The sequence below is a fragment of the Homo sapiens genome, chromosome 21 (genome assembly GCF_000001405.40).
Source record: "Homo sapiens chromosome 21, GRCh38.p14 Primary Assembly".
Lineage (NCBI taxonomy): Eukaryota > Metazoa > Chordata > Mammalia > Primates > Hominidae > Homo > Homo sapiens.
In genome coordinates this window covers 20,725,337-20,869,515 of record NC_000021.9, presented here as the reverse complement: position 1 = coordinate 20,869,515, position 144,179 = coordinate 20,725,337, and the positions used below count along the sequence as shown (strand labels likewise).

Below are 144,179 nucleotides of genomic sequence, written 5' to 3'. Positions count from 1 at the left end.
TGAAAGTAGAAAGAATAAAATTTTCTGGGAGGTTATAGATGGAGTGTAAAAGAGAGACATAAATGATAACTTCAGGTTTCTTATCCCCAGCAGCTGGATGCATGGAGCTGCTATTGACTTAGACGGGGATTCCATGGCAGTGGTGTAGCAGGATTTTAAGAAGAGAAGAAAGAGCAAAAGTTTAGGTTTTTTCCCCCACTGGTAACGGATATGTGTTAATAAACCCAAAAAAATGAATATTAAACAATTATAATAACTGTGGTATCCATACATTGCTCATCTAACATCTTCCCATTAACCTATTTAGATCTCTCTGTTATTTTAAAATAATATATAAAACTTCTTTAAGCAATAGGATTTGTACCTAAGCTAGTCCCTTTGATTGGAAAATGCTTTCTCAGTGGGTTTCCAATGCCCTTCATGAGAAATTATAAAATACTTTTAATGAGCTATACAAATCCATTTAAGTTCTTGCTCATATCATCCAACACAGAATGTTCTCTTAGCATTCCCTGTATATGTTGTATTCTCTAGTTTTTCTGTAAAACATTACATCTTCCAATAACTCATCTCTCTATTTGTCACTTATATGCTTTTGTACATGGTGTTCCAGCTGCCCATAATGTCTTACTGTCATACACTGTCCCTCAATGTATTAGCATGTACACGTGTGTGTGTGTGTGTGTGTGCACGTGCATGCATGCACACATATTAATTTATGTTGGGATTTCCCAGAAGCAGATTCTGAGAAAAAGATATGAGTGCAAGTAGTTTATTTGTGTCCTCAAGAGGTAACTCAATGCCTGTAATATAGTAGATGTGATACACCATATATTTATGAGCCAAGAATGATAGCATACTATGGCAGCTAACAATACCTTACTAATGTTTGCTTAGTGTACTTATATTATTACTAAAGTGTTTTTACATGTACCATATCAATTAAACCAGTTGAAGTCAATTTCCACCCTTTTATTTAAGGAAAACAATTAAATTGAAAATGTAGACATTATTTTGGAAATTTCCAGCTATGCAGCTCTGTTTCAAGAAAGCAGAATTTGCTTGGCAAGTTTGTAGAATTAGAGCATATTTAGCATCAGTTTTCATATTCTTTAGGCTTAGTTTTACAAAACCAGAGAAATCCCAGCTCCATGTAGACCCAAGTCAACTAATTGAGAAGATAATCTCCAGAAGACCCTGCAACATCTCCTCTCAATTGCTAGTTTAAGTGTTGATGTTGTATGAGGAAAAATAGCTAATGGATGCTGGGCTTAATACCTAGATGATGGGAAAATCTGTGGAACTAATCACCATGGCACACGTTTATGTAACAAACCTGCACATCTGCACATGTACCCCTGAACTTGAAATAAAAGTTGTAAATAAAAAATAAATAAAAACTCTCCCATAAAAAAAAGAGTTGATATTGTACCTTCCTAAACTACTAGTTTTATTAGAATATTCTGAAAACTTTACTCTCTGACATCCTCATTCTGCACCATTACTCCTATTTGCTGTGTGTACTTAAGCCCTAAATGATAGATCGTAATGACTGAAAGAGACTTTGGAGACTCTACAGTTCAAATGTCATTTCACAGTTGAAAAACTGAGGTTGAGAGATAATTGGTTTGCCCAATATCACCTAGCAGAGGAGGGGGTGATATTTCAAAATATTTAACAACTTGTAAAGCAAGGCATCATCCAATCAAAATGAACATTACTCATTCAGAATGGGCATGGGTCATTCAGAACACAGTCATGCCAGTGCATGGAGCCTAAATACGGACCCTTGAGTAGAGGTGGAACCATAACTATGCAGCTCATGATGCTGCTGATTATTAGGCTCCACCTCAACATGTTCTCCACCTACCCTACTTGTACATACTTGCATAATAAACACAACTGATATACTTAACACAAGTTGTTCACTAATTTATATTCATTTTCTTTTATTCAAATATGATCCTAAAGCAGGATCAACCTGGACAGAAGTATGTGCATACATGTTGGTAGTGGTATAGTAAGGGTAGTGGCAAGATATGTGTTTTTCACAGTTGGCTCATTTCCAAACTGCACAGAATGTTCTTTACGACACCTAATAGGGCCTCAAAGTCTAAATAAAAGCAGAAAGAATGAAAAAAAGAAAGGGGGACAGAGAGGGAGAAAGGAAGGAAGGAAAGAAAGAAGGAAGGAAGGAGGGAGGAAGGGAGGTTGGTTTCTGAGACACAAAAGTAATTTGACACATGATGGCTCAGGTATAATCAAACTGAGTACCATAGTGGCATGAAACTCTCATCAAGAAACTTACTATAGAATGAATGACAGTGAAAAGGGTTGTCTTGTATCAATAATAGTAATTTAATACTATTTCTGAAATTCTTCATTGTATTTGCTTGAAATACCTCTGAAAGTTTCTACTAAATGAGCCTCACTACATTCTTCATCTTTGTGTAGATTAATTTCTATAAACATCTCTAACACTTTAAAAAGTGTTTAAAAGGAAAAAATTAAGTAAATACATCCCAGCCTATTTTTGCACTAATGCTATGAGAGTTTTAACTTTGAACTTAATGTGTAATTCTTTATTTTAATGCACCAATATTATTTTTTGAGGACATCATTTTAGGAGCTCTCATTGGAACATTAATTTTCATAGAGTTCTATATTATCACATTTGTTAGCAGGAAATTCAGCCCAATGTAGCTTGGAAATAGTCATTGCTTTCTGACTGGAAATAAAGATGGTTGTATTTAGAAATTATTCCTTCCCTATAGTAATTCTTTAGCCTAGCAACTCCAATTATAAACTCTGAATGCTTGTGCCTTGTTTTATTAAAGAAAGATTAATTTAACTTTGATATTGATTCTGATGAAATTCTCATTTTTCTTTTAGATTAATGTAGTTCCATCTATTGATTCTAATAAGATAATAAATGTAATTATTTTTTAAGTTTGTGTATGAATTCACACACACCCATACGGATCAAGTAATTTTTTTTTTGGCAATTAAGAGTGAAACTATTAGGTAGCAGACTATGAAAATATTTCACTCATGATAGAGAAGCCTTGAATTAGTTGGCATCTTGTTTGTTTGTAATCTATCTCCTTAGTTGAATGATAGTCTTTTTGAGGTCAGAAGGCTCTGAAATTACTTTATTACTCTTTGGTTTCTCTTGCACCTGGCAGAATGGATTAGCATATTGATGGGTTTAAAACAATAGTATCATGATTGAAATTACTGAGTCTGTGTAGCCAACAGTATTTCTCTATGAGAATTTGAGATTACATGTGCAAAATGCTCACACAGTGATTGATGTGATTTATAGTAGAGACTATTATTAATAATAACAATGGAACGCATTCTGTATTACAGAAATCTCACGATTATTCCAACATCTGTAAAATATTGAAAATACTCCACAGAGAAAACACCTAATAATTTGAATATGTTGTGATAGAGAACTATATTTGAAATAGTAGACCGTTTTACGAACTCTTTCATTTAAGAGTTTACATAGTGTATGAATTTTGTACTGCATATATATCCTAGCATTTTCAGAGGAATGGCATGTTTATTATTGAAGAACTCTTAGCATATTTATTTTGCATTACTATGCATATTAAAGTGTAACCATGTAGAACAATAATCAATAATATGGTGGCATTCATATTTTTAATTCATGCCAGGCTGCCTGGAAGTAGTTTATATTTAATATTGTACAGAAGTTAATAATGGATGATATGCATAAGTATGCTCATCTGGGAATTATATTTAGCCAGTACTTGAATTTCAACATAATCAAGTAGCTTAACTTTGCAAAACATGATTTCTGTAAGAATGTTGCATAGAAAAGTCTCTTGCTTCTTCCAACATCCCTGTTGTAGAGGCTGGGACATACAATAAACGTAAAAGTGTCCAGGAAAACCTGCTCAGCATGTTCTTCCTTTTTCTTGTTTTACCCATATCAATTTTACCACTAAAGTTTATATTTTTAATTTTCTATGCATTACTTGTTTTACTTTTTTTTAAAAAAAATCAGTAAAACAAAGGACAATAATGAAAAGTACACAAATGAAGATAAAATTGGGACTAAGAATTTTTTTCAATGACTTACACATAAGCATGACTGATGGTGGATTAGTCCAAGGTCTGTTGTAGTCAGTCTTTGTGGATGATCTTCACTTTAAAACATTAGAAAATACCCGCAATTAAATATTTAAACTCAAAAATGCCCTTTAGAGTTGATGGGAAAAGTGAAACAGTAATAAGTAAATAGAAAACTTGGTAAAAGCATGACTATAAACCATGTACGATAAATTTCTGTAAATATAATGTTTAAGGAAAGTGACACCACTGAAAAGAGAGTGTTCTGGTGAAAAACAAAAAAATGAACAAAAGCAAAAATTGACAAATGGGATCTAATTAAACTCAAGAGCTTCTGCACAGCAAAAGAAACTATCAGCAGAGTAAATAGACAACCTACAAAATGGGAGAAAATATATTGGCAAACTATGCATCTGACAAAGGTCTAATATCTAGCATCTATAAGAAACTTAAACAAATTTACAAGAAAAACAACCCCATTAAAAAGTGCACAAAGAAAATGAACAGTCACTTTTCTAAAGAAGACATGCATGCAGCCAACAAGAATATGAAGAAAAGCTCAACATCACTTATTATTAGAGAAATGCAAATCAAAGCCACATAAAGATACCATCTTGCACCAGTAGAACAGCTACTATTAAAGAGTGAAAAATAACAGATGCTGGCAAGGTTTCAGAGAAAAGGGAAGACTTAAACATTGCTGGTGAGAGGATAAAGTAGTTCAACCATTGTGGAAAACAGTATGGTGATTCCTCAAATCGCTGAAAACAAAACTACCATTCAATCCAGCAATCCCATTACTGAGTATATGCCCTGAGGAATATAAATTATTCTACCACAAAGACACATGTGCATGAATGTTAACTGCAACACTATGCACAATAGCAAAGACATGGAATCAACCTATATGCCAATCAATGACAGATTGGATAAAGAAAACAGATTGGATAAAGAAAAAATATATATACACCATGGAATACTATGCAGCCATAAAAAAGAATGAGATCATGTCTTTTGAAGGAACATGAATAGAGCTGGAGGCTATTATTCTTAGTAAACTAATGCAGGAATGGAAAAGCAAACACCACATGTTCTCACTTATAAGTGGGAGCTAAATGATGAAAACTCATGGACACAATAGACAATAGGGACTACTTGAGGGTGCAGGATGGGAGGAGGGCAAGGAGCAGAAAAAATAAATATTGGGTACTAGGCTTAGTACTTGGGTGATGAAATAATCTCTACAACTAACCTCTGTGATATGAGTTTACCTATATAACAAACCTACATATGTACCCCCGAACTTAAATTAAAAGTTAAAAAAAACACAAAAAATGAGAATCAGTAGCTCATAAACAAAGTGTTGACTAGTGAGTAACAGACTAAACTTTCTAAAGTGTTGACAACAAATTAACTTTTGAAAACTTTATATTAAAATAATTATTTTTATTTCAAATTTATATGTATATGTGTGTATAGAAATACACATACATATACATAGATACACACACCTACATACATAGAGAGTGTACATTTTTATCCAAGGTATCCATTTAGAAAGTGAAATTTCTTATTCTTCAGCTGTGCCCTAAATTTCAGCTGTGAGGCAAGTTATATGGCTGAGTATGAAACTATGAGCTTCGTAATAGGGAATTTGACAGAATTTTAATAATCCTCGTGTCATTTGAGTGCTATTGTAGTTAATTCTCTTATATACTGATAACAGAAGCAACAGTAACTTTTAACCTACAGCTAACATGTTTCTATTTACTTCTATATTTTTGATATTTTATTATAGATTTTGACATCTTATTTTGTTGATTCCCTTTCTGTAGTCAATGTTGATTTATTTCAACACATTGAGAAAGGATATTTTCTATTTAATTATATTACTTTCTCCTCCCTTCTTCTCTTATAGGAACATTCCATTTTCAGTTACCTCAATGCATTATACTCACTCGATAAGTGATATCTTTAGATAGGACCCTTGGCTCAATGTAGTAGGTTGTGTTTATATTATAGAATTACAACTTGGAACAGTGTGAGATAACCATGTATCTCAAAATATTTCTTCTTAATATTGCCATTTCTAAAGTCTTTTATAGTGAATCTTTAAACTCATCAAAGTATTAACTAAATACCAAATGTTGACTAGTATTCTATTAAAAATATCTCTCAAGTTAGTTTTGAACTTACAAATTTCCAGAAGTACATATTGTGTCTCTAATACTACCTGAGCCACAGGTTGGACTCAACTGTGGTGAGAACAGGACCATGTCATATGTTAATATTCATGGACCTAGTTCAAATTTGTTTTGTTAAAAGAAACGTAGGAACAAAAGTTCATGTGAATTTTGCAATGACCTACAGAGCATGGTGAAGGGCAGTAATTATTTTGCTTTAGTTATGGAAGTTACATATTGTGAGGGCATTTCAATTAATCACTACCATTCTCTCTCCTCATGTATTGTTATCTCATTAACCTCCTGCAACTCTGACTATACCATTTCATCATTCAATTATGTTCCTGTTACTTCAGAATAGTATTTGAATTTCCAAGCACTAATCCAAGATTTGGCTCCCTTTTCTTTTTAGGTCCTATTTCCAACTATCCCAGTTAAACTCATTCACAGGTCACCTTTGAATTTCTTTCCTTCATGCCTTTACTAAACCTGTTAAATTTACTTGGTGAGAAAAAGCATAGAGTAACTAAAACACTTGTAAAAATCGAACAGAGTAAAGCTCAAATGCCACCTCCTCCAAGACATATTCCTCACCCCATCAAAGAGAGACTTTCTCTTGCTTCATTATTCAATTCACTGAGATGGCATAATGAATCTGCACTGCAGGGATTTGAATCATGCCTTCCTTGGGTACCAGCTGTAAGTATGTTACTTTACTCTCTGTCTCAGTTTCTTCCTCATAAATCTCGGTGGTGAAGATATTGCAGATCTATAACCCCTTATCCAATTCTGAAATCCAAAACTCTCAGAAAAACGAAAGCTTCTTTTGCAATTCAAAGAGCTGCAAATTGTGCCCGACCTTAGCTCTTTCGGAAGAAAAAGCTGACTTGAACTGTGCATACTTAGTGTTAATATTTATGTTTTAATGCAAAAATTACTCGTTAACTTACATGTTGCTCTCCCAGATTCTCCTGAACATGTTTAAAAAATGCAATTTTGCATCCTCTATAGTGATATGTAAACAAATGTTTCTGCAGCCCGAACAATTTGGTGGTGACAATATCAGCCCAGCCGAAATATGTACACCCAGGATATCTTCCACCCGTTCTGGCCCTGCATTTTCCAGAACTTGTACATTAAATTTAAAATGAGTGCCTAGATCAGGTACTCTCTATCTTGGTAAATATGCCTTAATAACAAACTTGATGGAAAGCAAATCTAACATAGCTCTAAGGGGATTTAACCTGAGGTTCTCTGTTTATTTAAGGACAAAGACAGCATATGAAAAATGATCTTTTCCATCAAAAAGCCTTTTCAATTAGGAGAGAAAAAAGTGAGTAGAAGTAGGTACATTAGAACAAACACGAGGAAAATCCAAGCTGGGGTTAGGCTTAAAAATCACCTTTCTCTCAAATTTGGACCATGAAGTTTACTATAATTCTGATTGAATCCTTCCCTTTTAAGCCCTCTTCAACATTCTTTCATCTTTTATTAAAAGGTTCTCTGTTTTCTCTGTTTTTTCCTTGTACAAGCCAGAGAGATTTTATATTGAGCCCATTCAAGTTACCACACATCAGTCAACCCATAAGTGGGGCATAGGGGAAGTCTAAAGTGGTTCACAATTATCCAAGAATATACACATAGCATATGGCATTTTAAAAGCCCGGGGACTGTGTGGCATTCAGCCTCTTCATTCAAGGAGTTGAGAGGTTAGCTCCATAATTAGAAAAACAGAGAATTCTAAACACAGAGGCAGATGGAGTGAAAAAAAAAAAAAAGAAAAGAAAAGTAAAGCTCATGTTTCTCCCAAGCACTCGCAATTGAAACTAGCCAGCATGGCAGGTAAGTGCCTACAAATGCCCGAATACTCTATGTAGTAGTCTGATAAGGGCTGTCATAATAAAGTACTACAGACTGGATGGCTTACCCAACAGAAATGTATATTCTCACAGTCTGCAAGCTGGAAGTCCAAGATCAAGGTGCCTGCAGGGTTGGTTTCTGGTGAGGCCTCTGTTTGTGGCTCGCAGATGGCTGCCCTCTCACTATGTCCTTGCGTAGTCTCTTCTCTGCAAACAAGGAGAGAGAAAAACACTTAGACTCTCTTTCTTTGCTTATAAAGACACCACTCCGATGGGATTAAGATCTTACCTTCATGACCTCACTTAACTCTTATTACATCCTTATAGGCCCTATTTCAAAATACAGTCACATTGGAGGTCAGGCTTCAACATTTGAATTTGGGAGGAAATTCAGGAAAAGATTCCATGTATGACATTTCTGATTGTTAGAGACATCTTCTTTTTCTTCATAAAGAACCTTGATTTCATTCAGCTCTATCCCTTCTTCATCTTGCACATGTGCCCCCAAAATGGCTGATCACATCTCACATTTCAGGGTTTGACCAGATTGATGTTAGTTGGAATAGTGACATAATTTATTATTTAAACTGGGTCAGTTTTGAAAGTGAAAGAAGGTACTATTTAATTACAACAGAGTAATAGGTAACAACACTTTTGGGCAAACTGGGATGTAAGGTCACTATTTGTCATGTTTGGGTAAAAAATGAGCCTGTGGTCCAATACGTGACAGTGGATTGTAAAGGTATTTACTGGAGACTTTAGGAAGGTTTTTTTCTTCTTATTCTCCTCTGGACATTTTCTCCCTCTAGCCCTCTGTGAAAATGTTAAGAGGTGTTATCGTTTTGTTACCACCTGAAGATGAAGTGGGCACTTGGGGAGAATCAGGGAAATAGAGCTAGAGGCATGAAAATAAATCAGTTTTTAATCTCAAAAATATTCCAGCACACACATCTGCATTAAAAAGTTCCTTATGATTTAAGTTAGTTTGAGAAGGGCTTTCTGTCGTAGCAAAAAGCATCGTAAATAGTTTGGATTTGCTTTGAATGATTGTGAAAAAAATTGTTACTTTTCATTGTCAGTTGCAGACTCCTACTTATTCTGAAACCCACTGTCTATATTTTTCTTCCTTCTTTCTTTCTTTCTTTCTTTCTTTTCCTTTTTTTTTTTTTCTTCTTACCACTTCCATCATTTCTCATGGGTTTGGCTCAGGGGGTTTCATTATGGTCCCGAGTCCCTTCCACCTGTCTTAGGTCTTAGAGCTTGTTCTTCAGATCACAATCATAAGCCCTTCTTCAAGCTCCAGCATCTTCACACTCTCTCTCTCCTCCCTCCCCAACATTCTGATAGTGTTTATTCTTACTGTGACAGTGGCTGCTTTTAATTAAGAATACCCAAAATTGTCTCTTACAGAGAAAAAATACATAGACACACAAATATCTTGAGGAGTTTGGAACTTAGAAGAATGAATCACTGTAAGAATAACACAGAGTAACCCTAATTAGTGGTTGCATTTCATTAAACTAGTGGTTTAAATCAGAATACCTACAAAGAAATATTTTTAAGGAATTTAGGGTCAGTTGAAATATGTTTAACCTGATTCCAATTTCATAGATATCTCTATTACTGTCTCTCTCTCTCTCTCTCCTTTTCATATGTATGTATGTATGTATGTATGATGTAAGATAATGCATACTGTATCTTACATCAGTTTGTTTTTGCAAAACCTCAATATATTATAAACGACCCAAGCATAATAAGAAGACGAGAGCATCATTTTGAAAAATGTGCCTAATATTGTAATTTGGTAACTTTTACAAAAATAACTAAATATGGCTGGCCTCCAAGATTTAAGTCACAAAAGAAATAGGCATAGGTATAAACATAGCTTTTTAGACAACTGATTGTAGCACAAATTATAACATTCTGAATTCAACTCATTCTGTTATTCTTTAGCCTCTTCCACGAGATTAAAATAACAAAACCTTTGCCAGACATCTGGGTGACAGATACATCTTCCCATCTCCCACCATGTATTCTCTGTTTCCTCCTTTTAATCAATGAACCTCCCACCAGAGTTTGAACTGACATCGCCGGAGACTGTGCTTCACAACTTTCCTTGCAGTCATGAACAGTCACGTAAATTAGCTCAGGCCAACTGGGGGCGGGCAGAAATAATGTGTAACACTTGCAGGCTTTAACTTTAAAGCATTATGTGTGAGGTCTTCCATTCTCTCTTTGTCTTGTTGTGGCCTGGAATTAAAATATGGCTATGCTGATACTCAAAGATGAAGAATAGGACCATGCCCTATATGATGGTGAAGGAACAAGTTGAACCCTTGATTCACTTTTTTGGAATATCTCTGAAATACCAAACATTTCTTACGAGCCACTAGAACCTGTTATTTTTCTTTTGCATAAACTTAGCTTTCATGCTACCTTAAGAATTCTGTAAAATGTATTTCCATTTTAGAACAAATATCCAAATGCTTGCATATGGTAAACAAATCATGTCTCTATTCTTCAGCTTTAATTTTGTGATAAGTCCCATATAAGAAAAAAATGTAATCTTTTGTAAAAATATTAATCTTAAAAATTAAGCCCAAGGGAACACATACATACTCCCATACAAACTAAAAACATAACAAATCTTAATTATTTTTATTCATGTAAAAAATTCTACTTTTTTGACTACATCTAATAAAAATTTTCTCTTCATAGCCCACCTATAAGATGATTTTAATTTCTACAATCATAAGGTAGGGGACTTTAAACTCTTTTACCATAAGGTTTAAGAAGATTTAATTGAAACGTTTATTTCTAGGATAGGCTTTCTGAAATCCAAATTATAATGAAGTTTTCAAAATCGTTTAACCTTCTCAAAGCATCTGAAAATACGTGCTTATGAGAACGAAAAGCCTGGCACCCTCCCGAGGCATTATATCAACCCACACTCATTCTTTCTGTTTTCATGTTCACATGAAATATCTGATAAAAATGTAGTCAACAAAATCTTCTTCAGTTATTGATGAACAATAGTGATGTATGCATGCTGAAATTTGATCAAGCTGCACTTAATAAAAACTTGAATCTCAATGTCTGTGTTAAGTTAAAAAAGCATTAGATTGTAAAAGGAAATTTTTTCTGTTTCATTAATTTTATAGTGAATGGCAATTTCCCACACATCTCATCCTACTGAATAAATTTGTTCACCAGCAGAAAAATAATAATTCATATGCTCATCTAGGTGAATACTCAATTTTTATGTGCAGTATGGTACATTTCTAAAATTTATTTAATATTTAAAAAATAAGTTCCAACCATACTTTTGATTTCTTTTGTGAAGTCCATTCAAAGACCAAGCAGAAGCTAGATATTCTGAATTTCTTCAAGATCTTCTATTGCTATGTCATAGTTGTACAGATTGTGAGGGTATATGCGATATTTCGACGCATGTATACAATGTGTAATGATCAAATCAGGGCAATTGAGGTGTCTATCACCTCAAACATTTATTTTTTCTTTGTGTTGGCAACATTACAATTCTTCTCTTCTAGCTATAGGTGTTCTGATTTAACAAGAACAAAAAAGAAATATCGAGCATGGAAGAAAGACTACTTAATACATAATTTTACATAAACACAAATAGACATATTTGCATTTACTCATTATGCGTGTACCTATACGTGTATATGCATATATACGTGTATATGCAAATAGTTGTCTATGTAGACAGATATACATGTGTGCATCTATCTACATAGACACCTATTTGCGTATTTGTTAAATGCCTGGGCAATGCAACAACATCGAAGGAAAAAAATAAAAATGTCATCATTAATCCTAAATTTTCAAGCATCAACTATTGTGATAGGCTGCTAATGATTCTAATAAACATAAACAATCTTCATCTTCAAGATTTTTCCAATTTTAGAAAGTTTTTTATTTTAATTCATATACCTTTAATAATTATTTATAATAATTTATAAATAAATATTTATTTATAACACAGTGTAATTACCATTATCATACAGGTAAAAACTGAGTGTTTTAAAATTTCCTGTAACAGTTGCTTAACAGGTCTGATGTGGGAGAGAGTGGCAGAGGTAATATTTCTAAAGTGGACACTGTTGAGATTGCCTTAATTGCAAACAGGAAATAGAGAAACACGCACAACAGATATTTCAACATGTAAAACAAACGTCTCTGCAAAGACAGAGCAATCAGGGACTGCATGGGGATCGTGATGTTTGCAGAGTACTGTGCAAATAAGATAAGGGTCATTCTTGGAAGCAGATGCTTTATTCCACCCCCGGCATCTCTGTTTTCATCTTACCAACAATAGTTTTGGTAATACAAGCAACCATCTTAACGAGGAGGATAATTTTGTATTAAAATAAAAGCATGAACAAAAAGACTTGGAACTAACAACCAGTATGATTGGGGATGAGGTGCGAAGAATGGGATAAAGTTTTTCAGTAAGAATTATTTTTCCTTGTCAGTTATCAAGATACTTTACTTGTTGAATTTATCAAAATTATTAAATAACAGTAACCAGTATACAAAGAGAAATATGCCTTTTACTTTGAAGGGACTATCCCATACCAAGAAAGTTGCACTGAATAATTTCCTGTGATTTTTTTAGATTGAAGTTGCTTCTCCACACTCTGGTGTTTAAAACATAAGGATATGACTTCTGTTTATGTTTACACTGAGAGCATTTGAAATCCACTGAGGTCCACACCGCAAACTATAAATACATTTTCTACTTTAAATTGCAGAGTATTGTGCTTAATAAATAGTTTTTTCTCAAGTCTGTTTTCTTATTTACTTTTCTAAATTTTGCTTTCAAATTGCATTCTAGAGAATTGCCCCTTCATCCTAAACTTTGGTTGTACCTTAAATATAATTTAAGTTTAGTATTTATAGATTGAATGTCATATGGTTGAGTATTATAACAGAAATGAGTGGTTTTCAATTTAATTGCTCATATTTGTAAATGTTATGTGCCTTGCAATTCACCCCACATGTAGCAAATTGCCTTGTAATGGTCCACCTTTACAAACAAGAGTAGAGTGTGCAGAGTCACAGAGATTTTTAATAGCTTTTGCCTGTGGCATATTTTTGCAAGGGATGAATTGCAGCTTCTGCCTAATTAAAATAAATAAAATGTTAGGTATTTCAGGTACCCAGGTTTTCTGTGAGCCTAAAACAATTAAAAATGAGAATCATTTATTATTGCTTCTATTAAAGACACAACAGGCAATGCTATGACTTCAAAAATGACTTAGAGTCAAGTGTCAAAATAAAGTCACAGGTAGGAAGAAATCCTTGGGGAGGTTAAGTGACCAGGTTGTTTGGATACACCTCAGTACATTCTAGTACTTTTCTTTTTCTCTACTTCTGTCAAGAGCAATACTTGATTATCAATTGATTACTCTGGCCAGTAGGGTGAAACAGTAATATCCATGTTCCAAAAGTCTCAGGGCAGATTTAAGTTTGAATAACTTCAGAAGTAGAAATACTATAACCTTAAAAATTTGAAAGTTGTGATTTTACTTTCATCTAGTGTTATAAATTTTGAATAACAAAAGTTTATTATTTTGTTTCCTAAGGTTGAAAATGGCAACACTGACAAAAATACACAGAATTTAAACATATATATTTCAAAATCCAAAGCTATCTTTTCTTATCTTTCACAACCTACAGACCTGGGTTACTATCTTACTTCTGGTACTTTTGTGGGTATTCAGAGAAAAGATTAGTTGCCTCAGATGAGAAACTGAACCAATCATGGGCTTTTTCTTCTCTCTTTTTGTATTTCCAATACTCTAGAATAATGTAAATCAATAATAGAAATTTTGTTGGATAATTTAATTAATGAACCTTATAAGTCTAGATTCTTCAGTCTCTTAGCTGTTCAAAATACTAATATTCATTACTGAAGATCTCACTTTTTACCAGTGTAAGATAATGGCAACATATATAAAATCCTAATGTCTTCTCTTGTCCTGACACCAGAAAGTCAGCAGCACAGAGATTTTTAATTTTTTTTCCCACTGTTTCGGTTTAAATCTCCTTACGTCTTGGAAGCAAGCACATGTGTAGAGCTTCTCAGAATTAATTTAAAAAATACTGTCTTCTCTTAGGTTTGCTATTTTAAAAAATGAGGCTGAGGGAAAAATGGAGGAGGAATGTTTATACATTCTTAAACACAGAGCTAGATGCATAATAAGTTCTCAATAAAAAGACTTCCCCATAAAACAGACAGGGTTCCATATATATATTCGTCTCCTTTGTCATTTACAGATGCAAGAATCTGTGTGCTATTTGAGTTCCTGAATTGGCATTCATTTTATAGATAAGGGAACTGAGATTGGAGAGGTTAATTAACCTGTCCATGGACACACAGCTTGTACGGATCAAGCTGAGGTATTCTGGCAATGACTAATGGTACAAATTTGTAAATGACCACTCTCAATCTGTTGCTTTTTTTTTTTTTTTTTTTTTTTTTTTTGAGACAGAGTCTCACTCTGTCACCAGGCTGGAGTGCAATGGCGCGATCTCGACTCACTGCAACCTCTGCCTCCTGGGATCAAGTGATTCTCCTGCCTCAGCCTCCCTAGTAGCTGGGAGTGCAAGTGCACGCCAGCATGCCCAGCTAATTTTTGTATTTTTAGTAGAGACGGGGTTTCACCATGTTAGCCAAGATTGTCTCGATCTCTTGACCACATGATCCACCTGCCTTGGCCTCGCAAAGTGCTGGGATTACAGGCGTGAGCCACCGTGCCCAGCCTCAATCTCTTGCTTATTATATCAGAGACCTGAAACCATTCATACAATGACAGTGAACCACAATTAGAGTAAAGATTGCTCAGCTATTTCCTAGAGTCCATTCTGGGGGACAGTAGACTACAGAGTTACTTTTAATAAAACATTTTAAAAAATATTAGCATGGAAAGCTTAATATCTCCTAACCCTATACATGTAGAAAGTTTCTCAATTTTTATCGTGTTATTTGTTTCCTTTTTTTCACTTCAGACTCAAAACTAAACGGTTATTGATGTGAAGAAACACATTTACACAGAGAATACTGGATTTAGTTTAAAGAATAAACTATCTCCTCATCTCTTCACATGCTTTAAGAAGGTTCCCCTTGGCCAGGATAACTATTTGTTATCAGGGGCTGTTCGTGGATTGTAGGATGTTTGGAAAGATTCCTGGCCTCTACTCACTAGGTGCCAATAGCATGCTCCCATTTGAGAGAGCAAAAATTATCTCCAAAAAATGTTGGCAAATGTTCCCTGGGGAAAATATTGTGAACAACTGCTTTAGATTACGAATCAGGACATAATCCGAGAGTGACAATCAAAATTTGGCATGCATCAGAATAAACAGGAAAACCTTGCTATAACACCCCTATCTGGGCCCCATATTGGGAGATTCTGAATGTTCTGAACGAGTAGGTCTGCTATGCGTCCAGAGAGTCACTTTCATACTAAGTTCCTCAGGTGATTTGGGAACACACGGGAGTCTGAAAAGGCTGCCACAGAGAAGAGGGAACACACAGCTCTGCTATTACAGGAACACAAGGTAGACTCTCAGCAATGAAGGCATCATAGGAAGTTTGCCTTGGTGGCTGCACATTATCGAGGACACCTGAGCCAGAAAGATATTTCTGTCACTAAAGGAGCCTGGGGACAACCGACATAGACATTGTTAACATTACTATTGATGTACACACTAATGAGGGCCGCCAGGTCATCCACACCTAGGGAGCCCATTTCAGGCTGGACTCAGTATTAGGATCCTTTTTTCCGGAAATAAGAGCTACACTGGATAATCCAAGATTTTACATTTGGTGCTTTTATTCTCCTCCAACTAACATAAAGGCAGAATGATACAGTGGCCAAGAGTGGGAGACTCACTGTATTTGATTTCAGGCTTCACTGCTCACTAGTTGTATAATCTTAAACAAGTTATTTGATCTCTTTCTGAACCTCAGTTTTCTCATTTATAAAATGAGAATAATAATTATCTGTGATAGACAGAATAATAGTGCCCCAAAGATGCCCACATCAGAATCCCTAGGATCTGTAAATGTGTTACCTTCCATGGTAAAAGGGACTTTGCAGATGTGGTTAAGTTGAGGTTCTTGAGATAGGGAAGTTACACTGGATTATCTGGGTGGGCCTATTGGATCAACAGTGTCCTTATAAGAGGGAGACGGAAGGAGACTGTACTACAAAAGAGGAGAATGTGATGTGACAGTAGAAGGGGATTTAGGGTATGTGGCTGGAAGCCAAGGAATGTTGGCAGCGTCTGGAAACTGGAAGAGGCCTGAGGCAGATTCTATAGGGAGGCCTCCAGAAGGAAACCAACCTTATCAACACCCTGACTTCAGCCCCATAAGAATCATTTTAGACTTCTGACCTCCCAAACTATAAGAAAATCAGTTTGTGTTATTTGAGGCCATTAGGATTATAGTAATCTGTTACAGCAGCAACAGGAACTAGCACTTTATCTCATAGGGTTGCTGTGGGCATTACACGAGTTATACATGTAAAACATTTAGAAGAATGGCTGTCACACAGGAATAATCAACATATGTTAGCTCTTATTATCCATAATATGTTGTATGCCTTTAAATCACAATTTTAAGTAATTTATCATTATTAACACATTCCGTAATGGTTTCTCAAAAAAAATACTAATAATTTGCTTGCAGGAACAGATAAAGTGTACATGATTCTATCATGCATGATACAATAGCCTCAGAGCTTCCAAGATTGGGGAAAAATTTGATCCAAAACTATATTAAGCCCGCTTTTCATTTGAATGAAAATAAAGTTTTCATGTGAAGAATTGGGAAGTTATTATACAAGTTAGAGATGTAGGGCCCAACCTAATCAAGAACTTACATTTATTAATAAATCATGCTATTTATAATATTGGGTTCCTAATTTCAAACAAGATTGAGCTCTATATGTAGATTCTTATCATCTTTGCTTAAAAAAAATCCTGACTAGAAGTTATTTTTGAAAATGTTCTCTTTTTAAAATTGTATGTTTTGTCTTTCAAAAATAGAGGTGGTCATGAAACCGCCTTTGCAAAAATTATAACAGTGAGAAAATTATGACAGTGAAAAAGATCTGACCTAACCAACTCCATCTTGCTTGTAACCTCCAAGCTGTCCTTGTTCATTCCTGGTAGTATGCCAAACTAACTTTGGGAGGAATTTGGTTTATAGCTTAACTTTGAAACAAAGATGGTTACAGCCCTTTCCTGAAACCACCCCCATTCTTGCCTGGGGACAAGACTGCCTTTGTAGGACTAACAAATTAGCTACAAGAGTAGAAATTATGGGTTAGGAGTCATGCAGCTAGAGGCCACAAGATTCAAAACCTCCCCAATTGCTGCTAGGGAAAACATCACTGTTGCAAAACCTAGGATTGTTGCTTGAGCTATTTTTCAGATCCTACGCTCCATGGATCAGCTGGCACCACCCAGATCAATAAACTGGCTCATGTGGTCTTGGGGCCCTACCCAGGAACTGATTCAGTGCAAGAGGACAGCTTTGACTTCCTATGATTTCATTTCCAACCCGATCAGTTAGCAATCCCCATTCCCTGGCCCCATACCCACCAAATTATCCTTAAAAAACCCCACTCTCTAAATTTTGAGGGAGACTTATTTGAGTAATAGTAAAACTCTGGTCTTCTGTTCAGCTGGCTCTATGTGAATTAAACGCTTTCTTTCTCTATTGCAATTCCTCTGTCTTGATAAATCAGCTCTATTTAGGCAGCGGCAAATGAACCTATTGGGAGGGTCCAGTCATATAAACAAATCACACATATTATAAATATTATAATTGCACATATTATAAATTATGGTGGCCACTAATGAGGGCCACCACACAGGAGTGAAAACCATGTAAGTCCACTTTGCCTAGACAGAGCAAGTTCTAAGGATGAAAACATATGTACTTCACTCTGATCAGATCGTTACTACATTACAGCATGCTGCTGACTCCTGCTGCATAAATACTTTTATTCTTAAATCAAGGAGAAACGAGAAATATATATGTGTTAATCTGTCATATAACATGTATTATTTGTTATTTTTAAAAATGGATTAAGCAGTTTTTTTAAGATTTTATGTAATAGAAGCCAAACAAACTTTAAAAATGGGGTGGAAATACTCTTGGGATTCCACAAAGATGTCAGATTTCATACACAACCTTGCTGACTTTTTAATAACTTTGTCATGTCTACTGCTGGTAATTATCAAGTAAAGAGAAGAACTTATTAAACCTGCTTAAAATAATCATAGAAACAAAGTGATGCCTATGGCAGCAGATCTATTATATGATAGTTCACACACAGTTTTAAAAGCAATCATCAAATGGAAATTTGATGTTCCTTTCTCTGTTGCTGTTGTTCTTACTTATCGGTTTAACCATAACAGTGTACATCAGAAGGATTTTGCATTTTTCAAGAGAAAAATTAAATATTCATTGAGAAGCTTTTTTCCTTTGTGAAGGATTACTCAATTCGCTGTCATGACAATTTCACAGGATGAAAGACATTGCTTTAACTAATTGAGCATATCCACATCAAGCCTGAGCAATTCACAATTTGCTCCCCTTTATCTCCTCAATTCTTATTCATTCTTCTTTTCTTCCATATTACTCTTTGAAAATATAATCCAGAATCCTAGGTTATTGATGCTAATGCCTGCACTGGGAAATTCTGCCATCAATTACTTTTTTTATAATTTTAATTCCTCATCCATTGCTTTCTTATCCTAAATTGAAGGAAAAAAAATCACCACTTGGCTTCACCTCTTTCTCAAGAGACACACTTCCAACACTATTTGTAGAATTATGAATAAAGTCTTCAGCTATGGTGACAACCACTGACTAAACCTTATGAATATCACTAATCATTACTTCATTCTTACATTTTATTTGACAGCTGGTTCACTTTTAATTTTACTTTAAAGATAAAATTTGCTTGATCTGTATTTAATTTTGTTTTAGATTGTCCTTGGAATGCTTCCCATATTCTCTGAGCATTTGAGTTTTCTACTCTAAAGTGAGGTATCTTTCACCCGATGTATAGTTAAATTTATAAAATCATGCATTATCAAACTATACTTTGATACTGAGTTCTGCTTATATAGGCTGAAAACTCTGAACTTCCTTTTCTTAAATCCGTGGATTAGAGCCAAGTCATTATGAGCATAAACATCAGGTAGATGCCTGGACTTATATCCTTATTTTGATGATGTGCTAGTTGCATGATCTTGAACAAGTTACTTAAGACCTCAGAGGTAACAATTGCATCTCAGGGGTAAGGTCTGCAGTTTAACTGAGCAACTATTACATTTTAAAACAGAAGCACAAATATAACTCTAATTAAACAAATATCAGCGTAAGTAAGGTTGGTGATATAATTTGGATACTTGTCACCTCCAATCTCATATTGAAATCTGATTTCCAATGTTAAAAGTGGGGCCTGAGGGAAGGTATTTAGGTCATGGGGGGTGAATCTCTAATGAATGGCTTAGTGCTGTACTTGAGGTAATGAGTGAGTTATCGCTCTGTTAGTTCCCACGAGAACTGATTGTTAAAAAGATCCTGACTCCTCCCTCCCTTCTCTTGCTTCTGCCCTTGCCAAATAATCTCTGCATACCAGCTTCCCTTTCCCCTTACCATGAGTGGAAGAAGTCTGAGGTCCTCACCAGTTGCAGATACCACTGCAATGCTTTTTGTATAGCCTGCAGAAGAACCATGAGTCAAATAAACCTTTCTTCCTTAGAAATTACCAGTCTCGGGTATTCCTTTATGGCAACACAAATGAACTCTGGCTTTTGTGGAAACCGTAGATTTATGAAGTTTGGGTGCAAATTATTAAGTGTGAATTTCCAGCGGGACTCCTACGTGTTTTAAAGTCCAAATTCACAGAAAATATTTTGGACTATAAATGTCATAAATAATGTAACAACATTAGCAGTTATTCTCCGTTTCAAGAAAATTAACATTTTGCACCCCTTTTATTTGAAATATATGTTTGCCATCAGGTATTTTTATGAATAAAACTATTTATATGAATAGTTACCTGCTTAAATATTCAACTATCATTCTGTTTTCAACTAAAAGAGGTTTCAAAAATATTTAATATATTTTTTGTCAATAAAGACCTAAAACATAAATCTAGCAAACATTCTTTGAACTCCAAAAAAAGTAGTTCCTTTTCTTTGAGAATAATACTTAGTTTCTGTTGTGTGTGTTGCATTTATCCATTTTGAAAATGCATTAAGAGAACTCTGTTCTCATCAAAACTACTTAATGAATGCAGTCTTCCAAGTGACTTCAACACTATCAGTCCAAGATTGACATCAACCAGATTTACCGTTACTCAGAAAGAAGGGAAAAATCCTTTAAAATTTAAAGTGCTGTTCTTATAGATTTTAGAAATGCTCTCAATGCTGTCAAGCAGTTTTAGATGTCAGGTGATTTACCTTTGAGAATGGTCAGCATCAGCACGAGGGTTGAAGGAGTAAGAAATGAATGAAATGTGGAAAAAAATTCCCTGAAGGAAACATTACAGAAAAACAAAAACATCTGTACTATTAAAAAAGAAATCGTGAACTAATAAAAGAGAGAGGGTTTAAATACCAAATGATAAACCTATTGTTTAGATTTTAAAAAAAGGCAAAGACAAAGGGAACAAATCACATATTTTCTTCACCACAAACAAACAAACAAACAAACAAACAACAAGCCGTGACATATTCAGTCAGGTTAACAGGTGAACACAGGTTTTGTATAATATCAGAATATTACTAGTCCTGCTGAAACCTTTCCAGGCCCATGATGCTCATGTCTCAATACAAACGTGAGATTTCATCTCACCGGTTATGTGTATTTATTTTGCGCAGTCTCTAGTTAGTGGCAAGACCTTGTTATATTTAGATGTACACAACTTGGATCAAGATCATTTTTGATTCTCTATTCAGATGAACTGCTAAGATATTGCTGCTCTTTCAACGGAATTCTCTACTTCCAACTTTTGCTTGCAGCGAGATTAAATATCAAACTTTCCACAGTGATTTTTGTCCAACAGCTCCTAAGACCTTAGGATCCATTATTTCTTTATAAAATGCTTTATATGGACAATGATGTCCAAAATTCAATTACCGCAGTTTTAATTAGCTAAAAAGCATAATTATCTAACATTCATGTAGAATGAACCTTAAGGATAATGGCTGATAATTTCAAATTATTCTATATCCTGCACAGTACTAATTGGCCAAAATTAAAAGTTCATTATTATTGAAATTATGTAGGATGAACTTAAAGTCTGAAAACATAAAGCATGTAATATCACCTTGTATTGTAGCTATGTTGTAGTGTACATTTTGTAATATAACCACTTGTGTATATTCATCTATTCTAGACTTTATTGCCACCCTAAACTCATCATGTTAGGTTCATCTGATATACGGAAATATTTGTAAGAATGTTGGTGACTTCAAAACCATAATGATGTGGAATTAGAAGGAATTTTGGAGTTACTGTGATTTGGTTTCCTTTCAAATATGGGAACTCTTCCTTAAAGATTTCTGACAAAAAAAACTTATCCAATCTTTACTTGAATAAGTCCAATGAAAAGAAGATAAAGAATATTTAAGGCAACTTATTAAATTGTTTGAAAACCCAAGTTGCTAGAATCATTTTTTTTGTTTTACTAATTTAAAATCTGGAAGCCAGAAATGGGACAGAATAGAAATAGCTGTGGAGAAGACAAAAAAACTTTCGATTCAGGAGGAGCTATAAAGGGGATAACCGGCAACAAGCCCCCTCTTATTTTCCTAGAAGTATTTTTCATGAAATCCACTTCCTAGATAAAGTGTGACTGGATAAAGCGAAAGCAGTAAAACTGTCCTTTCTTTCCTCATAAACAGGAAAAAATCCTATTTACATTGCCTAACTGGTAAACTTTTTTTTAGTCTGCAACCAAATTTAATTTGAAGCAACATGTTGATAGAGGTTTTGTAGTTTTTAAATGAGAAGTGAAATAGAAGAACTACAATAATAAATAGTATCCTAGCAAATTTAGCATTTACATCTGTAATCTTAAAGGTAACTTATTACCTGCAGTCTTTGTCTCCACATATGCAGAAATTAAAAGTATGTGTTTTTAACTAGAGACTACTAATTCACAGGCCAGACAAATAAAAGTTTAAAACATAAACAGCCATAGATAAAGAGGCAATTTATAAGTGAATTCCAGATCAGTAGTTGGAGGAGATTGACAAATTGTGTGCTGATATAGCTACTATGCTTTGGGTATATGCTGGTATACCCACTATACCCACTAATTTCTCACAGAATTATTATTAATTGACCTTTGTAATGGGAAACACACTAAGTTCAGCTCTGAAAAAAATTGTGTCTCCAATTTATGTAATACCATCAACATTTGACTGAAACAAGGGCATTCAAAAGTATACCGCGGCCATGCACGGTGGCTCATGCCTGTAGTCCCAGCACTTTGGGAGGCTGAGGTGGGCGGATCACCTGAGGTCAGGAGTTCGAGACCAGCCTGGTTAACATGGCGAAACCCGTCTCTCTTAAAAATAGGGAAATTAGCCGGGCATGGTGGCGGGCACCTGTAATCCCAGCTACTCAGGAGGCTGAGGTGGGAGAAACGTTTGAACCTGGGAGGCTGAGGTTGCAGTGAGCTGAGATCATGCCACTGCACTCCAGCCTGGGCAACAGAGAGAGACTCCGTCTCCAGAAAAAAATAAAAAATAAAAATAGAAAGTATACCCCTTGAAGACATTACCTATTTTATCATGAAATTAGATTATGCTAATAATAAAATGAAGCTGTTGGTTACAAAAAGTGAAACTCTAGTAAAGATGAACATATTTTATGAAGAATAGCTAAATATATTTTTCTGTCATTACAGGTAACATTTTAAAGAACCTAACATTCTGGCTAAATGATGGCCAGACTATCTTTGAATTGTAGAGAAAAAGGTGTTTACAGTAAATAGCAAAACTATTCCTATACCACACGAATAATTTTTCTTTCATTACATTATATATTTTAAGTTAGTTAACATAATCAATGTTTCATTTCCTCAAACTGCTGCTACAAAATGTATGAGAAATGTGAAATAATCTAACAGGTGATTAGAACAACATTTTTCAAATTTAATCCACAAATACAGCGACATTAATATTTTTAAAGTGTTTTTTATGACATTAATGCACTCATATAATTCAAAGCGTAAAATAACTCCCCAAGGCTTCTCATGAAAACCAGTGGAGGCCGGTCACAGTGGCTCATGCTCGTAATCCCAGCACTTTGGGAAGCTGAGGTGGGCAGATCACGAAGTCAGGAGATTGAGACCATCCTGGCTAACACGGTGAAATCCCGTCTCTACTAAAAATACAAAAAATTAGCTGGTCTGTGGTGGCGGGCACCTGTAGTCCCGGCTACTCGGGAGGCTGAGGCAGGAGAATGGCGTGAACCTGGGAGGCGGAGCTTGCAGTGAGCCAAGATCGCGCCACTGCACTCCAGCCTGGGCAACAAGAGCGAAACTTCGTCAGAAAAAAAAAAAAAGAAAGAAAGAAAGAAAGAAAAGAAAGAAAGAGAGTGGTTTCTGTTTCTCCACTTCTTTTTCCTTTCTCTTCTATCATTCCTTCTCCATCAGTTCAGTCTTTCAATTTACCTCCTCACTGCTAAATTTTGTGATTGGGTTGGTAACTTCTGATTTTTTAGGTTTAAACATTATTGATTTTTGACATAGAAGAATAATTAAATTTTAGTCTTCCTCGCCCATTACTTACTTAAATGCTCTCGTCTTCTCAATCCTGTTACATGGTAATTTTGGTTAGATCAATGTTTATATTATGAAAACAATGCAAACACTTAGCTAGTTATGAAGTAAATTATACTTTGATTTTTCTGTAAATTTTCTATGATTTCTGTAATTCATAGTTATCTTTTGTGGTGTTGGTGGTGGTGATTTGCTTAGCTTGTAATGTACATGCTCCACAGCACTTGTTTATATCTAAATCTCTTCTTGCAACATTCCTACCCATCAGACGTTTCATCAATTTCATCTTTCTAAAGATGCCTCTTGGAGCACTTGGGGCTGATCTGTTCTGACCTGGTTACCCTCCATGTCTGTTGCACAGATGAAATCTTGAGATTTCCTTTAAGAATTATCCTGGGGACTTAATATCTAGTTCATATACCCCAACGTTTCCTCTTTCTTCTTTAGCTACTTTGTTTTACTGGATCACATACACCAGAACCATCTAGAAGGACAAATGGGAGAAAGATATTTAGAAATGTGAAATAAAAATGTAATTATTCTTTCCTGAGTGTTTAGTTTTGGATTAATATTTAAAGTTGAAAGCAACTTGGATCCAACATTTTGAAGGCATTGTTTCATTGCTTGTAGCTTCTAGTGTCACCACTGAGGAGCCTGAGGGCGTTGTGCTCCCTTGTTATTTGTATGTGACTATTTTTTCCCCTCATATCTTACGGCATTTTCTCTTTGTCCACAATGTCCTGGAATTTCATCATTTGATTGTAGTTCTATTTTCTTTTTATTTTTTGAGATGGAGTCTTGCTCTGTCACCCAGGCTGGAGTGCAATGGCATGATCTTGGCTCACAGAAACCTCCGCCTCCTGGGTTCAAGCGATTCTCTTGCCTCAGCCTCCCGAGTAGCTGGGATTCCAAGTGCGTGCCACCATGCCAGGCTAATTTTTGTATTTTTTAGTAAAGACGGCATTTCACCATGTTGGTCAGGCTGGTCTCGAACTCCTGACCTCAGGTGATCCACCCGCCTCGGCCTCCCAAAGTGCTGGGATTACAGGTGTGAGCCACCGTGACGGTCCCGATATAGTTCCACTTCCAAACATTATGCAGGACGTGTCAAATTATGTTCTTGTATTATGGAGACATTCTGTTTTATTTTATGTATATTATTCTCCCCCTCTCTATTCTCTTTCTGAAATGGCATGTGCTTAAATACTGGGTTACCTGGAGCAGTCTTCTGATATCAAATCTTCTATTTTTCTTATTTTAAAAAGTTTTCTCTTTCAGGGAGATTTTGTCAACTTTATATTCCAATTTGTCTGTTTAATTTATTAATTATTTTACCCTTGCTTTATGTTTTTATGCTTCAATTACCAAAATATTCTTTGATCTTTTATATAGTATCATTTTTTTCATGGTTGCCATGTGTTATGTTTTCTTAACTCTCATAGTATTAATGCTAGTTTATTTTTAACTTTTCCCCTTTTTACATAATTTTCACTTCTCAAATTGTTTTCTCTTTGTTTTGTTCACCTTTTTCTTAAAGAAGTTTTCCTCAGATGTTTCGTAATCCTTTGTTGTCTGTTTACATTTAAAGTGAAGAATGAAAACCTGAGTTTAAATCCTAGGCTTGTGGATGTCACTTGCCTCCTGTGTGCCTCACTGTAGGGTAATGTGGTTCAACTATTTAGTTGGAGAAACTTAGTTATCAGTGTCATTGGGGCTGATTAGATATCCCAGCAGCGCATTCAGATATTTCCTATCTGTAGAGAATAGTTAGGGCTGCTGACAATTAAGGTATCCTGTAGAATTATGTCTGGGTATCTCAGAGAATATCCACTTAATCTTATTGTTTCAATAAGGGTCTAATTAGGAGACAGAAACCACATAGTAATTTGAACAGGGAATGTATACTTTTAATTTGTGCATATGTGGAGACAAAGACTGCAGGTAATAAGTTACCTTTAAGATTACAGATGTAAATGCTAAATTTGTTAAAAATACATAGATTGTGAAGCTCTTGTGAATGGGATTAACAACTTTATAAAAGAGGAACTAGGAGCTGTTCATCACTTCTGTCATGTGTGGATGCAGCAAGAGGCATCATCTATGAAGCAGGGATCAAGCCCTCACCAGACACCAAATCTACTAGACCCTTGTTTTTGGATGTCCCAGCCTCCAGAACTGAAGAAATACATTTCTATTATTGAAAAATTACCCCATCTAAGGTATTTTGTTAAAGCAGCCTAAATGTATTAAGACAGCTTTTCTAAAAACTCTTTCTGAGTATTTTAATTAAGATTAAACTAGTTGTTTAACAATAAATTGCAAAATTCCAACCGTTTAAAACAATGTAAACTCTCACTCATGGAAAGCTCAAAATTAATATGCATCATTGACAGGCAGATTGACTTCAAGTGGCAAGTTAAGGCTTGTGTCACCCTTTGTATTTTTGGCCCTCTCATCTTTAAAGCCTGGCTTCCAAGGTCACAAAGTGGGGGTGGAGGTGAATTATAGTTTGTGGGAAGTTTTTTGGTGTGTGTCACGTTACGTTTTATTTCAGGTGCAGGGTGCAAGCTGCTAGTGGATCTATCATTCTGGAGTCTGGAGGACAGTGGCCCTCTCCTCATAGCTCCACTAGGCAGTGCCTCAGTGGGGACTTTGTGTGGGGATGCCAACCACACATTTTCCCTCTGCACTGCCCTAATAGATGTTCTCCAGGATTCTGCCTGGACATTTAGGCTTTTCCATACATCTTCTGAAATCTAGGCGGAGGCTCACAAGCCTCAATTCTTGCAGTCTGCGTTGAAAGTTTTAATACCACATGGAAGCTGCTAATGCTAGAACTAATTGGCTGGAACTTAACCATATTGCTCCTCTTAACTGTAAGAGAGGATGTAAAATATAGCTTGTGTGCCCAAAATGAAGAAAAATGGGATTGATGGTTAGCTAGCAAACTTTGCCACACCAAAAATAATTGTGTCAAAGTTCTTGGTTCTTATTTGATATTAAACTAATCCCCTACAACTGTTCAATTTTCTATGATTTCTGGTGGCTTTGAAATATTCATTGATTCCAGTTGATAATGTGTAATTACCTTAAAATAACTAAATATTCTTACTATTTTTCTCAAACATAAAGTTAACATTAAAACAAATTATTACATCATCAATAGAACTTTGAGTATACATATTCAATGGTATGATAAACACAATTTTATATTGAACACTGTCTTTCAGTGACACATACTTTAAAGAAAAGCATTGGGCTAAATGAGAAATATAAACTGCAAATCTCATTCCGTTGCCTTTCATAGCCACTTTGTTACCAAACCCATTAGTTTTTCACAAAGTGAAAGTTGATGCTGAATATCTGATTACAACAGTTCTGATGAATTGATTTATTTCCATGAGCTTTCATCAACACTCCTGTGGTACAAAACTTCAAGTGGCCAGCACCAAGATCAAGTTAAAGAGAAGGTAGTATTGATGAAAGAAGCAGAGGCACTAGTGCCTAAGAACCCATCAAATAAAAATGAGAATTAATGAGACAGCAAATTGGGATGCCCTGAAAATCACGTCTCCATGATTTTGTATTAGGGCAAGAAAAGTTAGGGTCAATCACAGCTACTTCAGTAAGGAAAAGGGGATCTGTTCATTAATCCAGCTGAAACCAGAGTGGTTGAAGTTCTTCCTCTCATTAGAGGAAGAGCGCAATAGTTTCTTTTAATGTTCTAGTTGACTGAATATTTCATTCTCTAATGAGAAAGAGGTTAATGAAATCATCCCAAAATTCTATTGCAGATTGAATGTTGTAGAGGCAAAATTAGGTGAGAAAACTATACTTCTCAAAATCCCCATTATAAAGTTTTACAGAATACATTTTTTTATCTGCCTAATCAAACCAGCATACAGGTACTAAATCTCAGTTTGAGTATTAAATTTTGACAGTGTTTTACACTTACAATGAGATATTGGAATATTAAGGGGATGACAAATATATATTTAATGCTTTTCTATAATTATACTCAGAATAATCCTTGAGTTTTTGACTGAAAGTTTAAATATAATAATTATACAATGATAATCTCAAGATGTGATCTTTCCTGATCATTCTGAAATGTGTATTTTAAAAGACATTCAGTTTATTGTTTTATACACATATCACGGAGCCACTCGAATTTTACCAAGTCTTTTTTCTTTTCACTATCTTGAGGTATTTTTATTTATTCATTTATTTTTAATTTTTGTAGATTTTTTTTTTTGAGATGGAGTCTTATTTTGTCACCCAGGCTGGAGTACAGTAGTGCTGTCTCAGCTCACAGCAACCTCTGCCTCCTGGGTTCAAGCGATTCTTCTAACTCAGCCTCCTGAGTAGCTGGGATTACAGGTGGCTGCCACCACACCAGCTAATTTTTGTATTTTTAGCAGAGACGGGGTTTCACCATATTGGCCAGGCTGGTCTCAAACTCCTGACCTCAGGTGATCCGCCCACCCTGGCCTCCCAAAGTGTTGGGATTACAGGCGTGAGCCACCATGGCCGGCCAATTTTTTAATGAAGGTAAAATACACATATAACATTTACGATCTTTACAATTTTTAAGTGTATAATTAAGTGATATAGGACTTTATTTACTTAAAAAAAAAGTTTTTCAGTGATAAAGTGTCACTATGTTGCCCAGGATGGACTTGAACTTCTGAGTTAAAACAGTTCTCCTGCCTCAGCCTCCCAAGTAGCTGGGACTACAGGCATGCACCACTACACCTGGTTCTCTAGCAATTCTTTTAAGTAGATATTTTATAATACATTATTTTATCTGGTGTCTCTATTTCCTTTTTCACCTTCTTTCAATACAAATCACATTGATATCCCAGGTTAGTTTTGGAGAATATCCTTTAAAACACCTTTCTTCTGCATAATTCAAGAATCTCCAATGACCTTCTATTGCCCAAAGCATTAATATATTCAAGGTCTTCAGAATTCATTATCATTCATCAGTATTTTTAATAGATGCCCAACTGTTCTTCTCACTAGTACAACATACTAATCCATCTATAGTCATGATTTCTCTTATGCCATTCTTAAAAGAGTCATGCTCTAAATACTTTTCTTTTCCCATTTAAATCTTACTCCTTTCAAGTTTTGGTTGAATTCTTACTGTTTCCACAGAGTCTTCTAAGGTTTTTGCAGGCCACACACCTCTATTTATTCTCCCTGCTTTTTTTGTATTGCGTTGTTCTGCAATGATGTTTATTCTTTAGTACCACTTTATTGTAATACTAAGCACTCTATTAAATTGTCAAATATTTCTGATATTAAAAATTCGGGCTTCAAGACATCAGTCTGGGGAAATAGTTTATGAATAAGACCTCAAAAGCACAGGCAACAAAAGCAAAATTAAGCAAATGGGATTTTATCAAACTAACAAGCTTCTGTAAAGCACAGAAACCAATCAACAGAGTAAAATGGCAACATACAGAATGGGATAAAATATTTGCAGACTATTTATCTGATAGAATTTAATATCCTGAACATACAAGGAACTTAATCATCTCAAAAAAAGAAAATACAAACAAACCAGGCATCCAATTAAAAAATAGGCAAAAGATCTGAACAGACATTTCTCAAAAGAAGACATACTAATGACCAACAAATATATTAAAAAATGCTCAACTTCACTAATCTTCAGAGATATGGAAATCAAAACTGCAATGAGATATCATCCCACCCCAATTAAGATTGATACTATCAATAAGACAAAAAATATCAAATACTAGTGAAGATGTGGAGAATAGGGAACTCTTACACACTATGGGTGGAAATGTAAACTAATACAGACACTATGGTGAAAAGTATGGAGGTTCCTCTGCCAACTACAAATAGAACTACCATATCATCCATTACCGAAATACTGAACATTGGTTCAAAGAAAAGGAAATCAGTACATTGAAGAGACTCCTGACTCTCAGTGTTTATTGCAGCACTAGTCACAATAGCTGAGATATGGAATCAACCTAGGGATCCAACAACAAATGAAATATATGTGGCATATACACCACATTTGAATACTATGTAGCCATAAAAACAAAATTCGATCATTTGAGATAACAGAAGTGGAGCTGGAGGCCATTGTGTTAAATACGAAAGCCAGGAACACAATGAACAATGCATGGTGTCACTCATGTGGAAGCTAAACAAAGTTGATTTTGTAGAAGCAAAAAGTAAAACACAATATGCTGGAGTCTGGAAAGATAGGGGAAAAGGGGGATAATGCCAAGACCAGCTCAGTCTGGTAGACCCTAACCCAGCGGTGCTAGGGGAATTAAAGACACACACACACAGAAATACAGAGGTGTGAAGTGGGAAATCGGGGTCTCACAGCCTTCATAGCTGAGAGCTCCGAACAGAGATTTACCCACGTATTTATTAACAGTGAGCCAGTCATTACCATTGTTTCTATAGATATTAAATTAACTAAAAGTATCCTTTATGGGAAACAAAGCGGTGGGCCGAATTAAAGGCATAGGTTGGGCTGGTTAACTGCAGCAGGAGCTTGTCCTTAAGGCACAATCACTCATGCTATTGTTTGTGGCTTAAGAATGCCTTTAAGCGGTTTTCCGCCCTGGGCAGGCCAGGTATTCCTTGCCCTCATTCCGGTAAACCCACAGTCTTCCAGCGTGGGCTTTATGGCCATCACGAACATGTCACAGTGCTGCAGAGATTGTGTTTATGGCCAGTTTTGGGGCCAGTTTATGGCCAGATTTTGGGGGGGGCTTGTTCCCAACAGGATAGGGAAAGATCTGTTATAGCTAGATAGGAGAAATAAGTTCTAATTTTCATAGCACTGTTATATGACTATAGTTACCAATGATATATAGTTTCAAATAGCTAGCAGGAGGATATTAAATGTTCCCAACACAAATATATGATAAATGTTTGAGATGATTAAGTGTACAATTGGATGACGGATATGGTAATTACTCTGATCTAATCACTAAGCATATATACATAGTATGAAGATATCACTATGTATCCCATAAATATGGACAATTATTACATGTCAATTAAAAATAAAATTTAAAAAATTAGAGCATGGAAAATAGTATGAGATAATTTTTTAAACCATGCAAGTTGCTGGAGATAATATAAAGTGATAGGACTTTCTATATTATAAATTTGAAAATTTATCCCCTGAGCTGAATAATATCCATGTACCAATCAGTTTGTGAAAGTCCGTGCTCTTTTTCTTCAGTCTTAAACACCTGAAACACTTGAATGATGCTAGTTAACTATAATTCCTCTTATATCATAAATATTTTATTTATTCAATATGTGAGGAGCTTGTACAAATTGTAAGGAACAGACCAACCATCTGACTTTTAAAATTGTCACATATGTGAACAGACAGTTCATGGAAAAACAAAGTGACTCAGACTTCCGGCCGGGTGCAGTGGCTCATACCTGTAATCCCAGCACTTTGGGAGGCCGAGGCAGGCGGATCACCTGAGGTCCAGAGTTCGAGACCAGCCTGATCAACATGGAGAAACTCCATCTCTATTAAAAATGCAAAAATTAGCCGGATGTGGTGGCGCATGCCTGTAATCTCAGCTACTTGGGAGGTTGAGGCAGGAGAATCACTTGAACCTGGGAGGCAGAGGTTGCAGTGAGCAGAGATTGCGCCATTGCACTCCAGCCTGGGCAACAAGAGCGAAACTCCATCTCAAAAAAAAAAAAAAAAAAAAGAAAAGTGACCCAGACTATTAAAAAAAAATAGCTTGATGTCAACCTTAATGAAATTAGTGAAAATTGAAACTAAAGTAAAAGAACATTTGTTTCAGTTATTAGATTAACAAATATCAAGAAATTGATTAAATTTCTGTGATTGGAAAAATGAATGGAAAGAATCATACATTGCCGGTGGGAGTACAGAGGGTCATTTGCAAAACCAAAAATGGACATGCCCTACCCCTGCACAAAAAGACATATCAATAAGGATAATGTAAATGACAGTTTCAATCTCCCTATTTATATTCTTTCTACATCTTTACAAGAAGAAGGCTACTTCATGTGAAAGTCTGCATTTTATTTCTGAGGATTTTTTTCTGACTCTGAGAGCATGGTCAGACCATACACAAAGAAATCCAAAACTACTAGAGAGCAAACCTCCTGTAGGCCTCCTTTAATTAATGTTGTAGTGGATGGGGAATTATTGGATACATGCTTAGCTTTCTGGCCACTGAGTTGGAATAATCCTAAGGCATGTTCTACCCTGTCTGCCTCAGTTCCCCAGCAACACTGAGCTGCAGTTTCCCACAGTGGTAAGTGTCTTGAAACTACACTCCTTATTAGATTCTCTCTTTTCCGCGTGTGTCTTCCTCAATCCCTTTCATGTGATTCTGAGATGACTACCAAATAAATTATTTGTACCCTAGTCCTTTTATCAGGTTCTGGTAGAATCCAAACTAATGTAGATATCCATTGCAATTTTGTCTGTAAAAGGAAAACTTTGGGAAAAATACTTCATATTATTTTATTTATAAAGAGTCTTTCTATGTTGCCCAGGCTACTCTCAAACTCCTGTGTTCAAGTAATTCTCCTGCCTCAGCCTCCTGAGGCAAAAATATTTAAATGCTTATTTAAAACACATTAAAGTTCATTCTTTCAATGAAATACTAAGCTTCCTTTAAAATAAATGACAGAGCTTTCTACATACTGATAGTATATTATATCTAAGCTATGATACTTAAAAAGCATTAAATATTATAGTACTTAGGCATATATTTATAAAAGCATATTACATCTCAGGAAAAATAGAGAGGAATTGATAATAAAATTTATCTATGATATTAGAGTCTAGAAGCTGTGGGATACCGATGAAGAGACTCCAGCATGTTGATATAGCCCTGTTGGTGCCTTTTGATATTTATTCCATGTGCAGTTCTATCTGTTCAAATATTGAATAATGAAACTTCACAAAAAAAGGACAGATCACTTTCTGTCTATGCAATTGTAAGTTGAATCTCACTTGTTAGTAAGGCCTTGAGAAAACTGACCTTGATGGAAAAGTAAATATGTATTCCAAGCCTATTGTGCTAAGATTCTATTAATTCTTAGTAAGCTTCAATTTGCAAAAGGTATTTCATACACAGAATACTCTGCATGACTGGCAATCAAACCAAAACAAAACAAATCTACAAAATAATCACTTTCTAACACGTGTAAGCTCACATTGTAAATCTATATGGCAACCTCGAAGGATTTTAAGACTTTTTTTTTAATGGGACATAAATTGGGCAAGAATATGAAGAATATTCAATGAGAAGCTATAAAAGTATTAGCTTGTATGCAATACAATCTCGGCTCACTGCAACCTCCACCCCTGGGTTCAAGCAATTCTCCTGCCTCAGCCTCCTGAGTAGCTGGGAGTACAGGTGCCCATCACCACGCCCAGCTAATCTTTGTATTTTCAATAGAGACGAGGTTTCACCATGTTGGTCAGGCTGGTCTCAAACTCCTGACCTCAGGTGATCACCCGCCTCAGCCACCCGAAGTGCTGGGATTACAGGAGTGAGTCACAGAACCCGACTATGCAATATATTTTTAAAATCCTGTTTGTACAACAGCTCTAAAATCTGCCTGTGAAATAGAAGTGTATATTTTCAGGTGTTCGTAATTTTTACATAATTATTAGGTTCATCTTTCCCAATCAAGTAAGAACAACCAAAACAAATACTATAAGAAAAGAATTATTGTAACAAAATTATTTGTTAATTGAAAATGCTGGCCTGTCATTTGTTGCTTTCAAATTAAAACCCCACATTAGATTGTTCTATTTAGAGTTCTTAATTTGTTCATTTCCTCTCCCTTCTTGCCATACATTTCTAGGTATTGTTCACTTTGTTTAATAATTAGGGAAGTTTTATCCAAATGATAATGAACTTTTACCATTTTGGCCTGTCTGGCAGTCTCTGAGACCACATCACATAAGAAAGGACTTGTCATGACAAAGTGCTGTGAAATGTACTTGAAAATGAAGTTTAATTTCAGTCAGCATCTCTTAGGCCACTGCTGTTAACAGCTCTCTCACTTTACAAAGGTGACAAGAGTGTATGGGGTTGAGAACGTAAGATGAAGTAACACATTTTGTAATATAGGATATTCTCTATATGCTGATCTTTAGTACAGAAGAAAAAGTTTTGCTATCAGACCAGAAGGTATGGAGAACAACCATTATTTTGAAAGTGGCAATGCAAATTAAAACAGACACAAAATTATAAAAAGATTCCATTAGGTCTAATCATAATTAATGCCAGTAACTATTTGCATATATTTTAAAACAAGATGTTTTGGTCTTAATTTTGATAAAATACACTTGCTCGTTGTTCTCACTTAAAAGTGGGAGATAAATGATGAGAATGTATGAACATAAAGCCACAGACACTGGGATCTCCTTGAGTACTTGAGGGTGGAAGGTGGGAGGAGGGAGAGGAGCAGGAAATATAACTATTGGGTACTGGGCTTAATTCCTGAGTGATGAAATAACAAACACCTATGACATGAGTTTACCTATGTAACAAACTTTCACATGTATGCCTGAACCTGAAATAAAAGTTAAATATGTGTGTGTGTGTGTATACATATACCTGCCTGATATTTCTGTAGATATATTGAACTAATAAGGTCTGGTTGGTTTAATCTGGTAGAGAGAGTAGTAAATATTCTTATAAGTCTGTTTAATTAGAGTGAGATAAATAGTAATATAACCACTCAGACATTCAGAATGTGATTTTCTAAGATTTTCAGATTGTTTCACTAAAAGGAAAATCATTGGCTCTTTATCAAACCATTTTGACTGAAGCTATATTTCTTTGCCTTTTCAAACTGTGCTTTCTTGAAAAAAAAAACTCCACTTCTGAGAGGTTAGCCCTAATATGGTACATCAAAGTCTGTGCCTTTAGAATACCTGTAACAGCCACAAAAGAGACTTAATAGATAATGTGAAAGGGGGAGCTATTACTCCCCTTTAAGATACAAAAGCATTTCTAGGTAGTAGGGAAGATACAATTCAAAACACATGTGTTATGCATCTCCTCTAATATGAGAAAACTAACATGAATCAGCATAAGAGAACCTAGCCTGCAACAATTATGACAAGAAAAAAAAATCTCTAATGAATTCTCATGGTAACTCCTTTACCAAAATTATACAAGACAGCAACAACTAAAACTAAAACAAAACCGAAAATGTGTTGGATCAAGTAAAAACTTATCTGTTGCAGAAATTACTGTAGCATGCAACCTCTGTATATTTTCAGAGTGAATTCCAAAACATTTAAAGGAAAATGGTAAGTGATGAGTGGCACAAACACAAAATTCATTGGGTCATTGATGATATTCTAGTCTGAGTGAAATACACCTAGGCTTTAGTTCAATTTTTCAATCCAGAAAATGTATTTAGTGACACTGTGTTTGGTGCTACATATTAAAAATGCTTTTAAAAATAAAAATAATAGCTTAATCTATAAGTGCAGAGATGTAAGAATCCCAAACATGTGTATGTTTGTGTTTTTGTGGTGTGTGTTCTGCGTGTCTCTGTGTGTGTGTGTCTTTGTGTGAGAAGATTGCGGAGATGTAAGAATCCCAAACATGTGTATGTTTGTGTTTTTGTGGTGTGTGTTCTGCGTGTCTCTGTGTGTGTGTGTCTTTGTGTGAGAAGATTGCAGAGATGTAAGAATCCCAAACATGTGTATGTTTGTGTTTTTGTGGTGTGTGTTCTGTGTGTCTCTGTGTGTGTGTGTGTCTTTGTGTGAGAAGATTGTTGGGAAGAATCTCCTTAAACTTTTGACAATAGCACGTTTTCTTAGAATTCAGTAAGTTAATTCTTGTTTTACTTTACTAGAGATAATTCTTAAAGACTATTTCAGACACACACATAAGGGTGGCTGTACACCAAATTATGAACTCTTGGAAAAGAAACAAAAGTGTGGTATAAATTTTCCCCAAGCTGAGATCAATATTCTGCAAAGAAGTAATAATAATGAACGGAAAATATAGGAGGTGTTTTCTCACTTACTGCAAATATGACCTTGGACAAACTACATATCTTTTTTTCCATTTTTTCATCGTAAATCTCATGTATCCTTTAAAAAGGATTAAATAAAAATTACATAAAAATACTTTAGGGAAGGTGTTTAGAAAAAGGCCCAGCACATGATTAGTGCTAATCACACGTTAGCTTTTACTATTTCCAGAACTATTATTAGTTTTGATATTACTATTGTTGTTAGTTAACTCATATTAGGCTTACCAAATGTAAATGTCCCATAATCACTTACTACCATTCATTGTTACCAAGTATTATCTTTTTTACCTACGTATCTGTGAGTTTGTTGTTGTTGTTGTTGTTGTTGTTGTTGTTGTTGTTGTTTGAGACGGAGTCTCGCTCTGTCGCCCAGGCTGTAGTGCAGTGGCGCGATCTCGGCGCACTGCAAGCTCCGCCTCCCGGGTTTGCGCCATTCTCCTGCCTCAGGCTCCCGAGTAGCTGGGACTACAGGCGCCCACCACCACGCCCGGCTAATGTTTTGTATTTTTAGTAGAGACGGGATTTCACCATGTTAGCCAGGATGGTCTCGATATCCTGACCTCGTGATCCGCCCACCTCGGCCTCCCAAAGTGCTGGGATTACAGGCATGAGCCACCGCGCCCCGTCTATCTGAGTTTTTTTTGAAGGAAAGCCCATTTTCTTAACGTATCTTCTGAACAAAATAATTAAGAGCAAGGACTGTGGAGTCAGACTGTCCAGCTTGATAATTTGATTATATTTTATTTATTAGAATATTTTAGTGTGTACTTTCGTTGAGGTTTTCTCATTAATATTTTATTCCAGTTCTTCCCTGGGTTTCTCTGGAAGAAATTATACTTACATTTGAAATAATAATTACATTAAGGTTTCTTTAGAAAATATGCATTGACTTGCCAAAGACTCGAAAAGCATATTGTTGTTCAGTATAACCATAAGTGGAATACGTTGAGTTATTTTTTAAAAATAATGTGCAGATAAAAGGACATAGTGTAATTAAGAGAAAATTATTTTTATAGCACTTTGGACTACATTATAATTGAATATTCTAATAGTGCCAGGAGTTATGGACACTGAAATTAAAATAAATAAGCCAATACAAAACTATGCACACATTGATTGAAGATTCTTCCTCATCTACCCTGGGGGCATCATTTGCAGAGTGAATAGAGCCAAAGTCTTCATTAGTATTAATATCAGAATACAACATGTCTTTCATTTGAACAGAGAAAAATAAATCTCAGTTGTAAGCCTATTTTATGAACCCTATTGAGAGTAGGCCAGGGGGAGCATGTCCACACAGAGTATACTGGTTTGTTGAAAGGAAACATTGGACATGTCTCTAACTTCAAAAATAATTGGAATACAGGTGTCCTATCATCAACAATATAGTGCAGAACAGGGTTGATGCCGTGTAGTAATTGATATTAACTGCAGAGATTAGTAAATAAGAGTTACAGCAGGACATTCTATTTGATGTGCATGTCCATTGTTGCAGTTCCCATTTCAACACTTTTGAAGGGTCCTGTAAGAGCTTAATACAGATAATTTCTATTAATTGGCAAATTTATTACTTTCTGGCTTTTTTCCATTATCCTTTTATTGTGTTTCTCAGTCTCTATCTTTTAATACAACTTCCAGTTATCTGTTAAAGTGAATTAAAATTATTACAAAGAAGCCACCACTTCATATTTATTGAAGTGATCACAGGCAAGGTGTCACTCAAATTCTCCTATTGTATATCATTGTTCAAGCATTGCATGCAACAGGTATGGTAACGTCACTGCCTTTATTCACGGTTGTCAAGAAAAATTTCATCAGACAATGTTAAACAGGCAATTATTATTTTATTCAAGACTATTGCAATGGGGAGAGAGGCAATAATTCAGTCTGAACTTACCTCTTCTGTAACAAAGAATGGTAGGGTTTTTAAGAGTTGTGGTGAGTTAGTGGAAAAGTAACAAAGGATGTTGCAGGGAGATTGATCAATGGGGTGTGTCAAGTACATTAAGTTATATATTAAGTTTGTGATTAGGGCCTCTTGCTTGGAATGTTTTGCTCTGTGATTGTGTAACCTGGGTTCTGTAAGGGATAGGGGGAAGGAAGGTCAGGATCCTCTGTGGTTAGCCCACCTGGTCCAGAGTGAGAGGGAGGTCAGTTACCTAGAGACAAAAAGAAGCCTGTATAAAGTTCAGACAAGCTAAGGGGAATTTTAAGGCCATCTTGTTCAATGCCATTTACCCTAAGCCACCCTCAGAGAAAGCACCAAAGCTATCCTAAAATAAAATAAAGAAATATCTCAGACTCCTTGGAAAGTACTATTCCGAAAGCTCTCCGGGTTCAAGAAAGCCTCAAGAAAACCCCATTCTTCCAAATGGGCTAAGATATGCTGAAAACTCACAGCAATTACAACTCTTAGAAATAAGTGTGAATTTCATGTTTCCATGTCTTTCTTGGATTAGTATTGGGCTTTCTAAGGCAGAATGGAATATCTGGCCGAAAGATGGATTTAATAGCTCATATCACTTGCACCAAGGTAAATTTTCATGAAATAGCCTTCGTATAAATGCCACTATATCCTCTTTTGTAAGAAAAAAAATCAGAAGAAATAATAGCTAGAAGCTTAGCAACACAAGGACTGGTAAGGAATGATACTTGTTGAGAGAACCACGAGAGTCAATGATGAGTTGGCTACTTTGGAATTGTGATATAGACATGGGTTTATCCATTGCCTTCTGTGAACAAAGGAGAAAAGAAAAAGCAGGGCCAGAGGATGATGATATCAATTGTGTTTGGAATATTTAAGCTCCCTTCCTCTCTCAATATGATGCAACAAAAGAGAGAAGTAACAAATTAGCAAATAGGGTAATGTAGATTTTAAAAGATACATGCTGTTTGAGAAGTTGAAGCATTTTATGCTTTTAAAGACGATAGCAGCTGGCATTTATTATAGTCAAAATTGCTGCCATGGAAAATTTGCAATGAAGCTTTAAGAAATCACCAAGATTATGATCCAGAATTCTAATGGGTTCAGCTTTAGGGGTAGATTACTTCAATCTGAAAGATAAAACATTGTTATTTTTAGACTGATTTTACCACTAAGAACACATACAGTCGGTAAATACGGTAGCTTTGTTGCAAAGTGAAAACTATTTAGATGAGGAAGGAGGGCATATTTCATATAAACTAGGAGGCCTTTTTCAACTTTACAAGGTCTAGAAAATATTTACTTAAATTTCACAGTGGTGAAACTTCCAAGAATAAAACCACGAAGGCTGATCAGTACTGAAGTTATTTCTTGTTTGTTTGTTTTGTTCTTATTTTTACCCAAAGCTTCATAGCTGGAGATCACATGAATAAATCACCTCTGAAGTGAGCTGAGTATGTGAATATCAGACAGAAGGTATTTGCTAATACAGGCAGTATCTTCTATGGCACATGTACTCTACTTGTCAGAAAGAATGTGAAAAATATAATTAAGATGTTAATTTTGGTATACCTAAACAATTAACATGTGTTTCCAACTAAAAGTAATAGTTTGAAGTTGGAAACAATTTGGGTTTGCCTGTGTTTCTGAGGCAAGTTTCAATATGATGGGGTCTGAAATTAATTAATTTTGAGTTGTTCCTTAAATTCATAATTTAATTGATTAAAAGATTACTCTTCTAGAGTTTATAATATGAAAAGACTTACTAGAGAATGATCGCTTCGCTGATGGAGAGCAGAGGAATTCAAACTTGGAGAGATGCAGACTCAGCATAACAGTGCTGTACGCGAAAACAATACAGAATGGGTGGTAGTCTTTGTTGCTGTTTTAATAAATGTTATGTATATTTACATTCATGGAATGTAAACAAGGTTTGTCTAGAAATTCATGGTAGGTCATTGCTTCTATATTTTTATGCTTCTTCTTTTTAAAATGAACAGCTGAAATAAAAATGGGTGAATATATTTTAACACTCCTTTCTCTTCCCGGCATCTGATAAGCAAGCATGTGTTAATTCGTGTGACCTATTATCCTCAGCATCTTTCTGTTTGTTGTACCCTCTTTGAGAAGAATTGACATTCATTATAACAGTAGAAATCATTTAAAATGTCAGTTCAAAATTTTACTGCTTGAAACAGCTCATCCTTCAATAATGAAGTCAATAAAACTAACTTAATTTAATTTAAACAGTGATGCTGTATTTTAGGCCTGGTGGAGTCATTACAATTAGTAATTCATAATTAGAATTTTACTGATGTCCATGCACCCTGTTGCCGAGCATCATCAAGAAACCGTGATGATTGGTGGTAATTTGATAAACATTCAGAACCATTGCATTAATTATGTGCCTTCCAATTACATCTGAAGTTAATGAATGTATGCAGATATTGTGGAGATGAATTCAAAGGACAGCTCAACCTGAATTTTAAGATAGTATTTTGTAATGTTCTAATTATAACTTTCCTACTTATCAGCTTTTAGACAAAATGAGGCTTATGTAAAATATTAAATGTGAATATTGTTCATACAACAATCTGTTTTCTAAAATCTTAGTGATTAATTTGAAACAGTAGTCAATGTACTTTCCATATAATATGGTGAATAAAAAAGCTACAAAGCGTATTTTAGACTGAATTAACAGCAAAACAATCCATAAATATGGTGACTAGAAAATCTCAAAAAAATAACGTAAATGACCTTCCTAACTTTGCTTCTGTTTTCTCATATAAAACATAAGTAATGCCAAATTTAACTTTACTTAATTATTGCCAACAAATTAAAAGAATTACTATGGCTTTGCAGATGCCACCGCTGCCAGGAGCCCCGTTCTATCAGCCATGGTCAACCCCACCAGGTTCTTAGACATCATCGTGGATGGTGAGCTCTTGGGACGTGTCTCCTTTGAGCTGTTTGCAGACAAGATTCCAAAGACAGCAGAAAATTTTTGTGCTCTAATCATTGGAGAGAAAGGATTTGGTTATAAAGGTTCCTACTTTCACAGAATTGTTCCTGGGTTTATGTGTCAGGGTGGTGACTTCACACAGCATAATGGCACTGGTGGCAAGTCCATCTACGGGAAGAAATTTGATGATGAGAACTTCGTCCTAAATTATACAGGTCCTGGCATCTTGTCCGTGGAGAATGTGCTGGACCCAACACAAATGGTTCCCAGTTTTTCATCTGCACTGCCATGTCTGAGTGGTTGGATGGCATGCAGGTGGTCTTTGGCAAGGGAAGGAAGGCGTGAGTATTGTGGAAGCCATGGAGTGCTTTGGGTCCACAAATGGCAAGACCAGCAAGAAGATCACCATTGCTGACTGTGGACAACTCTAATAGGTTTGACTTGTGTTTTATCTTCACCACCAGACCATTCCTTCTGTTGCTCAGGAGAGCACCCCTCTACCCCACTTGCTCACAGTATCCCATCATCTTTGTGCTCTTGCTGCAGTTCCCTTTGGGTTCCATGTTTTCCTTGTTCCCTTTCATGCCTAGCTGGATTGTAGAGTTAAGTTTATGATTATAAAATAAAAACTAAATAACAACAAAAAAGAATTACTACAAAAAGAATGCATATTCTCGTAGATAAAAATACATAAAAATTACATATCAGTGAAGACCATCAATATCTTTCCTTCTCTTTACTGATGGGGTTGAGGAAGGAGGGCAGAATCACATTTGGTTGGGCCTATTTAAACTTAATTAGCAGAGTGTATTTTGCATAGCCATTACAAAAAATAATTCTCTAGAAAACTGATATATACATGTTTTCAATTTGAGTGTGATATGGTTTGGCTGTGTTCCCACCCAAATCTCATCTTGAATTGTAGCTCCCAGAATTCCCATGTGTTGTTGGTGGGACCCAGTGAAATACAATTGAATCATGGGGGAGGTTTCCTCCATACTGTTCTCGTGGTAGTGAATAAGTCTCATGAGATCTAATGGTTTTATAAGGGGAAACCGTTTCTCTTTATTCTCATTCTCTCTTGCCTGCTGCCACATAAGACATGCCTTTCTCCTTCCACCATGATTGTGAGGCCTCCCCAGCCACATGGAACTGTGAGCACATTAAACCTTTTTTTCATTATAGATTACCCAGTCTCGGGTATGTCTCTATCAGCAGCATGAGAACAGACTTATACAGAGTGATATTGGAAACCTGGGTAATGTCCATAGTGTTTTGTCTGTAGAACTGAGATGTTGTGCCTCTTCAGACTACTGTCTATCAGGTTGCAAAAACATCTAGTGTAGTTCAGACTTTATGCTCATTGGTAGCCATCAAATCTGTTGTTGTGCCTGTAATTTTACTACCTCCTGATCTTTCTTTACTCTGCCTAAGACTCTTTGATTAAGGGGCCACTGAGCAGGCAAACTAACATAATAGTCTCAACAGTTCTAAAAAAATGTGGAAAATGGGCTGGGCACGGTGGCTCACGCCTGTAATCCCAACACTTTGGGAGGCTGAGGCGGGCAGATCACGAGGTCAGGAGATCGAGACCATCCTGGCTAACACGGTGAAGCCCCGTCTCTACTAAAAATACAAAAAATTAGCCAGGCGTGGTGGCGGGTGCCTGTAGTCCCAGCTACTTGGGAGGCTGAGGCAGGAGAATGGCGTGAACCCGGGAGGCGGAGCTTGCAGTGAGCCGAGATCGCGCCACTGCACTCCAGCCTGGGTGAAAGAGCAAGACTCCCGTCTCAAAAAAAAAAAAAAAAAAATATATATATATATATATATATATATATATATATATGGAAAATGCTGTTCCTATGAAGTAGAAAGAAAAAAATTTTTAAATGGAAGAGAGAAAGAAGGCAAGGGAGAGAGAAAAAAAGAGAAAAAGGAACAAAACACTGTGATATTATTGGGCTGTGTCCCGCCCAAATCTTATCTTTGAATTGTAGTTCCCATAATCCCCATTATTGTGGGAGGGACCCAGTGGGAGGTAATTGAATCATGGGGGCGGTTACCTTCATCATTTTCTTGTGATAGTGAGTTCTCACAAGATCTGATGGTTTTATAAGGGGCTTCCCCCAACCGCGCTTCACCCTGCACTTTTCTTTGCTGCTACTATGTGAAGAAGGACGTGTTTGCTTCCCCTTCCACCATGATTATAAGTTTCCTGAGGCTTCCCCAGCCATACTGAACTGTGAGTCAATTAAACCTCTTTCCTATATAAATTACCCAGTCTCAGTTATGCCTTTATTAGCAGCATGAGACTGGACTAATATACACTGAAATTTAAAAATATCCAATGAACCTTATTTTTCCCAAAGTAAAAAATCAAATGCTGTTTCCTAGTATATAACTACAACCAGAACCAGAGTTATTACCTACTAACTAGAATTTAATAATTTTTCAGGCTTATTTTAATTGATGATGTGGTTATGGTACTGGAAATTGAGGGTAAGGATTCATAACCAGGTACTCTGTCTAGATGTGTAATTTTGAAATAAGTCACAGAACTTTCTCCAAAATTAAGAGTTCAGGAGAGATAACTAAAAAGTGCCTTACTACTCAAAAATTCTATGAACCTATGAAAATATATCAACAAACATCATAGTTTATGCTTGGAATAACATATAGTTCTTGCACTTAAAAACCTTAATTAAGAAATATACTCCTAGCGTTGAATACTTAAAAATATAAAATAAACACAAATAAAACATTACTGCCTTATTAAATCACAGATTTTGATGTTCATTATAAACAGCTCTATTTTTGTAATATTTAACTTTATTTCTTTATAATTACCTAGGTTCTTTAATTATAATTACCTAGGTCCCTCGGGGGACCTAGGCTGTGTCCCCACCCAAATTTCATCTTGAATTGTAGTTCCAGTAATCCCTGAGTGTCAAGGGCAGGACCAGGTGGAGATAACTGTATCAGAATTATCAGAATCCCCCATGCTGTTCTTGTGATAGTGAGTGAGTTGTCAAGAGATGTGATGATTTTATAAGGGGCTTTCCCCTTCCTTCGACACCCACTCCATTCTGCTACCCTGTGAAGAAGGTGCCTGCTTCTCCTATGCCTTCGTCCATGACTGTAAGTTTCCTGAGGCCTCCCTAGCAATGTGGAACTGTGAACCAATTAAACATCTTTTCTTTATAAATTACCCAGCCTTGGGCAGTTCTTTATAGCAGCATGAGAACCGACTAATATAGTTCTTACTAACTTTCACCTTACTTACATGCTGTATTAGTTTCCTAGGGCTTCCATCAAAACATTACCACAAACTAGATCGCTTAAGAAAAAGGAAATGCGTTTTCTCACAGTTCAGAAGGCTGGAAGTCTGAAAGTAAATTGTTGGCAAGGTTGGTTCCTTCTGGAGTCTCTGAGGGAGAAACCATTCCAAGCCTCTCTCTCTCCTGGCATCTGGTGGTTGACAGCAACTTTGACTTTAGGGATAAACCTAAATCCAGTATGATATCATCTTGAGATCTTTAACTAATCATATCTGAAGAGGAAAGCAAAGACCCTATTTTCAAATAAGTTTCCATTTTTAGTGTTAGGGTTCAAAAACCGATACCCCAAAATGGGGTTATTTGACATGCTCAACAGAAAAAGATTCAGTATCTCTCTGCCCACAACACACTTCCTGGCTCTCAATCTTCTGTGTCTCCCAAATCACAGGATCAAATTGTTATCTGAAGTTCCCTTATCTGCCTAAAATTTGGACTTACTAAATAAGAAAACAATTACCTCTGGTATCTTCCCTGAATTTTCATTAACCGAAATCATACGGTGGGAAGAAAGACTCAAGTCTGTCAACACATCCAGACAGACTTTTGTTACAAACCGTTGTCTGCCCAGGAGCTCAACAGACTTTATCCCACATCACTGTATGTTGTTTAAGCCCATTGAATTCCCCTGAAAATTATTTACTACCCCCTAAAATCATCCGTACTTCTCCATCTCTTATTCTCTAAGAAGGAGGCTATATAACCATTGGTTTCCTATTGCATGGTGGGAAAATCACTCTGTAATTCCCTCCCACACCCACCCCCAGGCATGCTAATACATTTGAATGCCTTTTCTTCTATTATTCTGCCTTTGTGAATTGATTTTTCGCAAAAATTCAGGAGGTAAAAGGGAAGTTTACCCTTGGCAGCTACCAGGCAGGGTTGAAGCTGCAGTGAGCTGTGATTGTGCCACTGTACTCCAGCCTGGGAGACAGAGAAAGACCTTTCTCAAAAAAAAAAAAAGATTACTGTTACTACTGCTTATGGCAACCACAAACTCATTCTCTGCATTAATTCAATCCCAGTTATGTCACATTTAACTCAGATCCAACAGCCAAAATACGTGAATTATTATTTTTTAACTTTGTATTTTACATCACATCTTTACATAAATACTAATTTATTCATTCTAGGTGGTGAGTGACTTCACTTCCATGCATTATTTTTCTGTAGTAACTGTTTCCAAAAGGTTTTCCAATTTGATAGGGTGTTTAAATGGTTCTATGGTTTTTTAAATGGAAATTCCTTAGCATATCAAATGTTTACATAATACTAGAATTACAGACACTCTTCTCATCTCTTGGTAGTCTTAGAAAAGCTTTGTATTTGCTGCGGAAGACAAGCCACAGAACTTCCAGAACCATTTGTGATTTTCTTTCATATTAAAAAAAAATAATTCAAGTAATGAATCTGTAAGGGAGCTTTTTAGGTAGACTTGTGTAACAAGGGCTAAGCCTCTACCTGCCACAGGGAGATTGACTGTGTCTTGCAATTCAAGGTTATATTTCAATCCTGAATCAAAGGTACAATGAGTTTGCAGGCAATTGGCTTACGTGGCAAGAAGGTAGCAGAAACCATTGCCTTGGAGACTTAGGTTTACGTAAAAGATTGTAATGTTACAAATAGACTGCAAAATGTTTAAATGAAAGCATTTACCATGTCCATAGAAAGCTACATTACTGAGAAATTTTGTGAATAATATATTTGAATGCAGTTCTTTAAAAGCAGTACCTATATTTGTATAATCCAAAAATGTGAACACAATATAACAACTCAGAAATTCTTATTACCCTAATTGCCATTTGTGATATAAACATAAATGTTTACGAGCAGTGGTGCATGCTTTTTGTTGTTGTATTTGGATTTTAAAAAATCGGTTTTTCACCAAACTGATGCTTTTGAAAGAAAAAAAACTGAATATTTTGGCTTCAAAGGCTTGAGAAATAGTTTTAATTTTTCTATGGTTGTAATAGTCTCTGTAGGAAAATCTAAATTAAGAGTCATATTTTAGCACAAAACAATAATTTCATTTTGTAGAACTCAGAGTATTTTTTAAATGCCCAGAACAGAAATTTCAATGACTATTTTTTTAACCTCAAAATATAGCCTTACGATAATCACTGGGACAAAAGCCTGCAAAATATACAAATATCGTATGTGCCAGTGGGCCAGCATTCCTCAAGTTGCTCAATTGTAGTCTGACATAATGGGTGCAGGGAGCTTTCTCCATAGAGTTACCCCCTGGAGGAAGGCTTATTATTCAGCCCAATGATGAAAGTGTTTGTGTCATCCCTGCTGCCAGTGAAAGATGTTGCCCACACAGAGTGGGAGCTTTGAAGTCTTAGTATTTCAGTCCTCAAGTTTCCATGTGTCAGTTCCGAAAACAAAATGTAGAAAAAAGACAGCTGCAGAAGAATCTCCAGGAATAGCCTGAGTCAGTGGTAAATGAGCAGGCATTCTGTTGGACATATTGATTTAGTTTGTAATTTTCCCACTGCTTGTTAAAAACGAGAATGTGCTTAGATATTTCTTCTCTGTAGAGCATAATAGGACATTGATCTTTTCATAAAATGTATTTGTTGGGGGAATGTCTGTCCACTTGAGCTTTTACAGGGGACAGTTGGTTTCAAATGCAAAGCTTAATAGAGATGCATGCATAACCGTATTGAGTGAACATACGAATGAAGGGAAAGAAATGAATAATAACTTATTCTTACCAGATTTCCAGAGTCATGTAATGAAAATGCAAATGTGAACAAGATGAGCTGGAAACTGCTGGTTGTAATCCCAGCCCTGTTTGATAAGGGGAATGTACTCCTGTCACTTCCTGCTTATGAAACTTTCACATTAATAATTAGGACTCTTGCTTCTTAGAGCCCAAAGTTATTTGCATTGCTTCAATATGGCATTTATATTAAAAAATATTAATTACTGTGATGGAACGAGAGAAAGGTAAAGAAAACAGCACAGGAAAAAAGACAATAAAAAGGAACTGTCATTTAGTCTGTAAATGGAAACAAATATTTACTAAATGTTGAATATGTGCACTGTATGTTTGGGGTTACAGTGGGAACGGGCATTGGGTGGGAGTATAAAGATACGTAAAATATTCCCCGTCCTAGAATAACATAAAAACGTGTTTAAATAAATACTAAAAGCTTAAATTGGGAATGTAGATTGTAAAAGAGTATAGAAAATGCAACATGGAGAGTTACGGTTTACAAGTGTAATCATAATTAAGGGAGTCATTAGGACATGTAAGCATACGCTTTCCAAGAGGCCAGGTATGTGCACAAATGCTCAATAGCACTAACAATCTGAGAAATGCAAATAAAAACTGCAATGAGATATCAACTTATCCCTTTTAAAATGGGATTTATCCAAAAGACATTCAATAATGTATGCTGGTGAGGATGTGGGAAAGCAAAGCCCTCATAGACTGTTGGTGGGAATGTAAATTATTACGGCCACTATGGTGAACAGTATGGAGGTTCCTCAAAATCTAAAAGCAGAACTACCATATGATCCAGCAATTTCACCACTGGGTGTATATCAAGAAAAAAGGAAACCAGTGTATCAAAGAGATATCTGCACTTCCATGTTTACTGCAGCACTATTCAAATAACCAAGATTTGGAATCAACCTAAGTGTCCATCAACAGACAAAAGGATAAAGAAAATGTGGTACATATCCACAGTGAAATATCTTTTAGCTGTAGAAAAGAAAATCCTGCCATTTGCAGCAACATTAATAGAACTGAAAGACATGTTAAGTGAAATACTCCAGGCACAGGAAGACAGATATTACGTGTTCTCACTCATATGTGGGAGCTAAAAACTAAATCAAACTCATGGAGACAGAGAATAAAATGATGGCTACCAGAGGCTGGGAAAGGTACTGGAAAAGGGAGGATAAAGAGCGGTTGGTCAATGGGTACAAAAATACTGTTAGAAGAAATAAGATCCAGTGTTCAGTAGCACAATAGAATGACTATAGCTAACAATAACTTATTATGTATTTCAGAATGGTAAAAATAATAGAATCGCAATATTCTAAACACAAAGAAATGATAAGTTCTTGAGATTATGGACATCCCAATTACCCTGGTTTTATCATTACACATTGCGTGCTTGTATCAATATATCACATGTACTCCCTAAATATGTACAACTATTTTGTATTCATAAGATTAAAAAGTTCCTAAAAAGGCTAGGGTAGGAGGACAAGACACTAAATAAAAAATGACAGAGACAAAAGGAAGGAGAGGTTTTTAGGAGATTAGTATTTCAGGCAGAAGGAACATTGTGAATGAGAACATGGAGGAATAAAATAAGTAGAAATATTTGAGAAATATTTGGCTGGAAAGAAAAATTGGGGAAAGTCAGAGGTTGGGTGGTAATATTACTGTAATATATAAATTCTCTTTGTAATCAAGAGAAAATAGAGTTTCAAAGGAATACTTTTCACAGATTTGTTGGTCTTTTGCAAAGCAACCCAAAGTAATGTCTTGTGATTACTTGCACTATCTTTTTTTTCTAAACTTTTTAAAATAAAACTTCCCTTGACTCATTTTTGTTTGGCAAAATCCCCATTGCAAAGTTCAGAGAAAATCATTACTCTGATGAACTGAAAGCTATACCTGTATTTGTGCAGCTTCGGTTCTTGATTTTGAATACCAGGAAAAAAAAAGTGGAGTTTCTTCAGGGGCAATGACACTCTCTGTTTTTCCATTTTTCACATGCACTGAACATCATCCAGTCAAAGCCTCTGAGATTTCTTTCACCTTCTGAGAGACATTACAAGAGAGAAGACATGGTTTTGAACTTTTACTGTAAACTTTTCAAATTTGTTCTCAAATGAGGCTTAATTTTTACATAATTAATATTTTAACCTTAAAGAACTACTGTCTTATTTTAGATAAATGTATCCTCAATAAATTTGTATATTTAAGAGGGTAGGTTTAAGAATCCTATTAAAGATTTAGAGCTTGTAAAAGTTTGAGCTGAGATATTATACATATCTCAAAGCTACCCAGTGAGTATTTTTAAGATTAGGCAAATCCGTACAATTTCAGTTCTTTCTAAGATCCATGTGAGAGAGCTATATTAACTGTACATCGGATGACTAAGTGTTCTAGATATATATTTAGAAATGACATTATTGTAAAATTATATGTGTTTTAAAAACTCTATATAAAGAAAATCTTTTTTTTAGGTCAAATGTGTCATTTAAAAATCTAAAAAAAAAAAAAAAGGGACCCTGTGAGTTTTCACTGAACTAATATCCTGGAAGAATTATGTTAAAATATCTCTTCTGATGGGACAGATTGACTACATATATCTGTCAGTAGCCAAAATTTGTATCTGTATTAAAAAGAAAAGGTGAAAAATTAATATCCATATAAAAGAATGAGCTAAATATTAAGAGGTATTGAACAAAAAAAAAATCAAGTAAACATCTAAAGTAGAGATCTTAATCTTAATTTTTTTATTTTTAGGGTGTAAGCTGAATCCACATAAAATATGAAATATGTGCAAGAGATTCAATGTGCACATATCTGTATGATTTGGTCAGTCTAGTTTATCATAGCCAGTTTCTATGCTTTTTTGGACAGCAAAACATGTAAATAACCCAAAACTGCAGCTGATGAAGTAGTATGAGACTTTGTAAGTGGACCAAACTTTGTAATCCTATGTTATTCTTCTCCTAAGTAGGGCTGCTAACTTTTTTCAACATTCATAAGTTACCCATGAGGATTAGGTAAAGATTTCCTCCATTCACACCATCATGGAGATGGCTGGGATTGAGGAAGAAGTCAATGTGCCAGAGATGTTCATGATCCGAGATGGCTATACTGGAGTGTATGAGTTTTCAATGTGTATGCATTAGAATTAGGACATTCAGAATATCTAGAGAGAACCATCCTTCAGAAAGGTTACTCTTCCTGAGACAAGTCTGACTGTCAGTTTATGTTCTAAGCATGTCTGTGTGGCCAGTACATTCAGAGTGGACAGTCTCTGAGCTGTTAGTCTTTCCAGAGAGGGCTCTCTATTCAGATGGTAGTGGAATAGAGTATTCAAAACATACATGTTATTCAGAGGGTGAGAAATATCTTTATGCTTTTCCCGTGCTTTCTTCTTGGCCTGGAAACAAATCTCCTGTTTACGCTTCGATTTGATCAGACTTTGAATGTGTGTGAACATGATTGATGAGAGGCTTAAAAAAGCCTCCCAAAACTCAGGAGAGGGGGAATCTGTTCTTAGCCCACTTCTGACAAATATCAATATCTGCTTCCTCCCCATTTGGGATGCTCCTCAGACAAGGGTTAAATGTAGTGGTAAGAAACAGGGTGTGATTGGGTGAGGGGGAAATTGTGCTTAGGTTCTAGATGACGTGGATTCTATTTCCCTCAAGTGTTTCACTTGCAAATCTTTGTTTGTATCTGAAAGGTCCCCAGGCCCCAGTCTTCTCTCCCAGATCTTTGCAAGTAAAGGCTGAAAAGGGGCAAAAAGCCCATTGATTTTGGCTATACTGGTTGTGTTCCCTGTCTTACTTTAGTGTCTATGTGAACTTAAACAATTTAATTACCCAAACTAACCATATATCCTAATCAGGAAAAAGGGGTTAATAAGAGAATGTATCTATATCATAATTTCCTATGAAAATTAAATAAGAAAAATCCATTTAACTAAAGTGTCACACAAATCTTTGCAAGCTATGCGTCCAACAAAATACTAATATCAAGAATCCACAAGGAACTGAAACAACTCTACAAATAAAAAACAACCCCCATTAGAAAGAGGGTAAAAGACATGAACAGACATTTCTCAAAAAAAAAAAAACCATAAGTGTTTAACAAACATATGAAAAAAAAATCAACATCACTAATCATCACAAAATGTAAATAAAACCACAGTGAGATGCTATCTCACACCAGTCAGAATGGCTATCATTAAAAAGTCAAAAAACAACAGGCGTTGGAGAAGATGTAGAGAAAAGAGAAAACATACACACCCTTGGTGGGAATGTAAATTAGTATAAACTCTATGAAAAACAATATGGAAATTTCCCAAGAACTAAAAATAGAATTACTATTCAATCCAGTAATTCTATTACTAGGCATCTAACCCCATGCACCACCAAAAAGGAAACCATTATACCAAAAAGACACCTGCACTCATATGTTTATTGCAGCACAATTCATGATAGCAAAGTCATGGAATCAACCTAAGTGTCTATCAATAGGTGGCTGGATAAAGAAAATGTGGTATACATACATCATGGAATACTATACAGTCAAAAAACAAAGACTGAAATTGTGTCTTGTGCAGCCGCATAGTTGGAGTGGGAAGTCATTATTCTAAGTGAAATGACTCAGAACAGAAAATCAAATAGTGCATATTCTCACTTGTAAGTGGGTGCTAAATAATGGGTACACATGGACATACAGAGGGGAATAATAGACCCTGGGGACTCCTAAAAACGGGGGATGAGAGGGAGATGAGGGTTGAAAAACTACCTGTTGGGTATAATGTTCTTTATTAGGATCAGGGATACACTAGAAGTGCAAACCTCACCGTTATACAATATGTCCATGTAACAAACCTGCGCACGCACACTCTAAATCAATAAAATTAAAAAAGCATAAATTATGGCAATCCATAATATAAAAAATAAATAAAATAATAAAATATTAGTTATGTTCTTAATAACAACATATTCTTATACATATTTTTAAGAAGTTAACCAGGTTTGACTTCCAAGTGATTCTTAGATATTTATCTATTTATTGGCTGACATGTTATTTTAATTTTAAAAATTCTAAATCAGTGAAATGATATCCACCTAGAACTTAGGAAATTGGAGCTACTGTTAGCTATAGATAAATTTATTGTGCATATACTATGTGTCAGCCACTGTGCTAATGTGTCAGGAAAATACAAGTTAGCCAAAGTGTTTAATGGTTTTAGATGCCATAAAAAATACTGTTGAAGGCCGGGCGCAGTGGCTCACGCCTGTAATCCCACCACTGTGGGAGGCCGAGGCGGGCAGATCACGAGGTCAGGAGATCGAGACCATCCTGGCTAACACGGTGAAACCCCGTCTCTACTAAAAAATAGGAAAAATTAGCCGGGCGTGGTGGCGGGCGCCTGTAGTCCCAGCTACTCGGGAAGCTGAGGCAGGAGAATGGCGTGAACCCGGGAGGCGGAGCTTGCGGTGAGCCGAGATCGCGCCACTGCACTCCAGCCTGGGCGACAGAGGGAGACTCCGTCTCAAAAAAAAAAAAAAAAAAATACTGTTTAAAAGGTCAGATTGACAATAATCAAATAATCGATTAAGTAAAAACTTTACTTGCTTTAGTGCTAGGAAGCAAAAGTGTATAGCATCATAAGGATGTATACCATGGAAATCTGTCCTGAACTAGAATATTAGGAAGACTTACCCAAGAAAGCATCCTTTGGGCAATATAGCGCAACTACTGCAAGTTTGGAATCAGAGACCAGAATGCCTGTGTTCAAGAATCGTAGATCTGCCACATACGAGCCTAGTGACCTTGGTAGATTTTTCATTTTACTAATACTCAGGTACCTCATTCATCAAATGGGGTGAATAACAGTACCTGCCCATAGAGTTATTGGGAAAATCGAATGAGTTAATATTTGTAAAGTACTTAGCATTGGCATGCATTATAATAGTATGTACTCTATAAATGTATTATTACTATTAATAACCTCACTTTGCTAAGTATTACTTTATGTGATTTGAATGTCAGTAGAAGTTAACCAATGAAATGTAGGACTTGTGGTGGGAGAAGAGCATGTGCAGGAAAGGCGCAGGGTCCTGAGTTCTGGAAAGCAAGGGCAGTGTAGTAAGAAATTAGATTAAAAGAGAGAGAACATACAGGGAATCACAGGTCAATATTAAGGATTCCAAACCCAAATACTCTTTGGAGAAGATATTGGAGAGGGAAGAGATTTGAGGAGGGGAGTATGGTGAGGAGGCTGTTGAAGTGGCCTAGATGGGAAATGATATTTTACAGTATAAATATAGTGGTAGAAACAGACACACAACTAATCCACTTGCCTTAGCCTCACCCAAAATTAGGTGTGGGGAATGGACTATGCGTTGAAGTGTGACATTTGCAGGCCTAGATCACAAAAGCTTCCCTCACCCAATCCTTATTTTCATGTCTAATTAACTGATCAGGTGAAAAGTAATTTAAAAAGCCCAAGGAGAAAACAAAAACAAAAACAAAAACAACAACAACAACAACAAAAACACAAGATGGAAGAATCCTGGATTCCTGAATGACCATTTGGAACAAACTCTCATTGCATGTCCCTTTTGATGCTTAAGAGTACATGAGGAAGAAAAAATAAAAATAAAAAAGAAGTAAGAAAGCATGTCATCCTCACATACTCTGAGTCTCGAAGTAGGAAGATCCCATTCTGAGACTGTCCCATTCCCATAGCACCTGTCAACCTCTTACGGTGTTTTAACCTTTGAAACAATTAGCGTACTCGTTCCTTTACATTTGTCTGTTGTGTTTTTAAAATTTCCTCTTCTTCAAAGCAGTTTTCCCACCATTTTCTATTCTGTGTAACATGTTATTTGTAAATAAATCTTAACTGCTTCCCTAGCTAGAGTTGGATTATAAGACATGTTAACCAAAGCTTTGAAGTAATAGAGACATGGTTTCCGTGAGGGTGTCATCTATGACCACGAACAGGCTCTCATCAGACACTGAATCTACTGGGCCCCTGACTGTGGACTTCTCAGCCTTAGGAAATGTGAGTAATAGATTTTTGCTGTCTATAAGCCACTGAGTTTGTGGCATTTTGTTATAGCAGCCCAGATGGACTAAGACACAGTTTTCATCATACCCTCTGCTTCTGTTTATGTTCTTTCTACCTTCTTTTAACTTCCGTAGGAAAGTGAGAAGAAAGGAAAATTGTATAGACCGAAAAACCACAGGAGCAATAACAATAAAATGCAGGCTTGTCCAATGCTATAATGACAGGGGAAGCACATTGAGTCTGGTTCAACATAGTCTTAACGAAGTACCCACTCCATGTGAGTAGGAATACACAGCTCTGGGAAACTCGACTCACAGCTCTCCAGTTAAGTATCATTTTAGGCTATTTATTGTTCGTTTCTCATAGCTAACTGTAAAATTCTTTCTATGGCAAAAATAGCAAATCCTGTTTGTGTAATTATCTTGTTCCAAGAAATTGAAAGTATCTTTATGATATTCTAGCCTCTCATAAGCTTAAAATTTCTGTTATTTGGATTTTTATTTATTTTCCATATGTGCACATGTGATGATGGTAGAGTTTGGAGTAGGGACCCAGTAGACTGAAAAGTTGGAACAGTAACAAAATGTTTACCCTTAGCACTTAGTTATTATAACAAAAACTCTCTTTATTCATATCATGAACAATTATAATCAGTATGTCACATTGCTGATCAATATTCTTAATGAATTGGCAACTGACAAGTCCAAGTTTGTGGAAGTTGTGTTTATTTCCCGTCTTCCTCAGTGTATACATGATGCCGGCAGTTGGGTAACACAGTGAGAAGTAGACCAGGCCAACCTTAGCCATATTTACCATTTTCTGGATCATTGTTCCTCTCTGGTTGTCCTTCTCACACAGCCCATTGCTGTTTTCTAGCTCTGCCTTTTCACCCTAGAGACTTTCAATTTCCTACCACTTACCCAAATACTCCAATCTAGTACTGGCTTTTCTAGGAATGAAACAAGAATTACATGGTCATAAAATACTTGTACAAGCAAATGATGTTGTGAAACAAAAAGGGCTGAGAATTTCATGCTTTTTCCATGAAATCCAGGGGTTTTTTTTTTTACAACGTATCAGAAAATGACAAAAGTATATTTATGTCAATATATTTACAAATAATTGGATTTGCTGTGTCAGCACAGAAGTATGAGATGTTTTTGCCTGATTTAAATTGCAAGTACATTTCAGGATACAAATCACATAACACCTCAAGTTATTAATTTTTTTTTCATAAAATGAGATCATTGGACCTGAAAACTTCCTATTCATTTACCTTTAGTATGAGGTAAATCTAAACAGCTAACACATATTTACTTAATCTTATTTATTTGCAATAGATTGTGTCCATTTTAATCAACAGAAAATTGGAAAATATTATTTTAGAACTCAGACATGTAAGTTGAAGATATAACATTTCTGCCTGCATAATAAGTAAAATAATGATATATTTTAGCTTACCTTAAATATATATGTCTTACAATTTTTCATAGTTTAATAATTATATGGTCTGAAATTGCAATGCAACCCTAATGTTACATTATTACAGCAATTTAATATGACTTTTGTATTCAAAAAGAAGGATAATTAAAGGAGAGAAGAAACTTTCTGAATATTTTATCACATATGCTGGATTTATCTTTTTGTTTTTATTCAGGTTAGTACTATCAAATCAAATCTCGAGGAATTTAAAATTGACACTGCAGTTTCCTCCTCCATTTAACTATGTTCAATATATGTGTAGTTAAACTAAAAAAAAAAAAAAATGGCTAAGCTAAAGTTTTACAGAGATTTTCAAAGGACAAATAACCAAGGTTAAAAAAAGGGAGAAATAGGAAAATGAATTTCTTGACTGGAGAGCTTGTTAAATATGTGAGTTCCTGAAGGAGTTTGTAGAACTAGAGGATTTTAGAAAAATAAAATATTCTCCTAGCTACACTACAGGTGATGGTTTGGGTGAGATTATGACTAAAGGCAAAATAATAGATCTGATGAATATAAATGACATTTTCTAGCTCTGTGGGTTTAAGATTTATTTTGTAGGCTATGATAAAATCAGATTTAAAAGTCATACCTCATTATAAAATCCAGCTAGAGGAGGAATTTGATTTTGAGATATTTCTGAGCAAGAAAAATGAGAGGAAATTATTGTCTACTTCACGTTAACGCAGTCAGTCTCTACCATATACAAAACAAGAGTTTTAAATTCCAGTAACACTTGTGAAATATTGTGGGGAAAAAATATCGTGGCTACATACAAGTGTATGCAGCCAAGAGGGGGAAAAAAAAGAAAGTGGTAACAGAATTTCTCTTATGCAGAAAGACTCTCTGGGTTTAGCAAAATATTTTCATGGTCCACTTTGGTTTTAGAAAGCTAACAGACAGAATAATCCCTGTGGTCCAAGAATGAGGCAAGTACACAGATCACCAGGAAGACATTTGGATGAACTGCAAATCAGTCAGGGAACGGGTGGGAGAGTCTAAGTGGAAGAAAGGGGACCCAGAACCCGCATAGACCCAGGATCAGCGTATGTGTCCTGCTCGCCTTGTCCTCAGCATTCCCCTGCCCTTCCTTGAAATGTTCCAAGGCCTTCTCCAATGTCTGGGCCCTGCCATTACCTGCAGTTTTTTCATGCAGCCCTGTGACGACTGAGAAGGATCTGCATGGGTCCAAGGTCCTTTTCTCCCCTTTACAGCCTCTCTGGCACGCTCATAACCCCCTCAGTAGAGTCAGCCAGATGCCCAGAAGAGCTCCAGGCTCATCCCTATGGGGAGACATGAAGTCCTTTGGACAGCTGGGTTCCAGGGGGTGGCACAGGGAACCAGTCAGTCCACTAGTCAAGACTATATTATTCCACAGGATCGTAAGTGATGGGGATACTCCAAAATGGTGCTGACTGCTCATTTAGGTGACTCACAGTGCAGGGCTCTGGATTATTGACATTTCATCTCTTGATCTATGGATTGAGTGATGAGTTAGGGAGTGAAGGTGTGTGTTCACCATGATTGTATCTCTGGTCTCTGACACTGGAGGGCACAGGAGTAGCAGTAAGCATCCCTTACCCTGTGGGCCACCACTGCTGGCACCTGGGCAGTGACCTCACTACTGCTTCAGGCTCCTGATGACATATCTACCAGTTCTCCAAGGGTGGCTGCACCTATGTCCTCTGAGTTTTTGAGATCATTGCCGTAACACAAAAAAGCCCCAACATGTGACAGATATAGATAAGCGTCATACATTCTTTCTTTAGCCTCTCCGCTGGTAGTGGTAGACAGATATGTGGCCAACATTGAGAAAGACCAAATTCTAGAAATAGAATGATTGTGACCTAAAGAGTTCAAGAGAAAATACAGATGACAAATGTGTCGTTGAGATTTACTGCTATAAAATACAGAACATTATATTTAACATGATCTAAAACTGTACTATCATTCACATTTTTCTGCATAATCTTGGTGAGACTTTTATTTGTGGCCATCATCAACAAAGCACAATAGCAACCTCTGAAGGAGTCACTAGAGGCCAGTGTTCGTGGGTGGCACAATGCTTGATGCAGCGCCGTGCAAAATGATGAAGTCAAACATTTAAAAATATGCTTTTAAGGAACTGTAGAGGCGATAAGATCGCTACTGTTTTAGTACAAATCACTTCTACAGAGTGGTCACATATTATCACTACCTTTTTCTCATTGTGGTGGATATAAAGTCAGGCAGTGTGGTGAGCAGAATTCTAAAATGAACCCCAGTGACTCTTGCCCTTAAAATATCCCCTCCTCTTTGAGTGTGAGTGGAGCCTGTGAACACAGGAGATATTATTATTCCTACAATTATGTTACATTACATAGCAAAAGGGAGATTGTTATTGGTGGGCCTGACATAAACTGGTGAGCCCTTTATGTTGAGTGTTTTCTCTGGCTGGGTGCAGAAGAGGAAGTAAGGGAGATGTACCTGGTTGCCTTGGAAAAAAGCAGATATCCATGCTGTGACCTGTCTATGGAAGTCACATGGTACTGAACTCCAAGTGGCTTCTAGTGGCGTAGGGCCATCTATACCTAACATTTGTCAGTAAAACGGGAGCTCAGTCCTGTAACTGCAAGAACATAAATTCTGCGATTATACTGTGAGCTGGAAGAGGACCCCTAGCCCCAGATGAGAGCCATAGTCTCAGCCAACACCTTACTTTCAGCCCAGCCACAGCTTCAGCAGAGAACGAAGTCATAATGTGTCTGCAATTCTGACCTTTGGAAACAGAGATATAAACTTATGTTGTTTTAAGCTGATAAGTTTGCAACAGTTTGTTATACAGCAATAGAAAATAATATAGCCAGGAACAGCATAATTGATGAACTATGTGATGAAATGATTTATGGACCTGCATAAGAAGAGATAGTGCCTGGACATTACGACAAATCTTCAAGTGCATTGTTGGTACAATAAACAAATACCTATGGACCTCTTCTCTATCAGGATACACAGTCATCCATAAATCACCACACCTCATATGGACCATGATATTTTAAGACTTATTTTTTTAAAATCAGATTGTTCATACGGACAAGGTCTCTGCCAAAAATATTTGCTCAGAACTATGTACACCACAGAAGCAAACTATACCCTGTCCTTGTATTAATATTTCTTGTTCTGAGAATAAACCATATCATTAAGACATGATTTGAGTTTTCTGTTATTTGCAGCCCAAAGCATACTAAATAGGATACTTTTTATTGAAATATATTTAAAAGTTTTAATTTAGTAATTAAATAACAAATTGATATTATTTAAGTTAGAGCATCCTATATTGTTCAACTCTCAATTTTGCCAATATGAATATTCAATCTGTGATCAGCTGTACATTTTTCTGATTTTTCTTTTCATCAAGATTTTATGATTTTACTATTTATGATTTCATGGTATTAACATAGCCCCAAACATATAGAGTCATGAACAAATGTAATGACTGAATTGTTTGTGATGTCATGTAGGCATTTGCAGGGGTTGATGATATGTTTATGTATCATTTGAGACACTTTTAAAGAATTCCTCTTATATGGCCAAGGCATTGCATCTTTATTTCTTAAATTTACCAAATAGTTTCTTTGAATCAAGACCATGTAATTCAGACAATCTATTTCTGTTATTTTCTAAGGACAGTGGGGCCTGGTTAATTAGGCCATCATTATCAAAGATGGATACGTGAAAGAAAATGTCAAATTCTTGAAAACCAATTTTGATTCAGTTAGATTTCTAAAATAGTAAAAATGTAACAAAGGCTTTAGTTGCAATATAACTATGAAATTTCTATCTTTTTAAATATTCACAAGTTATTCTTAATAGCTTATTGTATCGGCTATTTTAACACTTCATATGTATCATTCTTTGTTTCATGAATAAATGAAAAACACACTGAAGCCCTTCAAATATTAAAATGCTCAACAGGCTGTAAAATATGATTTTTAAGTACTTACTCTTCACAAATGAGAATTTTAATGTGATATCCTTATACACATAAAATTTTAAACAATAAAATTCACATAGTAAAGAAATTCTAAATTCTGGTTTCAAAATACTCTCACCACAGCATGTCTCTTTCAGAGATATTTCTTGTTCACATATTGTTATAGTATTATTTATATACTGAATAAGACATGTTCAAATAAATTTGCTGCTTGCTGTACTTCTGACATCCTTTTGCCATCATAGGAAAAGTCTGCAAATATAGAAAACATTTTCTTTTTTTCAAAACAAAACATGTTACTGATATTCACATTTGACACATCTTGTAGATGCTCCATTGCAAACAGTCTCAGATTCCAGATCAAAACTGTGCATTTTTTCCCAGTTAAGTGACCATCAATATTTTTACCAATCTCTATTCCAATTGATGAATATTTGTTCATCAGCATCTTATTAGCTTATTTGTTAATTAACATGACAAGACATTCATTATCTCATCTATGAAATGCCTGGAGAATGTTTATGCATTTTTTATTATTAAAGAACTTATAGTTAATTCTAAAATATAACTGTGCTGTATCATAAATTCCCATCTATATTTTATTTTTTAATTTCTAAAAATTTGATTTAAATTCCATATTAATGAACTATCACCAGTGACCCTGCTAGAGCTTTTCCCCATTCTTATTATAAACAATATAATTTACTGGAAGATACGAAATCAGGCTTCCATCATTAGTGTTATATGTTGAATACTGTGCTAAGCAAAGGAATCTAATAAAAGGACCTTAACCCTTCTGAAGTCATAATCTGCTAAGGAACACAACACTTTCAGGTGCAGAGAAAAATAACAATGACACAAGTCAGCACTATTAAAATATTAGAAAATATTCGTTTAATGAGCGCTATTAGTGAAGCAGTTCCCAATCCTTTTAGCACCATTGACCGGTTTCATGGAAGACAATTTTTCCATGGATGGTGCGTGTGGCAGGAGGAACAGGTGAGGACGGTTTCAGGTTGAAACTGTTCCACCTCAGATCATCAGACATTAGATTCTCATAAGGAGTGTGCAACCTAGATCCCTCACATGTGCAATTCACAATAGGGTTCATGCTCCTACGAGAATCTAATGTTGCTGCTGATCTGACAGGCGGCAGAGCTCAGGTGGTTATGCTCACTTGTTAGCCCAGTTCCTAACAGGCCACAGACCGGTACCAGGTGGCAGCCCAGGGGTTGGCCACCCCTGCATTAGCATATTAGAAAATAAGTGGTATGTGTTGATAAATGAATGAGTGCACAGATATAATCAGAAATAACTATCTGACAAATAGGGTTTGGAAGTAGCCTTTAAATATGAAGAGTGAAGAAATGCAGAGGAATAGAAGGGCCATTTCACAAGGTCAGGGTCGCATATTGAGGAACTAGACCTGTAAATGCAGATAGTAGACTGTGGACAGTGAGTGGGCCACTGAAAAGTGTATATCTGTTGCTAGTAATACAACAAATTCAAGCAGGGTCAAAAGTTGTAACTTGTAGGTTCTCTAATGATATGCTGGTTTAGAGATTAGCCATTCCAAAACCTTGAAATGCTTACACTTTGCACCCACAGAGGTGCCTCATGATATATAGTAGCAACAAAATAATGTTCAGGGAGGTTTTATTGCAGAAGCAAATTAATGCTAATGAAACAAACGTCATAAGTATCAGACTGAACTATTTAAAAAGCTTAACTGAGCTCATGACTCAACCTTCAACATTATCAAAATGTTTTATCACAGAATAGCAAATATGTGTTTCATTTGTTTTACAAGTGGAGAGTTGCTTTAAGCTGGCTTGTTCACTCTGACAATACAGAAGATAATTCAATATGTAACCAATATGCCAACTTGCTGTATGTTCCCAAGTTCTCCAGGTTGCTTGCTTGTGTCACCTTTTCCTTTATTATTTAAGTAAAATTTGCTTAAATCAGCTCTCCATAAATGGTGGGGGTGGAGGGAATACTTTGTTTCCCATTCCCCTAGAAGTCCCTGGTTATATGGATGAAGGATCATCTGCATATATTTCTCCTGACCTCAACCTCTAAATTCATACCTGCGCTTCTTTATCTGTCTTCTGGATTTTTTTTTTCTTCTGCACCTACAGTCCATTTTCTAAATGATATCATTCCCCAGAAGTCAACTTCTCCATAGTGTCACTTCCCACAAGCCAACTCTGCTCAGGGATCTGGACCCAAGGCTGTGTGTTTACCAGACTTTACTCAACTTTTAGGCAACAGAGGAATTTTACAAAAGAGTTTGGCAAAGTGGCAGTCTCATATTAAACTGTAAAGAATGTGTTCTTAAAATTTCCTCAAACTTTTCTGCCTCTAGGAAATTTTCCCTGATCAACTCTTCAAGTTCCAACCTCCCATCCACATCACTACTGCTATTAATCATACTAATCAGTGCACCAGGCTAGTAGAAAGAGTAATAATAGCCAATAATTACTAAGCACTCTATGTGAATTATTAGTTTTTGCACTATTCCAATGACGTAAGTACTATTATATCTCCATTTTGAAGACAGGAAAAATGAAATACAAAGAGGTTAATTTGTCTAGAATCTCACAGCAGTGGAGTATGAAGTGGAAATTAGAAAGCAGATTCCAGATCATATGATTTTATTGATCATGCAGTGCAATTTTCATATTTCTGGGCAGGACTGACCCAAATGTATGTGGACTATAAGCAAATTTTATATATATACATAATCTGATTTTTTAAAGATGTATTAAAATTTGCATGAACCCATGTGAAATAAAGTGATTTACATTACATTAAACATTATTTATTTATTTATCTATCTATTTATTTTGAGATAGGGTCTCACTCTGTTGCTCAGTCTAGAGTGTGGTGGCAAGATCTTGGCTCAACCTCTGCCTCCCAGGTTCAATCGATTCTCCCACCTCAGCATCCTGAGTAGCTGGGACTACAGGCATGCGCCACCATGCCCAGGTACGTTTTTGTATTTTTTGGTAGAGATGGGGTTTCACCACGTTGGCTAGGCTGGTCTCGAACTCCTGACCTCAAATGATCTGCTGGCCTCAGCCTCCCAAAGTGCTGAGATTACAGTCATGAGCCACTGTGCCTGGCCTTAAAGAGGATTTAAATTAATGGGTAGGAAAGGGGTATTCATGCATTTGATAATTGTCCCATCAGTGAACAGAAAGATTCTTTGTAGCGTTCTAACTCATCTTTTCTTATTCAGGCCAACGGATCATCATTTCATATTATATATTGTCAAATGTCCCATTTCTTGCTAATTTCATAAGTCTCACCTTGAAAAATTGGTATTAATACTGTGACTTCACATAATAACATGGCTTTTCTCAGCCTGTTGGAATGGAAACAATACAGAACTTTTGGTCTCTGCACCTTCCTCAAATCATTTATTGAATGCCGCCTTCATCATTCCTCATCAAGCAGTGATCACTCATTGTGCCGCAATCTGTGAAAATTAAAATAACTTTCTAACTCAGTACAATGCAGATATGCAGCAGACTCTTAGTTATGCTCCCAGCTAACAGTATTTAACCCTACAATCCTTCGCTACAGCCAATAACTAGCCCCAGGTCCAGAGGAGAATCATGATGGGTGGTTCCGTTCCAGTCATTAGGGATTAGACAGTTCATGCCATTCTACATACTAGAATGTGAGTATGTGTTGTGTGGAGCCGCTGCAGCCCTCTTACATCCATGAGGCACACTGGAAAAACACTAGGAATGATAGAGCAGAAAGGTGAAATGGAGTCAGGTAATTAATGATATCACTGGGCCCATGAATTAACCAATAGAAAAGTCATCCTTCCCAGGATCATTCTTCTTGTTACCTTCTTTTTTTTTTTTTCTTTTTGTAGAGGTGGGGATCTCACTTTCTTGCCCAGGCTGGTATCCAGTTCCTGGCTTCAAGCCATCCTCCCGCCTCAGCCTCCAAAAATATATTCTTGTTACTTGAATAAATAAATCTCCTTACTATTTTATACAACTGTTATTTCTTCCATAACTTCATACCCAAAATCATCTTCATTGTTAAAAGACACCAATAAGAAGACTTACTCCCATTACTGAAATTTTATATGAATGGCATCTTAATAATTAATTAATTAATGGACCAAATTATAGACAGAGTAAAACACGGTGATTGATTTAAGACTTTTATAATTTATGTAATCATATAAACTTATTATTTATGAAATTATATGTATCATTTATTCACTCAAAATCCATTAAACATAGCACATGTACTATGTTATACATTATTTGTAACTACCATAAATAATAAAGGGTTAAAGAAGAAATTGTCTCTACTCAAAACCATGATAAAGTGAGGTTGTAAAATTATAGCAAAGAAGTACTTGAGCTGTGGGTAACCTTGGTCTCAAGACTGGTAATGCAAGAAACTTGTACATTTATTCTTAGCAAATGTATTCCTTTCAATCTGTCGACATGCAGTTGTTTGATTGAACTGAATATTCAGTCAATTTATTTTTTAGATAGCATATATCTACTTACTTGACACATGGGAAATCTATAAGGAGCTTTTGAAGAATAACAAAGAATAAACCTTCTAAAGTAAAAAATTAAAATTACCAGAGACTATCCTGATAAATATAGGAATAAAGGAAAATGAAAGCAAAATAAGATTGAACCTACACAGTAGTTCAGGAAATTCTCAATTACATCTAAAATTCAGTACTGGTGATATTATTACCTATGATTCCAGAGATCTGAGTTAGAGTCTTGTAAAGATTGTGTGACTGGCCTTGATCAAATGATCACTTCTCAAGCTAGTCTCAATTTTATTCTTCAATCAGATTAAACAATTAGAATGCTGAGAAGTGATTGGCCATTTGGAAAATTGTCTTTCACTGAGGAAAAGTGATATAAAATAGTAAACAGCACCCACTTGAGTGTTTTGAAGGAACACCCTTGGGGACAAATATCTCTACATCATTAGGTGCTCCCTGGAGATATTTCTCCCAGGTATTAGTCTTAGGAAAACAAGCAAGCAAGCACACAAGCAATCAAATGACAAACTTGGTTTCCCCTGAGCCAGTGGTTTCTCTTCAGTTTAGATAAATTAAAATCTCAAAATCAAGCATGCCAAGAAAATAAAGAGCTGCATTGCAGCCCCTAGCTCTTTATCTTTGAACAATGACAATAAAATGCTACTGGCTATAATTTTACCTCTTCTTTCATAGGCCTTTTTTTTCTATACCCCAATACCCTCATGTAAAGAATCTAAACTCATGTGCTATATCTATTTTTGCTAGTACTTGTGAGTTCAGGGAACATAGGTGCCTGAGTTTCCCAAATTATAAATTGAGAAAATGTGCATAGATGAGTTAAAAATCTTTGAATTTTTAAATTTCTATTTATCTAGGTTTTTTCTTTCAGTTAATTTGATGCTAGTAAGTTGTGACATATACTCATTGATACTGATATTTCAAAAAAATGCCACAGTATCTCTAGACTTAAAAATATCATCAGTTGAAGAATACTCTTTGAAATAAAAATATTAGTAGTACTTATCCGAACTTGCCTTTAATAAATGTGATTTAAAAATATTCAGTTAGAAATATCATCGGTATGCATATATTTTATTAGTGTAGGTTTTTCCTTGCTATTTCACCATAATGTACTTATTTTTCTAAATATAGTGATGTTTTATAAAAGATAATAATTACAATGTGACATGTTCTGATTTTTCTAATGGGACACTTTTAAAGAATTATTTAGGCCCGGGCAATTTAATTTTCTTAATCATGTTCAGATATCAGTGATGCATATAATACTTATCTGTCTCTTATAAAGTTAAAGGAAAATGTGTTCTAGAATATGTTCCATGTGGATAAAATATAATGACCCTGAAATAAAACACAGACAAACAAAGCCAAATGCAAGAGATTTTTTCATAAAAAATATACTTCAAAAGAGTATGTAACAGATTATCTTCTACATCGTTATTCTTTGATATCTCATGAAACTCAATTCGCATGTAAATATCAAGCTTCATACAATAGTGAAATACATTTGACTACTGTTTAAATGTAAAAATTTAAATAGAGTATTTCTAATCTATTCAGGCTTTAAATGATAGGACTGAGCAAAAGAATTAGAAAGAACTAGTGGTTTATGTAACACACATTCTCATGCTTTTGAAGGGATGCTTTTTTTCTCTTAGACCAAAGCAGGAGCAGTGATTAGTTTAGGTTCAGGGAAATCGGACCATCTGCAACATCCCTATTACACAGATATTCCCCCTTGTCTGTGGCTAAAACTCTCAGGCAAGCTTTGGCATGAGAATCTATTTCATTTTGCTATAACCATATTTTCTTTTTTTAATTTGCTAATTAGTCTACTACCTAAATTTCCACTTAATTATCATGAAAATAATGTGGAATAACTTGTAGAATATTTTGTATAGGCTTCTCATAGTCTTCTCAATTTCAACTATTTTAAGATTTTAATTATTCTGATTTTAAAATAATTTGCAGTTATTTGTGTGATTACTTGTGTAATTTTTAAAAGTTACTTACACCAGAAAAATATAAGCACTGTTGTTATTTTGATGTTTTTCTAATATTAATATGCATATATCATAGGAAGTATTTAAATGAATTTTAATTTCCCTTTTCAATCATCTCCCATTGAAAGCTGAATCATGAGGATACCATCTCCAAGCAGGTGGAGTATTTGATCCCTTTAGCAAGGCAGTGATTTTGAAATTCGGGTTTAGACAAAAAGATATTTCAAGCTCCTGAAGAACAAGTTTGAAGGATTCAGAGCAGAGAATTGCACCCTGGCATGATGCCTATGCCAGCTGGACTGTGTGATTTTTGTTCTTTAGTAGAAGGATAACATGACATAGCAGGAATAATACTGCCTTTTCTTTCTGGCATGGATCAAGAGAAAAGAAAATACAAGAAAACAGACAGAAGGTAAGTGGCCAAAATTTTTATTTCTGCTCTTGGTTTGGTGTTTGATAATTCGAGCTGAGGAAGAAAGCAGAGTGGTTTTGACTATACAGTGCAGTCGAATACAGGGAAGAGATAACTTTTCATGCTAGTCCTGCACAGAAGCCGTGGTGTCAACAGCTTGCGGTTCAGAGCTGGTCGAAGGCTGTAGCAGAAATTCAGGAGTTTGTGAGCAAGGGACAGTTAAGAGCTGCAGGGCCTGTTTTTATAAATGAAATTTACCGGGATGCAGCCACATCCATCATTTTATGCAGCTGCCTTTGAGCTTCAAGGGCGGAGTTAATTTTTTTTGCAACAGAAGCCATTTGCCTGCAAGTCTAAAATTAATTACTCTCTAGACCTTTAAGAAAAAGTTTCTAACCTCTATTCTAGAGCTTTGACAGGGCACAAGGTAAGGTCCAATATAGCAGTCCTGAGCAAGCCTAGAAAGAACAGGTCATACATTAAACCACCTCCAAAAACTGCCAGAAATGGGAGAGGTATTCTTGGAGCAGACTGTGCCTGAGAAGCAGTGAAGTATGACAGAGGTTCCCGCTGGCTTCCTGGGGCCAACGGTGCACATCTCTTCTCAACAATTGCATATTGGAAGTTTTAGAAGTGATCATAAGAGTATTTACACCATGGAAACTGGCAAATGCGACAAGTCAGATTTTTATTTGTTTGCCTGTTTTTCAGAGAGACAATTTTGAATCATTTAGTAGCACACAACTGCTCAGAAAATCAAAGAGGAGGTAGGGCTCACAGTGTTGACGGTTGTACAAGGCTCTCAATGATATCCCAAAACCCATCTTAGAGAAGTGCTAGAGGAAGGGCAGAAATTCAACTGAGTAAGCATTTTTATTTAAAAATAATAAGAATTACTTATGGCTTTATTACCCAAGCCTAGTTTTTAAAACAGATGTTTAAACGTCATTGATTTAGCTAATTGTTCATTTATGTGTTTCTGTTACCCTGCAACTGGGCTCCTGAGCCAAACCAAATCAGTTAATGAACTTGTTTCTATCCATAGGATTTTAGTAATAGAACATTACCAAATGCATAGTGTTCATGTGTGAATATACATTAAATTTTATTAAATGGGAAATATACACAGATTTTATGCTCTTTTTAAAGCTTAAATACAACTACTGTCTTCTATAATATTAAATACTCTTAAAAGACCATTAATTTAACAATAAATCCATAAATTTTCTCTTTTTTCTTTTTATAGTTTTAGCAAGATTCTCCCTCCTACCTCCCTGTTCCCAACATTTAAGATATGTATACAAGAAGAAATTAGGGGAATTTACTACCGTCCATAAACTGGGGGCTTTCCAACTTTAATTCTTCTTCTTTTTTTTTTTTTTTTTTTTTGAGACAGAGTCTAGCTCTGTTGCCCAGGCTGGAGTGCAGTGGCGCGATCTCGGCTCACTGCAAGCTCTGCCTCCCGGGTTCACACCATTCTCCTGCCTCAGCCTCCCGCGTAGCTGGGACTACAGGTGGCCGCGACCACGCCCGGCTCCAACTTTAATTCTTAATGGATCAATTTTATAGTTTCTCTTTAATACATTGATGTAAATTCGCCTTTGCAGCACACAATACACACACTTCCAGGACTTTAAGGATCCCTTTGGGGAAAAAGTTCTGTATTCACAAGTTGACAAACTTAATAAAGATAATAATACAGATTTGAAAAGCAAAAATGTAGATTTTGAAAACATGGAGATTGAGTTCATAACGTAAAACACATATTTGTAAAGTGTTTAAATATAAGGGAAATCACAGACAATATGGCAATCATCTGAAAGGTAATTCAGATACAGTTGCAAAAAAAAAGAAAAAATAAGTTCTTCAGAAGAACAAAGGGTAATATCGCAGTCAAAAAGTAATACATTGAGGAATTTTTCTGCTAGCTGAATGTTGTATTTTTAAACCTGTGTTTAAAGTTCTGTTGATGAAGTGGCATTTGAATTTCTCATCGTATTTTCACACTGGGGATGGATAGCTTTAATTCAATTATTTTTAATTGAAGGGCATTGGAATTCATTAAAATATTAAAAAATGAAGGTTTCCAAAGTATTACAAAAAGTGAATATTCTATTACTAGGCTTGTCTTGGTGGAGATTATCAGCCACCTGGAGATAAGGCTCTTTTCCACCTAGGGATGATGAGAAAAGCTCTAATAACGCATTCTCCAAAATGCTGCACACTAATTATTCTATAATTCCGTAATTCATTTTTTCAAATACAAGTTGTATATACATGATATCTGGCTCCGTAAACAAATTTACCTCCCAATTATTTAATTTTAAAACCACAATTTTTGCATTTTTTAAAAAACTTCTAAATCCCTCCTTACAATTTTGACTTAAATTTCCGTAGTTCCACAGTTCCACATGGCTGCGGAGACCTCATAATCATGACGGAAGATGAAAGGCACATCTCACATGGCAGCAGACAAGATGAGAGAGCTTGTGAGGGAATCTCCCCTTTTTAAAACCATCAAATCTTATGAGACATATTCACTATCACCAGAATAGCATGGGAAAGACCTGCCCCCATGATTCAATGACCTCCCACCAGGTTCTTCCCACAACAAGTGGGAATTGTGGGAATTACAATTTATGATGAGATTTGGGTGAGGGCACAGCCAAACCATATCAGATAGATTATATATGGCTTATGCATTTTATACCGCTTTCTCCTACAAACCTAATACATCATGCTGCATATTTTTAAAATAAGACATGCAATATAAACATTAAGTATCATCTTGACAAATACCAATCAAAACCTTGCATTTTCCTACTGGGATCGAGGAGATAATCTTAATGTAATTTAGAATCCCACATAGTTAACAAAAACAAAGGCACGCAAAGTTAGGCTTTGAGGTTTTGCTTAAAATCTTCTTACTAATGTTTCAAAAACTTAGAATTTTCTTCGTATGGCTCTGTAATTTAACCCACTATATAGTAAATGTTTTCTTGGAAGTCTCCCAAACAGAAGACTCTTAAACCTTGATATCAATGACCATCATTCTAATGTAACAAGCTTACAACTTTAAATTCTGTGACATTCTAAATTCTTCAAAAATAACACAAATCCTCTCTTTGTAAATGAGATCACCCAACAAGTTAATAGGGAATCAAACATTTTAAAATTCTCTGCATCCATTAAATGCCCCTTTGTTAAACTTCATCTGCATTTCAAACATAATATTTATTTTACTTCTTTGCAGCTGTTATACTCTGGGCATAAGACGGAGAGTAGTCCAGGAAAGGGGCAATGTCTATATTTTTGCCAAGACATTTTATTCATTACAGAGGAGTTTTTGTTTTTGTTTTGGTATCTATGGTTACTTCTCTGAATTTTTTTCTCTCTCTCTTTCATGTTTTCTCCTACAGTTTCTTATTAATATTTTCACTCTCCACATGTGAGGGGATCAATTCATGATGATGTGTCTTTTATAATCCCCATCTTCTGCAAAAGACAGTGTTCCCATCTGTTCATAAAATTTGTTCAGATTTTTGCTTCGATTAGGAGGGTGGGGATGGTTTCAGGATGAAACTCTTCCACCTTAGATCATCAGACATTATTAAAAGATTAGCATAAGGAGCACACAATCCAGATTCCTCGCATGTACAGTTCACAATAGGATTCGCACTCCTGTGAGAATCTAATGCTGCCACTGATCGGACAGGAGACAGAGTTCAGGCAGTAATACTCGCAGCTCACCTCCTGCTGTGTGGTCCATGGCCTAGGGATTTGGGACCCCTGTCTTAGGTGATTCAGGATATATAGTATTCCAGGAGCTGGAAAAGTGGAGATGACGGTTAATCTCTTGGGGTTATCAGTTCTACCACTTGACATAGATTAAGAGATTAAACATGTTTAACTTAAGCTGAGCATGGTAAAGTTTTTTTCCTAAACTTTAGACAGCAGAGCATACACAGAAAGTCCATAAAACAGAGGGATCAAGTTAGAGCACATAAGAAAAAATTGCCTCGCTCTCTCTCCCATGTTCTCCTGCTCTCCTTCTCTATTCTGGACTATCACTCATTCTCTCTCATTGTCGGTCTATCTATCTTTTGGTCTATCTCCGAAAGAGAGGTTAGGGTAAAAGAGAGACTAGGCAGAGAAACAGACTGAATCTATGATCCCTATTTGAAAGTGACAAAATCTTTTCTGAATAGAAGACAATGCAGAAATAGAACTTTGTGGCCGGGTGTGGTGGCTCACAGCTGTAATCCCAGCACTTTGGGAGGCCGAGGCTGGTGAATCATGAGGTCAAGAGATAGAGACCATGCTGGCCAACATGGTGAAATCCCATCTGTACTAAAAATACAGAAATTAGCCGGGCATGGTGGCATGCACCTCTAGTCCCAGCTACTTAGGAAGCTGAGGCAGGAGAATCACTTGAACCTGGGAGGTGGGGTTGCAGTGAACAGAGATCGCGCCACTGCACTCCAGCCTGCGTGACAGAGTGAGACTCCATCTAAAAAATGAACGAACGAACGAAAGAAAGAAAGAGAGAGAGAGAGAAAGAAAGAGAATTTTGCAATGAAATCTTTTGGCTGGTAAGAAGAGATAAGGATGAAGACTGAAAGGGAGATGTCTACCAAGCAATCATACAATTTGAACACTTCCTTCTTCCTATAGCCTACCTCCTCTGTCCAAAGATTCACACTTTTGCTGATACTGCCAAGAATTTGCCAAACTCTTGCTAAAAAAGACTACAGATCAGATGTTTTTGGAACATGGATTTTGTCATTTACTTAAGATACAGAAAGTGCTGATGGGATTAATCACCAGCTGGAAGCATAAGATTACCACTGGCAATTATGATGAGTGTAAACATTTTAAACAAAATTCTCCTGTGTTTGGAACTTACTCCATATCAAAGTTTTAGCTGCATTAAAAATTCCTTATGCAAATACCTTCTACATACATCTTCATAATGCCTCTAAATATTTCTGTAAGTGAGATTATTAAAGGTAGAGAGGCAAACTGCATGTGAGCTCTTGAGACAGACACCATGGTGTTGAAATCTGGCTCTAATACATATCAACTGTGAGCCCAGAGTTCATTTACTTAACCCCTCAGTAACCCAGTTTTCTCATCTGTAGAAGAGAAACAAAAATAACTAGTTTATAGACTTGTAAGATTATACAGGTTAATATTTACAAAGCATGTAGAGTAGTATTTTGACCACCGTATTAATAAGTCAAAAGCATATTTTAATATTTTAATATATGTGTTACTGAAACATGTTCCAGAAACTAGTTGAGGTAGTGCTACCTTTTTAACAAATTTAAAAAAAATTTTTCCTAGATTTTTGAGACAACCTGTCTGTCACTCAGGCTGGAGTGCAGTGGTGTGATCATAGCACACTACAGCTTCAGACTCCTGGGCTCAAGTGGTCCTCCTACCTCAGACTCCTGAGTAGCTAGGACTACAGGTGTGTGCCACCACACTAGGGTAATTATTAAATTTTTTGTAAAGACAGGGTCTCACTGTGTTGCCCAGGTTGGTCTCAAACTCTTGGCCTCGAGCTATTTTCCTGCCTTGGCCTCCCAAGTGCTGAGATTACAGTGATAGTTGTAATTGGTTTCAACATGCTAAATATGAAGGACCAATTTTTAACATCCTTAACACCCCTTATATATTCATGTTTATTCTCCTTTTACAATATGATAGAAAATATAATCATGTTCAAATTTGTAATTTTTGGTTTTAGTAGTTTTTCTTTCATAATTTATTCTTTACACATATTTTTTTCATTTGCAGTACTATGTATTGTAAAGTTGTCAAAATAAAAATAGAGGTACAAATATTCTTTATTCTTTTAATTTATTTTCTTTTTTAATTTCCAACTTTTAAGTTCAGGGGTACATGTGCAGAATGTGCAGGTTTGTTACATGGGTAAACATGTGCCATGGGGGTTTACTGCACAGGTCATCCCATCACCTAGGTATTAAGCCCAGCATCCATTAGCTATTCTTCCTGATGCTCTCCCTCCTTCCACTCCCTGACCTCTGACAGGCCCTGGAGTGTGTTGCTCTCCCCATGTGTCCATGTGTTCTCATCATTCAGTGCCCACTTATAGGTGAGGACACATGGTATTTGGTTTTCTGTTCCTGCATTAGTGTGCTAAGGATAATGGCGCCCAACTGCATCCGTGTCCCTGCAAAGGACATGATCTCATTCCCTTTTATGGCTGCATAGTATTCCATGGTGTATTTGTACCACATTTTCTTTATCCTTTCTATCATTGATGGGCTTTTTGGTTGATTCCATGCCTTTGCTATTGTGAATAGTGCTGCAATGAACGTACATGTGCAGGTGTCTTTATAATAGAATTATTTATATTCCTTTGGGTATATATCCAGTAATGGGATTGCTGGATTGAATGGTATTTCTGCCTCTAGATATTTGCGGAATCGCCACACTGTCTTCCACAATGGTTGAGCTAATTCACACTCCTACAAACAGTTTAAAATCATTCATTTTTCTCCACAACCTCACCAGCATCTGTTATTTTTTGACTTTCTAATAATGGCCATTCTGACTGGTGTGAGGTGGTATCTCATTGTGGTTTTGGTTTACATGTCTCTGCTCTTTGCCCCTTTATGGGAAAATTATGTGGGTTTTTAAAAACAAATTATTCTGTAAAGCTCTTTGACTTTAGCAATAATATACAATCACTCATGAAATAAATGGCAAATATTTTTGGAGCATTTTTCTTTTAAATCTTTTTATCATGTCATTAAACCATATATATATATAGATATATATATTTTCATTTGTGATCTCTCTTTTCATTTGTGATTTCACTTTTATCATTAGACATATTCTGATCTCAACATCAAAAATATATTCATTTGAATCTATTTTATGGCTTCAGGTTATTCAATTAATTATGCTAATCTCTCTGGAATCTGTGCAATAATAAGATATGAGATTAGAGCATACCTTAATTGTTTCCTAATTAAACAATTATCACAACCTCTCTGATATTTTATTTAATCATTATCATTTGTTTCTATCTTATCATGACTGTATCACTATCAATTCAATAACATTTCTGAAGGTAAAATAAAACTTCTTAACATTATTCTATCTTTGTAGAATATAATTTGATTTCTGAAAAGGATAATTTTTTTTCCTCATTCCTTTTTCTTTCCTTTTACTTTCATACTCCTTTCCTTACAAGGACATAGGCATGTGTCCTAATCCTGTCCATCTTACGACCTAAAGTTCAGTGTTCTGGAAGATTTCTGAAAAGATTTACATTCCTGATTAACAACAACAACAACAAAGGCAGAGAGAGAGAAGCAGACAGAGATCCACATTCTTAAATATTGGATTTGACTTAATTTTATGAGTATAGTATGCCAGGTCTACAGGATAGCTGTCCTGTGAACAGGAGAATAGTATGAAGCTGCCCCAGAATCCTGGAATTGTTGAGAAGCTGAAATATCTAACCCTTAAACCCCCTACTATAGACATCTTTTAATATTGGATAATTAAAACCAATAAAATATATCCAGCTTTTAAGAACATCCTAGCTGGTTTATTTACTGATTTTATTAAACTGACATGTCTTTATTGAGTCAACATTTGATTTAAATTTTCCCCTGATTTCTACCAAGTAAAGGCCAACATTCTTAGGTCAACATCAGGTTCTCTCTCTTATTTCCAGCCTAATTTCTGGCTATTTTTTTTGTGGAGTTGCATATTCAGATTTACCTCCTTTTCATTCCATATAGTTTTATTAGTCATCCAAATAGCCATTTCTAGCAGGGACATCCTTCCTACTCATTCCTTCCTATTGAAATTCTCTCTAGTCTTCAAGAACAGTCATGCATTCCAATAATTTGTGAACATACTTATCACAGCATAACTGAAATACAATTGTTATATTATAGAACATAACGGGGGTCCACTTGCTTAGCACAGTAAAACCAGGTATCTGTATGGAGTTTTGCAGCAAAAGAAGGAAAGGCATTTATTGCAAGGAACCCAGCAAGGAGGACCAGGCAGCTAAGTGCTCAAATCCTAACCTTCCCAATGGCTTGCAGGCAAGTGTTTTTAAAGGCAGTTATAAGTTTTAGGAAAGCAGAAGCTACAGGCAAAATAGTAAATCAGTACATGGAGATTACACACTGGTTTAGGCCTAAAAGGGCAGGATATCTTGAAGCAGGGATGGTGGTGCTTACAGGTCGTAGACAGATTCTAAGATTTGCTGATTTGCAATTAGTTAAGGAAGAGAAGTTTTGTTTAAAAATTTGGGGTCAGTAGAAAAACATTAACTGCCTGGGGGTGAGGAGTGATTTCTCCAATTCCCTCAGGAAGAAATTTAGAGAAAAAGACAATAGTTAAAGTTCATCTTCACTTCGCCCTTATCTGTGCCCGTGAATCCCTTTGGTGAAGGTCCTCATTGGGGGTCCAAGTTTCTGAAAGACAAGTCAGGGACATATGTTAAGATGCTATCCTTCGTTTCTATGAGGAAAGCAAGTATCTCCAGAACTCTAACTTCCTTGGCTATTGTTTTAAGCTACTATTACCTTCTTGTTTAACAAGTTACTTATTTAGTTCTGGGGCTAGCTTGGTACCTGAAGTTATCCTTAAGGAACTCAGGATTTTCTTTTATTTCCATGCTTTGGGGGCTTCAGGTTCCTCAAAAGGGGGTCCTTGCTCTATCTCACAATGTCTCTTTACCCTGAACACCAGCAACATCTGGCTTCCATCATTCAAATGACAATTTCACACAAGAGGACTAAAACCATTACACACAGACACTGTTTGCTGTCTAAACTAACATGAATTTACTACTCTACTGCCTGCAATTGACAAGAATTTAATTGTCCAAAAGTTTTTAACCCAGGAAGATGAAGATGTTGCAGGGGCCAAGGGAAAGCTTCCCCTTTGCCCTCTGAAGGTTCACTGAAAATGAACTGACGACAGACAGAGATTTATAAGAGAAAGGGAATACAGATTGATTTACTATGCAGAGCATGAGAAAATCACAGAAGAATGGTTATTCAATAACCCAGTGAGCTCCAGATGCTTTTGCACTCTCCTTCATAGGGCAAGAGGAGATAGGTGAGGCATGTAGGCATCAATGATTTTCAGGGGAAATGAATAAGCCCAAAGAACAATGACATGAGACAAAATATTTCTCAGCACTGAAGGAGGTGGCAGGTAGGTGAGGGGCTAAACTTCACTGGGAACAAAGGTTTTCTTATTATGCAGATAAAGCCTCCCAGGTAATCTGTCAGTGAGATGCTCCAAGAAGAATAGATACAAATATGTCTGGGAATGGTGAAAACTCCTAGTCTTCTCTTCTTCTGTGGGTAATCTTTCCTAGTTATTTGATGAGATCCCTAGAGAGGTGATGTTAAGGCAATAGCATTTTTTTTGGAAAGAAGTTTTCTTAAAGAAATTCCAAGAAGGGTTTATCTTGCTGCTTCCATAAAGAAGATCAGAGAGACAGGGAGGTAGGGGAAGGTCAGAGAGAGACCTCGAAACTGCTTGTTTAGCTCAGCATGTCAAAGTGTCACACTTGTGAGTATTGTTTTCTGAGCCAGCACTGTAATAACTTTATGATTTGCTTAAAAACTTCCTGACTGTCCATTTATCTGAACAATAGACAAGTCTACTTTACCTCCTCAGAACAACATATCCTCAAATCAGCTGAATAAACAAATCTTTACAGTTCCAAATTTACTTAGAGCTGTTCTTTCATTGTGCCTATGAATTCTAAAATGTCATATAACAAACTTTGCCCAGTTCCAAACAGGCCCTGTGCGTTGGAAACTCTGGGGAAATATAAGTAAAACAAAATCATCTCTCAACTTAGAATTTCTTTCTTCTTTTTTTTTTTTTTGGACAGAGTCTTGCTCTGTCACCCAGGCTGCAGTGCAGTGGTGCAATCTCAGCTCACTGCAAGCTCCACCTCCTGGGTTAATGCCATTCTCCTGCCTCAGCCTCCCGAGTAGCTGGGACTACAGGCACCTGCCACCACACCCAGCTAATTTTTTGTATTTTTAGTAGAGACAGGGTTTCACCGTGTTAGCCAGGATGGTCTCGATCTCCTGACCTTATGATCGGCCCGCCTTGGCCTCCCAAAGTGCTGGGATTACAGGCATGAGCCACCGTGCCCAGCCAGAATTCCTTTCTTCAAAGGTAGTAGGGAAAGACACAACTTTTATTATTGAATAAGCATTGAACAAGAATGTGATGTGCATTACAGACAATCCATTAAAAGATTTCAAAGACAAAAAGAAATCTCACCCTTTTATATAGTCAAGAACACACATATCATTATATACACATACTCCTTGACTTCTAATGGGGTTACGTTCCAATAATTCATCATATGTTGGAAACATTATAAGTCGAAAATGCACTTAATACAGCTAACCTGTTAGCAGTGGTGAATCTGTATGGGTCTGCAGCAATCTCAATTCTTGTATCCTCAGAAGGAAGAATTCCACTGAGGGGCACGGGCAGAGTGAAAGATGTAGGCAAGTTTTAGAGCAGGAGTGAAAGTTTATTAAAAAGCTTTAGAGCAGGAATGAAAGGAAGTAAAGTACACTTGGAAGAGGGCCAAGTGGACAATTGAGAGATCGAGTGCAGTTTGACCTTTGACTTGGGGTCTTGTACATTGGTAATCTGTATACGTAGTGGCCTTCCAGCACTTGGGAGGAGCCGCATGTGCAGTATATTAACTGGAGTTGGACGCATGCTCACTTGCGGCATTCTTCCCTTACTAGTCAAGTAGAAGAAGGCCATATACCAGTTAAATGCCGCCATGTTGCTTCTTAGTGCACATGTTTGAGCCCACTCACCCAGCTCCTGATATCTCATCAGAAAGCTGCTGATTACTAGTTTTAGGTGTTTCTATCTTTTGGGAGACTGCCTTTCCCTGGTTCCAGCTGTGACCAATTATTATGTTAGTGAGATCATGTAACAACCACCTGACCATCACCTGATGGTCATTTGACATTCCTGTTTGGTGTTTGGGGGGACCTCTCCTGCCACACTTATGTCTGACTAGCTACCTACTGAATCATAGCCTAGCCTAACCTACCTTAAACATGCTCATAAAACATACATTAGGCTACAGACAAAACATTTTATGACAAAGCCAACTTTATAATAAAGTGTTGCATATCTCATGCAATTTATTAAATACTGCAGTGAAAGTGAAAAACAGAATGTTTGTATGAGTATTCACCATTAATATACACATAGTAAAGTCAAAAAATTGTCAGTTGAACTGTTGTAAGTCAGAGAACGTTTCTACATGTTTCAAGATAAACAATAACTAGTTCTGAAATCAGAGAACTTGACAGCATGATTTGTCACACAGAGTTCTTCTTGACTTTACTTGATAATTGGGGTGACCTTTAGATAAGAAGAAACAAACTTTTCATATCTTCATGACAAGAGGTAGTTTTGCAACTTGGAACAAGGTGCCCACTAAAGATATTCTCCTAACTTTCCACAGAAGCTGGGAGAAGGTGGTGCTACCTTTCAAAGAGACGGTTCTTGGTCCTTTAGAAATACAAACCTAGATCACAAAGCTGACAAAATGCCAATCTGGTCTTCAAAATGATATATATATACATTTCAAAGAGGGAAGTAATTACTTAAAATTACATGTTTTATAAACAAAATACTCAAAGTAAAAGGAGGGAAGGGAAATTTCTTTCCTTATTTTCAACATGGAAGATTATGCCTCTTACTTTTAAATTGTGTCTGTCCTTAGAAAAGACTCATCTTAAATGAGATCTTCCATATCTTTTGAATATACTACCATTGATGTGTCCCATCTGCAACTTTACTAAGATGGTCAAGGTAGTGGTTTCCCCTATTGCAGAAGGAGTCAATTTGAATTTGATTTATACGCTGGTTATTTTGATGGTATTTTTAGCATCAACTGCTGGAAATAAACAACTACTATCTTATATTAATTTTTGAAACTATCATATACCCTCTAGTAGACTGTAAGATCCTATAAGGTAGAAAGTATTTTTTTGTAAATTTATATTTTATTTTAATTTTCTCTTGTGGTTAACATACCCTATACTCACTTGACAATCAGTGAATAAACAAACTTTCTTTAGTAGTCACAACAATGCTGTGTCTATATTTTGTGATGTGAATAGGATAAAATTAACTGACTCTGTGGTAGACAATTTGTAATTATCTTTCATTGCTCTGAACACAATTTAATCATAAATACAAACAAAATAGTGTCTCTCATTTAGTGCAAACTGAGAAAAATGACTGAAACAATCAATTACAACATATCTTCCATAAATTAGTATTATTTTTTCATATCTGCAGTAAAATACATGCAAATTGCCTGATTTAACAGACAGGAATTACTAGATTTCTTAATGTACTTTTCAAATTACTTTTCACTCATTATGCATCCTTTCTAGTTCTTGACTGGTTCTTCATTTTCTAAAAGAATATGCTTTTTATAAAGCACTTCAGAGATGCATAAGTCTGCATTCCTCTGAAAATGACCTCCCAGAAGAGATGTTTTGGAGAGATGTCAAGCCATTTTCATTCCTAATTAACCCCCTACCCAGGCATTGTTACAGTTTCTCAATCATCATAAATACCACAGATCTCTTCTTTTCTTTAAACATGCCAGAGAGCAAGGGGTCACGCTGTTACTAGACAAAAGCAAGATGCTAATACAAAGTTAGCCATGACCTTTATCCTTTATCAGAGTCATCAAGCAGTAGTTACTTCAAGATCACAGATGAAATAGCAATGCTCAAAGTGGTAATAAAAACTATGTTCCAATTAGAAAAAAAAGGGTAGTACAATTTTTTATTTGATACTTTCACTTAACTTGCAGGAAGCTTACTGAAATTGCTCAAGAACAGGTTAGGAAGTTTATTTGACCTATGCATTGCAATTATCATATATTCCAAGATAGGCAATTAGAGTGGGCTAGTAAAGAGTTTGCATTCAATGAAAATATCACTCTTAAATGAAATAAGGCATTTACTTAATTCCAAAAATACTTGGCAGAGTTAGTCACATGTTTTTTGCCTATGTGCTAGACGTTCTCCTGAGTCATGTTTGATTTTGTAATTCTAAAATTTAGCAACCTTTCCATTTCAGCCAGAAACCTTTTCTTCAACTTAGGTAACTACTTCCAGATGAATTAATGATGCCTGCAATTCTTCCCAGATATTAAAAAATAGGAAGAAATTGACAAGCATACTATGCTTTATTATATTGTTAAACATAAATAAACAAATTAATTACGATTAAAATATAAACATTAGGAAGATGTACTGTCTATGCTCAGAAAGAGAATGATCCCTTGTCTCTTCATTATAAGGGTCACAGCCAATGCTTCTCTAACAAAAGTCAGGTTAACAACAGAAAAGCATAACAAATTTATTAACGTGTATAAACATGATGGCCATATAAAAAAGTTGCAAACTCAGGGAAGGACCAGATAATTGACACTTAAATACCCTTTTCATTGAGGTGAGGAAAGTGGGGAGATTGTAAATGAATGAACCAAAAGACTAGACAATGGTTTGTAAACAATTTCTCTTTGGATGCTGAATGGGGCCAAAGGACAAATAGCAGCTTCAGACAAGTTACAGGAATGTGAGGGGCAGAACTACATTGTGAACCAAGGTTATCTTATTATGCAGATACATTCTTCCAGGTAATCTCTAGGAATTACCCTCAGAAAAATAGAGGAAAAGCCTATCTGGTCATGATGATAATTTCCAGTTTCTTCTCTTCACCACTGGTTAACCTTTTCTGGTTATTTGATGAGATACATAGGAAGAGGTCTTAAGAAAATTGCATTTCTTTTGGAAAGAAGTTTCCTCAGTCAGATAAGGTAGTGTTCAGAGAGAACCCCTCCTACTTCTATGGAAAAAAAAAAATCAGAGAGATGGGGAGAGAGGAGAAGCTTAGAGAGAGCTGTTGATCCTGAGGCTTATTTCTGAGGTCTTTCAATTTTCTTTATTCCAAAGTACTTAGCATGTCAAAGCACCATATTTAGGGTTATCATTTTCTGAGCCAAGATATTTTTTGCTGAGAGTGTATGTAATAAGGTTACCTAAATTAGTCTGAAACTTGAGTAAAAGTTTCATAGAAAAAGTGACATGGGTTTTGAGAAATAAAGATTGAGGCAATATTAGTGAGACAAAGTGTGGTGAACCTGTAATGTTCCAGCAGTTGGAGACTCTGTGATATGTGAAAATTTCCAGGAACGAAAAGAAGACCCAAAGGACCACTCGATGTGTGGCATGGAATACATCTAGCGAAAGATACAAAGACAAGGCTGTACAGGACATTTCAGGTTGATATAAAATCTTTGCTTGGCCAAACTTCAGCCAGCCTTCTCACTCTTATGTTAGGCCCATCTGTAAAATCCAGTTTTAGCAAGAACCCAGCTAAGTCAGTTTAGCAAGAACACTAATCCTTGATATCTGATCAAGTTTCTCATCTTCCACTCTCCCCTAAGTAATGTCTAATCACCCCGGCCTGTCTTCAGCAAAAATTCTGTTAAGTTTCTCAGTAAAACTGACCCCCACCCTGCTCCTTGCTATAAATTCCCACTTGCCCATGCTACATTCTAAGTTGAACCCAATCTTCTTCCTCCACTGCAAGATTCTGTTGCAGTGGTCCGTATACTTATCATGATGGTCCTGAATAAAGTCATCCTTACTTTGCTCTAACAAATATCATTAAATAATTTATTTTAGTAAGATTATATGGAGGAGGGCATATATCTTACAAGCAAGGAAAATGTCTGAAAGTTCTAAATAGCACTTGATGAGTCCTGTTAAAGAAAATCAGAGCTGGACAGTAGTCAAAGTGGTGAAGTCAGATTTACTCAGAGCTATTGCGATAGGGAAAAGGGACCTCGGTTTAGAACTGGGCCCAAATCTGAATATAATAGGAAGAGTGGGGATTCATAGCCAAGTGGGTCAGGGTTGGTGGATCAAATATTTATAAGCAGAAACATTATGCCTAAGGGGAGACTCTGGCTCTACCAATTAGGTGGATTCTTTGCTGAAGGCAGGGCAGGATGATCAGAAAACGCTCAGGAAGTAGTGTGGGATGAGAACTTTGATCATATACTGAAAGTGATCAGGTATCAAGGGTGATGAAGTTTCCTAAGCTTTTTTTTTTTTGAGATAGGGTCTCGCTCTGTCACCCAGACTGGAATACAGTGGCACAATCATAGTTCACTGCAGCCTTGAAATCTTGGGCTCAAGGGATTCTCCCACCTCAACCTTGCAAGTAACTGAGACTATAGGTTGTGTGTCACCATGCCCTGCTAATTTTTTATATTGTTTTTAAGACAGGGTCTCATTTTGTTGCCTAGGCTCTTATTTAACTTCTGGGCTTAAGCAATCTTCCTGCCTTGGCCTCCTAAAGTGTTGGGATTACAGGAGTGAGCCACCACACCCAGCCAAGATTCTTGCTACAGTTGAGCTATGCAGGCTCAATAATCATCGATCCTAAGGTTAAAGCCTAGAGGGCTTACAGGAGCTTGGCAGAGTTTGGTCAAGGGTAGTCTTTGTTGGTACTAAAATATCTGATATGTGTTTTAATAAGGTATTAATTTAAAGATATATAAGCATCCAAACACTAAATAGAAATTATAATACTGGAATTTCACATATTTCCTCCACGGAACAGGATCAGGATAAATGGTAAGAGGAGTAGGCAGGTATCAGGAAGATGTAGGAAGGAATTTTCTGAGTTGCATGGCTAGCTCTCTGGAAATATCTCTTTTTGAGTCAGGAACAAGCATTTGAAGGGGGCTCCTGAAAATCTAAATGCATTTTGTCTATTGTAGTATTACACAATGAAAATCCTAAATTCTATTACTAAGCACATTAAACCAATGCAGTGTATTTTTAACACTCACTGCCTAGATAAGTACTCTAAAAATTACTTTTTAGTTCATATATATGTAAATATCTATATGAGGCTTAAAGTAGCATTGTTAGTTTTCAAATGTAGTTTGCTAAGCCAATCTCAGATTTACAGTTGGACAGAAAAGGAAAACATAAACAGCTCATTTTTCTGTAAAGTAACATCTTAATCTAGAGAACTGATGCCACTCAGTTGGAGATAAAAAAAAATAAGTAAATTGAATCAATGAATCACTGAATTATTGAAATGAGCCACATTGTCAAATACTTTAATGTCTGTCCATATTAAAACTCCTTTTTGTAGCAATAGATAAATTTGCATGTTTTAGAAGATGAGTTCAATGGTCAAAGGCATAGAGAGTTTACAGGTTAAATAAAAACGAACATACAATTCTCTATTGTAGGCTACTTACTATCTATAAGTATTATTACATTATTATTAACTAATGTAACTGTACTGAAAGTTATTTCTCAGAAAAGGAGAAGGAAAAATTGCTACAATGTTCACCTGTCATTTTGAAATAAACTCTTGTTCCCCAAACTTTGGCTCTGGTGACATTAAAATGGAAAGAAATGTCACTGATTTCTCTTCCCTCTGGACTATGTGTCTTAGGTCACATAGTTCAAATATAGCCTTTCTCAGTAGCTGACAGTGCTATTCTCTTACTGGATAAGATACTACTACTACAGTTACACAAACTAATATATACTTAAATTGAGGTGTAAAAATCTAGTTAAACACTGGAGATAACGGTAATATTGCTTTCTGCCACTTTATTACTGTTTTTTCTATGTTCAGATCAATATTGACACCAATTTCCAAGCACACGAACTCAGAGTCAATGAAAGCTTAAAAGATTTCACATTGACAAATCAGATATGAACAGGTACTAACAAATTGCAATATGAACATGAAAACAGTGGAAATATGCTTCCTTTTCTAGATCCTATCTGCGACAATTAAGAGCACTCTAAGAGGAAAACACATCCCACCACAGTAAGTCATAAGACTACAGAAGCTAGAAACATATGAATATAATATAGGCTGGCTATGCTATATTACTGTGCGTTTCATAAAGCCCCAAGATTGTGAATCTTACCAACTTACTTAGTGTTTTAATCTATTTCTTTTTGTTCTCCCTTATGCGGTTGGCTCTCTAATCAGAATTATTTCTGTATTTTGTCTCTAACAGGCCAACTTTATACCTAGTCCCTTGCCTTTGCAATTGCTCTTATTTTTGCTTCAAATATATTTTGCTTCATTTCCTTCTTATTTAGATGACGATTCTTCACAATATGGCTTAGGTTTCACCTGTTCTACCAAATTGTTCCTGATTATTTTTTTCTTTACTGTAAAAGGAAGCATTCATTTTTGTTATAGTAAAAAAACTCTATGTGTTTATATATGTATTGACTGAAGGTAAGTTAGAGGTTAACTCTGGGTTAACTGCGGTCTACTGGATTAGGCTGGATTTCACTGGACTGATTGTCTCCATATATCTTCTAGTTCCAGAACACAATCTAGGACTGACTACTATCTGGGACCTATTGCTCTTAAGGCAAATGCTTGAAATATATTACATAGTTGCACCCAAAGATCCTGCTGAACTGTCCTGTTAAATGTCAGGTCTACTCTTATTTCACTCCCAAACGAGTAATTTAATCAAATTGCAGTAGTAAAGTATACTTCACTTTCTGGGAGATACTATTATGTAATACTCTTAAAGAAGAGAGAATCAATATTCAAATAATAATGCCAATTACCCCTATCTGTGCTCTTGATGGCACATAATTGATTTCTCCCTGCATGAAAAATACACTCAGTACTTCCCTAGGAATAAAGCAAATGGCTCTTTCAATCAAGACATTATATGTGAGGTCCTGTAGTTCATTATCTCAATCGGGCGCAGATGCAGCTCTTTTTGATCTGGAAACATGAAATAATAATATAAGTGTATTCTCTATCTATTCCCAATATTTGATTGTGAAACAGGGATACTAAAATAAACATTCCCAGTCAAATAGAGGAAGAAGAAGTGATACTCAAAGTCACTGCTTCTTTGCAATTAATCCCCCTGTGACAATTAAAAGTCTGCCATCTCTGAATGTAGGAAATGTTTCCTGATTGGACTCCAGTCCCAGTCCCTGCCTGTTGATTACCCATCCTTGTTTCTCAAAACTTTATTTCTTCTCTCTGAGAGGTCTTCTTTTTTCCTCACCTTCCTTGGCCATATCAGAAAGGCATATGGAGCATATGTCAATCATGGTAGGTGAGCAACTTTGCCTGTTTTCTGCCATTAGGAAATTGAGGGCCTAAGGATTGTTTTGCCTTCTAATTATAGTCCCTTTTAAACTAGGCTTATAGCATTTTTGAAAATATATACCTTGCAAAACCTTGTTGGCTTTTAGCTATTTGATTTTAGTCAGCTCCTTATGCCAATAGTGACACCCACAGTTCTTTTTGAGACATATGACATCTCTTGTCTAAACTTTGTGATAGGTATGGTGATCTTAACAGGCTTCTTTGGGACCACATATCTGGTCTCTTTCCCTTGATCATAAGTAAATGGGAAATCTTAGCAAGGAGCTTGATGACCTCTCACCACTGCTGCCTTGATCTGATGTTTGTCCCAGAGTTTGTCTTCATTGGCTTTTGTGGCTCATGTCTTTTCTCAAGTTTACTTCTTACTGATTGGAGTTGAGTGCATCTTTCAAATGTACAAGTCCTGAATTGTGTGGATTGTCTTCCTGTCTCTTTCATCTCTGACTGCCCACAGCTTAACTTTTTTACAAACCTGTCTCCTTCCTGTGGTATCATAGCAAACACAGCCAGTAACAAATCTAGGAACACAAATTCATGACATCCATTACGTATTTTTATGATAGGCAACAGTCTTATCAAATATTTTGGCTTGAATACCTGGATTGTCATTTGTCTAAACTTCGTTCAGGGTTTTCACACAGCCTGTCAGTCAGCCCAAAGGCAGTCACACCTATTGATTTTATATGTGCTATGGTAGCACTCTTACTGTTGTATTAACTTCTGTATGAGTCCTGCGATTACAACAGTCTGAAAATATCAGCATTTTACAACAACACTTATGTCTCACTCATGGTACAATAAGGATGACAAGTTGGCAGCTGTGCCGCTCAGCTCTGTTCCCCGTGTCTTCCCATTCTTGGAATGAATGAAGCCGCCCCTATCTGGAACATGGTATTCTGTCCTGGAAAAATACAGAACTAAGAGAAGGGCTGAGTCAGACCATGCAGTCATATTTAAAAGTCTGTTCTGACATAAATATCACATTCACTCACATTCCATTGATCAAAGCACACTGCATGATAAAAAGCTAAAAACCACTGAGATAAGTGCATAATTTCTTCCCACAGAATGTCTGAAAAAGTTGTACGATAGTGGGTGGGAATGTATAAGTCTACTATGAGAGAGTATATATGGTACAATAATCTATTCAATCACTATTTCCTTCGATGTTATATCTCTTTATGTTTCAAATTTTGCATTCTATTTTACTTAAAACTTTTGTCCCAGGTTAGTACATGTTGGCTTCCCAAATAGATTGTGACTACTTTGATGCTAACTCTGTATCTTCTACAACTTTTAGTATATTTCAGAGACTACAACACATTTATTTTCCATGAGGATTTATCAGTTGTATTCCAGTCATGTTGGTGGATGAGCTCAATATCCCTGAAGGAGTTCTGCTTACACATGGAGGACCAGTTGCTTCTCAAATATTCTGGTTCATAAAATATTAGAATTACTATGTTCTTATCAGTTCCACAAGGATAGAGGTGAAATAAAAGCTAACTGATTTTTTTTTGGAAGCCTATATATTTTTTTGTTTTAAAAATTGCAACTGAAAATAGACTGTTTTTGTTTTAAAACATAGAAACTATGTTTAGTAAAGTCTTGGAAAATATAAATAGTGAGGAAAATACATTAATAAAATTCATGGAAAGATAACATAAAATATTTTATACAAAAACGTTTTTGCCCACAATGTCAACTATTTGCATTCCTGTTACAATGGAATGTTTGTTTAGAACTACAGAAAAGCTTTTTTTCAATGATATAACCATGTGGATTTGTCGTACCTGATTTTTTGTTGGTAAACTTTAGTTTATGCATTCAAGTGATAAATTGTTATTATGCATATAGCTTTGTGCAGGAAATATTTTGGTCATATATGGATAAAAATGGAGTCTTAGTTTAATAATTTAATTATCTACAAATAAGCTACATAGCAAAAAATGTAAATAATAAAATTTTATTAAACATAAAATTAGAATTATAACAAAATAATATGTACCACTTAGGAGATTTAGGCTAAAGTGACCCACCTGAGGATACAAGAGAAAGTATTACATGAGGAAATCGGCGCTGAGAAGGCTGGCCTCTGTCCACCCCTGTCTTTTTTTTTTTTTTTTTTTTTTTGAGATGGGGTCTCTCTCTGTGCCAGGCTGGAGTGCAGTGGCGCAATCTCGGCTCACTGCTGTTATATATAAAGTTTCGGTGCTGCAAAAGAGATATCCTCCTAATATAAAATGTTCTTTTTGATTTTCAGCAAGGCAAGGTACTTCTATGGAAGGGTGAGCCCTCACAGATGGAGCAATGGGGCGCGCACACCTGAACAAGGGAGGGGAAGGAGTTCTTATCCCTGATGCATGTGACCCCTGCTGCTGTGTCCTTCCCCTATTGGCTAAGGTTAGACCACACAGCCTAAACTAATTCCGATTGGCTAATTCAAAGAGAGCGACGGGGGTGAGTGCTTTGGCGGGAAAAAAATGGTTACACAGGGTGGAGAATAATGAGACAGGGTGGAGCAGGTAGCAGGTAACCGGAATGAGTTATGGTGGAGCAGGTGATCAGGTGATCGGAATGAGTCACGGTGGAGTAGGTAATCGAAAAAGGTTGCTTTACGAGGAAGTAAAGTTTAAAAGTAGAAGGCAAAAAATTGCACATACTGACATATTAATTCTTTGAAGAGAAATTTAGAATTCATATTTAACACTGCAACCTCCATCTCCCGGGTGCAAGCGATTCTGCTGCCTCAGCCTCCCGAGTAGCTGGGACTACAGGCGCCCTGCCACAAAGCCCAGCTAATTTTTTGCATTTTTAGTAGAGGCGGGGTTTCACCATTTTAGCCAGGATGGTCTCGATCTCTCGTAGCAGGTTGTTAACGTTAAGTTATTGTAAACCACGGAGATACTCAAATTTGTCAATCATGTTTCTGACTGTAACTATTTTAGACATTTTGTTATCCACAGAAAATTGTTGTCTTATTTTTATCCTCTTTAAAAGATGATTTATAATCAGCTATATAATTTTGACACGTGCTCTCAAACGCAGGCTTCTGACAGCTTTGGAGATTGTGACATTGGAATAAAGGAAAAACGTACAGGACTCATGAAGCGCTGAAATGTTCACAAATATCAAGCAAAGTAAGAGTTAACTAAACAGACTAAGCTAATATAAAACTGAAGTAATCTTTTTGACACTTGCTTGGAACATTGCTGATCCTTATTTTCTTTTTCAGAGTCAATGAAATTTATTTTGAGCTATTTACATCATTTAATAATTGAGCAAGGTATACTCCTATGAACAAAATTTGGAGCATGTTTGTCTCTCTCTGCCTGGCGTCTTCAGAATTTGGAAACTAGTTGTAAGTATTCCTAACTTACGGCAGTATAGTCATTTGCATCAGTACAATAAGAATCCATTTTCTTTTGCCCACCTCGGCCTCCCTAAGTGCTGGGATTACAGGCCTCAGCCACCGGGCCTCAGCCCCAACCCTGTCTTTTCTGTGGCATTTTTCTTCCTTTTTTCGGGACAGACAGGCGAGCAGTGGCTTCTCGTCCCCCTCCCCTTCCAAGGGCCCCAGACAGCAAGCTGGCCAGCATTCCCCACCACTTACCCACGGAGTCTTCCCCTCCCCTGGCGCAGGGGTCCAGCTCAGTCCAAGCCCCAGAGAAGAAACAGCAATGAAAGTTTCCTCTCCCTGGTGGAGAAACTCATTTGCATAAGAATAGAGGTTCTTCCCCCAGGCATCTTTCCAGCACTCCATTTAAGTTGTCTTGTTTTTGTTTTTTCTTTTCTCCACCAGGTCAGGAGTTAACTTTTATGTGACAAGCTTTACTAGGTCAGGAGCCTATCGCTGTTTATATTCTCTGCAAAGTTTTAATTGTGAAAAAGGATTTGAGGTTGGTCTTAAGCTGTAGTCAATTTGATGTGCTTTGCATGTCTTTCTGTATGGTTCTGTCAGAAAGAGGGTTACCTTAGGATGGAATGCAGGCATAGGACTCCATTGGCCCATTGTTCAAGCCAGTCCCGCAAAATGCTCAAGGAGCTGTTGGCTTAAGGGCAAACTTTACTGCAGGCCTCCATCTTGTTTTGCGTCCTTGGAAGCATGACTGTAACCAAAGGGCAGTGCTTTGTTTTTGCCTCTTCCATTTTACAATGGCAGCCCAGGTTCAATCCTGGCTTAGAGAATGAGTCCTTTCTGGTTTGATATCTGTGTGAACTTTGCCCTTTGTTGATTCTCTTCCCCGCCACAAGCCACCTTGAATTTTCCTTTCTATGAGCAGTTGGGATGTTACTTTTGGTAAAGTTCAAAAGCCAGAAATATTGGCCGCTTGGCATGGCTAAAGTCAGGTAATAACGGATTTAAAAGGATTTTCTTAAAGAGTGCTCAGCTTAATTAAAAGTGGATATCCAAATATTAGGTATACTTAAAAGGCCTTTATGTTTTTCTCTTCTTGGATCTTGCTTTGCTTGTAAAAGGTTTTTTCTCAGTCACTGGAAAATTCCATCCCTGAACACATGTGCAGTAAGGGAAATAAATCAATGTGAATGGCTCAGACTAAGGGCCCACCTGCACACTGGGAGAATGGGTTGGAGCCACCAGGAATTTGCGCCTTATGCAGAGGGGAGGAGCCTGGCCTCTTCTGCTCCTGTGTGGTGGCCTGGTAACCATTTTGCCTTGCCACTGTTAATGCACACATCAGAGGCCCTATGGTAATTTCTGATGGCCTGGGACTCTTTGGGAAAAGCAGAAAAGGTACCACAGATTCCATTTTTGGAGAGACCTCTGTTTTCCTCATGGAGCCCCCAGGAATTAGAGGCAGATGGATCCTTCTCAAAATCTGTTTTTGTCTTCCAGCTATACCTATTTATTAGGCAATAGAAACCACATGCTTCTTTAGCCTTGCTCTTATAGGGCTCAACCCAGAGGCCAATAGTACAATTAGCCAACTGGCAAATAAAAAATCTTATAGCTACTGGATCTTCTTCTGCCTGTCTCGGTAGTTATATAAGTGTTGTGTGCATGGTGTGTATTTGAAAAAAGCTCTAATTAATTGACTTAAAGAAGGATAAGTTCTTGGATCTAATATTATTTAAAGGAAAGGTAAAAGCTCTGGTACCTTTTAGTTCACGTGACTTTAATCTTTGAGAACTAAAAACAGCCTTAAAGATTATTGATAAAATGCAGATGTCATCAAAATATGAATTTTTGCCTAGGATTAAGGTTTGTTTTGAATTAGATAAGGTAAAGTTAAAAGTTCAAACAATTTTTAGAAGAATTGTGAAAGTTAATATTGAAAAAGAAATTCTGTGTGCAAACATATTGACTAAATTCAAAAGGGTATTACATGCCATTTCCATAAACTGAGCATTGAAATAAAAGCACAAAAAGGCTCTCTTAAGGCACTAATCTGCTCTTTAGCAAAGTTTGTAATGGGTTATAAAAGGTTTTTGCTTTTTTAAAATTTTCAAGTCAACATTTTGGAAAAATAAATAACTTACGGTAATCTGGAATTCTATTTCATAACATCAAGTGTTTTAAGCCTCTAACATTTAAGAGTCTTCCTAAAATTGAACTTCAGTTTCAAAAATTATCTTTCCTGACCCCTAGCTTTTGTTGCTACAGAGGGCCCATGGAGCATTTAGAGGATAGGTAAAAAGGATTATTTGACACGTTTAGGTACATGGGATTGCCAAAATGATGTTTAATCTTCTTCAGGTTATATTTTAGGGAATAATATTAATATGTGTTCCAAAATTGTATGGGATATCTAAAATTCTAAGGTGTGAGTGTATGCTGTCAATCACAATTAAGGTTGTTACGTTAAGTTATTGCAAACCACGGAGATAATCAAATTTCTTTGTCAATCATGTTTCTGACTGTAACTATTTTAGACATTTTGTTATTCACAGAAAATTGTTGTCTTATTTTCATCCTCTTTAAAAGATGGTTTATAATCAGCTATAGAATTTTAACACGTGCTCTCAAATGCAAGTTTCTGATAACTTTGGAGATTGTGACATTGGAATAAAGGAAGAGCTGGAATGTTCATGAATATCAAGCAAAGTAAGAGTTAACTAAACAGACTAAACTAATATAAAACTGCAGTAATCTTTCTGACACTTGCTTGGAACATTGCTGATCCTTGTTTTCTTTTTCAGAGTCATGGAAATTTATTTTGAGCTATTTACAGCATTTAATAATTGAGCAAGGTATACTCCTATGAACAAAATTTGGAGCATGTTTGTCTCTCTCTGTCTGCCTGGCATCTACAGAATTTGGAAACTAGTTGTAAGTATTCCTAACTTATGGCAGTATAATTGTTTGCATCAGTACAATAAGAATCCACTTTCTTTTGCAACAGGATGCAATTGGAGAAACTGGTTGTTTTACCAAGGCTTTGACTGGAAGGATATGCTTCCCTTTAAGAAACCAAGCTCAACTTACAGAGCTGATAAAACCCCTTTGGGAAAACTGGCCTCATACCTTGTCTACACAGTCCCCATGCAGGGTTCCTAACGTGTGGTGAGTAAAGCATGTCACTTTCTAACAGGTCCAGGAACCCCATGTTCTTGGGACCTCAAGAAGAGTGGAGTTTACCAATTCACAGGTATTCGAGGGTAAAAACCCATGGGTGGTTTCAGCTTCAGGAAGTCCTATCTGAGATTCCTTGTGGAACAGCGTTCCATCAAAGCCAATTTAAAAAGCCTATGTCAAAATAATTATTCTTGCTACACTCTATGCAAATAAACAGGCCAAGTATAGGACTAAAGTTTATTTTGCAAACAGCTTAGTCCTATCATGATTTGTTTTTAACAAAGATGAAGACTGGAGAAAGAAATTATGTTTCAAAACTTATTATACATTTGTCATTAAATTCTAGACTCATTAGCTGTTTTAAAGTTATTGTCTACATTTTGGACTAACCCTGCTAATTTCTGTGAGCCAACCAGTGATCTCTGGCTGCAGCTCACAAGGAACAAAAGGGATAAGTAATGTAAAACTCTGGATCAATATTTTAATTCTGAGCAATTATTCTGCAAATCCAGTCAGGTAATGGGAATAAATAAGGTGCCCATCACCCAGAAGTTTCTTTTTTGGGAAAGTAAGACCAAGGGAACTAACCAAAGCAAAGCCCCATGCACCCGAATCTTAGCAAGCATAACTACAGCCACCAGTTACCTGGGCATGTCACAAGACATCCTTTTCTCTCCCTTGTTGGAGCACGACTCAATTCCACAGCCTCATCTCAGCATTTGGCTTATGTTAAGGAGTCCATGCAACCCCTGGAGACATATTTTTGTCTCAAACTCAATTCCTAGCTTCAGATCAAAGCCCTAGGAAAAAAACTTGCATCTGAGGGATCCAGAGGCAGATGATAACAGAAGTTAAAATGTACAACATAGGTGAGTATGACTAATTCCTGCCGATTGAGCCAAGCTTCCTGTTTCATGGATAAAGTTCATGCTAGTATCCATGGCATAAATAAGATCTAGGGAACTCGAAGGCTACTGACAGCAGAGGAGATAGGGTGTACATGGGTAAGAGCAGATATTCCCATCTCCTAAGCTCCCCTGTTAACATGGATGAAAGCTGCTTTGACACCCATGGGTGAAACTCTTGTCACAGTTGCCAGAACTCGGAGATGTAAGGACAGAAGAAAGAAAGAAGGGTGCCTCACTTTCTCACATACCCCAGGTATTCACTAGGAAGAGAAGGCAACCTGAGTTGCCTCATTCCCCTCTTTCTACATGAGTAGCCATCCATCTTCAGTCTGTACCACTTTCAAATGCATCCTGAACCCCTGAGACTCCTTTGAAAAAAAAAAAAAAAGCCTTCTTTTTTAGTTTCTCCTCCTCAGTTCTCTCTTCACAGATAGGTAATTGTGTCTCTGTACTATGGGACACTCCCCTCAGATGCATCCTCCAAACTGGGAAAAGTTAATTTCCCAAACATTAAACTGGTTGACTTAGGATTGGGCTCAGGGTAAGGGAACCCAGAAGCCTGACCTGCTGGCAAAAAGGGTAAAAGTGTTTTTTAATCAGTTGGGCTCTTGGACTCCCTCTCTCTGTGCAAACTGGTAAAAGTTCTCAAGATTTTCAAGCAGTCTTTACCTTGATCTTGTTTAATTTTTTTTCTTTTAGAGATAGAGTCTCACTCTGTCACCCAGGCTGGAGTGCGGTGGTGCAATCTCAGCTCACTGCAACCTCCTCCTTCCAGGTTTCAGCGATTCTCCTGCCTCAGCCTCCCGAGTAGCTGGGATTACAGGTGCATGCCGCCATGGCTGGCTAATTTTTTGTATTTTTTGTAGTAGAGACAGGGTTTCATCATGTTGGCCAGGGTGGTCTTGAGCTCCTGACCTCAAGTGATCTGCCCGCCTCGGACTCGCAAAGTGTTAGGATTACACGCGTGAGCCACTGCACCCCCTTGTTTTATTTTGATACATGTTTTTTAATGACCCGGTTTGTCTTTTCTTGCCTTCAGGCCATAAAACTCCAAACAGTCATGCAACCAGAGCCTCAGACAATGGCTTCTTTTGCCAGGGACCCTTGCTTAGGCCTCTGAGGGAGCTCTGACAGCTGTTTTCCCCAAACAGTGCCCCCTTTCAGCACGAAGCAGTTAAGATCAGTCTTCATCCTTATCCTTATTCTAACAGAAGTTAGATGTACTTCTTTAGAGAGGGGAATGATAGAGGCAGGAGGCAGATAAGAGAACCTGCATAGGGTCTTGCCTAAATATGCCCTTGGTGAAAAATTCTGTCCCTTAACACATGCACAGTAAGTGAAATAAATCAATGTGGAACAGCTCAGACTAAGGGCCCACCTGTGCACTGGGAGAGTGGGGTGGAACCACAGGAATTTGTGCCTTATGCAGTGGGGAGGAGCCTGGCATCTTCTGCTCACATGTGGTGGCCTGGCATTCACTCTGTGAGGTGGGAGTCTGCTGGCAAGACCCCCTCTTTTTTCCTGAGAACTTTCTTTTAATAAATTCTGTTCTCCTCACCTTTCAATTGTCTGTGGGCCTAATTTTTCCTGGTCATGAGACAAGAACCCAGATATTAGCTGAAAGAAGGAGCAAAAAATCCTGCATCAGATTGATTCTGGACATTATAATAAATTTGAATTGATAGTATATAAAGAATAAGTTGGGATATAGAAGAGATAAGCTTAGAACGCATGGGTAGGTACAACTCATGATTGGTTTGCAACATAACGTTGTAGAACTCAAAATCAACTATGTAAGATGCAGGGATAAATATAGCTTTTACTGTTCAAAATGTAACCTTTTTAGCAATGACATGGTTTTAGGGTTTATATTAATCATTGATAGGTTTTTATTAATTCAATGAGAGTAAAGGTACTTACTAGTAATTTCATTGAAAAATGACAGTATTTAAGAATCTAAGAAACTTTAAGATATTTAATAATCTGGTATGTGAGAATTGGAGGATTTTTTAAAAATAAGAAATATATATTAGTGACCTCTATGTGATCAAAAGTTAAACAGGTTCAAGAAGCTCCAAACTGAGCCAGAGTTGTTTAAAAATTTCCAAATAGCTCTTCAATTCATGAGCTTATCCCCCAAACCTTACCGATAAGCTATCAGTTTTGGGGCAAAAGTTTTCTCTTAGTTCAAACAGTTACACTTGAATCTAAAGTGCATATACAGGAGAGAAGCTTTATAATTCATTGACACATATTCTAAACAATTTTCCCCATCTAAATCAGGGAATCACTTTTGAAATTGTGATTGAATTACCAACAAATGACTCAGCAATTCTTGTAAGTGTGATTTTATTGAGTTGATGGCATGTCAGCCATGGAAAATTAGTACAATATCAACCTACCCACATATCAATCAAGTCTAATGCTGAAGACATTCAATCTCTTAAAAAATCAACAATGGAATTTTTTCTCAGCAGTTTTAAGTTTAATGGGTTTATATCTCTTGTTCAAGATGAAATAAATTATATTTTTGTTAACCACAAGTGAGCATATTTAGTTAATTAAGTAAATAAAATCTTCATGATCATCTTCAAATTCTCCCTAAAATCTGTTTTAAAGAGTATAAATATCAAAATGTTTATTTCTTTTTAAATTTTTTTCACAGCTAGCAGAGAATCTGATTTACAAACATAGAACACAAACTTCTATAATAAAGCACACAGAAGATGCCTAGTACACTTAGTCTTTTGATAAGAACCTAATTTTCTTGTACATTTCAGATGTCCCACTTGAGCTATTTCTAAATGCTTTTTACTTAAAGGTGGTTAAGACCTTCTCTTATTAGATAAACAAGCTAATCAGGCAAACACACACTTATTAAAAATAGAAATCAGGTGAAATAGAGTGGTCACGCAGATCAAATTTGCTGAGGGGTTACCTGTTAAATAACCTCATTTTTTGTCTTGGAAGTATAAGAGAGGCTGCCTGGTGATTCCACATTGCCAACCAAAATCTCACTGTGGGTCGATTTTCAGAGGCAAATAGAAAGTGACTTGAAAATGTCCGTTATTTATAAAGCCAGAATAATTGTTATTCAGTTTTTTGTTCTTTTACCATTAAGTTTTAGAAATGATTTATTGAGATTCATTTCTGGATATTAATAAAACATATCAATTTTTATATTATTTATAGGGACTGTTTCAAACGATTAATTAATTTTAAGATACTATAACACTTTTATTCCAAGGCTACTGTACAATGTTCCTCTTTTAAAAGTTCCTTAATTCAAAACCTTTTATTTTATAGTAGACTTTTTAATTGATCATGTGAAATATACAATGGATATGCTTACTGTATAAACATCTAATAATTGAAATTTAGAGGAAGAGTCAGATTGATTTAATCAGTAGATAATTTTTAAAAAGTAAATATAGGGAAAATGAGGCTTTTAAATTATAGGAAAATAAAGAAAGTTATGTGATAAATTAAATGATTAAAAATTTTTTATTTCCTCAAGTTTCCATTTAGTGGGTTAGAAACCAATTGCATCACTATCTTCTTTAACAGCTTTTCATTCTAATCCGTTAATTGAATAGATCCATTTTTTAAAATAATTACCTACTCAACCTTTCTGCTAGATAAAATATAAAGGCAAAAACCTCATCTCTGTAACAAATCTTTAGCAATGGAATCATATACATGATTCCAGTAATTTCTCTAGTCTAACATCTAATTATGTACATACGCATTACTAATTTCACAGAAGTGAATGCCAAGCTAATTGGGACTTTTATTAGGCTCTTCATCCACATAGAAAATAAACTCTGGTAAGATTTGCTAGTAAACTGGAATGCTATCTTACATGGAAGGTTGAATGCTTCCCAAGATTTTATTGTTTGAATTTGTTGGTACCATAGCGCAAATCCTATAACTCCGCACACCCTTTTGACTTCTTCAACACTTGTGATGGAGAAAACGATAAAGATTAGATGGAACCAATACATTCTCCGTATTTCCAGCAAAAGCCTCTTTCTTCTTCCCACAATGTCACCATGACAATCAGCCTTAGAAGGCATGAAGAAAAATCTGATTATGTCCTTTGTTTTTGCCTATCGGGTATCATAAAACACCACGAAATTCTGTTATGCTTCATTTCCTGGAAACACATATCTACGTGGATCTTTAAATTGCTTAACCTGACCCCATTGACTTTCACCCCAAATTCTGAAATTCTTCCATTGTATTTTTAAATCGCATGATTTGCTATTAAATAGTGACATGTTTTTAGCCAAAAAATCTCCCCTCATCTTTCCCTCGCATTTTTGTTCCAATGATACTTGGCTTTCACCTGAGATCACGGTTTTCACCTGAAGTTTTTGAAAAACTAAACCTGAAAGTGAACAATTCCTTTTCTGCTCCTCATTTCTGCAAATTTATTATTCCATCTATTTGACCCCTCAAGTTCCTTACTCTCCTCCCCATCACTGCTTTCAAACATTTCTCATCAGATTTTACTACCCATCTCTCCTTCTTTTTTGCTCTTATTTATAGATTTCTGGTCATCTCTCCTTTCTTTCTTTCTTTTTTTTTTTTTTGAGACGCAGTCTCGCTCTGATGCCCAGGCTGGAGTGCAGTGGTGCGATCTCGGCTCACTGCAAGCTCCGCCTCCCAGGTTCCCGCCATTCTGCTGCCTCAGCCTCCAAAGTAGCTGGGACTAAGGCGCCCACCACCACGCTGGGCTAATTTTTAGTAGAGACAGGGTTTCACCGTATTAGCCAGGATGGTCTCGATTTCCTGACCTTGCGATCAACCTGCCTCAGCTTCCCAAAGTGGTGAGATTACAGGCATGAGCCACCAAGCCCAGCCCCAAACATTTATTTTAAGTTAGGGGAGACACATGCAGAATGTGCAGGGGTATACACCTGTTATGCTGTTACATAGGTATATGTGTGCCATGGTGGTTTACTGCACCTATTGACTCATCCTCTAAGTTCCTTCACCTCAATCCCCACTCCCCAACAGGCCCTGGTGTGTGATGTTCCCCTCCTCATGTCCATGCATTCTCATTGTTCAACTCCCACTTATGAGGGAGAACATGTGGTGCTTGGTCCCTGTGTTAATTTCCTGAGGATGATGGTTTCCAGCTTCATCCATGTCCCTGCAAAGGACATAATATCATTCCTTTTTTATGGCTGCATAGTATTCCATGATGTATATGTACCACATTTTCTTTATCCAGTGTATCATTGATGGGCATTTGGGTCGGTTCCCTGTCTTTGCTATTGTAAATAGTGCTTCAATAAACATATGTGTGCATGTGTCTTCATAGTAGAATGATTTATACTCCTCTGGGTATATATCCAGTAATGGGATGATAAATATCATCTTCTTTCTTCAAAAACAAGACTTGGCTGGGCACAGTGACTCACGCCTATAATCCCAGCACTTTGGGAGGCCGAGGTGGGCAGATCACTTGAGGCCAGGAGTTCAAGACCAGCCTGACCAACTTGACAAAACCCTATCTCTACTAGAAATATAAAAATTAGCTGAGTGTGGTGGTGCTTGACTGTAATCCCAGCTACTCAGGAGGCTGAGGCAGGAGAATCGTTTAAACCTGGGATGTGGAGGTTGCAGTGAGCCAAGATCGCGCCACTGCACTCCAGCCTAGGTGACAGAGTGAGACTCTGTCTCAAAAAAAAAAAAAAGATAGTGAAGTTAAAGATATTAAATACTTCATCTCAAATCATTCAGTCAGTAGTTGACGTGGAATTTGGATAAGGTTTGATTGTGGTTTCCAGAGACCATGAATATAACTACTAGCCTACCACAAAATATTGAAAAGAGATCGAACAGTTTGATAAAGAGTCAGGATGAATAAGGAAGGTCATTTTTCTCCTGAGTTTCCAAAATTAAAAGCAAAATTATGCTGATTTTAACTCAGGAAAAAAGATTCTCAGTCTGAGTTTATTTGATAGTGTTAGTCCGTGTGCTGAGGTTACAAAGAAAAACATTGCACGTATTATTCTTTTTAGTCAATTAATTGTTATGATGCGGATGACATTTGGAATGATGGTATCTGTATTTGGGGATTTACATCTAACTTATTTGCTCAAATTTTGCCATTTCTTATTTGATTTCAATCTTTTAAATTATTAAACATAAGATGACAATTCTAAAGAACAACACTGAGTTATAGCAAGAACTTTGGTGAAATGATGTGTGTGTCAGGGACTGTGGAACAGGTTGCCCTGAGTTTGAGATAAATTGGTTAAGCTGGCCAATGTCATTAGTCTGCCTCCTAAGAATTACCAAATATTTTTCTGGGCAAGCACAAACTCCTTATTATAAAATGTGTAATAATTTTTAGGCTTGTATCTAACCCCAACCCTCCCAGATTTAGTCACAGGTCCTCATGAAATATGGAAAAGAGAGACTCAGAACCCATCTAATGGCTGGGTGCGGTGGCTCATGCCTGTAATCCCAGCACTTTGGGAGGCCAAAGCAGGCGGATCACTTGAGGTCAGGAGTTCGAGGCCAGCCTGGCCAACATCGTGAAACCCCATCTCTACTAAAAATACAAAAAAAATAGCCAGGCATGGTGAGGCATGCCTCTTATCTCAGTTACTCGGGAGGTTGAGGCAGGAGAATCGTTTGAATCCAGGAGGCAGAGGTTGCAGTGAGCCAAGATCCAGCCTGGGCAAACCAAGATCTTGCAGAAGAGTGAGACTCTATCTCAAAACAAACAAACAAACATCTGACAGAATGATGGTGGGAATAAAATGCCATAAAATGTGGATTACAGGAAAAGACAATGAGCTGCCTTAGAGAAAATTTGCCTATTAAAGAGAAAGAACGCTGGGGTAGGGAGCTAGACTCAGCAGAGGGCCCGCATGCTAGCATGAAGCAGCCATTCTGGATAGAGTATAAGGTTGTTCCTGAACCTGTCGACATTCTCACCTTGGGAATCCTGGAAAGAATACTTCATAGTAAGATCTGTAACACCTGTGTAACTGCGTGGTAAGATCTTCTGCTTTCTAATGTTTTCCTACACTAGTCAAGCATGGTAAAGGGAATCTATTTTCCTAAGCTCTGAAGAGAGAAGTAAACCCAGAGATATAGAAATGGGCAAAGATGGTGGCGAGCTCAAAGCTGTGGCTGCAGAGTGACTAATTTCTCTAAGGTTGTCAGAGATCAAGTATAGTTCAGTGATGTTAAAACAACAGAAACACTCTTCATATAGCAGATTGCTGCAGATGAATTAATACAGAATAGAAGCAACTGAAGAGTCAATAGCATGATAAAAAAACAATTAGGTCAGAGATCTATAGGCCATCAAACAGTAGGATTTTTATGAGAAATTTCTAACTTTGGGGATTCCTGGAGTCCTAAGCAGAGTAATGGTCTGAGGTTTTTATTTTTGGTAGGTGGTGTCCAGTGATCCAAGAATATTAGGGGCAAACATCTAAAGTGACTTTTCTATGATTCTTATGCATCTAAAGTGTCTTTTCTATCATTCTTCAGCAATTAGTTTTTATGGTACATTTGTTTACACCAAGTAAAATATCTGGTAAACATTAGTGATCAAGAAATATTGATTCTTTCCCTCACAATTCTATAATCCATCCTAAGTAGAAAGTAGTTTTAATGTATAAACTTTTATTAAATGAGTTATATTGTATGAAGCCATATTTTTTGGATGAGAGAAATAAATTTTGTGTTTTATTTTTTTGAGATGAGGTCACAGTCTGTCACCTAGGCTGGAGTGCAGTGGCATGATCATGGCTCACTGTAGCCTCAAACTCTTAGGCTCAGGTGAGTCTCCTGCCTCAGCCTCCCGAGTAGATGGGACTATAGGCATACACTACTATGCCTGGCTAATTTTTTATATTTTTTTGTAGAGGAAGGGTTTTACCATGTTGCACGTAATAGTCTCAAACTCCTGGACTCAAGCCATCTGCCCCCATTGGCCTTCCAAAGTGTTGGGATTATAGGCATGAACCACCATACTTAGCCTAGAAATAAATTTTGGTTGTCTAATGTATCCTCTACTTTTTTCTCCACTAAAAGCCAGAATTCCATTTAGTTGAACCAACTACATAAATCCCCACCATGGTTTTGTAAACTCTACTTGCTTATAGTTAGCCCAAATATAGTAAAAACTGTCAACTTTCTACCTTCTTTTGTAGCGCATAAACTTGTCTTAGAAAGTAAATTTAAGGATTGTTTTATTTTTCCATTACTAACTGTTTGTGAAAACCTTTCTACAGTGTCAAAACAAAGACTTTATTGAAGAAAAGTGAAATAGAAAAGGACTAAAAAAATAAAGTTGATGGATTAGCTCGGTATTTCTCAGCAGAAATTTTTTATTCTCTTATGCTTGGTAGTTTCTTATCTCCGTGGACTATCCTCTAGTTTTTATCAGTGACCTTAGGGACACTTCTCTACAAATACTTCCAATTCTATAGACTCTTTTGGCAGACCTCTCTGATACCTTTGGCTCTTTATCTCTGGATTCTATCAGAAGCTTTCAAGAGAGCTGTTTTGCAGCCAACTCTGGAAACCTAAGCACTAGACTGTTTCAGATCTTTCTTCTGTGAAATAGCTACGGTTCCCAAGATACCTATTTTAAAAGCAAACACCATTTTGTAGGGAAAGAGAAGTCTCCCTGATTCACTCACAGTAAGAAAATTTGTATGAATTTTATTTCTACTATCTTGTATTCTTTCATAAAATTCCTGTGGATATATATATAGTCAGATATTCTATGATATCGATCATTGTTGTTAAATTTTTAAAGACAGTATCTTCTACTCTTGCAAATGAGTAGCATTTCAAGAAACACACATTTTCATTAGACGGGGAATCTTAATCTGGAGTCTCAAGTCATTCAAGAGTTTTATGAATTACATAATTCTATTATATATTAAAAATAGTTTTATGAATACAATATAGGCATATCTTGTTTTAATGAACTTAGCCTTATTACCCTTTGAAGTTATTGTGGGATTTTTTCTTTCCTCTTTCTTTTTTTTTTCCTTGAAAATTGAAGGATTGTGGGAACTCTATATTGAGCTAGTCTGTTGGTGACATTTTTCCTATGGCGTATGCTCACTTCATGTCTCTGTGCCACATTTTGATAATTCCTGTAATAGTTCAAACATTTTCATTATGAAAATCACCTGTTATGATAAACTATGATCAGCAAACTTTGATGCTTTATTATAATTTGGGAGGGAGGAGGCTCCACAGACTGTGCCTATATAATATGGCACATTTAATCGATAAATGTGTGAGTTCTGCCTGCTCTACTAACTGTCATATCCTCCATCACTCTCCTTCTCTTCAAACTACTCTATTCCCTGAGGCACACAACAATATTAAAATTGGGTCAATTGATAACCATACCATGGCCTCGAAGTGTTCAAGTGAAAGGCAAGGACACACCTCTCACTTTAAATAAAAAACTAGAAATGATTATAAAGCTTAGTGAGGAAGGCATGTCTAAAGCCAAGATAGACTGAAAGCTAAGGCTCTTGTGTGAAACAGCCAATTTGTAAATGCAAAGGAAAAGTCCTTGAAGAAAATTAGAAGTGCTATTTCACTAACATGTAAATGATCAAAAAAGCAAAACAGCCTTATTGCTGATATTGAGAAAGTTTTAGTGGTCTGGATAAAAGATCAGACAAATCACAGCATTCCTTTAAGCTAAAGCCTAATCCAGAGCAAGGCCCTAACTCTTTTCAGTTTTGTGAAGGCTGCGAGAGGCAAGAAAGCTGCAGAAAAAAAAAGCTGGAAGCCAGCAAAGATCAGTTAATGAGGTTTAAGAAAATAAGTTGTCTACATATCATAAAAGGGCAAGATGAAACAGCAAGTGCTGATGTGGAAATTGTAGAAAGTTATTACAAATATTTAGTAAGATAATTGATAAAAAGTGACTATTCTAAACAACATATTTTCAATGTAGATGAAAATAGTCTTCTATTAGAAGAGGACGCTATCTAAGACTTTCATAGCTACAGAAGAGAATTCAATGCCTGGCTTCAAAGAATAGACTGATTCTCTTGGTGGGGATTAATGCAACTGCTGACTTTAAGTTGAAGCTAATGCTCATTGACCTTTCCAATAATCCTAGGGACCTTCAGAATTATGCTAAATTTACATATCCTGTGTTCTAGAAATGAAACAAAGGCTGAATGACAGTACATCTGTTTACAACATGCTTTACTGAATGTTTTAAGTCCACAGTTGAAACCTACTGTTCAGAAAAAAGATTCCTTTCAAAATTATACAGCTCATTGACAATGTCCCTGGTCACCCAAGAGCTCTAATGGAAATGTACAAGGAGATTGTTGTTTTTATACCTGCTAACACAACATCCATTCTGCAGCCCATGACCAAGGAGTAATTTCTCTGTTCAAGTCTTATTTTGTAAGACTATAGCTGCCATAGATTGTGATTCCTCTGATGGATTGTGGAAAAGTAAATTGAAAACCTCCTGGAAAATATTCACCATTCTAGACACCATTAAGAACATTAGTGATTCATGGGAGATAGATTCATATTGATATTTTCAGGAGTTTGGATGGAGTTGATCACAACCCTCTTGGATGACTTTGAGGGCTTCAAAACTTCAGTAGAGGGATTAACAGCAGATGTGGTAGAAATAGCAAAAGAACTAGAATTGACAGTGTAGCCTGAAGATGTGAAGGAATTGCTGCAATCTCATTCTAAAACTTGAACACATGAGGAATTGCTTCTTATGGATGAGCAAAGAAAGTGGTTTCTTGAGACAGAATCTATTCCTGGTGAAGACGCTGTGAACATTGTTAAAATGACAACAAAGGATTAAGAATAGTCCATAATGTAGTTGATAAAGCAGAGGCAGGATTTGCAAAGATTGATTCCAATTTTGAAAGTTCTTCCATGGGTAAAATGCTATCAAACAGTATTGTGTGCCACAGACAAATCTTTCCTAAAAGGAAGAGTCAATTGATCTGATAAACATCATTTTTGTGTTACTTTAAGAAATTGCCACAGCCACCCCTACCTTCAGCACATCACCCTGATCAGTCAGCAGCCATCTATGTTGACACACTCCATCAACAACAACAACAACTACAACAACAAAAGACTCATTGAAGGCTCACATGATTATTAAATAATTTGTATGAATAAAATATTCTAAATTAAGGTATATACATTTTTAGACATATGCCATCGTACACTTATTAGACTACTATATATTGTATACAGGAGTTCTATTTGCACCAGCAACCAAAAGATTTGTGTGATTTGCTTTAGTGAGATATTTGCTTTACCGAGATGGTCTGGCACTGAATCTGCAATATCTTCCAGGTACGCCTGAATGAGTTCATAAACTCAGATGGGAAAATAATAAAAACCTTATACATTTGCCTTCTCCAGTCTTCAACTGAAATTTAACATCTTTTTTATTTCAATCATAACTGAGGATAACAGATCACAGTGGTATTTGGAGTACTTTGTTACCAATGAAAATCATACATATTTTCCTTGCACTATCCCATTAGAGATATTGTATATTCATGTAATTACATTCATCACTACTTTGCAATCATGATTACTAGACTGCATCTTGCTAAAACATATTAATGTACTTAAGAGTGAGACACTCATATTAGTATAACAAAAAAATTTATAAATTATTTTGTGTCTTTATTTCAACATATTTGTAGGTTTTTTCTTAAGAGTTTATTATAAGGATGTAAAAATATTCTGAGAAGGGCATGAAAGCTGTCATACAACTGCCAAAAGAGTCCATACAAACAAACTCAAAGAACATGCAGCATAAAACTTTAGAAGTCTAAGCAGTCTTAGATTCTTGATATTCTTAAAAAATTACGATGATAACAAATATCTTCATTCATATGGTGCTTCTAATTTAAAAAGGCTTTTCATATGTTGTTGTTCATTCAACAAATATTCATTGAGCATCTGTCATATGCCTAGCATTATTCTAGTGACTAGAAAAAATGGAGTGAACAAAATCGACATAAATAGACAATATTTGCCTTTGCCATTATGGATTTTGTGTTTTAATACATGAGAAAAAAATAAGTAAAAAGTAAAAGCAAATAGTATAATAAAATTAAAGGAGTCATGACAATTGATTCTAACATATTATAAAGCTGCAATATTTAAGATAGCGTGGTATTGACAAAAAGATTGAAGCTTAAAATAATGGTATAAATAGAAATTCCAGAAATAGACCAGATATATTTAGTCAAATAATTTTCAATAAAGATGCAAAGGCAATTCAAATGGAAATACAATAGCCTTTTCAACAGGTGGTGCTGAGAAAATTTGATCTCAGTATGGAAAACTAAAAAGCATTGACTTGACCCGTGTCTTTTATCAATTTACTCAAAATGGATCACTAAATTCAGTGGGAAAGTTAAGGCTAACATTTCTAGAAGAAACCACAAGCCAAAATTTTGTGTGAACTTGCAAGCATATTGATATTTCATTGTAATTCCATATAGGTTAATGATATTGAACCTCTTTTTAAAAACTTGTTTGCAATTCATGTATCTTTTTCTGAAATCAATTCTCTGTTTAAATATTTTGCCCATTATTAATTGAACTACTTTTTGTCTTATTATTGACTTTTGAGAATATCTTATATATTTTGGTTAGAGGTTCATGTTGAAATTTGTTTTGTAAATAATTTACTCCAGTCAATGGCTTGTTACTTTATTTTTTAAGGGAGTCTTTGAAGAGATTACTCTTATTTATTATTTTTCAAAATTGTTTTGCCTATTATAATTCCTTTCTTTTTCTGGATAAAATTTAGAATCCATTTGTTGTTTTCTAAAAACAAAAGCCAAACAATTTTTTGTAATTTGATGGTATTTGGATTGAATGGATAGATAAGTTGTGGAAGAACTGCCATCTTAACAATATTGAATTTTCAAATCCACAAATATGTTTTATTTAAATATTCTTTAATTCTCTCATCAATGTTTTGCACTGTACAGTTTTGAATACAAGTGGTAAGAATGTATAGAATGATCATCTTTGTATTGTTTCTGATCTTTGTGTATAAGAATTCAGTCTTTCTTCATTACATATAATATTTGTACAATATGGTATTTGTATGTTTTTGGTAGATGGCATTAGTTTTTTTTATTAGGATAATTATGGCCTCATTAAATGAGGTGAATGGTATTTTCCTTGCTTGTATTTTCTAGAAAAGTTTTTGGAAAATTTATATTATTTTTTCTTTAAAATTTGGTGGCAAATGCTTTCACAGCATCTGAGCCTGAAGTTTTCTTTATAGAAAATATTTTAATAATTCAGTTTCTGTAATAGGCTTATGACTACTTAGTATACCTATTTCTTCTTGAGTGAGCGTTGGTAATTTTTGTCATTCAATAAATTTGCTGTTCCACCTCAGTTGTCAAGTTTAGGGGTATTAATTTTTTATCATAGTGTATTGTTATACTTCTAATGTGTCTTTATGATGTATAACAGTGGCCACTGTTTCATTCCTGGTATTGATGATTTATGTATTCTTTCTTTATTTTTTTCCCTCTAAGCTAGGGGATTATAAATTTTGTTGATCTTTTCAAATAACCAGATTTTACACAAAATTTTCTCTATCATTTTTCTTTTACAAAATTAATTTAGTTTATCTCTTTTCTTCATTGTTTGTATATTTTCACTTTATTCTAGTGAATTTTCTCTTCTTTTTAAAGTTTTTTAAGGTGAACATTTAAACCTCTATTTGAGAGGTTATCCTTCCTCTTTTCTATTGTAATCTTTTAAGGCTGTAAAATTTTCCCTAAACACTAAATTAATATTGTTTAATATGTTTTTATTCTCATTCAAATAAGTATTTATCAATTCCCCTGGTGTCTTTCTTTTTGACAAATCTGCCATTTAAAAACAAATTGTTCAGCTTCTAAATCTGAGGGGATTTTTTCAGATTTCTGCTATTGAATTCTGGTTAAATTCTTTTAAAGTTAGAACATCAATTGCTCTAATTTTAATTATTTTGACATTTTTGTGGTTTTGTTTGGTTGAGAAAGCCATCTATCTTTTAAATATGATCTGTATAGATAAAAATAATATATACTCTGATATTTTAGAATGAGTATGGTATAAATATTAATTAGGTCAATTGATTGAGAGCATTGTTCAGGTCTTCTATATTCTTACTGATGTTCTCTTTATTTGGTATACCAGTTACTAAGAGTGAAGTGTTCACGTTTTCAACAATAATTGTACATTTTTCTATTTCTAGTTTCAGTTCTATTCATTTATAAAGTTTAAACATTTTTATTTGTGAATTAACCTTTTTATTGTTATGTAATGTCACAATTCATTGCTAATAACATTCCTTGTTCTAATGTCAAGCTTGTCAGTTAAAAATTTGCCTCTATGGCATTCTTTTGTTTATTGTTTGCATGGTATTTATTTTTTTATCCTTGTACTTTTATCTTGTATATGTCTTTGTATTTAATATGGCTTTATCTGATTTGACCATCTATATTTTTAAATTGTTGTATTTAGACCATTTACATTTAATATAATTTTTGACATAGTTGAATTTAAATCCACCATCTTAGTAACTTCTTTCTATTCAATCTGTTTTTTTCCATCCCCTGACCTCCATTTAAAAATTTTTTCTCACTTGTGGATTAGTCGTGTGTTTGTTTATTTTTTATTAAATATTATTTACAATATTTCATTATTATTTGGACCCACACATTATCTTTGTAAAAACAATATTAATGGTTACCTTTGGATTTACAATATCATCTTTAATATTACAGGCTTTCTTCAAATAATATTATGTCATCTTACCTTTATTGTAAAACTTCACAGATTTCTATTTCCAATCCATTTATCCCAATTTTGTGCCATTATATTCACACATTTTAATTTTAACTATGTTATAAAGCCACATAAAACAATATCATTTTCCTTTAGAACATCAACTATATTTTAACAGGGTTTCTCAGTACCAATATTACTTACATTTTGGATCAGGTAATTCTTTGTTGTTGGGAGCTGTCCTGTGTTATAGTACTATATATAGTTTAGCAACATCTCTTGTCTCTACCCACTAGATTCTAGTAGCACCCCCTACTCTCCAACTTAAAAATAAAAAGTGTTTACAGAGATTTCCAAATGCGCTCTGAGGGGCAAAATTTTTCCTGCTTGAGGACCTCTGTTTTAGAGTCATTGAACATAAGAAAAACAAATATTTTTATATTTACTTTTATATTAGCGGTTTCCACAGAGTTTCATTTTTGTGTGTGTGTGTGAATGCGCTTTTATGGGGGGGGTCTGGTGTCCTGTTTTTCTCATCCATCCTTTCTCTTCTCTGTCAAATTGCATGCAGATTATATTGTGTGTTTTACGCTGTGTGTTTTTGTCCCACAGTTCTTTTATTTTAGATACTATATTTCTCATGTTTTGTTTGTGTAACGTATATTGCTTTGGCTTCCAATTAAGTAATTCTATTCTCAGTAGTGCTGATGTGTGTGTGTGTGTTTGTCAGTGTCTAGTGTCTGTGTTTTGCCTAGCATCCCCATTTCACCTTTTTAAATATCTTTTCTGTATCTTTTGAAATTCCCCATATATTTTTCCATGCTGCACTTGGTAGTTTACCATATTAATTATAGTTATTATAAATTGTCTCTCTGTGAATTCCAACATGGGGTCATTCCTGAGTCTGGTTCCAGTGATTGCTTTGTCTATTAGTAATCCTTTTTTCTTCCTTTTTTTGTGTTTTAATTATTGCTTATTTTGTTATTGAATGTTAAATATTATATGTGGAATAGTAGAAATTGACTTATGGGTTCAAAGAAAGCGTTAATTTTGTAGTGTATCTGGCCTTTAATTGTTTAAGTGGGAATGATGCTCTTTTCAGTTTTCTACATCATAGACAGATGTGGAACCAAAAAAACCATGTTGAGGAACACAGCAATGTGATCAGATTTACATTTATATTAAAAGATAACACTCCTCTACGGGAACTGTCAAGTGTAACCTGAGGACATCAGTCAGTAAGAAATTGTAATAGTTCAGGCAATAGTTGAGCATGTGAAAAGTTGTTAAATTCATGACATAATATGAAGAAAAAAACTAATAGGATTTTCTCATGGATTAATGTGTGTTGTGAAGGAAAGGAGTTAAAAACAAAATCCCAGGTAAATGTCCCAAGCAATTGATTAAATTGTGGTGGCCTTTACTGAGATGTAAGATACTGGATAAGGAGCAAGTACTTCCCAGGAGCAAAGAGAGAGGAAGAGTGGATCATTCATTCATTTATACACCAAATAATTGTTACAATTTTATTGTATTTGAAATCCTAGGGGCCCTCTAAGTGTATAAGAAATATCATTCTTATCCTTGAATCACAAGGGATGTAAAGCTATAAGCAAGAAATAACAATTTAGTCTGATAAATTAAAGGACAAATGAGATTCAGTATATTATGAAAACACTCCAGAGGAATGCCAATCTTACATGACTCAAAATATTTTCCCTATAAAGTGTGAGGATTATAACTAAAAACACGAAATTAAAATGCTCACTCAAGGATTTAAAAGTTAAAATATGAAACAAAAATTAAGGATGACATTTCCTTACTTTATGTTTTAAATACCTCCTATTGTCTAGGATTTATGTATCTTAGTGTTAACACACAAGTCTCTTCTTATATACTTCAAGTCTCTAAAATTTTTATCCTTTCTCTCTTCTACGCTTTTTCATGTGATTTCTCCTCTGGCAGAAGTGACTTCCCCTCCCACATCCCCAATGTGAGGTACCATCTGGTAAAATCCTACTCAACCTTAAATAATCAACTCAATTATGACCTCCTCACAGAAGCTTTCTTGCAACACTGCAGAAAGAGTTGGCACACTCTCCCTGTCTGAAATTATTTTCTGTAGCCGTTTTTTTCTTTATATTTTACTTGTTCACTTAATTGTCTCTACTTTAGACTCATATCCTCTGATTTTTAAATTCATAGCAGAGTGTTCAGCCCAGATAGATCAGATTATAAATATTTCTAAAGTGAATAAAGGCATAAATGAACACATCTATTTCTAAAACAAATGAATTTTTGAACTATTCATTAGAGAAAACACATCGACTCCTAAGCATTTTCTTATTCTTATAAATGAATTATCTCTGACTACAGCTAGTCCTAGATTACTTAGGATGTAAAGAGACTACCACAAAAGTATTGTCATTGACATGCTTGACACAATCAAGGTCGCTTTAAGGAAATTCTACAATGCTGCTGTATGAATGTGCTTGTGTCTGTTGCCAGAAACGAAGGTGAAATATTGGCAAGCAGGGAAAATATGTTTGGGAGAGAAGGACAGAAAATAGGGAACATGAAAATAAGACTCTAGATTTTCTGAGGGAAGAAAGACATCTTGATCATTTTTTCTGTCACCAGTATCTGACAGAAGAAATAGTTAAAGATAAATGGTACAAAGATGGCACTATTGACTTTCATATCTCTTAGTACTTCCAAAGCAAAATACTGTCTTTCCACTATCTATCAAACTATAAAATTGTTTTTATTTTTATATTTATTCTATGTCATCAGGATAATAAGCTATATTCTTCTTATATAGGCAGGATGTTAGCTACACATGTAATAAGAGTTCAGGTCACTTTTGTATTAATAGCAATAATACATTTACCTATTAGCATGTCATAGACATTCAATTATGCACTGTTAATAAGATTAGACTTGCCTGTATTAGTTGAATATGAGAAATGTATCATATTCTCATACTACCTAGTTCACAGTATCTAAATAAAATGTTATTAAAGAAAATCTTATGCCATTTTAACGTGCAAAAATTGTGCCATAAAATCCTTTAAACAAGATTCCACAGGAAATTTAAACCATTGAATGAAGGCTTACTTGTGTGTTTGTGTGTGTGAGAGAGTGAGTGTGTGTGTGTATATGTGCACTTGAGGCAGTTCCAATATCCCCCATGAATGTATCTGTATACATTTGTGTATTCATATATATACACATAAGATACATATGTATAGAAAATTATGCATACTATCACAGATACATTCTTGCACAATAAAAAGATTCAAAGTTCAAATATAATTTCCTAAAATAGTTCCAGAGATACTTATCAACGTTTAAATAATTGTTAAATCAAATCAAGCAGAAGGGTCGCAGAAAGCCTGCCAGACTTTCTTTTGTCATCTCCCTGGTAGTCATCAAGCTGAAGAGGAAGACGTTCCCCTCAATTACTGGGACAACTGTAGTTGCTATATCCCCCTAAAGAATTTTGACTTCTCCTTTGAAAAACGGCTGCTTTAAGCTTATTTTTTAACATGCATCTTAAAAATTAATTTTTAAGGCAGGGCACGGTGGCTCACGCCTGTAATCCCAGCACTTTGGGAGGCTGAGGCAGGCAGATCACAAGGTCAGGAGTTCGAGACCAGCCCGCCCAACATGGTGAAACCCTGTCTTTACTAAAAAATACAAAAAATTAGCGGGGCATCGTGGCGGGCACCTGTAGTCTCAGCTACTCAGGAGTCTGAGGCAGAAGAATAGCTTGAACCTGGGAGGTGGAGGTTGCAATGAGCCAAGATCACGCCACTGTACTCCAGCATGGGCAACAGAGGTAGACTTCATCTCAAAAAAAAAAAAATTGTAAAAATAGGAATTACAAAGTACTACGTTAATTACCTTGCAGATTATAATTTTATATAGGTGCAATTTTAAACATAGGGGCCAATTATACCATATGAACCCTTCCATCTCAATCAAACAAAATAGAAACTTTACAAATTTTTACAGGCCAAGTAAAAATTATTGCTATGTTCAAAAATATATTTATTTTATTTCCTGAGTCCCCTATAAAGTTTTCTGCCCATATCTGTTATTTTCAGTGCTAAGAAAGATTGAGCTCTTCCAGAAATTTCAGTAATTTGATTTGCTTTGATTCCTTGTGAAAAGAATTCTATGGTTTGTGTACGAGAGAGAGAGAAAGAGAGGATGAGTATGGGATGGGAGCACAGATCAAGAAACCATTTATTACAGACAAACTTTTAAAGTTTATTACACGTTTTCAAGTTCTGCAAAGTATCCACACTTGCCAAATTCCTCATAATTGATAATTTTTAACTTGACAGTAGGGGCAGACTATTTTACTCCGTGTGTGTGTGTGTGTGTGTGTGTGTGTGTGTGTATGTGTGTGTACTTCTCTCTGTCTGTCTCTCACTCTTTCTGTGTGTCTCTCTCTTTGTGTGTGTACTAAAATGGGACAGTTTTCCCTGGTTAAAAAGAAAGAGCACAAAATGACTATTAGCTGTATAATTCATGTAACTATATCATAATTTCTTGTCTTGTCAGAATTGTCATTACCTTTGAATTTGGGAATGGATAAAAATATTAAAAACATTAGCAAGCATTAACACATTTTGTAAAATAAAATTCCATCAGATACTCACTATTTAAAAAGAGTTGTTGGCTCTCTCCCATTTAGCTGTGCATGTGTGTTATTTGTTTACATGCCTCTTATACATTATTTTTACTGTAGCTATAGTTTTTTCTTTCTTTTTATGATATTGACCTATAATTTAGCACTATCTAGATATGAGAGAAAAAAATGTGCAATTGAAGGATTATGTATGTGTTTATTGAAAATCATCATCATCAACAACAAAATCTTTTTCAGGGAAATATGGTTTCCACAGGGCATTAACCTTGTTCAAGGTGTTATGTCGCATGATAAATTTTGTCCATTTGCTGAACTGAACTGCTATTGAAATACCATTTTCATGATTCTCAATTTTTCAAATTTATGCAGGTGCTGTACTGCATGAGAATGCCTGCATTTAGTATGCGAACTGGAATTGGCAAAGGACGATGGCTGCTCTCCCGCTAACTTTAAATAAGTCATGTCACAAATTGCATGTAAGACTTATAAAATATTAACGTTGGGAGACACTGAAACAAATCAGTATTTCTATTAACCTGCGAAAAGATCTTCCAAATATATAACCAAAGTAACTAAAACAAATACTAAAAAGAGTTTACTTTTAAAACTAGGTTTATGAAATATTTTCCCCAAGTTTGCATGATTATTAGAAAAGTGGCTTAAAGAGTAAAGAAAAACTGGAATCTTGTTGACCCCAAGTACTCCTCTAACCCTTTTGCTCTGCTGTTACAATGGACCAGTAAATCTTCAAACATAACACCTCTTAAATTAAAAACAGAAATGGTGTAGATTGCACACATTACAACATTTTTTTAGGCTTACTTCTTTTTTTCAATATTAAAGCTTATTTTTCACACATTACTTAATGTTGCCTGTTAAAAAGTGGTGCTTATATTTGTGTAGCTATCTGTTTGATGGTGGTTTAGTTTAGGAAATAAATCACACAGTGACAATTGGTTGTTTTTTTTGTTTGTTTGTTGATTGGTTTTCTGTACTAGAAAGGATGCATAGTCAAGCAAAGGTGGATAATTATAAACAGCCTAACAGTATCTAGACTCAGTCTGCTTTCTTTGCAATTAGTAGACAAGAGGGAAAAGATTAAAGATATAGTGAACTCTATAACTCTGTTTTATTGACTCCATGGAAATTCAGACACACATGCTTGAGAGAGAGCAAGTGAACTAGAAAGACTTTGTTTAGTGTCAGCTTTTAATTTAAACTGTATTCAAGTTGGCTTATTAACAGTCTAGGTTTTATAAAAATAGAGAGGAAGATAAATGATATGTAATAGAATGAACAATGTAAACACCTTTTTTCAAAAATGGATTTATTGATAACTTCCTATATTCTTCATATTAGGGTAGATATTATAGTAGATAGAAAAGCAAGATACAGTCTCCATCTTTGAAGTGAAATATAATCTTGCCAGGGAGATAAGCAGTCTTTACAGGTGCTAAATTGAGCAGATATATTATGTGAGAATTTTGAAAGTAAGCCTAGAACTCGGAACTTGATTCTAAGTGCAAGGAATAGCCACCAACTTTTATGAACACGATTTTGATATTGATATTGATATGACTGACGTGTTTTCAGGAAAGGTATCTATCAACATTGATTTCCAAAAGTAAAGGCCATTTTGTAGTTGATATTTTACTGAAATATTCTAGTACAACTGATACTGCCAGTCACTTCTTTGAAATTCTCTTCTCCTTGACTTTGGTGCCCAAGATTCTGTTGATTCTTCTCAAATTACTGTTATTTCTTATTATCTTTATGTGCTTCTCTTTTTCTTTAAAATGTTGATATTTCTTTGAAATATTTCTTTGCATTGTTGGTACTTCATAGCATCCCACCATCAGTTAAAGTCTCTTCTTATTTGACCTGCTTCCCACAAATGAAACAATAAATTTATCTTTACTCCAATGCCAGCTAAGTGCTGATGACTCTCAACTATGTCCTGGCTTCTCTCATTTAAGCTTAGACCCATATATTAAACTGTTCATATACATCTTCACCTAGATGTCATAAAAACGTTACTATGTCCAATAGTTGATTCCTTCCTCCCCAGACAGTGGGCATTCACTGTGTGTTGTATACCCAACACCAGTTTGTCTTTCTTGATGGCTGCTTGGTTTTATTTTGGAAAAATCTCTCTCTCTCATTTGAATGCATTTTTGTCAGTTCAGGAGCTCTGCCCTCTCACTGCAGATGCCAAAGGAGTGTTTAGAGAATGTAAAAGGCTATTTTTGCAGGTATTTTAATTTACCATATTGTGGTCTAAGGGTGAGCATGTTTCTGAAACAGACAACTGGATTCTCTCTCCATCATTCTGGATATTGTAATACAAGGACCAAAAACTTGAAGTCCACTTATTTCAACGATGGCATCCCGCTTGCGTGGTTGAGCAGTTCTTGTTGCTTCGGTTTCTTTTCTGGATGCTGTCCTATTTTCATGGCTACTATTCTAACTATGCCCCATCTGATATCTTCCTGTGTTAGTTATTTGTTGATATAAAGCAAATTACCTCAAAATGAAACAACTCAAAATGACCACGTTGATTGTTTCTTACAGTGTCCGTAGCTCAGGGATTTGGGAGTGGTTTAACTGGGTGCCTCCAGCTCTAGTTTTCTAATGAGATTGCAATCATGCTGTTGGTGGGGCTGCAGCTATTGCCAGCCCCAGCTGGGGCAGGTGAGCTCACTCATGTGGCTGTTGGCAGACCTCAGAAAGTTTGTTTCCAAATTTGCTATGTGGGCCTCTCTACAAGGTTTTCTTACAGCATGGCAGCTGGGTTTTACGAGGGTTGGTGATCTAAGAGGGAAAGAGAGAACATCCATGATTAAAACCACAGCATTCTTGTTAACCTAATCCCTGAGGTAATATCCCATCACTTCAGCTTATTCTATTCATTAGAAGTAAGTCAATAAATTCAGCCCACAGTCAGTGGAAGGGAATTATACAAGGCTGTGAATCCTAGGGGATTCACATGATTGGAAAACATCTTAGAGGCTGCCTACTATTCCCAACAAGTTTCCTTTCTACCTAAGATAGCCAACATTGTCTTCTATTGATTGCAGTCTTACAACTCTAATGGATAAACTACGTAAGCAGTACCCTTTTGTTCTGTATTCCTATGTGGTTTTTTGCCATTATGATCTTCCACCCAAAGTCCAAATCTCGGAGTAATGTTTATCACCTCGCCCTCCCTAACTCCCCACATCAAATATCTTTCTACATTCCAATCCTTCAGTTTCTAAAACCACTTCAGTTGAGAGGAATCTTCATGACTGCACTCTTCTATCTTATTATCTGAATCTTTTTCCTCTAGAATTTATGCTTCTGTTCCTGCTTTTAATTTCCTGAACATTTTCCATGTATATAATTATTTCTTGTTGTTCCTATGGCTCTTTCAGCCTGAGACACCTTTTCCTTCATCTCTCCAGTCCCACATTACACTTCTCCTAGTGTGTTCTTTTAGGGCCAGCTTAGTCATTACCTTACCTAGAAAACCGCCTCTGATTTCCCAAGTCTGAGTAGTGTATTTTCATTGTGGACTCACAGTGTTATCTGAATCTTTGTTATTGCACTTCACACATTATTATACTACCTGATATGTGTCTATCTTCCCTGTAAGACTGTGAAATTGTGGGTTAAAACTTTACTTTTGTGTTTATTTTTTGATCTTCATGTCTTGTACATACCTCTTGTATTATGATTTGTATTATAATTCTCAAAATATAATAGATAAGCTGCAAACAAAGTTTATATCAACATCCTACATGACTCAATAAAGATAGTTATATTTGCTCATAACAAAAATTAAATAGCATGAGAATCTATGTGGAGAGTAAGTCGTTGAAAGTAACACTGTTAAAGTTAGGGCACACATTGAATTGGAAATTCAGGAATTCAGTAGTATACTAGGAAAATAATGGAGAATTAAAGCAATTAGATAACTATTTTATCATAATTGCAAATCCTTTTCAATTATATATGCAGTTTATTATATGAAATGGTTTTATATAAATTACCATAAGAGTAAATTTAGAGCTAGTGAAAACCTGAAGATTAGTAGAGGCTTGCAGGGCACAATGAAGACTTTGCAATTTTTGATGATTAGAGATTACATGAACTTAATGTGTAAGGTTGTTTCCAAAACTCAAATATTAGAAATGATTGATATCCACATGCCATACATACAAAGTAGAGCCAGAGGACTTAGTGATATTAAGAGATGTGTGTCGTCACTAGTGATGATGACATAAAGTATGACTTCCAAGTGATACAAAGGCCATGAGGCTTGCCTTTTCCTTTCTCCTTTACTTGAAACACCTTACCTTGACTGTCTACATTTGCTTTTTTCCACTAAGAAATTAGGTTCTTACTCTCAGCTAAAATATAACACACTAGAAAAACATTAGGAGATATACCTAATGTAAATGACGAGTTAACGGGTGCAGCACACCAACATGGCACATGTATACATATGTAACAAACCTGCACATTGTGCACATGTACCCTAGAACTTAAAGTATAATTAAAAAAAAGAAAAAAAATAAAATTATACTTTAATTGAATAATTCTCTAAAGGCTAGCTTTCCATCTAGATTTTTTGAGCAGCAAGTTTTATGCTTTGTAGTGTTTGCCTAAATATGTTTTTCTCCTGAGTTAAACAAAGTTTATATTAACATCTCAAAATAAAATTTATCCAATTAGAGTAGACAATTTCATTGGCATACGTATTTAGACTTATTCACCTCTTTTCAAAACCTTATCTGCACGTTAAAATTACCTTTTACCTGGCCCTTTTTTAATTTGTAAAATATAAATGTATCTCTACTGATTATCTTGTCAGTAGATTCTTTAAACATCTTTTATGAATGTAATATTGAAGCATATAAAAATTTTAAATTTAATATTTAAAATATTTATGCTTATATAATATTCATTTTATTACAAATGAAAACAACTTTTTAGACATTAAAAAATTTCAACAGATATTTCCCATCAGAGAATATTTATCAATAAAAAAGAAAAAATCATGTTCATGCTTCATTTATTTTTAATCAGATTTCAATATTTGAGTCTTATTATGAAGATTCCACTTTGTGATTCTTCATATTTGTACATTTTAATCAAATATACATTGTTCACTTTGACAATGTAATATCATTTACTTATAGAATAAATTTATACTTCTCAGTCCCTACTTATTGTCATCACTTGAAACATTGGCTATTTTTACTGGAGAATGTAGCATAAAAATGGACAACACTTTTATTCTTAGAATTTCCTATTTTATCTTTGGAAACTGATAATGTTATTCAACCATGCTTCCAGATTTTTATACTATTTGGCATATTCTTTCCAGAGTTATAAAAATCTGCTCTTTGCATAATAAGACTTCCTTTAATATCCACTTAAAAACCCACAGAGATCATATTCTTTAGATAGGTGAGTAATTCAGGGTAATTTATAGCTTCAGAACATGCAGCACACTTACTTTTTTTGGTGTTAACTGATTTCTATATATTCCACCTAATGGCCTGCTCTTGTTCAGCCATCTTTAATATCTTTCTGATTTGATATTTGTTCCAACCATCTAGTTCTCGGGAGTTTCCCCACAGAGCTGTAAACTGAACTATTTTCAACATCTTTATTCAAATTTCGATGCTAAAATTTAAAGTGTATAAAAATCATGTTGAGAATCTTTCCTGTTTTAAGTAAGACATTGTGAAAATAATAAAAATATATTTTACATAAATTTTACCCTTTATACTTGTGAAGCTCTTTATAATTTATGTAATTATTCATTTATTTATATCTTTTGAGACAATCTGCTCTATTGCCCAGGCTGGAGTGCGGTGGCACAATCATAGCTCATTGCAGCTTCAGCCTCCTGGGAGACCCTCTCCCACTGAGTTTCCTGAGTAGCTGGGCCCACAGACATGAGCCATGATGCCTGGTTACTTTTTTTTTTTTTTTTTTTTTTTGGTAGAGCTAGGTTATCCTTATGTTGCCCAGGCTGGCCTCAAACTACTGGGCTCAAAGGATCCTCCCTCCTGGGCTTCCCAAAGTGTTTGGATTACAAGTGTGATCCACTTCGCCCAGCCATGAGTCTCTTTAGATCCAATGGATAAAGATATTCAATTTTGGTAGAATTGCTTAAAGCAAATAATGTGAGACACATTTCTGAAAATTTCTCTCATATCTAGATGAGAATATGCTTTAATATAAAAAAACAAATTTCTTGACTATGTTTGAAACTTTAAATAGAGCATGTAAGACACTTGCTCATCTGTTTCCTGAAAACCTTTCCCTCTTCACCTTCTCCTCTTTACTTTTTGATTTTTACATTCCAAAATTCTAAGCATTCAGGGTTGTTCAACACACCGTGTACTTTTGTGTCTCCGTATATTTTACTATTCAGATCCAGGTGACTTTCTCAACCAGCGTCCCCTCTCTTTTTAAGTATTGTTAATACTTATAAGATGTAATTTTGAATGGATCTTTCCAGTTGCTTTGGCTTTTTCAACTAGAATTCAAGAATGAAGAAAAAGAGACACTCAATATTTTATATTCCAAAGACATGACCAAGAAACTATAAAAATTATAAGCATAATTGTGTCTGAGAATTTATTAACAGATGGCCACGCTGGTTCTGGTATTCCATAACCATCACCCCGGGTCCGCACCTATCTATCTCCATCTATATAGCCTTTAGGGAAAAGTAAATGAAGAATTATGTTGCTTTGGGATTTCTGAGATGTTTTATTTTCCATTTCCCAAACCAAGGAAGAGGGCAATCTCTTGATTTTGAAGTAAGTGTGTGTGTGTGTGCGTGTGTGTGTGTGTGTGTGTGTGTGTGTATGTAGGGTAGCAGAACAGAATAGATGATCACTTGAGAAACTCTTAAGACTTGAAAATGAGCCACTAAAATGTATTCCGCTGAGGCTGGAATATCATTTGAGCCCTGAGCAACATAGCAAGACTTTCTCTCTTAAAACAAAAAAGGATCCTGAGCCTCTAAGATGGAGGAAAATATGTTCATATTGAGTTAGAGTTTAATAACTGGTGCGATCTGAGCATCCTCAAGCTCTGTGCCTTCTGGGTCACCATTTAACATTGAAATAACATAATTTCCTTAATTTTATCCCTTGTCTCACCTCATTGCAGAGATCCCTGCTCTGTCCTGAGTTCCCCTGAGCATTCTTATGGCCCTGACTGCCACACTTTGTGTATATATAATACATATTATATACACACGAACTCTTCAATATCAAGAGATTATATACATATGTATATTTATATGTGTTTAACTTTTATTAAAAGGTCAGGGGTATTAGTGCAGGTTTGTTACATAGGTAAATTTCTGTAATGGGGGCTGGTTGTACAGATTGTTTCATCACCCATGTATTAGGCCTCATACCCATCAGTTGTTTTTCCTGACCCTCTTCCTTCAACCCTCCACCTTCCAAAACGCCCCAGTGTGTGTTGTTGTTCTCTTGTATGTGTCCATGTGTTCTCATCATTTAGCTCCCACTTACATGTGAGAACATACAGTATTTGGTTTTCTGTTCCTGCGTGTGTTTGCTCAGGATAACGGCCTCCAGCTCCATCCATGTCCCTGCAAAGGACATGATCTCATTCTTTTTGATGGCTGCATTGTATACAGGTAGAGGACACTGAGATCTTGATCTCTGGCAAGGAGTTTGCTAAATTGTGGAATTAGCAATATAACCAGGCTGGGGACAGTATGGGTAGAATATTCATAGGAAAAGTTGACATGTATCACCTGTTTGTTGGGGAAAACTGTGAGCACAGAGCCTGGTTCTTTCTTTGCTGGAAATATTTGAGGGTGAAATGCTGGTTTAAGCAGCCCATGTCTCCAGAATGAGAAGGGATAGTCGTATGCTTGAAAAGGAGGAGAGAATACCTTCAAACCCAGAGTTATCAACAGCCTTCAAAAACCAATAGAGGATGTAAAAAGCCCTTATAAATTCCTTAATCACAAACAAAAAAACTCAAGACTATTTTCCCTGCAGATGTATTATTGTTCATATGTCTTTTATTGAAAATATGGCAGAACATTTCAAAATGTATTTCTGTGAATGTATTCTTCACATTCCTGAATACATTAAAAATGTATTCAGTTAATCTATTCAAATTACATAGTTAACAAATATACTAAAATATATTCTTATATTCCAATGCTGTATTTATTGGGTACATTTATTTATTGAGTTTGATACTTATGAGGGATATATTATTTGTATATAGTCTTTTTCTCTTAATGCAGGAACTGAGAGATAGGATAGAGATATATTAACAATACTTAAAATGCTGTTATATAAAAAAGAGAGAACTGGATACTGGAAGTTAACAGAGAAAAGTTTGTCCTAGAACCAAATCATGCCCTCCCCACCCCTCATCCACCACTCTAACAATCTGTAGTTCAAAACCTAGTGAAAACCCAGCTACCTTTCCTCATCCACTTCACATTCCCAAGTACGAGCCTACTGAGGGAAGGGTAGGAGACAGGATTTGAGAAGGGTTGAGGTTAGTATTTTCATCCAGGCTGGGCAGAATCCTTAGAATATCAAAGTGAATGAAAAGTAATGGTAGCATCCTAAGATATCATTAAGGAATCGGCTTCCCATTAGGAAAGGAAAATGTAAAACTGTACATTCTAGGGCAGTAAAAAGAGATAAATCAAACTATTTTGCATGTGTACATTCCACACTTGAGCTTGTTTAATAGCCATTCAGATCCCACATCACTGCTTTGGGAAAAGAGATTTTTGGGCAACTTGTTCTCATCTAGTCTAAAGAGCCATGAACTTCAGAAAGTGACAGAATGTAACATTCATCTGTTTCCTAGTTTGGGGGCATAGATATATTATTCCTTTTCTTAGGGTTTTAGCTAAATAAGAAAACTGGATCATTAATACCATCCTAGCAAGATGCATTTGGCACATGGTTGGGATCTCAAATCTATTTTTTCCTCTTAGAACAAAACTTTCCTGACAGACTTACTTTCTGGTAATCAGATTTTTTCTCTTTATTAACTTCCATTGTTTTTTTACTCGTTATTTCAACTAGTGCCATTATAAGGCTGTATTGTAAGAAATTGTAATCACAACATTTTTCCTACTACTTTGTCATCCCTTTGACTTTAGGCAGATAATAATGGTGGGATCTTCACTTGCCAGCACTATTCCTGCCATTTCAAGTCTGCAACAATATTATCTGCTTGCTATGCTCTAGGTTTTTGTGATGCAGATAGAAAATTGAAAAGTATCTCTTACAAAGGAGAATACAGCAAAGACAGAAAAATAAACAGGAAATTTCTATAGAATAAATGTATGCTTAAAGAGTATGACTGTTCAGGAAAAAAAGGCTTGCTTAGAGAAGTGGTGGTAACCCCATTTCAATGGGCAGTATGCATATTCTTTTGTTTTCATGTAGAACTAATGCATCTCGATCTGAATGTAAGTAGAGATTAGGTAGTTGAAGGAATAAAAGTACATTGTAGGTCAGGGGTTGGGACTTTTTCTATAATAGGCCTAATAGCAAATATTTTAGGCATTGAAGGCCATGTGTTGGTCTTTACATTTTTCAACCTTACTCTTGTAGTGCAAAAATAGACATTAACAACATATGTGGCAATAAGTGTAACTGTGTTCTAACAAAATCACACAGGCAGAGGACTGACTCTTGTTGTAGGCAAATATATTAACATGAAAGGGTAGATAAATATGGTTCGCAGAGAGATCTCTTTGTATCACCTAGTTTAACTCTCATCACTCTCAAACTTCCACTTTACAAATTATTAACAGCTAATTATTTGGTTATCATTGTGCCAACATTGATAACCATATTAATAACCATTGCTAAGAAAATTAACCCTAACCCTATTAATAACCACTTCTTTGGTTATTAATAATGTGTAAAGTGGCAGTTTGAGAGTGATGAGAGTTACACTAGGTGATACAAAGAGATGGAAGAATGAAAAACTTTGTCACTATTAGCAGATTGACTGTTGTCAGTAAAGTCAGAGTGAGGAAGGATGGCTAAAGGGTTATAGTGATGATATTAGAAGCAGAATTGCCTAGGAGACTATTGAAAGGAATAGCTTCTAAGCTTATGCTATATAATAATAGAGAAAGGAGTAGGGTAGGCTGAAAATTCAAGTGGAAAAAACTTTCTTCAGCTGGCCAGATGCAGTGGCTCACGTCTGTAATTGCAGCACTTTGGAAGCCTGAGGTGGGCAGATCACAAGGTCAGGAGTTCAAGACCAGCCTGGCCAACATAGTGAAACCCTGTGTCTACTAAAAATACAAAAAAAAAAAAAAAATTAGCCACGCGTGACGGCGGGTGCCTATAATCCCAGTTACTCAGGAGGCTGAGGCAGGAGAATCGCTTGAACCCAGGAGGCGGAGGTTGCAGTGATCGGAGATCGCACCACTGCAACCCAGCCTGGGCGACAGTGTGAGATTCCATCTCAAAGAAAAAAAAAAGAAAAGTTTCTCCGACTAAGCCTTTCCACTGATGAACTATCATAATATGTGCCAGGGTGACAATTAGGCATTTAAATCAGGGTTATGGCATATATCCTTTTAGGTGTATCCTTTTAGGTGTATATCCTTTTAGGTGTATATATATCCTTTTAGGTGTATCATCCTTTTAGGTGTATCATCTTTTAGGTGTATCATATATCCTTTTAGGTGTATCATTCTTGAGGCTTGATGGAAATATATCCTTTTTGGCGTAGCATCCTTTTAGGTGCATCACCTATATCCTTTTAGGTGTATATATCCTTTTAGGTGTATCATCCTTGAGGCTTGATGGAAATATATCCTTTTTGGTGTATCATCCTTTTAGGTGTATCACCTATATCCTTTTAGGTGTATATATCCTTTTAGGTATATCATCCTTGAGGCTTGATGGAAATTTATTTAAGGGGGCCAAATGGAGAAAGAACAATTATGAGGTTGTCCAAGTGAAAGCTGATGAGAGATTGTTATAGGACAGCATTGATGACGATCATGAAGGCAGGCAAATATTTTAGAGATAAATTTTGTTGAATTGGTCATGGATAATTATCAAGAGAAATTGAAACAAGGTTGCATAATCTTAGTATGCTAACTTAAGCTCATTTTTGGATATTCGAGAGGTAAAAAATATCAAAAATAGAGAAAATTGGGTATATGTGTGTACAGGAAACTTAATTAATTGTTAAAAATATCAATATTTTAAATATTAATTAGATAAATAGAACACAGATGAATGATAATAAAATTAATGTCTCTCAATAGGAAAAGCGTAATTGATCATTTTCTGGTGGAATTTAATGCCTTGTTTTCTAAAGATTAAGATTGGTGACAGGCTGTGTTTATATGGCATTTGTCTTTTTTTTCTGAAGAAATTACACTTTACTTGAAATGTCAGTGTTATCAGTCTCTTTCCTTGCAAAGATAAATGTTGCATCACATCTAAATTACGATATTTTTATCCTTCTCATTAAGGGAAAAAGAGAGAAAGAGAAAGCAATATAGAAGAATGAGTCAAAAGAGTTGGATGAATGACTTTATACTCCCATGTAGCTAATTGTAAATTTTCAAGGGCAAAAAATTGACAATGACTTTAATAAGTCTTGTGGCTTTGTACATATATATTTTGACATATGCCTCTAGGTCGGTGCCGCAAACACATTTGGTTTCTTCCTTTCTGGGCAGCACAGTGCTATTCATCATGAAGTATGACAAGAGTGATTGGTAGAGGGTCTTCCAAAGTATTTAGAGCCATCACTGAGGGAAGAATAAGAAAGAAATGCCATTTATAAGATCCAAAGAAGAACAAAGTCCCCATTAAGAACTGAGATGTGAACATCACTTAACGGTGTCTCCTAGCTAGTCTCATGTGTCACTTGAAACTTATTGAAACTTCAAGCACAGAGTGCAATAGGGTGAGATTAAAGGTCGAAAACTTTACATTTCCTTTCTGGAATGAGTTTCCAGAAAGAATAGCTAAACTTATGATTCATCTTGGTATTTTATTTGTAGTTGTTATTTTGAGGGAATACATATCATGTAGGTCTCTACATTGTACTTACTATTTGGGGCATTGTGTCGCTATTTATAATTTACAAAGTGTTTTGAAAGCAAGATCTAGATGAGGAATAGTTTTAAAGTCATAGGACAGTGTCAGGAATCAGTTTGCATAAACTTCATCTTCCCCAACATATCACCAATCATCGAAAGCAGAAAGCAAAGTCGGAAAATTTCCTCATGTCATGTTAAGGAAATTATTGGTTTTGAATTTTTGCTTTTGAATCATTGCTTTTGAATTTTTCAGAATCTAAATAGTAGGGCATTTGCCACTTCCTCTAATATATTTGTCTCAAAGATGAAAAAACAATTCTGATCCATAGTAGTGAAGTCATTTAAATAACAAGGTTGTTTCTAATTGTATTATATACTTATTTACATTCCAAGTTTATTTCCCCAAATTTGAAAGTGACATATAATTACACATAATTTTAAAACTTTTGAAAAATTTAATAACATGTTAACTGAAAGATGTAGAAAGTAAATCTAATATAGATTAAAAAATACAAATCTGGAGAAACATAATCAGTTACAAGAGAAGTAAAGAAAGTACACGGCACAGAATTAAGCCTGTGATTTAAACTAGCTGCAAAGTCAGGATCCAAATTCCTGTTATGCAACAAATCAGCTGTAAACTTGAGAAAAATATTTTTTCTTTCTCTGCCCTATGTCATTCATTTGTAAAATCATCTATCTGCCAGGAGTGTAGTAAAGATTAAATTAATTATGAGATATAAATTACTTAGAAAAACACATAACACATATTAAATAATGATTAAAGGTTATCTGTTTTCAATTATTAGTTATTAATATTCCATTCTTGTAAAAAGAAATTTGATAATAACTTATTTTCTGTATTTTATTCATGGTTTTTCATGTCTATTTCCATGACGTACAAGTTTAATATAGCTTATAAAAGTGACTCAGTTATACACAGATATTAAATTTCAAATGAAATGCTCTAATATAAAAAACATTCTGTTTCAGAAAGAAATTAAGTTACACTGTTTTCATGTAAATGTTCATGTAGTGATTGATACTTCTATTCAAAATAAAATGAAGAGTTGACATAATTCCTCAGCTAATATAGTCTCAAATCTTTATACTGAAAGTGAAATCGTTATACTGCATGTAACATTTGTTCTGGCTGGAAGTTGTCTAGAGTTATAGTAATCACAATGCAAAAAAAGGAAATACATATTTAAGTATCTAGAGAAGTATTTAGGCATATAGATATCTTTAGTTATGTACATGCTTAGAAGATCGTGTTCCCAATTCAAGTTTAGTATATATACATACTTTATATATATATATAAAATATATATATAAAATATATCTATGTATGTATTTTTTTACACGTGAATGTATGTATATACATAAAGCTAAGTATATATGTATATTTATTATATATATAGTAGATATATACCCCAACTATGCTTCAGTATTTAGAGATAATGCAACAGAAAATTACTGAAAACAACCTTTATTTTTAAGAACAGGAGAATATAATGTTTCCCAAATTAAGAGGAGAGCATTTGTTTGTTTCAACACTGAGGTACCTATGGCAGCTGTGTTACTCTTGCTACATTTCAAATTCCTTGGGTAGGATGACACCATTGTAGTTTACTGGATTCTTTCTTCTCTGTTTTGGTTTGTGTGCTTGGTTTTTTTGGAGAGTGACTGGATGTGTCTCCTGGTATATAAGCCAACGTAAACAGAACTTTCAATAGCTCATGCTTAATAAAGACAGAATGGATGCGATCATTCTGTTCAAATTAAGGTATCCTATATGCCTATGGGTTAGATTAAAGGGCATTACTCTGATATTAACCTTGTTTTTTCAGTCGTTCCCAGATTTCCTAAACTTTCCAGAGAAAATGGTCTTCTCCCTGGCTCAGCAAGAAGATGAACTTTAAACACTGAGAAACTGGTCATCTCCCTGGCTCAACCAGAAGATGAACTTTAAACACTACTCTCAATGACTTGATGTTCCCATCACTACTCCTGTCATAAAGGGAGGGGACTCAGATATTGAGAATTTTATGATAGTGTGAACTGTCTGGTATGTCATTTAAGTAAGCCCGTTGCTGAAATATTTTCCATGTTATTAGAAAGAGCTGAAGAGAGGGATTGAGATGGCTTCTTTATTTTTTGTCTTTTGGGAATTAAAGGAACCTGGTTCAACAAGGGCCTACACCTAAGTCTCTTGTTGTACCAGAGTACAATTTAGGACTGCTCCTGAGGAAGGAATTAGCTAGAAATCTAGAGAGTAAGGGTAACAGATTTACATAGAATAACAGCCTCAGTATTTTTGGTTCCTCTCCAGTAAAGATCACAAAGAATATTGCTAAATCGCTAAAACACCTTTGCAATAACGTAAGGGCTTACAACTATATACCAATGTAGCTCAGTTACTAAACTGGAGTAAACTAATTTCTCTTGTGTAGAAAAATTGGTTGGCTGTGGTTTTATAGCAGATCTGCAATTATTAATAGTTATGCCAATAATCGTTTAACAGTGCATATGTTAATATATATGGAAAGACAATGTGTATAGACAGATGTGTAAAATTGAAAAATAAACATATAACAAGAGAGAAACATCTATCGAACAGACAATATACATACACATCAAACACAACAGCAGTTTTAGTGACCATAATATTTATTTCTCATTTTTACATTGCTTACTTTAGTGACAACTGAAAATGACAGTTGGCAATGCAGCTAACAGTTTCAATAAAAGTATAAAACAAAAGACTGTGTACAAAGCACCTGTCTTTCCGCTTTTGTAATCTTCCGTTGGAAAAAATTTACACACCTAAGTAACCATCTGTTTTCTTCAAGAAAAAATCATTCTTATTTCTCTCTCTCATCTTGAAAACAGCTGTCAGCCAGGAGGGCAGAGCTGAAATTTATTGCCACATCACATGAAGCATAGAACAGACTCCACTACTCCTTGAGATTCAAAACTTTGCCTCTCACAAAGTTACCTTTTATTTTCCTCTTGTTTGTCACTCATCTCCCCTAGTGTGCTCTTTTTATTTCTTTTACTATTAATAATAAAATCTGTGGATGACTGTATTATTGAATGATTACCTTAGTACAATAATTCAAGAAGTATTTGAATATTGCATCATTGGCTTTAGAAAACAAGTATTTATAGGCCATTTCAACTTCATATATATATATATTATATATATATATATATATAATATATATATTTAATTGTCACAAATTGAACATACCCACAAAACTAGCATCCAAATCAAGAATGCAAATACTGCCAACATTCCAGAAGTTTCTATAATACTTCATTCAGATCACTACCTGCCTGCTCAAAAGATAACCATTACAGCCAGGCGTGGTGGCTCACACCTGTAATCCCAGCACTTTGGGAGGCTGAGGCAGGTGGATCAGCTGAAATCAGGAGTTTGAGACCAGCCTGGCCAACATGGTGAAACCCCATCTCTACTAAACATGGAAAAAAAAAAATTTAGCCGGGCGTGGTGGCGCACGCCTGTAATCCCAGCTACTCTGGAGGCTGAGGTGGGAGAACTGCTTGAACCTGGGAGGCAGAGGCTGTAGTGAGCCGAGATTGTGCCACTGCACTCCAGCCTAGGCGACACAGCAAGACCTGGTTTCAAAAAAACAAACAAACAAACAAACAAAAAAACTATTACTCTGAATTTTTGCCTTTTTTACCTTCTGTAGTTTATTTTTTTCTTAGCCCTGATTCAATTATATCAGGCATTGTTAAAATTGAATTAAAATCTGAACACAGTGAAATGTACAAATATTAAGTATACAATTTGATGAGCTTTACAAATGTACATACCTCCATACATATCTCAATAGCGATAGAGTCATCCAAGAAAATTTCCTTGTGCTTTCTTATTATAGTCAGTCCATACACACCATAGACAAAAACGTTTCCTGATTTCCATTACCTTAAATTTATTTTGCCCAATTTTAGCCTGTCACATAAATGAAATCATGTAGCATGCGTATTCTGGGGGAGTCTGACTTCTTTCGCAATCAAGATGTCATTTCAAAATTTCATCCATGTTTCCTCATAACTCGGAGGCACCAGCTAGCTAATTGGGAACGATGGTTTGTAGAGTTCCTAGAATAACAAAGCTGAATACAGAAAGCTGAGTTTGAAGCAGAGACACAATAGCTTAAGAACTGGCACAAGCCAAGAGGTAAATATAAAGGTTATTATAATAATTGGTGACTTCAAAATAGCTGTGGTAGCCTCAGACCAGAAGCTAGCTCAAACAAACAAACAAACAAACAAACAAACAAACCAAACACCAGCATAGAAACACTGAGATAACTGACATCAGAATTTGGAAGTTGGAAGATATTTCCACTAACTATAAGGTTAATGGAACTAGGTTGGGAAAAGTAATTATGCACTTGGAAATAGTTTACTTATGTAGTGGAGCAGAGTCCACAACAAAAGACAGAAATAAATTTCATTTAAAGTCTGACCCAGAGAACCCAGGTTTCTACTAACTGGAAAACCAGATAGTTACCATTATGATGGACAGTTGATACATTCTGAGGAGGTTTTTGTACCCTTGCCCATAGTTTTACAGCCATTTGGGGATTTCAGTTCTAAGAAATCAGTGCTGCAGAGAGTCAGAAAGACTGAAAATTGTGTAGAAGTATACAGTATTGCAACCTGTAAGCAATTTTATAAAAAAAAAAAATCACTTTCAGCAGGGTGGATATGAGAATATTCTTGGAAATAGTGAATTCTCAACATCATGTTGTTCTTTATTTTAAATTATCAGAAAACTAAGCAATAATCTTATTTGAGGCTGCATACAAGAAACCTGTGTTCTATGAATGCAATTGTCTTATGAGAATAGAACAGAATACCGTACTCTAAAGATAAACTTGTCAAGTGTAGATATGGGCAAGCCTAGATTTAACCAGTGCTTATGTAAAAAGTATGCCCAGGTGGGGATATTCTTATATATTCTTGGTTGGTGAAAATAATGGATATGAATAAAATATTTTTCTTGCTATATCTGTAATAAATAATTTAATATAATAAAACAAAGGTAGTACAGTTTCTATACAATTTTCTATAAAGTGAAGAAAGTGATACCATAAAAATGCATGAGAAAAGCAAATACCTGAAAGTTATCTACTGCAGAAACCCAAATAAATTGGTATATTTTTTCATATAAAAAGTGGACTTTATGAAAGAAAAACATAAATGAGTAAGCGAAAAATAGGCTGTTTGCCTAAATTTAAGAATTTTTGGTTGAAATTAGTAGAAATCCATTTCTACCAAGATGGAAAGGAGGGAGTAGGTGAACAGGGAGCTTTTATGAAAGTACCCAGGGCTGTGCCACAGAATTCAAGGGTAACCAATCTGCTGAAGGGACTCTGCAGAAAATGGAAAGTCTCCGGGAATCTAGCGTGAAGTCACAGCACTGCTCCTTTAGGTATATGTCTTTGCATTTGCCTCAGTTTTCTGTCCACTGGGCAGCTGCACAAGCAATGCAAGCCTGACAATGTTCTGGGCAATGTTGTCTGGAACTCCAGAGCAAACATCGCTTGCCAGTGTTGTTCCCTATCGAGATGAAATGTCCAGGCCTTTACATCCTCACCTCCGCTTATAACTGGATATGGACTGTCCTGGGTGACATGTGACCTTCAGGGAGGCAGCTGTCTGCCGCTGAGACAAACCACAGAAAGGTGACAGTTGGAGATGTCTACAGACTGCGTTCCCTGAAGCCTGGCAGCGAGCACTTTCTCGAAGGGGCATCTAGAAGGAACATCCCCCTGACTACCACAATGCACTCCCTTTGCCTCTCGGATTCACTTTTTCATATACTTTCAGCAATTAGCTCTCCATGAATTCACGACACTCTTTTTTTTGGAGAGTAAAAGTATAACAGATTAGTTAAGTGAACTATAGCCCTGGTGCTGTACTTAATTTTCAGGGACCAAGTGATACTTATAGACTCCTTCTTCCACTTTTCATTTTCTTTCCCCTTTATCCTCAGCTACTCCCTCTGCTGGCCTCACCGATGACTTACCTCATGATGAGACCGAGACCATCATCCCTGAGGGTGTGACTTCCTGTTCATCACAGCTTCTCTGGCCAGATTGCCGTATCTGTCTTTTTGCAATTGTCACAATTGGGTGAAGAATTACCAAGACCTACTTAACTAGATTATCTGGGTGCCACGAATATTCACTGCTCCATTGCATAACACCACTTTTGCCTTTTCATCAACATGAAGGTCAATTACCATTGCCAAGATTGTGACTCCACTTCTTGTCTGCTTGTCCTTGAAACAAAAACCTCAGAGTGCCCAGGGGACAGCTGTGCCCGGTTTCTAGCTCAGTTGGAAACTTGCTTTTTCTAACCCCTTGGGGAACCTGGATGTCTACTCTAAAGCGTCCAGAGTCGCAGGCATGGGAAGTACAAAGTCCCATGGTGGGTCATGAGAATAATGACCTCTGCTTCCCTTCCTTATATCACAAAACCATGTACTCTTTCTTTAGGCCACAGAATCACATAATGGTGTTTGATGCAATGTATATCCTACCTCCTAGAGGATGGCATCTATAGTAGTCTGTTCTCACGCTGCTAATAAAGACATACCAGAGACTGGGTAATTTATAAAGAAAAAGAGGTTTAATGGACTCACCGTTCCATATGGCTGGGGAGGCCTCACCATCAGGGCAGAAGGCAAAAGGCACATCTTACATGGCAGCAGGCAAGAGAGAACATGTGGAGGGGAACTCCTGTTTATAAAATCATCAGATCTCATGAGACTTATTCACTATCACGAAAACAGTATGGGAAAAACCCGCCCCCATAATTCAATTACCTCCCACCAGGTGCCTCCCACCAGGTGCCTCCCATGATATATGGGGACTATCACAATTCAAGGTGAGATTTGGGTGGGGACACAGACCCAAACCATATCAGCATCTCATCTCCACAGAATATGGCCTCTAGACTGGGGATTCAGAAATGTATCCGCCATTGCTTCAGTTCTGTATCAGGCCAGCAGGTCCTGGGTGGTGATCTTATGTGATCTGAGCAGTGGATCTCAAGGTCAGGGCCTACTTATATCCTGAAAAGTGGGTCCATTGATCTCAGGTGATATTAGACAGGATCCTGGCTAGTAAATTAAACACCGTAAATGGTAAAATAGTGGTGCTTGTTGAGGCTCTTAGGGCAAGAGAAATCGATCTCCAGAATGTCTTTTTATATTTCTGTGAGAATAGACTGGTGGCTATCCGTATATGAAAGAGCCTAAGGTGGTCACTTTCCCAGCAAGTGGCTGGATGGTGGCCTAGAAGAATAGTGCCGTGGTGAGGGGTCAGCCTTAGTGCTTATTGCTATCAGGTTGGCTGTTTGGCAATGGAAATAGCTAGATTATCCATGAAAAGTGAGAATCCTCTCTGTTGGGCCCATTCATATTTTCCATGTCTACTACAGTGACCACTTCTTTTGCGTGCCTATTGTGTTAATTCTGAAGCAGTCAACGGCAGAGGCTGATGGATGTCAACCTACCAGTCATTTTGTCTAGTTGGTTATTTAATTCAACAACTGAGACAAAATGTTCTTTGGTATCTGTTAATATGTTATAAAAAGATCATCATAGTTTGTGCCCACTCCCATGTGTCTATCTTCATGCCTCTAACCCTGAGTTCTTTGCCTCATATTTTCCAATCCTTTTCTTTCTAAGCCTCTGAACAACTAGCCAGGCCTTACCCTCTGGCCGTAAGGCCATAGACTTGCTAATACCATGGTCCTTTTTTGTGTGTATAAAGTACATGATAAGATGCTGCTCCTGAAACTCTGCCCACTGGGAGCATTTTCCCCAGCTCTGTCTTTCATGATCACCCCAGAAAGCAGCATACAGAAGCTGCTATCTATTTTTGATTTGTAAACACATACTGAGCCAGCTCATCTGTAATTTAAATGGGCATTTTGCTCCTTTCTTAAAGTGCTCCTACATCCAGGCAAGAGTTGAAAGAAGAGCATGGGGTGTTGAAAGCCACAGATTTCTGGTGAGCTTCCCTTTTAGGAGACACATTTAAGGTTTTTTGCTGCATAATGGGCAGGTATAATGTAAACTTTTTCTTTCTTTTCTACAAAAGCTTCAGTAAATTTTCCATCACTTAAGAATGCTTTGTTCAAACAAAGTCTTCTTGGGATTTTCAAAGAAATGAAAATGTTGAAGCTGACACTTTGATTACTGACACTTTGATTACACTTTCAGTGTAGAAAAGTAACTTGATTTTTAAATGACTGTTGAAGAGATTAATGGAAGGAAGAGAGTAAAGACAGGTTTTTGAGTGGATATTAGAACAAAATGAAAATATTTTTGATCAGGAAGATTTCAGAAAGCTAAAAATGACTTATAAGACTGAATAATGGTCTCCAGAGATGTTCATGTCTTAATCCCCAGAATCTGTGACTGTTAGTTGATATTGCAAGAGGAACTTTGCAGTTGTGATAAAGTTAAACGAGGAGATTAACCAAGATTACCCAGGTGGGCCCCTCTGAAGTCAGAAGACAATGTAATTACAGAAGCAAAGGGGTAAGTCAGAAGACAATGTAATTACAGAAGCAAAGGGGTAGAGAATGAGACTTGAAGATGTTGCGCTTCTAGCTTTGAAGACGTCTAGAAAGGCAGTCTCTGGAAACCGGGAAGGGCAGGGAAGCAAAGTCTCCCTGGATCCTGCAGAGGACAGAGCCCTGGTGATGCATTTCAGACTTCTACCCTCCAGAAGGATCAAATTCTACAAATATGTGTCCTTTCAAGCCCCTAAACTAGTGGGCATTTGTTATAGCAGCAGTAAAAAATGAATACCATGTGCTATTTTGAAATCTGACTTTTGTGAGAAGCCAGTTAAGTATTTATTTTGTTAACAATTGGCTTTTGTGCTCACTGGAGGTTAAAAATATTTTTGTCATTAATACACTTTGAATACTCAGTCCTAAGTAATATAAGTAGCGTGACCTTTTTTGCCCTTTCCCTCTCCAGGCACAACATGAAGAATAACTCAATGATTTGCCGAAAAGAAGAGAAATATATTATCCCTTCAGTTCCTAAACTTACTTGTTTTCTCATCTTCAAGAACGAAAGTAATTCAGCATACACATATAGCATATTAATATTCTTTATAAATTATATTCATGTACAACTATATAATGTATAATCATATTCATGTACTACCTGTACAAACAAATTTACACATTTAAAATATAAAAAATAAGATGAAAATGGAATCAATGTATCACAAGTGATTGAAATATCTAATACTTTCTTTCAGCAAATCACTGGATCATACTGCAGATTCCTTGAATTTCTGCTCCTCTCATTACAAACTGTTGTATTAGATGACCAATATATATCTTTTCCTACCATTTAATGATTCTCTCCTTTTTCTACTGTGAGCTTGTTTTGTTGTTAATGACAAATACAGTACAGATTTAGTTAGCTGCTGTGGAGTATGAGGCAGAATAAGCAATGTGACTAATCCTTATTGTGCATTCTCAAGCTGACTCCCAGTACTCTCTTTTCATGCCTCCTGAGCACTATACTTATTAACATTGTCTACTTCTGCAGTATTTTAGTGAAAGGTATTAGGATGCAATATATTTTCTTTTTAACATGCAAAGGTGATGAATGAAAATTATATGATCATTTGGTTAATGATATTAATTTATCAGTGTGAATATGTATTTTAAAAAATCACATACTGTTACTGCAGGAAATAAATTGAAGTTTCTTATATTTTGAAAAAAAATCAGATAATATACATGCCATAACTAAAATGATACTTTGTTGAAAGAATCTATTTTAATCAGAGTATGAGGATGCCAATCTCATGTTTTTTTAAATATATATTTCAGAGTGAAATGTAAAATGAAGCTTTCCATTTCTAAAAATCCTTGTGTTTCTTTCAAAGTTTTTGGCCTCCAGAAACCCTACATGACCTACCCTATCATTACAATGTGTTATGATTTACATGAAAGAGGAAAAAAACAACCCACAGATACAGCCATTAATGAGATGACTTAAACTATCTGCCAACATTGAATAATTTAAGTGCAAAATGACTTTAAAAGGACTGTGGTGTTTTAAAATTTAAAACATCTACAAAACTTGTTTTTTTTACAAAGGGCCCTGTAACCTCCCACTGCATGACTGAATTCCTGTCAGTAATATTACGGTCAGGGAGATCAAAGGAAGAAATAATAGGCAACCCTGATTAATGCATCCTTGCTTTCAGTCTTACACTTGATTTCTTTTTTCCTAAAATGAATTATGTTGTGACCTGGGGATCAAATTATGACTACAGAATGTTTAAATTGCATTTTGCAATTCAAACCAATACCCAGAAATCATTTCTTTTGCATATGATTCAGGGTGGATGTTGATTTCTTATTTACTATTGATTTACTATATCTGTGATAAAAGGGATAAAAGGGTAGGATTGTCTAAAAATGACCCTGAATCTTCACTCTGTGCTTCATGGACAGTCAGCCAGGGAGATCTGTAGGGGAACAGCATCAGCATGGTGGCCTGGAGACCTTACACCTATCCACATATCCATACAGGCAAAGGCTTAAAACACTGTTCCTCGAGTCTTGGAGGAATAGTTTGTGATTTTCCCTCAACAGGCAAAGATAGAAGGCTTGTGAGGCTCTATCTCAGGGCCATTTCCAAATCATCCTCTTTTTCCCTGGGAGGCTATTTTGAAATAGTTTCTCATTGTTTCTGGGGTTCTGAGGGTTTATGTCCCCACTCCATCTCGGGGTATAGTTGCAGATCATAAAAGGAATTTTGCATTCAAGAACTGAATCTCAGCAGAGTTTTCCACAACTGGTACTGTGATGATTCTGTGACTTTTATGTCAGTGTCATCTGTTTGGTGTGTGGGATAAGGAGCTAGGGAGCGGGCATCTTTGGCTATACTTACTTGCATGGTCTATGTAAGTGATAAAAGTGTCTGAATCTAAAAAGGCCATTGTGTTTTTACTGGCTGAATCAGTCAGGCCTTGACCTTGGCCTTGTCTGAAGTGTGCTTCCCAGAACCTCAGCCACCGCTCCTCTTCTCATGGAAGCAACTACACTGACATTGATTTTGCTGTGATGCTGAGAGGGATTAAATTTCCCAGATACCCCTGTTTTCAGATAACTGTAAAGAAAAGCTATCAACCAGTGCAGACAGCCTGGCTCTCAAATCCGAAACTCGTGTGTATCCCTCTTTGAATCAGTTTGTTCTCATGCTTACCTTATCGAAGGTCCCTTCACTCGACTAGAAAGCCATGTGTGTGATCAGGAGCTCACCCAGCCTCCACTCCCCATGTCTCTCTGAGGCATCATGGGAAGATGGGCAAAACACACCTTTTCTTTCTTTGCCGACTCTTGGCTTCTAATTGTCCTTTCTCTGAGACCGTGCATTGCAGTTACGGAAATTGCCCTGATACCTAGTGTGTGAGAGGTGGTAACACCGGTGAAATGAATACCTCAAATGCTAATATTTAAAGAAACATGCTTTATGGGCTGGGCGCGGTGGCTCATGCCTGTAATCCCAGCACCGTGGAAGGCCGAGGTGGGTGGATCACAAGGTCAGGAGATCGAGACCATCCTGGCTAACACAGTGAAAACCTGTCTCTACTAAAAATACAAAAAAATTAGCCGGGCATGGTGGTGGGGGCCTGCAGTCCCAGCTACTCGGGAGGCTGAGGCAGGAGAATGGTGTGAACCGGGGAGGTGGAGCTTGCAGTGAGCCAAGATTGGGCCACTGCACTCCAGCCTGGGTGACAGAGTGAGACTCCATCTCAAAAAAAAAAAAACAAAAACAAAAACAAAACATGCTTTATGGACTGAATTGCGTCCCTTTAAAAGTCAGATGTTGAAGTCCTAACTCTCTAGTACCTCAGTCTGTCACTATATTTGGAGTCAGCATCTTTATAAAGGTAATCAAGGTTGAATTAGGCTGTTAATGTGAGCCCTACTCCAATTTGACTAGTGTCCACATAATAAGAATTTGGACACACAAGGAAACATCAAAGGTACACGTGTTCACAGAGACAACCACGTAAAGACATAGCAGGAGGGCAGCCATCTGCAAACCCGAGAGAGAGGCCTCAGAAGGACCTAAATCTGATGACAGCTTGTTCTCAACTTCAACCCCGTAGAACTGCGAGAAAATAAATTTCTGTAGTATTTTGTTATGACAACCCTAGCAAACTAATGTAGATGCTAAATAGGGAAGTTCATGATGGAAGCTGAAATTATGACTGCATTGGAAAGAGATAATTTATTCATCCTTTCTGTAATAACTATCAGCATCCAATTACCTTTGAAATGAGAAGACCCATGCTCAAATAATATAGGAGACCTCAGGAGCTAGGAATGGTTGCACAATAACCATTTTAGCATTAATTATGTAAAATATTTATTGCTTTGAAATATAGAACACCTACTATTAGCATGAGTGAATGTCTTAGATATCCATGGAAAATCCTTTATTTTCACTCTAGAAAGTCTTTTGGTCATCCTCATGTGACAATTCTTTCTTCCTCTGGATATGTTGTGCTTGTTCAACTATACCCTTGAACAAATATTACTAAACGAACTCAAATATTAAGTTTGCAAAAGATAATTTATATAAATAATAACAAACAGAGAGGATGAATAGATGGTAAGCTCTGAAAAAAATTATTATTATTATTATTATTATTTGAGACAGAGTCTCGCCCTGTTGCCCAGGCTGGAGTGCAGTGGCACAATCTCGGCTCACTGCAAGATCTGCCTCCCGGATTTACACCATTCTCCTGCCTCAGCCTCCCAAGTAGCTGGGACTACAGGCGCCCGCCACCATGCCTGGGTAATTTTTTGTATATTTAGTGGAAATGGGGTTTCACCGTGTTAGCCAGGATGGTCTCGATCTGACCTCGTGATCCACCCATCTCGGCTTCCCAAAGTGCTGGGATTACAGGCGTGAGCCACTGCGCCCGGCCAAAATTATTTCTTTTAGTTATATATATTTTAAAGTATATGCTCAGCTCTTATAATAAATTCTCTTAGAAAATAGAGGATGCCCACTTGTCACTGGTCTAATTAGAGAATAAAAGGCTGTAATTGGTGGTTGTCACTGTCACTTATCTTGGTTAAAAAAGGAATTAGGGCACTTCAACCATATGAAGCAGTTAATAGATTATGTCCTCAGAATAGTTAAGCCTCTGTCCACTATTTCTCCTTGGGAAATCTCTTCACATCTGACTGCCTTTCTTCTGGACTATTGTCTCATGAAGTTTGTAGTGTGAACAGACTTGGAAGACAGAGATAGTGTCTCCTTCTGGAGCACAGTGCAGGGTTATTTATAGTCCATTATCTTAAACATAATGTCTTTCTCCAGCACTGACTCTTAGGTCCATTCCAATAGCTTAGTGTTGGATCTGCTGTTTGGAAAGCTGCAGACTAGCATTTTAAAGTCACTCCTCTTTGAAACCACAAACAAAAACAAATCATGAATGCTGATCTGGGTAAGTCGTCTAGATACCCCCGATAAGGGTCTAGTTTTTATAAGAACAATTGGAATCAAGAACCGCCTAGACTGTTACCATTGCTTCCTGTATGCATGTGCGTGACAACACATCCACCATTTTAGACTAGATACAAAATAAAAACTCTGTGTTTCTACTGCAGAGGCTACCACTACATGCAACATTTGTGACTCCCCAGAAATGTTGACCTTTTTCTTTTATCTCAAGGTAACGAAGCTGCATGGCATGCAGTATTGCACTGGCCCATTCTTGGCGGAATGAATATATCAGGCATGTAACCCCATATGGAACTATCAGTCATGCTTCAGCATCAGTGACACTTTTTTAGGTTAGAGAGTTGCAGCTCTAGTCCAACTGCTGGCTCAGGCCAAATCGCTGTAGCTCCTGAAACTAATATGGGTCACATTTTCAATTTTCTGGACCATTTGAAATTTGGCAGTGGTGGGCCTTTTATCACAAAACCTACTAAAAAAATAAGTGATTGTCAAGGTATTCAGTGGGTCACCCATTGTTCTCATCCACAGTCATCTAGTATTTTCTGAGCATTAGAAAGGCCTCTTTAAAAGTTGACATTAGAAGTTTGCCACCATCCTTACCTCTTTTTGGTTCACATACAGGGCAGTTTTGTGAATGAATGTAGCTATCACCAGAAAGAAATAATCCACTCTCAAGTGCTTTCTGGGTAATTATCAGGACAAAACAAGTCAGAAGTTATATATAAGCATTTCAGGTTTCTGCCATTACCATTTCTGGATCTGATGCTTCATTTTTTTCCTGTAAAAGTAACACCAATTCAGCCTGATTGGAATGCACACTGAGCCTGCCTAGGGAAATTAGGCTTAATTCTGGCTCAGTTTCCTGTATTCTCCTGTAATACTGGCATAATCCTAGATCACAAAGATAGTGATCATCTGGTCCAATACACTACTATTGGCAATGTGAGCCAATGTAGAGAACACAACAAATCTCTGTAAATTCTATAAAACTGTCCCTGCTCTTCGTACACCTGACTCTTCCAGAGAAAAATTCTGACAAGAAAATAAGTAAAATTATTTCTACTAAAATGTGGCACATGGGCTTTGTGGTAGTAGAGGGAGAGCAACAACCAGGTACCTAATGTGCCAGATAACAAGTATATCAGATCCTGAGAGAGGTGTAGGGGAAGGAGGAATATCGGTGACCTTCATCTTTCAGATCTGCCTTTGGAGCCTTCCTCATGAAGGAATCACTGTGGGGCTTCTCTCTGGAACTGTTGCAAGAAGTTTCAGTTTAACCACCTGCTGGGTTAGCTATGCCCAGCAGACATCTCTGTCCACAATTAGATCACTATTTGCCTTAATCTTATGGAGAAATCTATAGAAACTGCAAAGAATGGCTCCTTCTTCTGAATCTTCTAAGCAACTTGTCAACACAGGTGTACTGTCTCTGCTTCATGCCTATTTTTACAGCTGCTCCTTAGTCATTCCCCGGGGAGAAGCATGCCATCCGGCTGATAACATAGAATACAGTATACGGTATAGCTTGAACTGAATGCCCCCAGCAGGCTCTCCGCAAACAGGGATTAAACCGAGTTATTCAAGCTAAACTGGGAACGCTGAGAACTACTCAACTATATTTCCTGAGTAGAAGCCAGTTGTTAACTTTTTTCTTTCTGCAAACAAGATGTCTTGCTCGTCAGATGTGGTCATAAGAGAACTTCAAGTGTATAAGGAAATATTACTTGGCCCTAGAAGATTTTCAGGTCAGCCTCAATTCAGTGACCTATTTTAGATTTAAAAATGCCCTAAAATTCCTTCTTGCATGCAAAGGTGGAGACCGTAATTGTTAATATATTCTTTTGTTCAGGATTAAGGTCTCCAGCCCTATGGAATAGTCAATTCAGAAACCTAAGGAGAAAGTCGCATGGCTTTCCAAGGTAGACCCTGATGGCTTATGGGATTTGTTCAACTGGTTAAGACCAGGATGCTGGGGAGTGGTTTAAATATGCAGAACGGCCTCATCCTGCTGCTTGAGGTGGTGTTGATAGTGGCCTAAGTTAAATGCTAAATGAAACAAATTGAACAGATTTGGTCCCAGCTACTAATGGACAGTTTAACTGAAGTGGTCAATGAAGAGGTGTACTTACAGAGAAATTGTCCAGAAGTCAGGATAGTAAAGGAATGTGCAGATAACATACGAAGACAATCCCCCTATGATCTCTTTTATTTCTGTACATGTTGGTCTGGACTCCTTCCAATGATGTTTGTACAATGCACAGCCTTGGAAGATAGGAATAATATCTCCCTCAAGCACAAAGGGCAGATTTGTTTACTGTCCAGTAAAGTAAAATAATGTCTACCTCTGGAGCAAGGTGAAGGCATGCTTACTGCTTTTATAGAAGAATTAGCTCCCCTAAACTCTGTGCTTTTCTGCTGTTAACACAACTCACTTCGTGTGCGAGCTTCACCTACTGTCTTTGGCTTGCCCTCTGGGAGTTGGAGCTTGAGAAACTTGCTCAACAAAATGCTGATATTCTGGCTACTGGAATTGTTGTGACTCATAAAGGTATTTGTGCCTCACTCAAGAGTGTCATATGTTCTGCCAGAATTCATGAAACAGTGGCAGTCTAACTTGTTAGCTTGCAAGAAGAATACAATCTCAGAATCTTTACAGTGCTTGGTGCTTCTGAAACATGCTGTTAGGTTATACAAGTTTTGATTTTCTAAAAAAGAAGAGAAAATGAAAAAAATAAAAGAAATTATCAAGAACATAGTAAGAAACAATGCAGATAATATTTAGTCATTATTTAATATTATTCTAAATAGAAAATTAAAAGAATCCTCTTTAAAATGCCATATCAATGTCTGTCTTTGTTTTATTTTTGAATCTGTGTTTGATACTATGATAAAAAAGAACCACTTAATTAATTTAATATGAACATGGAGAAAGGGGAAACTCCTGTTCTTTAGGAATAAACCTGTAAGAAATGGAGTAAAAGCATCCATTATTGAATAATAAAATGGAAATAGTAGGAAGTGTCTTCTTACAAAGAACTCTGGGAACTGGCACAAAGGGAAAAGGCTCCCAAAACTCAATGTCTAATACAGGTTGCTCTCCTGATACGCAGATGCACATGTACAAGGCTGGTATTCATCCCGGTGTACTGGTATGGCTGCGAAGGTGTCAACTGCACTAACAAGCCATTTAAAGCTGCTGTCACACCCTTTAAGTACCTTCCGTCTGGACTGGCAGTTCTCCAGCTCTGGTGTGATGGACCTTCCAACCTTACAGCAGTTAAGTTTCTTTCTCCCTCCCTGCTGCTTGGTAAGTCAGGAAGCCTCCAGCATTTTACGGTAGGGAATTTGCCAACATCCACGGTATTAAGCATTGCCTTTGTTGCATTAGTTATTAAATATTTTTAATATCACAACTGATTAATTATCCACTTAGGGGTCATACTGAAACATCCATTAGTATCCCCAAAACCCATCTCTGTCTTCCCTCCAGACCCTATTCTTCCTCTTTTATATTCTGCCTCAGAGGAAGTCACCACTAAGCCCAGTCTGTTGCCCAATAAATATTTTGTATAGTTTTCTCTCTTCTCCCTACCCAAATCCTTTCCATTGTGCTTGTCATCCCTGTAATAAACCTCACTCCCTCTTTCTCTCCTTTTCACTGCCTTATTTTTCTCTGCCTACTGTCTCAAACTCCTCCAATCTTAATTCTCAAGACAGCTGTTGGATTAGTTTTTAAATACAATCTTACATGGTTACTCTCTGTTTAAAATTCTTCAACAGCTTCCTTGTAAACTTTTCACCTGGTCTTTAGAGAGCTGGTCTCGGATGACCTAGTTAACTCAGATCTTACCAATCCACCACTCAGACCCTTGTGCCAGCCAAACATAGCAGACTACTTGTTATTCATACAGCTATTCCATCCTCCTGCACCTCTGTGCCTTCATCACCACAAACAGCCTCTCCAAATCTTTCCTGTGTTAATTACCACTCAACTCTAAAATTTCAGCATAGACATGCCCTTTGGGAGGCATGCCCAGTTGAACAAATAATATCTCTTCTGTACTATACCATGTGTATATTTCATTTTATATTTCTTGTCTGGTTACTTTTCTAGATCATGCAATTCTTTGGAGTTGTTTATGATTCATTAAAAGATCTCAATAAATATTGGCTTAATGAACAAATGTATTCCTAATAAAATGACTTACATGTTGACTGTGGGCATGTATCCATTTTTTAAAGTATGTATGACAAAGTGTTATATACCAAAAAATCCTGACATCTTGATAAAGAGAACAGCCATCAAATTTTCATCATATCAAAGAGTAATTATGTTAGCATAATATAAATAGAACGTCAATTAAAAACAAAAAGGGGTCTAAGCTATGAGAAAATCCAGGAAGTTATTATAATAAAGACTGTTTGCATTATTGGAGACATGCTTCCCCGGGCTCCACATTTTCTCTCCAAAATGTTCATTTATAAAAGGCCTATAAAAATCAGTAAAATTTTTTCATATGAAAATGAAGCTGTACCACAAGAAATTATTTTTCTTAGGAATAGATTAAGGGAATGCTCACTCATTGTATAATTGCTTTTATTATTTGTTCAACACTAAAAATTTTTACAAAAAGACAACCCAAAAAATAATAGTCCTACACTGAGAAAGTAGACAACTTGGTAATTTCTCTTAAGTGCTTAAAAGTATGTCATTTGCCTTCTTGGACTAGTTTTAAACTTTTGCCTATATAGAATTTAATGGGCTAGAAATAGAGCTATAAATTGGGTCATGGATAACTAGCTATTCCCACCTCCAACCAGAACTGTTTCTTTTCCTTGGTGAGGAAAAGAGAAATTCCAATTATATATTTAAGTTTCAAGGCCATCTGTGTAACTTTTCGTAATATTTCTTCACAGGGAATGGTTTCCAGTTTCAAGGAAGGTAAAGAATAAGATATAGACATCTGTGGAGGCCTCCAATAGTTAATCCTGGAACTATCTGGGTGAGTAAACACAGTGCTGGAGGATTATAAAGACTTTTCTTATCTATATATGTTAGTAAATTATATAAAATGAAGGTGGAAAAAGTCTGTATTATAACAAATTTTAAAGCTACATTGGTGCTGTTATCCAAAGATTAACTGTAGTATTTTTTCAAATGTTTTTGTACTACATATTTTTTTTATTTTTTCCCTTCCTGTCAGCTAAAGTTAATTGCAATGAGTTAGGAAAGAAATTATTCTTTATCTGTAAGGTTCATAAAGAGAAACCCTCTTCCGTGTTTCAACATTTTTGTCGAATTATCTAGAATGCTTTTACACTCGTTTTAATTAGGTTTCTTTCTCTGTCTTACACTTAAACCCTGACTTGATCTCATCCATTTTTCTTAATGAAAGAGAGAGTTGTTGGTATTCACAATATTGCTTTCTGTTTTTTTTTTTTTTTTCAGTTAACATACATTCTAGAATCTACACAGACTCAGAGGAATCAGGTTATGGATTTTCTTTTAGTTCTAAAGTATATCCAAATTCTGTTGTCCTCTGTGTTTCTCTGGATCTAAAGAAGTAATAGAATCCAAAATAAATTCTTTCTCTCATCTTGGAAAATAATGCGAATAACTATTTATTTTGCCACAGCTGTGGGGCAGTTTAACCCCTTCCTCCCTGAAGATGTATTTCTATCTTAGATATTGGGACTAGCAATATTTTTAGCCAGAATGATGTTATAAACAGATTCCACATAACTCAGAAGCTTATAATCAAGTCAGCTTCCCTACAAGTTCTCTCTGAACTAATTTTCTGATTCCATGAAATGGCATGCTTTTACAATAGTCATCATTCCAAACACGTTCATTAAGTTCTATTAACAGTAAATGCTACATGACATTGACCCTGGATTTTAAATAGTGAACTTCCTGGCTACTTCAAGAAACCCATATAATATGTACGTATGTTGGTTATTGTGGGAAATTCTTTATTTCTGCTCTGCTTCAATGGCGTGGAGCTTGGGGAAGGGAGGGAGATTTCTTAGAGGGCAACAACTAGGTCCCAGTTTTTTCTTCTAGGTCTATTTTGCATTGTTACTCCTATTTCTAACACCATGTCTCCGCCTACCAGGATTGTGTTAATATCTGTGTTTTTTTAATTAAAAACCCTCAGATTTAACATCTATCTAATTAAAATTCCACTAACAACTTTGTTAGAAATATCTCCAATCATATGATTTTACAAGTTTGATGCATATTTCTCCATATATTATTTGCAGTTTTCTCTGACAATCTCTACTATAGATTGATCTATAATATCTTCCACCCAATCAGCACCCCAAACACACTCCACTTGACAAAGTGTGGAATGAATGGTGATAATTAGGATGCTTAAAATTATAGAACTTATTTATAGCTGGGCTTGCAAATAATCTACCCACACTGCCAACCAAGATCCTTATGTGGATAAAACTACTAGGATGCAGATGCTTCCTCCAACATGGGAGGCAGTGGGGTGCTGATAAAATTATGGTAGTGGTCCCATCAAGTTTCTAACATCTTAAAAAATTTGAATCTTCATTTTTATATAACATCTCTCAGTTTAAAAATATTGGCAAAGTTTTAAAAAATTCTATAGGCCAAACAAAAAATGTCTGAGGGCCAAATTTTGCTGTTAGGCTACCAGTTACACCTGCCTGATTTGGGGATTTCATTTTGCTTCTTTTACTCTCCCTTTTAAAAATTTTTTTTGATGAGTTGCTACTACTAAACATAAGCTGAGAATATTT

General features: G+C 36.0%; 1 long non-coding RNA gene and 1 pseudogene across 4 annotated transcripts, besides 4 other annotated features; both read left to right on the top strand.

Annotated features, from left to right (window-relative positions):
• On the top strand, nt 40,852-41,598 carry PPIAP1 (peptidylprolyl isomerase A pseudogene 1; annotated as a pseudogene).
• Nucleotides 46,658-46,858: a silencer, noted in NCBI's record as "peak4376 fragment used in MPRA reporter construct". NCBI's record gives its function as "represses an SCP1 promoter by STARR-seq MPRAs in K562 erythroleukemia cells {active_cell/tissue: K562}" and the evidence as "EXISTENCE:reporter gene assay evidence [ECO:0000049][PMID:32103011]".
• LINC00320 (long intergenic non-protein coding RNA 320) lies at nt 66,408-126,926 on the top strand. 4 transcript variants are annotated; one of them, NR_109786.1, is made up of 8 exons: nt 66,408-66,521; nt 87,070-87,266; nt 87,855-87,946; nt 88,042-88,167; nt 90,754-90,873; nt 90,969-91,098; nt 112,099-112,205; nt 125,683-126,926. It is a non-coding gene; the product is annotated as a long intergenic non-protein coding RNA 320 (long non-coding RNA). The 4 variants fall into 4 exon arrangements; NR_024090.2 differs by lacking the exon at nt 112,099-112,205 and adding an exon at nt 83,428-83,480 and having other exon boundaries at nt 87,070-87,209; NR_109787.1 differs by lacking the exons at nt 90,754-90,873; nt 112,099-112,205 and adding an exon at nt 83,428-83,480 and having other exon boundaries at nt 87,074-87,209.
• Nucleotides 78,636-79,148: an enhancer, noted in NCBI's record as "OCT4-NANOG hESC enhancer chr21:22162686-22163198 (GRCh37/hg19 assembly coordinates)". NCBI's record gives its function as "activates a minimal SCP1, AML or CMV promoter by ChIP-STARR-seq in naive and primed H9 embryonic stem cells {active_cell/tissue: H9 hESC(naive and primed)}" and the evidence as "EXISTENCE:reporter gene assay evidence [ECO:0000049][PMID:30033119]".
• Nucleotides 79,149-79,662: an enhancer, noted in NCBI's record as "OCT4-NANOG hESC enhancer chr21:22162172-22162685 (GRCh37/hg19 assembly coordinates)". NCBI's record gives its function as "activates a minimal SCP1, AML or CMV promoter by ChIP-STARR-seq in naive and primed H9 embryonic stem cells {active_cell/tissue: H9 hESC(naive and primed)}" and the evidence as "EXISTENCE:reporter gene assay evidence [ECO:0000049][PMID:30033119]".
• Nucleotides 138,798-138,998: a silencer, noted in NCBI's record as "peak4375 fragment used in MPRA reporter construct". NCBI's record gives its function as "represses an SCP1 promoter by STARR-seq MPRAs in K562 erythroleukemia cells {active_cell/tissue: K562}" and the evidence as "EXISTENCE:reporter gene assay evidence [ECO:0000049][PMID:32103011]".